The sequence below is a fragment of the Siphateles boraxobius genome, unplaced genomic scaffold (assembly GCF_051911475.1).
Source record: "Siphateles boraxobius isolate OS27281-9 unplaced genomic scaffold, OSU_SipBor_1 35, whole genome shotgun sequence".
In the NCBI taxonomy this organism is placed as follows: Eukaryota; Metazoa; Chordata; class Actinopteri; order Cypriniformes; family Leuciscidae; genus Siphateles; species Siphateles boraxobius.
In genome coordinates, this window is record NW_027508975.1 from 14,407,432 (window position 1) to 14,551,610 (window position 144,179).

General features: G+C 37.8%; 4 protein-coding genes, 1 long non-coding RNA gene and 2 other non-coding genes across 7 annotated transcripts; 5 read left to right on the plus strand and 2 right to left on the minus strand.

The window, feature by feature from the left end:
• Positions 1 to 37,273: 37,273 nt before the first annotated feature.
• On the plus strand, positions 37,274 to 38,509 carry LOC143702647 (uncharacterized). The gene is made up of 3 exons (XR_013190483.1): positions 37,274 to 37,326; positions 37,762 to 38,094; positions 38,393 to 38,509. It is a non-coding gene; the product is annotated as an uncharacterized LOC143702647 (long non-coding RNA).
• On the plus strand, positions 37,756 to 37,887 carry LOC143702684 (small nucleolar RNA SNORA9). Its single transcript, XR_013190510.1, has one exon. It is a non-coding gene; the product is annotated as a small nucleolar RNA SNORA9 (small nucleolar RNA).
• Positions 38,190 to 38,321, plus strand: LOC143702686 (small nucleolar RNA SNORA9). Its single transcript, XR_013190511.1, has one exon. It is a non-coding gene; the product is annotated as a small nucleolar RNA SNORA9 (small nucleolar RNA).
• Positions 38,510 to 43,552: 5,043 nt separating the features above from the next.
• On the plus strand, positions 43,553 to 48,639 carry rbm43 (RNA binding motif protein 43). Its single transcript, XM_077196485.1, has 5 exons — positions 43,553 to 43,797; positions 44,416 to 44,606; positions 44,774 to 44,859; positions 45,090 to 46,416; positions 46,961 to 48,639. The coding sequence occupies exons 2-4, from the start codon at positions 44,423 to 44,425 to the stop codon at positions 46,374 to 46,376; spliced, it is 1,557 nt and encodes a 518-aa protein (XP_077052600.1). The 5' UTR covers positions 43,553 to 43,797; positions 44,416 to 44,422; the 3' UTR covers positions 46,377 to 46,416; positions 46,961 to 48,639.
• Positions 48,640 to 49,099: 460 nt separating this feature from the next.
• Positions 49,100 to 100,484, plus strand: myo1g (myosin IG). The gene is made up of 22 exons (XM_077196482.1): positions 49,100 to 49,470; positions 51,221 to 51,429; positions 54,296 to 54,389; positions 54,768 to 54,933; positions 56,521 to 56,574; positions 56,819 to 56,917; positions 57,101 to 57,217; positions 58,069 to 58,275; positions 58,650 to 58,795; positions 59,763 to 59,877; positions 59,966 to 60,136; positions 60,414 to 60,484; positions 66,040 to 66,114; positions 67,657 to 67,789; positions 69,392 to 69,558; positions 70,966 to 71,173; positions 73,324 to 73,547; positions 73,628 to 73,772; positions 75,765 to 75,869; positions 78,026 to 78,139; positions 84,090 to 84,247; positions 98,961 to 100,484. Exons 1-22 carry the CDS (start codon positions 49,376 to 49,378, stop codon positions 99,121 to 99,123), a joined length of 3,036 nt encoding a protein of 1,011 aa, XP_077052597.1. The 5' UTR covers positions 49,100 to 49,375; the 3' UTR covers positions 99,124 to 100,484.
• A 10,622-nt stretch (positions 100,485 to 111,106) lies between these two features.
• LOC143702542 (cyclin-dependent kinase 5 activator 1) lies at positions 111,107 to 121,452 on the minus strand. The gene is made up of 2 exons (XM_077196493.1): positions 120,854 to 121,452; positions 111,107 to 116,094 (listed from the first exon to the last, which is right to left on the minus strand). The coding sequence occupies exon 2, from the start codon at positions 115,966 to 115,968 to the stop codon at positions 115,024 to 115,026; it is 945 nt and encodes a 314-aa protein (XP_077052608.1). The 5' UTR covers positions 115,969 to 116,094; positions 120,854 to 121,452; the 3' UTR covers positions 111,107 to 115,023.
• Positions 121,453 to 127,641: 6,189 nt separating this feature from the next.
• thbs3b (thrombospondin 3b) lies at positions 127,642 to 143,999 on the minus strand. Its single transcript, XM_077196494.1, has 23 exons — positions 143,894 to 143,999; positions 141,301 to 141,507; positions 140,910 to 141,163; positions 140,659 to 140,761; positions 139,003 to 139,029; positions 138,812 to 138,894; positions 138,680 to 138,731; positions 138,074 to 138,222; positions 135,502 to 135,639; positions 135,239 to 135,313; positions 134,961 to 135,113; positions 134,681 to 134,791; positions 134,155 to 134,262; positions 133,818 to 133,977; positions 133,613 to 133,731; positions 132,789 to 132,841; positions 132,374 to 132,567; positions 131,768 to 131,946; positions 131,597 to 131,645; positions 131,055 to 131,251; positions 129,142 to 129,314; positions 128,857 to 128,996; positions 127,642 to 128,680 (listed from the first exon to the last, which is right to left on the minus strand). The coding sequence occupies exons 1-23, from the start codon at positions 143,973 to 143,975 to the stop codon at positions 128,625 to 128,627; spliced, it is 2,862 nt and encodes a 953-aa protein (XP_077052609.1). The 5' UTR covers positions 143,976 to 143,999; the 3' UTR covers positions 127,642 to 128,624.
• Between the last annotated feature and the right edge of the window lie 180 nt (positions 144,000 to 144,179).

The window sequence follows — 144,179 nt, forward strand, 5'->3', positions numbered from 1 at the left end:
TAACAGCAGGTTAAATAACACTAATGATTTTGACACAGGTGTTGTTGATATCTCTCTTTTTCTTTCTTTCTTGTATTTGCTCTGTGATTTCTTGCATGCTCATTGTTTTTCTTTTTTTGTCTGTTTTCTATACAACCTCATTTATCTTCCCTGCCCTCACATTCTGGAATGTCCATGTTGATTTGCAGAGCTGTTTTTTTTCCCCGGACACCTACTCTTTTGCCACCGCCCAAGAATTCCTCAGATAAAGGGACAATACTGAGTTTGTACAGCATGTTCTGACCCAGGCTGTTCATGTGAGCACAGGAGGAGCGGAGGTAGTTTTTCTTATCTGTTAAATAATATATTTTAGAGAACAAGCTTAAAGGGTTTGTTCACCCAAAAATGAAAATTCTGTCATTAATTACTCACCCTCATGTCTTTCCAAACCCATAAGACTTCCGTTCATCTTTGGAACATAAATGAAGATCTTTTTGATAAAATCTGAGAGATTTCTGTACTCTCCGTTGTCAGCAACTCAACTGACACTTTGACACTTTAAAAAGTTCATAAAGAGATCATAAAACTAATCCATATGAATTGAGCAGTTTAGTCAATTTTCAATTTACATAGTCATCAAAAATATGGTAACACTTTAGTATGGGGAACACATATTTACTATTAACTACAACTTTTGCCTCAATAAACTCCTTATTTACTGCTTGCTTATTAAAAGTTAGTAAGGTAGTTTTTGTAGCATTTCAGTTTACGTATTGGATTAAGTTATGTAGAATATGGTCATGCAGAATATTCATTAATCTGTGCTTTATAAGTACTAATAAATCTCCAATAAAATAGTAATATGCAAGCTAATAAGCAAATAGAGAGAATTGGACCTTAAAATAAAGTGTTATCAAAAATATCTTCATATGTGTAAGTAATAATTGTCAGAATTCTCATTTTTGGGTGAATTAACCTATTAAGTGCAGACTGCATGTAGGCCTAATATTTTCCAATGACCAATTACCTGTTACTTGCAATTAATTAAAAGACAATTACATGTTAAGTGCAATTAAATGAAAATTGATTATAATTAAATTTATATAAAATGCAACTGACTGAATTTTAGAGTGCTGTTTTAAAATACATTTTAGTACATCTTTAATGTAATTCTCATAATTACTTCTCTTGTCTTTGAAATATAGTAATACTATTGAATGTACTGACCAACATTTATGGTAAACTAAAATATAGTTTAATGTCATTCATATTTAAACTTGCATGTCTTCCATTTAAATATACATTTGTAATGCTAACTTTAAAAGTAAAATCAAATAACAAACCACAGTTACAATTATGCGTATTATCAACTATTTACTATTAAGTACTTTGCATGTGCTTTAGATTGTGAATCAACACATGCAATAAGTGTACTTCTTTTAAGCACGGGAAAAGATTATTAAAATATAATGACTTCAAATGTATAAAGGTATAAAGTGACCAGCTAGACGATAACCAATCAAGATTTAAAAGTGGCCACTCAACAGAGACTGCCTTGTTAAAGCTCTGCGGACGGTGAAAGCTGACTCCAAATCATCAGTTCTCAAAGGTGGGAGGTATCCAAAGCACATCAACTGGTCACTGGGATTCCGCAGGGATCAGTTATTGGACATCTCCTCTTCTCCATATAAATCACTGAGACCTATTTTACAGGCACATAGTCTGTCATTACATTTCCATTCGGATGCCACACAACTCTACTTTTCATTTCAACCCTATGATCTAAATGTAACAGACTGCCCGACAGGTATCTCAGCATGGATGAAAGAACATCCCCTACAGCTCAACCTAGCATTATCAGACCTTCTCGTCTTTTCTGCCAGTCTGTCTGTACAGCACAATATCTCCATCCAGCCAGGTTCATCAAAAATAATCCCATCAGAAATCTTGGGGTAATTTTTGATGTCCAGCTGACCTTCAAAGATCACATTGCAAGGACAGCAGGATCACGTAGGTTTGTACAACATCGGGAAGGACTGGCCCTTTTTTTCATATTTTTCTACTGTACTTTTTTTTCGTAAACATGCATAAGGCATTTCCTTTCTTGCAATTTCTGTTGTCCTGCATATTTTTTATTAGTGCTGCAAAATATTGAAGAAAAAAGTAATATGCCATTTGTTAATGCAGAAGTATTAAAAATCAATTAAAATTACTTAGTCACCTTCTAGTCAATAATTTTATTACGTTATATTAAGTTTTATCTTTGATAATCAAAATGACATTTTGAAAAAAAAAAAACCTGTGAAATTTCTTCAGCCCTTAAAATACAAGTACATTTTATACCCTTTCTTCATTTAGTGTACAGATCTATGAATATTCAAAATGCCTCCATTTATTCACAGTGTATATTTGATCTAGTTCTCTCAGTTTAAAGGGATAGTTCATCTAAAAATGAAAGTTCTGTCATTAATTACTCACCCTCATGTCGTTCCAAGCCTGTAAGAAGATTTGATCAGGGGCATGACTCTTGGAGTCATCACAGTGGTGGGAGATGTGACAGATCCCATTCCATGTGATGTGGCCTTTGTAATCGAGGAAGCAGTTGTTCTGCAAGGACTTGAAATACAAATGACATTGCTTTATACTCTCAACATAAACTACCCCAAAAAACTCAGATACGCTTTTGAGGTGATTCAGAGGCTGTTAATGAACATTGGAGCTGATACCTGCAGTGCAAGAGTGCACTCCCTTAAAAATACATTGTTGAATTAAAGATGTTGTTGAGGTAAGTCGTTATGTATTTCTACCAAGAGCCTGTGTTTTCACGTGTACGTTTTTTTTCCGTTTTTACAAGTTCTCTGCATCACTGGCCTGACATCCATTTTCATTGTTTAACTTTGTTTAATTTTACTTGGCTAAAACATATATTAAGATTTCATGTGTTTTAAAGTTATTTCACAGTTAAAAGGGGTATTATTAATGTGAAAAATCTGTGTTAGTTCTAATCTGTGAAGTGTTAGTTTACCCAAAATTAAAATTCTTTTGTTTGATACTCAACCACATGTTGCTCCAAACCTAAAAGACCTTTGTTTATCTTTGAAACACAAATGATAATCTCTTTTTAATGAAATCTGTGAGCTTTCTGTCCCTCCTTTGACAGCCTACTCAACTAGCACTTTCAAGGTCCAGAAAAGACATCCTTAAAGTAATCCAAGTCACTCCAGTGGTTCATATATTTGTTTACATGCAACAGTGTCTGTTTTCGTGTCGACACATAAAGAAAACTATTTTATATAAATAAAATGGTATGAAACACTCACGATGCTTCATAAAACTTAGGTTAAACCACTGGAGTCACTTGGATTAAATTACAATTCTTGTCCAGGCCCATGACTTCTGGCTGGACTTCATGTGCAATCAAACCTCTGTAAATGATCCAGAATGCAGCAGCACGACTAGTCTTCAATGAGCCCAAGAGAGACTGATGGTACAAAAAGAAAGCTATAACATTTTCAAACCCTGAGTTGTGACATCAAAGACAGCAGACTGAAAGGTCCATCTCACTCTTCACAAGAGACCACCAAACATTGGGCTAAATATTTTTTTAATTGAAAATAAATAAAAATATATAAACTTTTTTTTTTGGAGACAACTTTGCATGATCTAGTCTATTAGAGGTCTAATGAAATTCAGCTCTACATTTTTTTTATTGTAAAATATTCAGTTTTACATATAGATTATGTCACATTCCGAAAGTAAAATGGTTGGTGAATGACGCTTCATGATAATTTAAAGCATGCTGTGTCAATGCGTCACAGTTCTCTCCTCAGGTATTGTGCATGTCTGTGCAGCAGAACATGAAATCCACGGGGAGGAGTCGGATCCAGATCCAACTCCTCCCACCTTACATATACCTAAATCTACCCATCTCCGCCCCCTGATCCCTAAACACACCCCTAATCCATAAACCCGCCCTAATCCTTCCCATCTCCACCCCTTGGATCTTGATCCGACTCCTCCCCGTGGATCTCATATACTGCATTGAGGTACTACTGGAAAAATGCCCCTGGTAGGTAATGTTGCTTTAATGCTTTTCAAAGGCGGGGAAAATGAGTTTCACACACTATAGCATTTTCATGCACTGTATAAAGATAAAAATACTGCAAGGATGTTTAAAACAACACGTATTTTTACTGCTCACATTCCAGTCAGCAAAATACAGTGACGATCATTCAAACTCTCTTTAAAAATAGCCCGTTGATGTTCAACTGACGTAACAGACAACTTTCACTCTGCCCAGCTGTCATTAATACTAGGGCTTTAGATGATAAAAGAGGACATTTGTAAAGGGAGTGTTTGTTTTCATGCTTCAGGCTACAGCATCTAAGGCTCTGTGTTACTTAAATACAATGTTGTTTGCACATATACATTCTCTTAAGTGCATATAAAGATCAAGGCATTGTTTTGGAGCAGTCTTGCTTAATGCAATGCCCCTTTTTCCCAGGCCTTCAACCAATAAGGCTGCCTATGGTGCAAAGAACAATAAAACCCTCCTCAATGTTTTTTGAAACTTAATCTACTCTCCAAGCCAAGTCGAATCAGTAACAAGCTCAGACATTGCAGCCACAGAGTGACCCCTCCTGTTTCTAACAGTCTCACATGGCAAAAGAGATTTGACCATGTTCACAAGCATGTTGAAAAAAGTATTTGTGTAGCAGCATGCTGTTCAGACACAGCTGATATGCCCACCCAGTCCTCTGTCGGAAAATCTCAGGCCTTTTGAAGAATGCGTGCTACAGTCAGCATGAATATCTCTCTCTCTCTCTCTCTCTCTCTCTCTCTCTCTCTCTCTCTCTCTCTCTCTCTCTCTCTCTCTCTCTCTCTCTCTCTGGCTTTGATGAGCCAATATATACAGGTGCTGGTTATATAATTAGAATATCATCAAAAAGTTGATTTATTTCAAGAATTCGGTGAAACTAATATATTATATAAACTCATTACATGCAAAGTGAGATATTTCAAGACTTTACTTTGATGATTATGGCTTATAGCTTATGAAACCCACAAAATCAAAATCCCAGAAAATTAGAATATTACATGAAATCACACAGTAATTTCACAGGAATACCATGGTCATTGAAGCAGGTTTTGGTTCTTTCGGCAGTGTGGCCAGGTGCAAATCCTGCTGGAAAATGAAGGAAGCATCTCCATAAAGCTTGTCTGCTGAAGGAAGCAGGAAGTGCTCTGAAAATGTCCTGGTAGACGGCTGCATTGAGTGGACAGCACAGTGGACCAACTCCAGCCGATGACATGGCTCCCCAAACCAACACAGACTGTTGAAACTTCACACTGGACTTCAAGCATCTTTGATTGTGTGCCTCTCCATTCTTCCTCCAGACTCTGGGACCTTGGTTTCCAAATGAGGTGCAAAATTTGCTCTCATCAGAAAAGAGGACTTTGGTCCACTGTGCTTTATTAAATCCAGAGTCAACGTAGCCGTCTACAACGACATTTTCAGAGCACTTTATGCTTCCTTCATTTTCCAGCAGGAGTTGCACCTTCCCACACTGCCAAAAGAACCAAAACCTGGTTCAATGACCATGGTATTCCTGTGTAATTACTGTGTGATTTCATCTAATATTCTAATTTTCTGGGATTTTGATTTTGTGGGTTTTATAAGCTGTAAGCCATAATCATCAAAATTATAACAAATAAAGTCTTGAAATATCTCACTTTGCATGAAATGAGTTTATATAATATATTAGTTTCACCTGTTAAGTTGAATTCTTGAAATGAATCAACTTTTTGATGATATTCTAATTATATGACCAGCACCTGTATTAAGACATTTATGAATCATTCACAATTAGACTAGTAACATGACAAAGGTCAATAGGGACATTCTCGATTTCAATGTTTGTTTGTTTTTTGCCGTGTGTGTAAAAACAAACACACACACACACACACACACACACACACACACACACACACACACACACACACACACACACACACACACACACACACACACACACACACACACACACACACACACACACACACACACGTAGTGTTTCCATGTTTTATGTGGACTTTCCATAGACATAATGAATTTTATACTGTACAAACTGTATATTCTATTCCCTTACACTAACCCTACCCCTAAACCTACCCATCACAGAAAACTTTCTGCATTTTTACATTTTCAAAAAACATCACTTAGTATGATTTATAAGCTGTTTTCCTCATGGGGACCAAAAAATGTCCCCACACGAACAAGGATTTCAGATATTGCCATCCTTATGGGGACATTTTGTCCCCATAAGGTAGGGTTTACCAGGCCACACACACACACACACACACACACACACACACACACACACACACACACACACACACACACACACACACACACACACACACACACACACACACACACACACACACACACACACACACACACACACACACCTACACAAAAGACATTAAGAAGAACTCTGGAACAACCAAACAGTTTCAGTTCCAGTGCACTTTCATTTAATTTTTTGTTTATACAATGGAAGTCAATGGGACCCTAACTATTACTGACCCTAAAACTATTACCAACATCTTCAAAGGATTTGTAGTTTGGGTGAACTATCCCTTTTAATATCAGTTTACCCCATTCTGATACAACACTCATTCAGCTGTTTAAAACATCAAGACTGTCACACAATATGCAGCATCACTATATATATATATATATATATATATATATATATATATATATATATATATATATATATATATATATATATATATATATATATATACTTTCTCTCAAACATATCTGTGTTTCATAACTGGAACAGTCACCAGAAAGTTGTCCAGTTGATGGATGGATGAAATCCTGCCCTATATCCACGGGCCCCCCTTCCTGAATCATGCAAACACTATCACCTTTCACATGCACAATTTTAGAATCTGCACTGAAACTCAACTCAATCAGATGACACTTCAATTTACTGTCAAACATGGAAAAGAAAATTACAAGCATCTACAAACCTCTACATTCATCTGTAATTTAAAAAAAAAGTGATTCTTTGTTTACACATTTAGGATAGGCCTATATTCAAACATTAACAACTTCATGTTGATGCAATTTTTAGAAAATCCTGTTATGCGTTTTACAAACACTACCTTTCCTGCACTCACGGTCATGTGAGATTCTTCTTAGCCCATACCTTGTGCTATTAATTTTACAGACTGTGAAGGTGTCACATGATCTCTCTTATCCTAATATTCACAGGAAGGGCTTTACATAATCATGCAGAATAGTACAAAACTCGTGAGTGTACTTCAGATTGGAGTTTTTTTTTGAGACCCTAGACACAGTCATGTGCCAGAAGCCTGTTTGAATCTGTAAACAGTAAACCCTGTTATAAGGGAACAAAGCTCATTAGTTAACTATGGTAATCTCTTCTGCAGCCCCGTAAGTTAATGCACATATAGACTCATACTTCTGGGAAACTCTTACCTTGTTTTTTACTATAGCAGTAGTGATCTTAGCCAAACACATTCGGTAATATATTTTCCATGAATATTTTTGTTTCCATTGGAGTTCAAAAGTCTAAAAATCTGAAAATACTAATTTTTTTGTATTTCTTTTTTTATTTAATGCAAATTTTTTATTAAAAATAGTGTACGTTTGAATAGTCAAAAAACTGTAAAACTTTAACATTAATACTTCTCATACGTTACAACCAGCGCCGCCGCTCCCACCACGCGCATCACTCGCTGTGCGTAGGGCACCAAGTGCTGAGGGGGCACCAAAAATAGCCTAATGAAAAATCAATCGTCACATCATAGTCATAATAATTATAATGCTGATAATATTTCAGTATAGAAATATTATTAGGCACTTTTTAGGGATGTATATAACAAAACAGGCTGAACAGGAGTATTTAATTGCTCTAGAGAGTAACGAGGGTGCCGCCAAACACATCATAAAGGAATTATCCTTAGGGCACCAAAATGGCTAGCAGCGGTAGGCTACTGATTGACAAATTAAACATGAGAACATTTATTATTTTTTAAATGTTATTTAACACATTTTTTTCATTTGTTGTTCAAAAATGTGAATATTATAGACAGTATTTTAAATATCTATTTAATTTTTTAAAGTTTAAATGTTAATATATAATATAAAATAAGGGAGCATAAAATAAGAACATAAAATAAGGGTTAATATTAAAGGTGGGGTATGTGATTTGGAAAACGACCGGTAGATTTTGAAAATACACAATTCCTTCTTTCCTCCAACGCTGGCTCTGACTCCACCCGTTCAAAGAACATGGACGCGCAATCATGCATGAGCGTAAACTCAGATGCGCGAGAGATTGTAATGACGATTTACTACTAATCATGGGATCGGCTTTTCTGATGAGATGCGCATGCGTAACGAGCTTTGAGTCACGCGCGTTGGTGGGAGGGGGGTATGGTACAACCGTTTGATTGATGAACTTACTGTCCAATGATTGCTGGTGGTCTTGGAAATGATTGGCTGGAGTTTTTCGAGTCCTGCTCGTTCCACAGATGATTAAATTGCTAAATTTTAATTGCTAAATTTCAATTGCTAAATTTCTAACTCAGTGGCTGTAAGTGGGTTAGGAATAGGATTTCAAGTTATTTTGAAAAAATGGACAAAAAATAGATTCACATACCCCACCTATAAGTTAAAGAATTTATTTATTTTTTTGCATTAAATATTAATGCTGATTATTTTGCATGATCCTTTATTCATTAATTAAATATTTATTAAAAAAAATGCATTTGATATCCCCCTTTTCACTTGAGTTGCATGCACAAAATCTGATGATCACGTTGATGCATGATAGAATGAAGCAACTTATGCTTCAATGGAAGGAAGAACATCCGTACAAAGGAGTTCACATGCTTAATGTCACAAGTTGTCTTATTTGATTAGTGACCTAAAAACAGTAAAGCATAAATGGTCAGTTTCTGCATCAAGACCAACCAGTGAACTGCATGCGATTACAGTTTTCAATCTCTAAATGGTTTGTTTTTTGGGAGTGTTCGTTGAACATGCAATAACGTTTACCAATATATAGGGTACAGGTTTATATTACAGAGTGCTGCGCTTTGGCATTTGCTGTGTCAGTCAGTGGTGTCTGAGTGATATTTAAACCAGGCTACAGTGTGTGTGTATGAGATGGAGGGCTGGCAGTTGGCCGTGACTGCATTCCTCTACAGCAGCAGGAGATTTTCCACCGGACTTCGGAGCGCTCCCACACTCACACTCACGTACACACACATTTTGGTCAGATGCTGCACAGCATAGAAATACAGCCTGGTTTAAAGAATAATTAAAGGGTTAGTTCACCCAAAAATGAAAATTATGTCATTAATGACTCACCCTCATGTCGTTCCAAGCCCGTGAGACCTCCGTTCATCTTCAGAACACAGTTTAAGATATTTTAGATTTAGTCCGAGAGTTTTCTGTCCCTCCATTGAAAATCTATGTACGGTATACTGTCCTTGTCCAGAGAGGCAATAAAGGCATCATCAAAGTAGTCCATGTGACCTCAGTGGGTTAGTTAGAATTTTTTGAAGCATCGAAAATACATTTTGTTCCAAAAATAAAAAAAACGATGACTTTATTCAGCATTGTATTCTCTTCCTGTTCTGTTGTCAATCCGCGTTCAACAATGGCTCCAAAATGTATTTTAAAATAATAGAATTAAAAAAAGTTCATATATCAGCCCGTATGCAATTGTTACGTGTGGGTTTTTGTTGTGTCTTGTATATCACGTGATCCCTTGTTTGTCATGTGATCCTGCCATGTGTCTTGTCTTTTGTTTGTTGTTGCTCAGTGTCCACAGGTGTTCCTCGTTCATGTTTATTAGTCTCCCCAGGTGTTTCTCATTAACCACCCCCCCTTTTTCTTGTTTAGCTTGTTTGTCTGTGTATTTAAACCCCTGTGTTTCAGTTGTTGGCTGTAGGTTGTTGTTTATGTTACTTCTGTACCTTGTTCTGAGTTCCCTGGATTTCCTGTTTATTAAATGTGCTTGCGATTGGATTCGTTCTCCGTCTCGTTCCTGACTGGTTGTAACAGAGGATTCGTTCTCAGTCTCGTTCCTGACTGGTTGTAACAGAACAACCGACCTCAAATGAATCCAGCAGTACGAATCTCGCCTGATCTTCCCAGCATGAGAATGGAGTTCGACAAACAGGCCTTTGTGGGAACCCGCAAAGCGATTTTCCGGGGGTTCCGTGGAGGTCACAGGGGAGGATATGTGTCCAGACAAATTTCTCAGCGTCAACATCTCTGCGTCCAGCCCAATCCTCATCACGTCAGCCACGTCCAGCCAGAGCTTCACGTCAGCCACGTCCAGCCAGAGCTTCACGTCAGCCACGTCCAGCCAGAGCTTCACGTCAGCCACGTCCAGCCAGAGCTTCACGTCAGCCACGTCCAGCCAGAGCTTCACGTCAGCCACGTCCAGCCAGAGCCTTCACCGCTGGTCCCGTCCAGCACAGAGCCTTCACCGCTGGTCCCGTCCAGCACAGAGCCTTCACCGCTGGTCCCGTCCAGCACAGAGCCTTCACCGCTGGTCCCGTCCAGCACAGAGCCTTCACCGCTGGTCCCGTCCAGCACAGCGCCCTCACCGCTGGTCCCGTCCAGCACAGCGCCCTCACCGCTGGTCCCGTCCAGCACAGCGCCCTCACCGCTGGTCCCGTCCAGCACAGCGCCCTCACCGCTGGTCCTGTCCAGCACAACGCTCTCACCGCTGGTCCCGTCCAGCACAGCGCCCTCATCGCTGGTTCCGTCCAGCCCAGCGCCCTCTCGCTCTCGGAGACGGAGGAGGAAGAGGACTTCCCGCGTCCCGCAATGCCTGGAAGTCCTTCCTGTACTTCCTGTCAGCCCAGAGTCCTCGCCGCTGGTCCCGTCCGATCCAGAGACTGTTCAAGTCACGTCTGCCGATCCAGAGACTGTTCAAGTCACGTCTGCCGATCCAGAGACTGTTCAAGTCACGTCTGCCGATCCAGAGACTGTTCAAGTCACGTCTGCCGATCCAGAGACTGTTCAAGTCACGTCTGCCGATCCAGAGACTGTTCAAGTCACGTCTTTTCGTTTCCAGTGTCTGTTCCTGAGCCGGAGCCAGTGTCTGTTCCTGAGCCGGAGCCAGTGTCTGTTCCTGAGCCGGAGCCAGTGTCTGTCATGGTTGTCAAAAACAGGACGGAAGCAATCGCAGGTCAAACTCAGTTCTTTATTGAACAGTGAAAAGCTAGACAGGAACACGGGTGTGGACTGATGACGCAGGGACCTCGATGGTCGAAGACGAACCCGTGAAGTGCAGTGGAAACCCAAACGACAATCCAACGAAGAGACGACGACAAATCCAACAGGAACACCACACGGAGAGACAAACATCCAACGAATCCGACAGGAACACCACACGGAGAGACAACATCCAACGATCTAACAAAGGAGATGAGAGAACTGTGAGAATATATGGTGAGATGAGATCGGCTGCAGCCGGTGATGTGATGACGATCAGCTGGAGCGGATCAAGGAATGACACTCATTCACGCCCACTACACACGTGCTTTCATACAACAACATAAACATGAGACGAGAAGGAAGCAATGAACTTGTATACCGTGACAGTACCCCCTCTCCTAGGAACGCCTCCTGGCGTTCCCAGACTCCCTTACCTGTCGATTGAAATCATCGATCAGAGAGTGATCCAGGATGTCTCTAGCCGGAACCCAACTTCTCTCCTCCGGACCGTAACCTTCCCAGTCCACCAAGTACTGAAATCCACGTCCCCTCCGTCTAGAATCCAGAATGCGATTTACCGAATAGGTGGTCTCCCCATCTACGAGACGCGGCGGGGGGGGGAACCGGGACTGGCGGATTAATGCGAGCATGAAACACGGGCTTGATTTTTGAAACATGGAAAACGGGGTGAACCCTCCTGTACGCTGGAGGTAAACTAAGGCGGACTGTCACCGGACTAATGATCTTGGTGACAGTGAACGGGCCAATGAATTTGGGGGCAAGCTTATTAGAGACGGATCGGAGAGGAATGTTCTTAGTTGAAAGCCACACTTTTTGACCAACGACGTATACGGGAGGCTTTGACCGGTGGCGATCGGCCTTAGCCTTGGTGCGCGCCCCCACTTGAAGTAGAGCCTCACGGGCTCTAGTCCAAGTGCGGTGACACCTCTGGATTAAGGCGTGAGCGGAGGGGACCGCGACCTCGGATTCCAGACTAGGAAAAATAGGTGGCTGGTAACCTAAACTACACTCAAACGGAGATAGGCCCGTAGCCGACACTGGTAACGTATTGTGGGCGTACTCCACCATGGAAATCTGTTGACTCCAAGAGGAAGGATTCTTAGAAACCAAACATCGCAACACCCTTTCCAGATCTTGGTTGGCTCTCTCGGTCTGACCATTGCTCTGGGGGTGGAACCCTGAGGACAGACTAACCGTCGCCCCCAGTAACTTACAAAATTCTTGCCAAAATTTGGACACAAACTGGGGTCCTCTGTCAGAGACCACGTCCATCGGGAGGCCATGTAAGCGAAAGACGTGGTCAATGACTGTCAACGCTGTCTCCTTAGCTGAGGGTAATTTGGGTAAGGGAATGAAATGAGCCGCCTTCGAGAACCGGTCCACCACAGTCAAAACGACTGTGTTGCCCTGGGAGGGCGGGAGGGCGGTGACAAAATCTAGAGCGATATGGGACCAGGGTCTCGAAGGGACAGGCAGCGGTTGAAGGAGCCCATCAGGCGGACGATTGGAAGTCTTACCAGTGGCACAGACCGAGCAAGCCAAAACAAAACTGTGGATGTCACGAGCCATAAGTGGCCACCAAAATCGTTGCTTGACTAAAAACTTAGTACGATTAACTCCTGGATGACAAGCCACGTTGGAGCAATGACCCCACTGTATAACGTCGGACCGTAATCCCTCCGGCACAAATAAGCGATTCGGTGGGCAACCGGGCGGAGGCATTACCCCTTCTAAGGCCGTCTTGACCTTCGATTCGATCTCCCATACGAGTGTGGAAACAAATAGGGTTTCCGGTCAAATGCACTCGGGAGTAGACGGGCGTTCGGAACGATCAAAAATGCGAGATAAAGAGTCGGGTTTGATGTTCTTAGAACCCGGGCGGTACGAGAGAGAAAAATCAAAGCGACCGAAAAAAAGTGCCCACCGAGCCTGCCTGGAGTTCAATCTTTTGGCGGTTCTGATGTACTCTAGATTCTTGTGATCGGTCCAGACGATAAAAGGAACCCCCGCACCTTCTAACCAATGACGCCATTCCTCCAACGCTAACTTGACTGCCAACAACTCCCTGTTACCAATGTCGTAATTGTGTTCGGCTGGGGATAATCGATGAGAAAAAAACGCGCAAGGATGCATCTTATCGTCTGCGGGCGAACGCTGGGACAGGACTGCTCCTACCCCCACCTCTGATGCGTCGACCTCCACCACGAACTGACGTGAAGAATCAGGGGCAACGAGGATGGGAGCTGAAACAAAGCGGCTCTTGAGTTTGGCAAACACAGCCTCGGCTGTATCTGACCACCTGAACGGAGTTCTGGGGGAGGTCAAGGCAGTCAGAGGTGCGGCTAGTTGGCTGAAGTTGCGAATGAAACGCCGATTGAAGTTGGCGAACCCCAGAAACCTCTGCAGGGCCTTACGGGAATCTGGACTTGGCCACTCTACCACAGCCTTAACCTTCTCAGGGTCCACACGCATTCCCTCAGACGAAATGATGTATCCTAGAAAAGGAACAGACTGTGCATGAAAATCGCATTTCTCCGCCTTGACAAAAAGCCCATTCTCTAGCAACCTCTGAAGCACTCGTCGAACGTGTTGCACATGTTCCTGGAGAGACGAGGAAAATATCAATATGTCATCCAGGTAAACATATATGAACTGATCTATCATGTCTCGCAACACGTCATTGACCAGTGCCTGGAAGACTGCTGGGGAGTTGGACAGCCCGAAAGGCATGACCAAGTATTCAAAGTGCCCCCTGGGGGTGTTAAAGGCAGTCTTCCATTCATCCCCCTCCCTAATGCGAACCAGATGATAAGCGTTACGCAAGTCCAATTTCGTGAAAACAGACGCTCCCTGCAACCTCTCGAAGGCTGAAGACATTAACGGCAAAGGATAAGTATTCTTTACCGTGATGTTATTCAGCCCCCGGTAGTCAATACAAGGTCGCAGAGACCCGTCCTTCTTTCCCACAAAAAAGAACCCCGCCCCCGCCGGAGAAGAGGAAGGACGGATGAAACTGGTTGCCAGAGAATCAGAAATATATTTCTCCATAGCCTCCCTCTCCGGATTGGAAAGCGAATATAACTTGCCCTTAGGCGGAGACTTACCTGGCAGTAAATCTATGGCACAGTCATAGGGACGATGCGGAGGAAGAGAAGCAGCCCGAGACTTACTGAACACTTCCTTCAGATCGTGGTACTCCTCGGGCACGTTAGACAAGTCCCCTGCCTCCTCCTGTAACACAAAAACAGGCACAGACGGACAAGCAGACATCAGACAAGACTTATGACATTCCTTGCTCCACTCCAGAATAGCTCTTTGCTGCCAGTCCACACGAGGGTTGTGATGAATGAGCCAGGGGTGTCCAAGAACTACAGGTGCCAGGGGGGAATCCAGTATATAAAAAAAAATAGTTTCTGAGTGATTGCCTGAGGTGATGAGTGTGATGTTTTCGGTGATGAGCGAGATGATGGGAAGTTCTTGACCATTTAATGCGTGTACTGCAATCCTCTGTGTGAGTGGTTTAAGGGGAATCTGAAGTCTATGTGCAAAAGTACTGTCCATAAAATTACCCTCAGCCCCGGAGTCCAGAAGTGCTTGACAGTCGTGCTGGTGAATTGACCATCTCAGTCTTACCGGAAGGAGGGTAGATGTGGATGAGGTCTTCTCGGCGGAGATCCCACCCGATAGTAGCCTCATACTTACTATCGGGCTTGGCCTTTTACCGGGCAGTTGTAGGCAAAGTGTCCCGAACCTCCACAGTATAGGCAGAGGCCCTGGGACCTCCGCCTTTCCCTCTCCTCCCAGGAAAGCCGAGCTCGACCCACCTGCATGGGTTCGTGATCGAAGACTGGGCTGACCACGTCCCTGCCACTGGACCGTTGACCCTCTGCTCCAGCTGGAGACCAAATGGACGGTGCTCTTCCCCCGACTCTGGTGATGCGAGCGTCCACCCTCAGAGCGAGCTCGACGAGTCCATTCAGCGTCGTGGGGAGGTCCAGGGCGTAGATCTCCCTCTGGACGCGGTCAGCCAACCCATGCAGGAACATGTCCCACTGCGCCGCCTCGTTCCACTGGCTTTCGGCCGCCAGGGTGCGGAACTCGATCGAATAGTCCGAGACCGACCTGTCACCCTGACGGAGGTCGGCCAACACCCTGGCAGCCTCTCTCCCCGCGACGGCCCGATCGAACACCCGTCTCATCTCTGAGGAGAGTGCCTTGAACGAGGCACAGCAAGGGTCTTGATTTTCCCACACCGCTGTCCCCCATAACGCCGCCTTTCCGGTCAACAAAGTAATGACAAATGCCACCTTGGCTGGCTCATTATTGAAAGTTCTTGGTTGCAGTGCAAAATGCATGGCACAACGTGTCAGAAATGCTCTGCAGTAAGCAGACTCACCAGCGTATGATTCTGGAACAGGTAGGCGTGGCTCTGATGTCGTAGCGATCGCTGGTGGTGTGGGGGGAACAGCTGGTGTGGGTGGCGCAGCGGGAGCACGAAGTAGTTGGATCTGCTGGGTGAGCTCGGACACCTGCGTCACCAAAGCTTGTACCGCACGTCCCGTGTCCCCTAAATTCCTCTCCTGAGAATCCATTCTTCTCGCGCTGTGCTGAAGGAATTCCTCCAACGAGGTCGGCGAACCTGCTGCTTCCATAGCACGGTCAGATCGTTCTGTCATGGTTGTCAAAAACAGGACGGAAGCAATCGCAGGTCAAACTCAGTTCTTTATTGAACAGTGAAAAGCTAGACAGGAACACGGGTGTGGACTGATGACGCAGGGACCTCGATGGTCGAAGACGAACCCGTGAAGTGCAGTGGAAACCCAAACGACAATCCAACGAAGAGACGACGACAAATCCAACAGGAACACCACACGGAGAGACAAACATCCAACGAATCCGACAGGAACACCACACGGAGAGACAACATCCAACGATCTAACAAAGGAGATGAGAGAACTGTGAGAATATATGGTGAGATGAGATCGGCTGCAGCTGGTGATGTGATGACGATCAGCTGGAGCGGATCAAGGAATGACACTCATTCACGCCCACTACACACGTGCTTTCATACAACAACATAAACACGAGACGAGAAGGAAGCAATGAACTTGTATACCGTGACAGTGTCTGTGTCGTCTGTTCCCGAGCCAGTGAGTGTGTCGTCTGTTCCCGAGCCAGAGTCTGTGTCGTCGGTTCCCGAGCCAGAGTCTGTGTCGTCGGTTCCCGAGCCAGAGTCTGTGTCGTCGGTTCCCGAGCCAGAGTCTGTGTCGTCGGTTCCCGAGCCAGAGTCTGTGTCGTCGGTTCCCGAGCCAGAGTCTGTGTCGTCGGTTCCCGAGCCAGTGTCTGTGTCGCCTGTTCCCGAACCAGTGTGTGTGTCGCCTGTTCCCGAGCCAGTGTGTGTGTCGCCTGTTCCCGAGCCAGTGTGTGTGTCGTCTGTTCCCGAGCCAGTGTGTGTGTCGTCTGTTCCCCAACCAGTGAGTGTGTCGTCTGTTCCCGAGCCAGAGTCTGTGTCGTCTGTTCCCGAGCCAGTGTGTGTGTCGTCTGTTCCCTGGGGCTATGTTACGTGTGGGTTTTTGTTGTGTCTTGTATATCACGTGATCCCTTGTTTGTCATGTGATCCTGCCGTGTGTCTTTTCTTTTGTTTGTTGTTGCTCAGTGTCCACAGGTGTTCCTCGTCCATGTTTATTAGTCTCCCCAGGTGTTTCTCATTAACCACGCCCCCTTGTTATCTTGTTTAGCTTGTTTGTCTGTGTATTTAAACCCCTGTGTTTCCGTTTTTTGGCTGTCGGTTGTTGTTTATGTTATTTCTGTACCTTGTTCTGAGTTCCCTGGATTTCCTGTTTATTAAATGTGCTTGCGATTGGATTCGTTCTCCGTCTCGTTCCTGACTGGTTGTAACAGAAATGATATGATGTCCTACCTGCTTGTCAACAGATGTATTCCAATAGAGAGCCTTAAGTCCCTCCCCTTGCGGTGGACCACCATGGGACCTTATTTCGGGAAAGATAATGTATGGTAGTCAATGGCGAGAGACAACAAATATTTGGATCCCGTTTGAATTGTGCCCTGAATTACACATGTTTGTCAATTTAAGAGATATATTTTAAAGTCAAGAAAGTCGCAGTTTGATGTAAAACTGTTGAGGTATAAGACTGTGAAAATACGTAATTACAAAGACTACAAACCCAAAAGGCACTCATGTGACGTCATACCTTTTCTCTCAATGAATGAAGCTAACTTTACTGAAGCTAACGTCTGTCATTTTTTCTATTGTCTAACGTTATAATCGTAACGTTTCGCCGTCATGTCTGTGTGTTTTGTACCAGACTGCACACATACGAGCTTGGTGACGTACTTATCGCGAGACGAGAGATGAAGTTAATTGAGCGATTTTCACATAAAACTAAATGTTACTCTTCTGTTTTATGACAAACTGTGACTTTCTTGACTTTCTTATTTATCTTTTAAATTGACAAACATCATATGTGTAAATTCAGGGTACAGTTCAGACGGAATAAAAAGATAAGTTGTCTCTCATTGACTACCATACATATTTTTTCCGAAATAAGGTCCCATGGCCCGGAAGCGGAGGGGAGGGACTTAGGCTCTCTGTACCTCCGCGCACCCAGCTTACGCCGACATCACACGGCATCAGCATGTTCTATGAGGCTGTGCAGAGTTGTACACAGACAGTCACCGAGCGCCACAAACAAACAGACTGTCGAAGCGGTTGTCCAATCACAACACACTGATCAAGCCGCTCAATCAATGCACATTGCAGTTTTCAGAAGTTCATAGAGACAGGAACTAAACAGAGCGTTACTGACAGACCGCACACTGAGTATGCGTCCGAAATCGCATACTCTCTTGAGTACTTATTTTGTATTAGTAACTACTCCACGACCGTTAAAAAGTATGTTCTATGTAGTATGAATGTAATCTGGGCCTACTATCGTTATCATGTGATCTACCAGCGTCAGTTGTGTCATTGACAGATCCTCTCCCATGGCCTCCATCGTATGTACACTTCAGAATCTCACCGGAAGTAGGTTATCCGGGTACTTTTTGCCTACTCTTTTATGAGTACCGCGAAATCAGATATACTTCTTTCTCACATACTGTTTTTTGCCTACTTAGTATGAGATTTCGGATGCAGCCAGAAGAGAGGTCCTGCAACAATGTGAAATTTAGTAAACCCAGTAGACCCCAAAAACAAAATCAAGACTTTGTAAAAGGGCATAATAGGGCCTCTTTAAAAAAGTAATTGCATTATATCACACATAAAGAAGCTTGTTAGGATTTAAATATCATTCTTAAATTATAACATTTAAATTACATAAAATAATGAAAAAGATCATTTTAAAAAGTGTAGCTTAAGTGTCCAAATATATTTTGGCTTGTTGTAGATTCACATTTATTCACTCAAATTTCCACTACACTCATATATAGGCTCTATATGTCTTTTTAGACCTCTATCTTGACAGTAAAACAGATGGGTGCGGAATTGCAGATTCTCCGTAAATGGGATTACACAAGCTTATTCCCTCTTCATTGAGAGACCATCAGATTAATCGTTACCTAAGACCTTCATTCAGTAAAAAACAGGTATAACGTTATCAGTATTATACATAAATCAGTTTTTATCCTTATGGTGAAAACTAATGCATGAATGAAGGATATGTTACTAATTGCACTTTACGTAATGTTAGGATGGATGGAAAATATGGTTGCCTAGAAATTTTGCAATATTCAAAACTTAAAGCCCTGCCACCCCATTTGAGCTAGCATTTACTGTACATTTCTCATGAGAGTGCCTCTCGAGAACAAATTTTAAGGCATTGAGCACTTGTTCTGTATTTGCATTTACTTGACAATTTTGGTCAAACCATGAATATGCCTTATGCTGTAGTTTGCAGGACTGAAATACATCTAAGTATTTTTCCATTCCATTTTCTCCTTTTTTATGATAGTTTCCTAAATTTACTACAAAAGGCAAAAAACAAAAATCTCAATTAGCAAAAAATAACTTCATTACTATTATGACTCTCTGTGTTTGTATTTACTCCGCTAAAATAGATGTCTCACTGGGGGAGAAATTTGCGGACGTGCATTAGGAGAACCAGCTTTTTGATCCATTTTCATTCTCTTCTAAATGTAATACTAATAATAGCTTTGTCACCCGTGGAGGGGTCTTTGGACAGCTGGTGCTGTGAATGCTCCTCGCTGCTTGTTTTTACTGGCATGTGTTGTTTCCCAAGTTCATTCTTGACACAACAGGTCAGTCTTTTCCCTTGGTGGTTCAAAGCTGTTTCTGTGTGAACCTGTCAGTTGGAGATCCCTTGTTCAATCCTGCTGAAACCTGAAATCAGTGCTGTCATGAGGTGGAAGAACGAGGTTCACAGATGTTCACAGTCTGCTATACATTCTCCATGAGCACTGCCATTATAGGCTCACCCATTGATCATCTTAGGTTTATTCGGTGAGATCAGGGTCCGTATTCATAAAGAATCTTATTGCAAAGAGTAGCTCCTAGTGACAAAATTATAAGAAAATTCTTAGAAATGTGGGCGTTTACTCTTAAAATTAAAGAAAAAATCCTAGTAAAGAAAAAAGTAATTCAGAAAGCATCTTAACCCTTAAAAGAGGTCTTAAGGTCAAAATTGTTAGGAGCACGGACGAGGACTTTTAAGAGGCTTAAGAGTTTCTTTAGCAGAGGAGAAAATGGCAGAAAGACGAAGAGGGAGAAGAAATGTGTTGAAGACAATAGATGACAGTGAGTTAATAAGACACTATAGATTAGACCGTGCAGGGAACATGTTTGTGACCGATTTTATTAGAGACACAATAACATCTCCGACACAGCGCAGGAATGGCGTAGTGCAAGAAATTAAATCACTACTGTACAATATGATATTTGGCAGCTGGGAAAATGCATCAATGCAGCAGTGATGATTTGGGTCTGTCACAACCTTCTGTAAGCAGAGTGATTACAAACAATTACAGCATTCCAGAACCTCTTATTGTGTCGCAGTTCATTTTGTTTACACTGGACATTCCCACCTTGCAGGCTCAAAAAAATGCATTTATGAATATAGCAGGCTTCCGCACAAGCAGGGGGAATGAACCGTAAATAATTTATTATTAACCGCTATAAGCTCCCACGTCTGCTTCTGTGCTGTGACACCCGGCCTGAATTTTCCTTTAAGGATGGGCTTGTGTTCATCCACAAACTGGGATCACAGTAAACACTGTTCCTCTGTCCAATTGAGCGTTCTTGTTTTTTTATTCCATGTTTGCAACCAACATTCAAACCACCACTTAAATAGACTGGAACAATTTTTATCATTCTAATCCAATCAAATACCTTATAGGAAATTAACAGTATGGTAAATAAAAAAAAGGATTTATATACACATAAATAATGTGTGTTTGTGTGTGTGTGTGTGTGTGTGTGTGTGTGTGTGTGTGTGTGTGTGTGTGTGTGTGTGTGTGTGTGTGTGTGTGTGTGTGTGTGTGTGTGTGTGTGTGTGTGTGTGTGTGTGTGTGTGAATGGTCGAATAGGAAAAATTACGCATGTAATTTCAATGTGAAGGCTTAGAATAGGCCCTTAAAATCACTCTTTTTTTCCTTCTTGGACAACCAACCAATCACAGTCTTCAAAAGATTGTGTCATACATAGCAACGGGATCAGCCCCGCCTCCTCACTAAGATAAAAGTTTTTGTCTTTTCCTTACTCAGAGTTGCTCTCAGATCGGTCCCGAATCGCTCTTAAGCTAAGACTCCTACGTAAAAGATTTTAAGCTAAATTAAGAGTTTCCTGAGAGGATTCTTAGAATCTTTATGAATACGGGCCCAGATCTTTTTACAGAGCCAGACTCTATAAAGACTTAAGTTTAATCCATTTTGTAGCTTAATCTAGCTATGAACTGCCCATAGAGGAAGAAAGTGGAAGTCCCAAAATCTGTTCACCATTCGTCTGAAGCAAATTGCGCATGAAACAGGAAATCACTTTCGCAGATTGAAAATTGATGGCTTATCACACTGCATCACAGTATGGATGGGTCGGTCATTGGTTTATTTTGAATGAATCTTTAATATGGAATATCGAGTTGTCTCAGAAAGTGATTCGTTCATTTTGCTTTGACCGCACATGCGCAACATCCTATAAGTTCTGTACAGGAAACAGAAATGATTAGTTCACCTCTCGAGTCTTCAGGTTCGGGTTCGGGTCCGAGTCATTCGTTCATACCGTGACAGCCCCATAGAGGCTATGCTGTCTGTACCGGAAAGAGAGAGTCTTTCGCTCTTTTGTCACATGATGCGACAGCTTATTGGACACAGAAATTAGTTATTAATTTCCAAACTCAAAGTCAGTCTTTTAACTCTTACAGTTACATGCTGTGTTTCTAGTCTCAAATTGTAGCTTTTTTATTTCTTACAATTTCTATTTTTGTTAATTTCTGTCATGATGGTTCTTTTCCATAACATTGAATGTGGCAGTAAAGAGTTTGTAATGCTTTAAACTTTAACTGGTGAAAATCACTTTGATAAAGCAAAGATACCTAGCCTACATATAATAACTACATACAGTTACATTACAAAAGACCGAACGACTCGAGAGATGAACTAATCGATTCTGTATCCGGTACCGACTGGATAGCTTCAGCCTATGGGGCTGTCATGTGATGAACGAACGACTCGAACCCGAAGACTGAAAAGATGAACTAATCAATTCTGTATCCGGTACAGACTGCATGGCTCAGTTCATGAGGATGTCACGGGATGAACGAATGACTCAGATTGGGAGGTGAGGTAAAATAACAGACTGCATAGCCTGAAGACTCAGATAAGTAATTCATTTATCGTTTCTGTTTCTCATAATTTGGCCTTGTCCTTGCATTGCAATTTTTTTTTTCTTATTCTAAATGTGATCAACATTTGATGTGTTTGGGGAATTTGGCTATTGACATGTAACATTTTAGGTATATTCAGCTGAAATTAACGAAATGACATTCAAAGATCTGAATCAGTAAAATGAAAACTTCCCATTACTACATGACAGTTATACAACTTTCAGTAGTTACAAAGGTTTTTATCCAACCCAGGTGCTTTGGAAAAGCATGCCTGCATGTGGTGAAATTTCTGCAAAATGATATTATGCTGCATCTTGCACATTTTTGCGACACTTTTAAAGTTAAACATCCAGTGAGTGGTGCTAAAAGTGTGTTCAATTTTATTCGAAAACATGAATGCGAAACAGATAAATGCGAATCTGGCAATGTTTATTACATTGGTTTTTGTATCGCAGCAGTTCTGAAATGGAATGTCCGATGGGAGGTGCTCAGTAGTGCTCAATCCCATTTGAAAATAACGACACATACACGAAACTTAAACGATAGTGTTGGCAGAAGCAAACGTGAGATAAAAACACATTTGCCAAAGAAACCATGTCATTTTTGCTGGCTTCTTCACTGGACTCGTACTTGAGCACTCCAAATCACAATTGCAATATTGTAGGTGAGCTACAGAGCAAGTTTACTACAAGAAAAGCAATACATATGGAGCTGGTTATGTGATTCAAATATCCAAATGTATGATTTTCCAAATATGCGCTAGCAAAAGTGTTTTGAGGTATTGTGCAGGGAACCTAACAAAAATAAGTCGTATTAATTGATAAGCTGTCCCTGAAATCCTAATTTGTGAAAATGAATAGGAGTTGTTGATGCTTTATCGTAATTTCAGCTGGAAACTGCAGTGAACTGTGTGTTTAGGTACGTTTTTGGGAGATTTGCAAAAATGTAGGTATGTGCACATTTTCCCAGTAAGCCTGTATGTTGTTTTTATCAGTCCACCTGAAAACAGAGTTGTTTTTGAAAGGTTCTAGGTTGATATTACAAAACTTGGAGGAATAATTATTCACTTGATGTGACATACTGTTTACCAATTATTTGCCTTTGTGATGAATCTCTACCTCCAAAATTCTGACAGTATCATAAATCGGGGTCGCACTCCTGCAGCGTGACAACAAGAGCACTGAAATTGTTGGTGTGTGTGTATTGTTTGTGTTAGAGAGATAGAGAGAAAAAGAGAGAGAGAGAGAGAGAGAGAGAGAGAGAGAGAGAGAGAGAGAGAGAGAGAGAGAGAGAGAGAGAGAGACTTTCAGTTGATACTATATAATAAATGCAATATAGATTCTTATAGCGTTCCTTTTTTCAAGCCATAACTCACTACAGAAACTGTGATGCTCTTTTTATCTGGCAAAGATTGCCAAAAATGCCTTTTCATCCCTGGCTGATGAAGTGATCTTCCAAACCATGAGTTCCTTTCAAGAAACATTTAAAGACAAATATCTAATTTCTTCCTTAGATTGAAAAACATATGCCACAAACAGTCAAATTGCTCCTGCTAAATGATGTGAGTAAGTGTTAAAATAAATGATTTCTGGACAGAAAAATAAAAATATCTGAATTGTTTCTTATATGCCAATTTTCAAGCAGGTCCTGATTATGTGTGTGTGTGTCCCTACTGACAAGCTTTGCTTTGTTCAGAATCTGTACAGCAGATTGGTTGGTAACTATAATCTATCAGTTCTAGACAACGACCCCTGCTGTAGATGTGTCTGTGTATGAAGGGTTTGGCCGACTGGAACTAGCAGGCAAATGGAAAGTCCCCTATTCTGGTTACCATAGTTACTTGTGGCTCACCTTCTGTATGATGTGGAAGGTTCCAGCAAATGGAATTAGCGGCTCGGACTCGATCCCCACTTAACCTGAATCTCCTTTGTGCTCTTGCACAGAAGGTTGAAAGTCAATGTGTCTCTGGACTCACTGTCATTCACACAGCATGTGTTCTTTCATTCAAAAACAGTGAGTCTTGAGATACATTTTTAAAAGTTAAGCTATTTTTAACATAATCTGGCATCTTAAAAATTGTCCCTCATAACGTGAGATGTAAAAAAATCAGCAAAATGTGTCGAAATGGTCAAATATATCCTCATGTTTCCAGAGAGCAAAGGGTTTGTTTACCCAAAATAAAATTTTGTCATCATTTACTCACCCTTATGTCGGTCCAAACCTTATGACTTTCTTTCTTCTGTGGAACATAAAATATATTTTGAAGAAAGTTAGTAACCAAACAGTTTTAATTACTATTTACTTCCACTCTATAGACAAAAAGACATTTCTCAAAATATATTGTATGCTCCATTGAAGAAAGTATGTTTCTAAACATCTAACCCAACAGGATTCTTTTTGAAAGCAAATAATCTTAAGAGGATATTGAAAGACTTTGGAAGGGCTGTGACTATTATGCAATATCAAAACAAAGAGTTGGAAGGATTGAGTTTGTGGAAACTGAACGCTTACAATACTTTGTTGGCACTGTGATCTTTGATTTATAAAGGATATAAAGATTTATATATAATGAAAAATTTATTATAATGAAATTACTCTTTTCTTGATAATTGCTATTTATATGATGCTGGTGTAAGGAATAAATGGCACTGAACTTCCACCACCAGGGTGCAAAGAAAAGAAAGCTAGAATATTCTTAAATAACGCAAACACGTGTGATATGGGCAAATTTAGAGACGAAGTATAGTATGATCCTAACGCAGATGATATATAAAGAGACAACAAATAACTTGGAAGCTATAGGAACATAAGGAACAAAACTAAACACATCAACAATACGTCCTGGACAAGACCTGACAAAGAATACAAAAATTCCCCCACACAGGGCTATAGACTAAAACAAAACAAAACAAAACAAAACAGGTGAAAACAATGAGGAGCTAACAATTGGAGTACATGATCCAGGAAACATGAACAGAGTACAAACTAAAAGTCCAAAACACGACACAAGCACAAGACACAGCAGGGGGAGGAGCGCCAAGATAATGAAATCAAATTACAATCCCATTTCCAGAAAAGTTGGGACATTTTTTAAAATGCAATAAAATCAAAATCAAAAAATTCTCTTTAACTTTTATATAATTGACAAGAGTACAAAGAAAAGATTTCCAATGGTTTCACTCACCAACTTAATTTTAGATTGTAAATATATCCACATTTAGATGGCTAGAACACACTCCAAAAAAGTTGAGACAGAGGCATGTTTATTTTCACTTTTTAATCATTTGGGAAATGATACTAATTGTTGCAGCTTTACAAGTGTAATTTTTGCTCAATCTCACCTGATACGAGACAGCTGCTCAACAGTCTGTGGTCTTCATTGCCTGATTCTCCTTTTCATGCATGGGCCATATATTTTCAGTAGGAGACAGATCTGGACTGCAGGCAGGTCAGTCAAGCATGTTCAATTTACAGTGTAGAGTGTCTAACGACTCTGTTTTAGCATGTTCAAAATGAGGCTTGGCAATGTCTTATCTCCCAAGAAAGATGTGATTTTGTGCCACTATATGCATCTGTACAATCCCTATATAAACCTCCAGATCAATGGTACTTTCACACACATGCAAGTCACCCATGCTGTTTGCACTGATGCACCCCCGTACCATGACAGGGTTTGCTTTTGCACCTGTCTCTGATGAAAGTCTGGATGGTTATTTCATATTTGAGACTGAGAACTCAATATCCATTTTTCCCCAAAATAAGCTCAAAATGTGGACTTATCCTACCACATATTTCCACTGAATTTTGGACCATCTGAGATGATATCGGGCCCAGAGAAGTTGGCAGTATCTGCATTGAACAGATGTATAGCTTGCTCCTTGCATAACAGAGATTCAATCAATCTTTTCACAACATTATGTATGGTGAAAGACCTAAATTATTTGCAGTCTTGCATTGGGAAATGTTTTTGAATTGTTTGACAATTCTCTCATGAAATTTGGTACTAGGTGGTTTTTGGTGGATGCTCCTTAAACACAATACCCTTAAACATGATACCAATACCCTTAAACTGTTTAACTTGGATACTCTTTAATCTTTTCACTTTTATTTTGCCTATGTCCAAACTTTTTTAAAGTGTGTTGTAGCCATCCATTTTTTTCTTTTTTTTAATTTTTAGTTGGTCAAGGTTAAAGAGAATTAACAAATCACAGATTTTAGATTTTATTGCATTTTACAAAATGTCCCAACTTTTCTGGAACTGGGGTTGTAGATTAGCCTGTAAGGTAACATGCCCCACAGTGAAATTCAATGTTATGTTGGAATGAATGTTATAAAGTTTCATTAGTCTTTTCTTCCCTATTAGACAAATATCCGGGTGAAACGGCTTCTTGAAAAAGAAAACCTGTAGAGCGGGATTAGATTTTGTCCAATCGAGAATTGATTAGATTGTTGGATCATGGTTTGCTATTGCTGACAGGTTGTCCCACTCTCATGCCTGTAAACACGTCACCATCTCAAGAGAAGAGATGACACTGCTAGAAGGAGGAAAATTTATTTTGATTAAAGATTACTGGGGCACATACAGTTAAAAAAATTTATGATCTGTATGGATACATTTACGTATAATAAATAAGGCAATATAACGTAAAAATAAGAATTGTCATTTAGAATTCAGGGTGACTTTAAAATACTAGTTATGCATCTGAATCAGAAAACAAGCAACAGGTCATGTGTAGCTATACTGTTAAAAAGTCAAACACTGAAATTCTCCAGTCAGCTCTTTGAAATAAGGAGGTTTGTTGGAAACCCATGGTGCCTGAAAAACTTTTAAAAAAGTAACGAAAAGCTCACTTGATGAATTCCTGGTGTTTGTCTGCGCAAAGGCTGTCTGACAGAAAGCAATTGTAGCATGTAACCTCTTCCACTCTGCATTAATTGTGATGCAGATGCGAGGAGACAGACTGGCAGGGGACTTCAGAGGCCTGATACAGGTTGTACTGAACAGATATCGCCAGAAAGCCAACAGAAGAGAAGTCTGTATGCTTAAAATGACCATTTGACTGGAAATAAAAGCTGCATTATGGCAATGCTCCAAATAGACAGAAAACACTGAAATAGAACTCTGTAGAAAACTGTAGAAAATAGAAAACTGTTTGCGGAAAATGTATGTATAGTCGTATGCATGAAAAGTACCACCAAAATGGTAAAGTGTTGTGGGTGGTTGTGGGTCTTACTACTTACTACTAACTTTCTTCTCATTTCATGCACAACCTGGCACATTGCACATACATGTAGTTAATCTTTATTGTTGTATATTTTATTTTGTCAATTTATATTTCATTTCATATTTATATATATCCCTACATTTATTTATGTCAACTGTATGTTTGTCTACATGTAGCACCTTACGACCAAAACAAATTCCTCGTATGTGTAAAACACTACTTGGCAATAAAGCACCTTCTGATTCTGATTCTTCTGATTCTGATTCTTCTGATTCTGATTCTTCTGATTCTGATACTTCTGATTCTGATTCTTCTGATTCTGATTCTTCTGATTCTGTCACAGGATCTGCCACATCACCAGCCCCTCAACACACACTGAATCACTCAGCTCCACCCTGTTGTTCACAATCACCTGATTACTGATTCTCAGCAACTGCATCTAATCACCAGCACTCCCTTATAAGCAGTCACTATCCACACTTCAGTTGTCTGGTCTCATTGTTGCCATCCAACGCTCACAGACTCCTTACCTTTGACTCACCTGAGATACCGACCCATGATCTCCCTGCGCCAGTCTCCTGCAGCCTTCATCCATGGTTCCAGCGGCAGCCTGATATGCACTTAAAAAAAAAGTTCAGCGTATAAATTGCACGATAAATACAATGCGTGCTATAGAGATGCATTTCATGAGATCGGGTTGATGGTTCTGTTCCATGTTCTCTTCTCATCCGCTGCATCTGCAAAACAAAGAACTCTATTACCTGCAAGCTAAGTTTCACAAAACTATTAGACTGCTTGATACTCACCCGACCCATTCATCTCTCCTGCGGCTTCTTCAATACCTGCAAATAAAAGATCCCTGTTTACTACTTACCCGCCTTGTCTCCATCTGTTTCGTGACACTTACAACAACATAGCAAACACCTGGTTAGAATCCTGGCAAGAGATTTCACAACCAAACACTCAGATTTTCTTTATAAAATTAAAGATGATTGAAATAGTATTAATTTGCTAAATGCACAATGAATTTATATAACTGAATGGATATGACACAAAACACATCTTATTGAAGTGTGTAGGGCTGTTTTTCTATCTAATCTCTCTTTTACAAGTTGATAAAGGGCTTTAAACTAGCGAACATATCACTTTAAAAGCACTTCCTCCTATGTTCTTAGACAGAGAATTTGGATTATACAATGAATCATAAGAAGCCTGTGGAGAATATGAAAAGCAAGATTAATTAACTGCTGAGGATTCCTGTTCTGAGCTAATGTTCATCAATGATAATATGATGACAGCAAGTCATATTTCATTAGCACTCGTAACATTCTGTCCTGAGGAGAAATACTGCATTTGCAGAATGTTCAGCAGTCAGTGGGGATTGCAACAACCCCTTCCTTTAAAGCACCAATGAACAGAACATTCTGATCTGATCTGTAGTCTACACTGAAGAAACCCAGACACTTCCATGTGAAAAAGAAGTGTGCTTAATTGTATTGAATGTAGTGTACTTCAACTCTTAGACAATATAATTAATGAAATAAAAAGCCACTTATTTATTATTAAAGAAAGTACACTCATGACTATTCTGTTTCTTAACACACATAAGTACACTTCAAAAAGTGCACTTTGTAATAATGTCAAATTAAAAGTTTTAAATTAAACTGTGTTTTTAAATAATTGTTTTTATCATCTTATCATCAAGTTATTTTGATATGTTGACTAAAGCACTTGATTATAATTGTAACTGCATACATATCTTTTAAAGTATACACTGTAAAAAATATGATCAATAAGTTATGATAGCATATGTTTTTAAATTTTTTTAGCTCATCAAAATAAGTTAAGCAATTTTCAACTTTTTATGTTGTACAAGATTTAATTAATTTTTAATGTCAGTTTTATGTAATTTAAGTTGAAATGACTCAAACATCCAAGTTAAATGTACTTAATATTTTACAGTGTTGGCTATTATTTCCATAAATACTCTTTAAATGTAAACTTCTTTTTCACAAGGTCTTTTATTATGACACAGTCATACGTAAAATTCAACTTCCTCATCGATAGGAACCATGAGTATAATCTCTACAATGTGTTATTTTGCTATTAAAACCTTTCAGAATTCAAGTTAAATGTGCAGAGCAAGAGACAAATATGTCTAATTAAGATAAGGTTGATTCCTTTCAAAAAGTGTTAATTTGACCAACCTGATACAGGGACATTGCGTCAACCAATGAGTTTGGGGTGGCCCAATCTGTTTTTACAGACCAATGAAAGATGGCGAAATGTTTAGAAAATGACATAATTTAAAATGTATTTAAATAAGCTCTGTTGATAAACATCCGCCTCATAACATGCAGAAATAATATGGTACTAAGGCTATAATGTTCAAATAATCGATACAAAGGCTATAATGTTCTTGAATGACCAATGAATGAACTAGCACTCACTTAACCTCTATGTCATGTCTGAGAACCCCAGACGATCAGTTCACATGCAGCGCACACATGCTGTGTCACGGTACACTGTGTCATGTGGTAATTCCATTATACGGGGATCGGGCCACCACAAATAACCTGGATTTATCCTGTCAGCTGACCAACAGACATGGAGGTGGCTGGAGTGAAGACAATGAGCATGAGAATTGAGTGAGGACGCTAAGGAGTGGAATAAGCTGGCTTGAAAAAGATGGAAGGAAGAAAGGATTAGACCACTGATACTGTCACACTTCAGCAGAACATCCAGCAGCTGTGGCGGTACATAAGACCTGAGTCATCAGGATACTAGCAAGAGGACTGGAGTGGACACTACTCTGTGATTAACAAGCCAGGGAGATGACACTGCAAATACAACTCCTCCATGACGCCATTTATTCCATTCAGTGATCACCTTTGTTATAAAACATTAACACATGCAAACCAAACACTGTTCATGCATTAACTGCTGGGCTAATCATCCCAGCCTAAAGGAAATATTGCTCAGAAGTTGTGCTTTCACAGTTCAGGAGACTAAATTAAGTTCTCAGTTATATTTCATTGAAGTGCAACTTTCCGAAGTACACATTCCTTAGATGAAATAAAAAGGCACAGTCATTGTAAGAAAGTACAGCTTTAAAAAGAGCTCAGATACCATGGACTTAGAGGAATTCAATAAGAAACGTAGAGTGATTTGCAGACTTTTCTATGTTGGTAAATCTAAGTATAGTCTGAGACATTGAGATCTGTAGAGGATATGTGGAGTTACTTGTCTCGTTTTTCTTTTCCAGGAGTAAAATCTGTAAAGCTTAAGAGCTTAATTGAAGTGCAAATAATTGTATACAATGTGCATTTGTAGTGTACTTCAAATCTTACGTAAAAAGTAGATAAAAACTGTACTTGCAGATAATATCATATATTAATGAAATAAAATGAGACTTTAAAAAGTTCTACATTAAAGTTAAAGCTACTCAAAGTTTTACTTGAATCATTATTTAAAGGATTTTGTTTAGTGATCTTTTGTCCTGCTTTTTTCCACTTAAAGTTCCTCGTTTAGTTGTTGTGTGTGTGTGTGTGTGTGTGTGTGTGTGTGTGTGTGTGTGTGTGTGTGTGTGTGTGTGTGTGTGTGTGTGTGTGTGTGTGTGTGTGTGTGTGTGTGTGTGTGTGTGTTTGTGTGTGTGTGTGTGTGTGTGTGTGTGTGTGTGTGTGTGTGTGTGTGTGTGTCACGCTGTTATTTTGCCTTCCTCTTCATAGATTATCTGAGTTTGTTTTCATTAGAAGAACCCTCTTGTTTATGGAAACCTTAATAAACTCTCCATCATCTTCATCTTGTGACAGAACAGTCGACCAAAGTATGGATTATGCAGTGCGATTTTCTGTTGTTGCTTGTGAGACCCTAAACTTTTTAACCTTCATGGAGAAATTCTGCCTTCTTGCCGTCACCAGCCATGTAATTATGGAATTACATATAGGCCTGGTTTCACAGACAGGGCTTAAATTATGACAGGATTAGGCCTTAGTTAAATTGGGATATTTGAGAGCTTTTATAAATGTGCCTTAGAAAAAACAAACATTACGGGTGTGCATATTGAGACAAAGAATGGCGCTGATACATTTTAATGTCAGTGCAAGTTGCTTTCAGTTAAAACGGAGACTAGGCTTAAGGCTTTTCTGTGAAACTGGGGGAATAAAGTTAAGTCCTACTAAATAGGGTCAAAAAAGCTCTCTAATTAAAGCAACACCAAGGAACTTTTCCTCTGCGGTCGCCCTACAGGTTGGAAGCGGAATTGTCCATTACCGCGGTCGTAAATAATTTAGCCTACCACAGCCTACTGTCTGCCTACTGTTTATCCAGCACCGGCTTTGGAATCAACAATGGCCACTGACAAGGTAGAGTATGATGCATGATTTTATGAAAGACATCACAAACGAAGAAAAACGATGTATGCCGCAAAGCAGTCAAATTTTGTAGTTATTTTTGTACTCCGGTTACTACCCGAAACCTGAAGTTACATAGTGCCAGTAAAAGCAGTACAGACCACGTCAGGCTATGGCAGACGTTTCATTTAACCTATTGTAAGTCGATGTACCATCACAAGGGTCTTGGAAATATATTATGAAGGTTGAAAAACTACATAGTGTTAAAGTTCAGCTAATTGCATTTAATATATATTGCGGTTAACATGCAATCAAGTGTCCGTTACATAAGATTCAGCTCATACTAAAGAATATTCTTCTTAAGTATATTATTTCTGCAATAAGTACTTTTTAAAAGCATGCTAAAGTCTAACTTTTGTTTTTCTTTCTAAAAGTGTAGTTCACCCAAAAAGTGAAATTTTGTCATTTCATGTCATTCCACACATGTATGACTTTTTTCTGTGGAATATAAAAGAATATAGCCCATCTGTTTTTACAAGGAAAGTCTGTGATGTTTTTGTCCATTGTATTGACAACATCAGTATAAACATTTTTTTATATATAGCTATATCTTCTGTTGTGTTCTAAGTCATACAGAGCTTGAGTAAAAAATACTTTGAAAGACTGTATAAAACGAACCAAACCATGCTATGAGGCTATGTTTTTGCCTCATTTAGGCCTACTGATAAGTTCAGCTGACTGGAATATTGTGAACCCTGATTATACATTATTAAGACCTTAAATCGTTTCAAAATCTTCCCAATGTTCTCCTGTTACACAGGCAGCTGTGTACACGACTATCACTTGATCATCCCTCCCTGTGCTGCAGTCTGCGGTCTCTCAGGGAATTCAGTGGAAAATGTACATTGAGGTCAATGTGTCCCAGGTGTTATATTGAAGCCCTGCAAGAACTAGCTTATTCAAACAAAGTTGTGTACTAGTTGGGGCACAAATGTTCAACTACCCTAGATGTATCAATATGTATTTAATACTATTTCCCTGAATGTTCTGTACTGTTTCTGTCTTGTTTCATTTCACTGTGTGATAGAGTGCATTGTGTACAAATATTTTGTACACAATGCACTGTAATTCAGTGAAAGTCCTTCTATGAATCACCTTCTCCTAAATCAGTGTGTATATGTTCCCTCTTGCCCTTCATGCTGCTTAACACTGTGTTCCTCCCCCATCTTCAGCTGATGAGAGCGAGGTTGCAACACTCACACAAAGGCATCATTCACTGCCCTGCTTACGTAACTCCACGCGAAAGCAACTGCGTTTATTCTCAGAGGTAAACACAACATTCTCTGAGGTTATGAATCTTAGTGTAAACGGTCTCATTCTGAACCAGAGTAGTTGTGCATCATATAACCTGCAGAAGTAAACCATTTGGTTCTAACAAACTGACGTCTGACCTCAGGGCAAGCGCTGCTACCTTTGTGCGTCATTGTGCTGCATCACGGCATTGTTCAACAGTGCACTTTACCCAGAATTCTTTAGAGATTACTCTTAATGGCTGGCAGAGGGAGACATCTGTCATCTGAACTAAGCAGACAGGACTTATCCAAGAACTATTTGAGTGCTTCATCTTTTGTTCTTTTTTTTCTTTTCTTTGGTCCACAATTGGCTCATTACAGAAATTTGCTCATCAAGGTCTAAGCAAAGGTATGCACTTTTCCTTGTGGCAGAGAGTCGGAGTACTGCGGGATTTTAGAAAACTAAGCAATTCTTGCTGCTCACCATTCTCAATTAAAGGATTTGGATGTTGACTGGTGCTCTTTCATGTTAATGACATTAATCCGGAGATCTGAAACCATTCAGCTGCACACGATTTCAAGATCATTTGTGATTTATAAATGTCACATCTGGAAGTGAGGTGTGCGCATGTTTTTTTGTGCATATACGTTCGTTCTCTGAATCACATGTGCGGATATTTGAGAAATGATCATAAGATCAAATGTAGGATGGTTTCTATATGCAATATTTTATAAATGAGGCCCCAGGTCGGTTTTAATAAGGTCAAGTGAGGTCAAGGATAGCAGGAGGACAAACAAGGCTAAATGCAACTAAAAAAGGGAAATGACCTTGTAACCTTTTTATATATAGTATTTCAATTCAACACCAGAGTGCTGGGTGACTTACTGACCTGTGGAGATTTTTAAAAATATTAGTATTAATATTCATTTTAAAAATACTCAACAATAAACATGAATGTCTTTCGAAGTGTCCTTTATTTATAGTAAGTAAACTAAATATTAGTTTACGAAACACTAACAAAATTATTTTAGTTTAACTTAAGTGAAAATGTTACTTAGCCTATTATAGCTTGTTTATGGTGAAAGTAAGTTGTAAAAAGCCAAATCAATTATTATATTGACAGATATTAAGTAACATGATGGCTTGTTGTTTAGACATGTTGTACATAATCTTTTCACTTTATATTAATGTTTTGTCTATTTTTGATTAATAAAATGTATGGTCTGAACTATAAATATAAATTTCATGGATGTACATAGCTTATCTATTTATTTATTTAAAATCAAAAGTAGTGTCCAGTCAACGCTAGCTAAACTAAGCAGATGCCAACATGATATTAAATACTGGCCAATAGGCTGGTAAATTACACATTTGATGTTATGCATTTTATGGTCTGTTTTCATTCAACTTACTGTATTATGTTTTTATGTACAGTTTGCATATCGTTGGGCCTACAAAAATAAATCAGTTCATTAAAGTGATATTAAAGACATGTTTGTTTGGGTTGCCATTGCCAATTGATGTCCAATGTAAAATCTGGATCCTGAAGCAAAACCATTTGAAACCATAGAGAAGGACAAAGACTTGATGTCAGACAAAGACTTCATATAGACCATCACAACAACTTTGGACCACAATGTTGTGACAAAAACAACTAACACAGACCAAATTTGCTCAAACATTAATTCAGAATGAGATTTTGCTTTTATTTTCTTAAATAATGCCAAGCAGACCTGGCATTTGCTGAAAGAAAAGCGATTCAAAAAGGACTGAAAAGTGGAAGTCTGTAAGCAACACAGAGGGGTTAGTTGGTCCATCTGCACAAGAGCCTCATTTCATGACACAACACTGATGTCTGTTTCTTGGCTCAGTGAGTCATCCCATTTTAGCTGTGTTGGCACAGTGCTGAGCTCTCGCTGTGTGGCTCTCTGTGTTAAGGCCACATGTGTCAAACTGAAACTCTTCCTCATGTTTCAGATTCAAAATCACTGGACCATTGTGCAGCAGTCATTAACACAAGCAAATGAAGGGTACATTTGCATGCATTTGTAGAATGACTGAACAAACAGCGACAGTCAGTGTGTGCACATACAGAAAACACAGATTTGTCAATGGCCACCTGCTCTAATATTGGCAAAGCAGGAATATTGACCCAAAAGTTTTGGTTTCATGTCTTTATTATTTACATTAACACCTAAGTTTTTATTTATTTATCTCTAGTTCTCCAGTCAAATCAGCATAATTTAGAACTAAACACACTTGCGATTACTCAAATGTACAGCATATGAAAATGAAAGCATAACTAAATCAAACTAACAGTGTGAAGTCATTTTACCAATGTGTCCTGGACAATGAAAAGTGTATGCCACATTGATAAATTATCTCAGAGTAACAGGGTTATATAGCACAATTTAAATACATTACTAATATTTTATCCTTCAGTGCTCTTCAGTGCTCCAGTTGATGGAAGTAACGCACCAAAAACCTGAGCCGCCATTGAATTGTCTCCAAAAAATAATGCCATATGCATAAAATCTTAAAATCAACATGAAACGTAAGTTATGACATATATCCGGCTTCTCGAACAAGAAAAAATGAAGAGCTATACTTGATTTTGTTCATCAGGAATTGATTTGATCATTGTGGTGGGGTATTGCTGTGATCTCATATGAGTGACAGGTTGTCCCGCCCTCACGCCATTAAACACATCATCAGAGAAGAGATTTCATTGCAAGAGGGAGAGAGGAAGTTATTTTGATTAAACATAAGATGAAACTTGAATTGAAAAAATAAGTAATAGTAATAATGATAACAATGTACATGGATAAATCATTTATGATAAATAAGGCAATATCCCGTAAAACCCTAAGCCTATTTATTTTCTTTATGCAAAAATGAAATATATATATATATATAGGTTATATTTTTTTTATTTATTTTTTTTCGAGAGAGAGAGATTTGGGGTGAAGTGTGACTTGGACATCTTAGCCAACTTCGTGACACTGTAGAGGTATTGAGATCTCTTGCATTTGGGCTCTTGAGCATAACACTAAACCCCAAGTATCTCCCACAGGGTCTACAGCATTTGTATTCCAGTTAGTGTATATTAATAAGCTTTTGTATAAAAAAAAGTGTAAGTGCTAAATTACAAAATAACTACCACGCAGTGAATGAAACACAGGTGCAGGTATTGGTTTGCTGTGCTGAGACGTCAGCATGATTAACAGTATTATGCTGATCTCTAGTGCAAGAGCTGGGAACTGCAGGATTTTCCATCATACTATTTTCCTTTTTTTAATGTTTTTTTAATGTTGTCTCCAGGTACAGTTCTTGCAAAGGATCAAAACATTTAATCGTTTTAAATCGACATCACTGGACACTGCATCAAATTAGATATATTTTTTAACATAGTCTACAGTAGTCTATTGAAGAAATCTTAGCCTAAACTACTCTGCAATTTTTCAAAAGGAATTATGTAGGCTATATAAGATATTAATGCTACTCGACTGTAACCTCGTGGAATTATCCAAAAGCTGACCAAGGAATAAACTAAAGCTGACAATATGATTAATTGAATTGTCATTGCAGACTCAGCTGAACAGAGGGCAGCTGATATTATTTAATATGATCTGATATTGTTTGGACTGCAGGGGGCCAGATCATCATTTTATATATATAAAAAAAAAAACCTATGAGTAAGCAATAAACAAACAAACAAAACAAAAAAACCCCGATAATTTACTATAATTGTTAGGTTTTTTAATTATTAGTAACTAAAAGTCAAATTAATATGAGCCAGTTTAATAAATTATTGATGAAACCTTTTCAAATCTTCTTTAAATCTCTGATAAAAATTAATTAAAATAACATTTATTTATGATAAAATATTTAAAAAGAATCGCTAGCTCTCCAGTCAAATCAGCATAACTAATAACTAAAGACTTACGAGAAGATAAACTTTTGTTCAACTGGTCAGCATATGGAAATGAAAGGATAATGAACTTCGGAAAAAAAATGTAAGTCAAACTTACAGTGCAAAAAGTTATTTTAACAATGGTCCAGGACAATGAAAAGTATATACAACATTATTAAACGAGCTGTAACATAACAGAATTTAAATACATTACTAATATTTTAATCCTTTCTTCTGTGCTCTTCGGTGCTCCAGTTGGTGGCAGTAACGTAAAAACCTGTCAGTGAACCGCCATAAAACCCAAGAAGAAGTAGAGGCGACCAACCCCAACTGACGTGATTTCCGAATCTTCTTTCTTTAGCTCGAGGACCATCGTGCGAACAGTAGCTTCTATGTTGTCTCTTTTAAGGTGAGGTTTGGGTGTCAGAACATGTATATAACAATAGATTATTTACTGATCATCTCAATATGTATTTTTTTAATCTGTACATTATAATGCAGTAGTCGTACGTTATTGTTAAGACTGTTTTTATGCATGTTTGTATTCAATGTAATAATTAAGTTAACTATTCTTGTCTGTTAGTAACTGTAACATTACTACAGATTGTAGTAGCATTTTTTTTTCTTAACACAACTGGGTGATTTTAAATGTTTAATGAACACGTGGTCACAAGGGTCCACGTGTGGATACGAATTCAGATTTGTTTATTACTTAAATCTATTTCAACATTTGTGTAAAATTCTCTGCATTAGGTATCCATTTTTAAACAGAGTTTTTAGCAATTTAGGGTGGTAATTAATGTGAAGCATAAAGCGCTAAGATGCATGATGTGTTGTCGTGCAGGCTGATCAGCGAGGTTGAGTCTGAAGTGACTCATGTCTTTCCTGTATGTCTGCTAGATGGACATGGGGTGGTTTGAGGCCGTGTTGTTTACCCCCTACAGCATGGTTATAGAAACCCCAGACAAGCTATGTTACAACACGTGCTCGAGGGTCTCAATAGCTGCATGTCACATTTTCTTGAGAAACGTACTGAAATGGTCTTTCTCTTGCAGCATAATGCCATTTCCCTGAAGTCCTCCTAGAACGTTCATTTTGCCACCTTAAAGGATGGGTATTGGCCATGAGTTTGGTGCCATCTAAGAGATGTTTCTATCACAGCTGCTGCAAGAAGGAAGTAAGTCTGGTCAACACACATTTAAGACCGTTCAATGCGACAGTTTATACTGTTTTAGTTAAACTCGGTATGTTCTCTGTAAAAGAGAAGAGTCATTGCAGGCTCTCCAGCGAGGTTGAGTCATTGTGACTCTTGCCTTTCCTGTGATGTCTGCTAGAGAAATTTGAGGTGGTTTGAGGCCTGCTGTGTTTCCCTTCCCAGCATGGTTATATAGTCTTCGAACAGTTAAACTAGCGGTCTATAATCTTATGGTGAGAAATAATCTTGCTTCATGTAAATATTCATATTTCTTTTACAGGAAGAAGCCCCTTCTTTGATGAGGTGTTGATCACATGTTCATTTTGAGTAAGGCAAGATCTAATAGATTAGTGAATATTGCACACTGGATTGCCAAACCTTTATATATATATATATAAATATAAATATTAAGGAATGGTTTTTTTCCAGAGGATTTGATGCTTTTAAACTGTTTTGGATGAAAATATTCAGTTAAATAAAGAGGATTTTCTTTTAAAGAAATCAACCATTGTTTCTGTGTTTGTGTTTGGTAGAATGAAAATATTCAGAGATGTTGTGAGGCGTGTATAACGGGTTGACTGTATATTACTCCAGCTTATTACGTGGCTATTTGCCACAAGTAAATAATTGGAAATTAAATATTAATTGGTGTTGATTAACCTGCTTTTAATCAACTCAAAGCTCCTGCAAATTGAAGCAGTTCTTAGCAAATTAATTGTGGTTAGTGTAACTTAACCGATTTTCAACCCACTTTGTAGTGTTCAAAAATATAGATTTTTTTCCTGCAGTATCTCTCCACCGATTTCTGATGTGCTTTCTCTGTCTCTGACAGCGTTGATGCACACCAACTCACACGTCTTATTCGCTCTGTTACGGGGCCTGAAGTCTGGCATAATGTTCTCATTCCCTCAGGTTTCATGCTCACCCAAAGTGCACATGCTTAAAACTGCGCCTCACACAGCTTGCGGGTACTATGTTGAGCTTTTGTTTAAACGTTCAATTACACACAAATTTGTCAAAATGCCTGTCTTGGCGAGTATTCACATAAACGCAGTTGTTTTAAGTCTGATTTATACTTCTGCATCCAACCTACTGCATAGCCTGACGTGCACCTCTCCTAAAAATTTTACGCGTTAATTCTACACATCGCAAGCACTGTCTACTAGAACCCCTCCCTCAGGTAATATCTGCTAGAGTCGCATTTTGCTTACATTTCTGCTTGTGGATTGATGTATACTACTACTTAAGAACTTTAATCCTTTAAGTGTCACCCATCCCCCCCCCCCCACACTTTTTTTTTTTGAATAAACATGAAAATGCACATTCCAAACTAAAATTGTTATATTTCAAGAATGCTATGGGATACAGATGTAAGATTGGTCTTGGTTTAAAGGTGCTCAAAGCGATGCCACGTGTTTTTTAGGCCAAAACATTTTTTGTCACATACAACAAACATCTCCTCACTATCCGCTAGTTGCCTGTCACCTGAACACACAGTAAAAAAATACGGTCTCTTCAGACACCCCAGGCTCCACAAATGGCAACAAAAACAAACTGGGCTTATCCGCACCTCGAAACATAACAAACTGTTCCAGCCAATAACAGATAAGAAGGGATTCGGGGGTTAGTGCGCTGATGAGGAGGAGAGAGGGTCTAGCTAGCCTTCGTTTTGTTTGACAATACTTTAAACGTCAACAAGAAGTGATGTCACCCGACATACATTTTTTGTTTATGAAAATGTACAATGTAAAATTAATTCATATTTTATATAAAATATATTTTTTCAAAACATGGACTATAAAACTGCGACAAATCAAAGCCAAAAATCTGAAGAAGTTGTTACAAATTTTAGGTTGATCTCTCAAAAATATAGCTTTCAGTAAGATTTTGTTTGGGCACAGTACCAAACTTTTTCACTTTGTGATAACCAGACTCCATTACTACCCATATAAGGGCGCCTCCATTTCCATATGTGGTTTGAGTGATCTAAACAATTATTTCCACAATTTTCTTACAATTTATGAAGTAGACATCCAATTCAGAAGTAGTATGGGAAGTTTGGAAGATTTTGAAATGAATTTAACCTCTAATAAACACATAAAAATAACACACATGTGCGTTATAGCTCGCTGACACATCACAAATGATGAATCTATTTTTTTCTGTATATTTAAAACATTTGCAGAACTTTTCCTGACACAAAAAGTTGAATCAATGTTATATTTTGAACTCCAGGCATGAAAACAAACTTAGGTTAGGTTTCTACCATTCTTTCAGGATTTTTCATGTTCATTGCCATTTCAAAATAAGGTCTGAACACTTCTTGAGGAGTATGAAAATATTTTTGTTACAAATTGAGAAATTACGGCTCCTCTAATTTATTTAGTAAATCTAGAGATTCTAAGCTTTCAAATGATCTATAGTTTGTCAAGATTAGTTTAGGTTTAGTATAGGATATTACTGTTTTAAATATGTAATGACTGGTGACACTTCCTCTTCAAACTTTTCCTTTTAAGTTAACTTTTCCAACATTTATTTTCCACTGGCACAATTTTAAACAGTAAAATTAATATAATAAAAATAACAGCATAATGCCGTACTTTTACAGTAGGCCTATACTTAAAACTACGGCAGCTAGCCTACTGTGGTATAAAATACAGAAGCTTACTGGCTATTTGTTACCAGTATGTTACTGTTGATTTTACATTAAATTATTTACAGTGTTGGGTAGAAATCGTTCTCTCTCTCTCCTGCCCAGAGGACCACGTATTTAGGGGTTGTATGATTCTGTCACAATGGGGGCACAGCTGTGTCCCATCTTCAACGCCCTGAGCAATTTCAGGCTAGGTCAGGAAATTACTTTTCATCACTTTCAAAGAATTCTATCTTATGGCAGCTGCGTCCATGGTGATGCCTATGGGCCTTTTGCACATGCAACTGGGGGGCGGCCACCACCAAGCAAACAATGTCACACTGGGTATTTGCTCTAGCCTACGAGGTGAGCGGTCAAGCTTCACATGTAGGAGTTAGGGCTCATTCTACCAGGAGGTTTGCTTCCTCCAAGGCTTTGTCAAGGGGAGCCCACTTGCAACATGTGGCAGGGTGGTCCTATCTGCACACATTCATTAGATTTTATGAATGAATGAGGCATTTATAGGGTGCTTTTGATATGTACTACTGTACACCCAAAGCGCTTTACAATCATGTCGGGGTCTCTCCTCCACCACCACCAGTGTGCAGGGAATGTTGCCAGGACACATTTATAGTTTGGATGTTTGTGCTACTCCGGAGTCCGGACTCACAAGTCCTTGAGTCGACATCCCAAACTCATGTCTGAGAGCTTTCTCTTGTTCACGAACACACACTACACAACTTTGAGGGGTCCAGACATTTCCCAGTGTTGCAGCGTTGGTATTCTCGTTCCCATAGCGCTATGAGCGCAGCATTGTGAGTAGTTTTTAAAAGGGAACATCTCCGGTTACTTGACTGAAACACCGTGTCCTAACTACACATTTATCGTGATAAAAGGTATCTTTTCCATGTTAACCAGAGTTTTTGTCCCAGCCGTGCCACGGCTTTCTATTTTTCTGCGACGTCGCGGCTGGAACAACTAACACAAAGTGTGGCAATGATAATCTCAAATACTGTTTATGTGCTTTATTTAATATTAAAAGCATGCAATGTGACTTTGAATATCATTTAGTGATCCCAGCTTTGTAACTGTAAAAGCAACAATTGATAATTCACCTCAGATCTTGAAATGAAACAAATGAAAACAAGAACGTTCAAATTGTGAACAAACAAGTGTATTTTTTGTCAAAGATTGTTATTAATAATGTTTAAATGGTGTAATATTTGTGAATTTGATCATGTACCCTAGCCTACTTATCCATTTTCTTGAGAGTGCCATCAAGATATACTCTCTGGTGCTGTCCACTTGTAGTGAGATTTGGACTGTTCTGATTTGGCTGTGGGTTTTGATTGATTTTGCCGCATCTGCAGTCGCGTCGCATCTAGTGTGGACAGACAAATTATTTGTTGCTGGAATCTCATGCATCGCTTCTGGTTAGAACAGGGTGTTACTCTGTCCCCTTAAAAAGCGGCAACGAGAAGTTGTGCTGCATGGGGGCGTGTGATCAGACATCTCTTCAGACAAAGTGATACCTGAGGGCGCACCTGAACACGTCTATTTACAGCTTCTCACGAGCACACATTCCAATGGCGTCATCGTCAGAGGTTATTTAAAGCCAAGTTACTTGGTGTGGAGTGCCGTAGTGCCACGTCTTTAAAATTCGAACACATTTTCTATGAGTGTAGGCTACACACACCGGCGGCGTCTGTCCGCGGCGCCCAGCTGCGGCACCTTGTTCAAAATTCTGCCACGCAACATAGTTACATAGTTTTATATCGAAATTTACATTACATTTCAAATCGTCATTAATATACTGACTTTACCCTGTGCTGCATAAATTTAGTTTTACATTCATTCACAGAAATCAGTTGCGGATGTTATCGGATTTTCAGGTGAGATTCTCAATTCATTCGGTTAACGGACGCTCTGAGGTAAAGTGTTCAGACTGCAGACTTCTAGACTACTTCTTTATTATTTTAACAGTTAGGTTAAACTAACCAAGAGCAAAATAAAAATGTGTGTATATCAAATGATAAAAATGTTGTGTTTTTTATCAGTTGTATTACATTTTTGTTCCAGAAATCCACCCTACTGCTGGAATCAATCTTACTAAAAAGTACAGAACACAAACTGACATTTTGATCCAGATGAAAACCAAGATTGGATTTTGTGATCTAATCCGATTTCAGAAAACTATTTTGTTCTTTTAAACGAACTATTTTCAAGATTTGATCCAATCTGATAATCTGAAATCCAATCATTACTTTTGAACAACTGGGCCCAGGGTTCTACTGGTGGCTTCTTTTACACAGCACCCTCTAGTGGTGGTTAGGTAAAACCAATATAACAAATTTTACAGTGACCTCTGTTATTCATTAAAACTATTAAACTACATTTCTGAGATCAATGAGTAAGCTGGGTCTTCACATCTAGTTTTTAATTTATTTAATTTATTTATTATGTTTTAGAGAGAGAACTTATAGGTCTACAACATGTTTGTTACGTAGCCTACATCTGTGAGTAGCTTTTTTTCCTGATTGTTTATGCTGGTGGGTTGTATTTTTATTAATTTATTAATAGTGGAGTTTATAGTTTTTTATAATTTTCCCTTTTTTATTTTATCTGGGCCTATATCCTTAATTGTAAAGGATGAAATGTTCCACCTTTTTCTTTGTCATTCAATTCGAGGCACGATTGATACAGCTTTATAGATTAGGACTATAAATAATTATCAGAGATCATTAAAGAGTTAGCTAATCTAAAATCTTTTTTCTTTTTTTCTTCTTTTTTTTGCGCGCGGGCGGGTACGCCCCCTTTTTTCGGTGGAGACATCTGAGCACTGAGCAGTTTCACTTTCACTTAAGAAGGACGGCCGTCTTTCTTTTCTTTCTCACCCTTGCAAACGTATGGTACGGGTTACGAAGTTTAAAATAGTCTATATCACCAATTGCTCTACATTTATTGTTAAATTACATTGCATTTAATGTCATGTTGGAACGCTAGTTGTCAAATACGTTATCTACGTTTGGTACTCCACTAAGAAAGCTACAAAGGTATCTAACAACTTTCTGTTTCACTTATCTTGGGAGTTGTATTTTGTGAATTACGCAGAATCCGAGAAGCAACCAGTGCTTGATAGATACAGTATAGTTGCCAGTAGTAACAAAATTCTGCAATGCAAACAAACTCGCTCTCTTTTAGCAAGCCGTGAGTGAAGAGAACGAATGACCTTATGGGGTGAATGTTTTACATTTTCCACGCAATTTAGTCCTGTTTTATTATTGTTATATTTATTATTATTATCATTACATTATTATTTTTTATTATTAATTCACTTCTACATTACTGTACAAATGTATTCATTATTTTTTTTCTTACATGTATTTACGTATTCATATTTTTAGTTGTTGCCATGTTATTCATGGTGTTTATATATTTTTTATTCTTTTTTTTCACCCTATATGATATTGAGTTGTGGCTTTCAAGTTCAGGCATAGCATTCAAGCCCTTATCTAGCATTTTTAAGCAGATTTAGTCTTCTAGGTGTAGACACCTACATCTACATTTTAAGCATATTGCCACTAGAAAGAAACATATTGGTTATTTTCGTGTTGTAATGACTTATAATCGGTAATGTCCTCCCCAAATTATTATTATTATTTTTTTTTTAGTTTTAAGATGGCCATGAATGAAATGGTTATTGAAGTGAATGGGCTCCCGGACAACTACCCCGCAAATATGATGATTGATAAATTAACCATGCACTTTCTGAGACGCAGTAACAAAGGAGGAGATGTTTTAACAGTGATTTATCCAACCTACAACAAAGGCCAGGCTTATGTAGTCTTTGAATCAGCTGAAGGTATTGCCTTGATATTTTGTTCTCTAAGTTTATCTTATTGTGAAGCGTCCTTGAGCTTGGTAAAGGCGCTATATAAATTAAACATATTATTATTATTATTATTATCTAAGTTTAACATCATATTCCATGGCCAACATTTCTTTTTTTTTATCCATTCAATGTCTTAGTTCCAGGAGTCTTGCAACACACTCATGTTTTGATTTTGGAGAGTCAGTTTTACCCACTGGACATTAAAAAGGTGCATCATCCTCAGGTAAGACACTTCATTGGTGAACCTCACTGAATCATACAGAATTATGCCACTTACAATTTTATTTAGTATACAGCATTTCTCCAATAATCCAGTCACAGCAAATTCATCGCCATTCTCCCAACATCTCGTTTTCTCATTGAATAGTTATGCACAAACTAAATAAATAACAACCCAATAGTGTGACATGGCAAAGGTATTTCCTTAACATGCTTTTGTTCATATTTTCTCAGCTGGATATGCCAGCCGAAGCAATCCTCGATCTGAACATGTTCTCCAGTCACAGCAAAATCCAAGAACTTCTCCATAGCCATGGCTTTCAGATGTCAAAGATCAGCCCAGGACAGCTGCAATTGGAGGGTTCCTTTCTCAAGCTAAAACTTGTTTATCCCAAACTCGTGCAGTTTCTGGCTCTAGAAACCCTCCCTCAAAGAGGAACACCTTCGCATTGCACTAATGGCTACTCCTCTGACTCTGTCTCCAGAGCTGAAAAAAGTGACTTCAGGCCCAGTCACAATTATGGCAACTCAGTGTATTCCGAGGGCAGAAGCACATCTTCAGGAATAACCTCAAGATCCCCAGAGTCCCAATACAGACTCTTGCAGAATGCCTCTCTACTGCATGGAAGCTCTAGCACAGAAAGTCCCTTAAGCAGTCCCTCCAGGATCTATCAGGATTCCCGAACAAGCGTTCAGCAGCAGAATCCCTCGTCTCTCAGGCAAACTGAGGTTTCCATCCCTGTGGAACTAGATGTGTGGGAATACATAAACCTCTTTAAGGAAGATATTATAAACAAAATTAAATCAGATCACCAAACTCATATTAATCATAAAAAAGAATCAGAGGTTGTTATGGTTAAACTCTCGGGAGGAAACTTTAGGGAAACAGCTAAAGAATTGTCTGAATTGATGGAGAAAATCACTGTATCTCTACGCACACAAGAAATAGACCTGAATGTATGTGACAAAAGTCAGAAAAGAGACATTATCCAGAATGCTTACAGATTCCAAAAGATTTATGACGTTTTAATTAGACGGGAAAATAACGTTATAAAAGTAGTGGGGTCATCAAAAGACAGTTATGATGCAAAGCAAAAGCTTCTTGGACTGGATGTTGACATTGCACTGCCTAAAGGCATGAAGAGGAACATATTGAGACGCAGCAGCTCTTTGCCAAGACAAAAAACAAGGTCCAAAATGGAGAACCTAGACGTAGATCAGATTCCTGCTGACAGTAGCTCATCTGCCTCACATTCCCAAAAGGACCATCAATTGCAGCAAAAAGTTGAACCGGAAAGAGGTCGCCAGTCCTCTAAATCCACTGCACAACGAAGGTCACAGAGCAGCTCACGATTACAACACAAAGATCAAAACCAAGAACCATCAACTTCTGTTCAGCAGGATTTGACTCCCTCTAGTGGAGTTCAGACATCTAAACAAGGGCCAATTCCTACATTTAAAGCTCCTCTAATGCCTGATAAAAGAAAAAACCCTTTCAAAATCAAAATTTTCAAAATGTAAAATGGTATGAAGCCCTCATTGAAAAACAGACTTTAAGGCCGTGTGTCCACCAAAGCGTTTTTTCACGCAGCTGGCGTAAAATTCCAATTGTTTTCAATGGGAGCGCCACGTTTTTTAAACGCCATGAGCGTAACGAGGCGCTGAGCGTGTATTTAACGTTCAAGCGCTGAGCGCCAGGCGTTTTTTACTGGTCGCCGAGAGTTGAAAAATGTTCAACTTTGGGTAAAACGCTGCGCTCATCACTGTCACTTTTTACACAGCCGTCCAATCACAGTGGAGGAGGGGCGGGACAAATACAACACGACCAACTGTCACAACATTCTTTCTGTACAATGACATCAACCAGCAGAGCTAACCGAACAAAATGGATGAAAAATACATTTTTAGTATGAAACAAAATTATCTGCGAAATCAGTTACAAGTAAACTGTGCTGCGGATATTCTGTATCATAGCAACGAATCGTCTCAACTGAAAAAACGCAGTGCTGCCAAAACGCTCTCAAGCGTCCACAGCTAGGCGTTTTCAGCAGAGCGTCCAGCGTTTTCAGCCGGCTAAAAACGCTTTGGTGGACACACGGCCTAAGACTTTTTAGAATTAAATTGGTCAGACACTTTTAAGAAAGTGATGGGACTGCACTGTACTGATGGTTCTATTTCTAATCACATGTATTCACATAATACTGGGTTCAGTACAAAATCGACAGCAACTGTGTCACAATGTTGATTACCATGAAAATGAGTTTCAGCTTTTCTTTAAAAAACAATCTTAAATTACAATGGAAGTGAATGGGGCTCACTATTTCAATATAACCACAAAACATTGCTTACCAATGTTTTATGTGTATATAATAGATCATAATAATTAATAATAGAATAAACAATTTCAGTGCATTAAAAAATATTAGCTTTACATAGGCTATCTGCTTTTAAACCCTCAACAAAAAAAAGGGGCCCATTCACCTTCATTGTAAGAGCCCCACAGTAATATAAATTAAGAAAACATTTAATGGGATGAATAAACCAGTGTTAGGTGCTTCTACATCAGTGTTTTTCACCTATCATTTCTCTCTGATTTCAGGGATAAGTTATTGGTAGGGTTAGGTTTAGGGGTTGGGGATAGGGATAGATCTGCAAAATCAGGACGTGCGTATTAAACCCCTGAAATATTCCTCTAAATTGCACTCTCTCAAAATCACATCTTTTTCTTTGTAATTATTGTTGCATATGTGATAAGGAAAATGAGCATATACATGTAACTTCTAGTATTTCCTGCCCTACATTATATTATATGTCTATACATGTCTATTATATTTGTAGTATTTCCATTCTAAGTTCAGTTTCATTACCATGGTGACTCGATGAGGAAGTGTCTTTTTCTGCATTCTACAGGAAGTGAGGCTGGCCTTGTGGTTGACTTAGGGGCTGAGCACCTCCCTGTCAGGAAGAGAGAAAAAATGAAACTCATCCTTTTGTGTCAAAAAAGTTAGAATGTAATATAGAAATACACTAATGTGCAGAGTTCCTTTGTTTTTACTTATGATTTAAAAAGCACTGTTTTTGATTTGACTGGTTTTATATAGCCTAGTATTAATGGAGAATGTGTTTTTTCGAGTATTTCTATCAGATGGAGTTTTCTGTCATATAAAAATCCCCCATGTGTTTTTTTCTTTACCTGTGGTCTGCTATTTAAGAAATTCCACAGCAGTCATTATGATTCTTTGGTTGTTAATATTCTTTTTAGGCCTTTAAATGATTATTTTAGGCATCACTGTAATGTGGACAAATATGGATTAATTATCTGTAAAGTTTGCAATAGTTGTACATTAAGTACTGTGACTACTGACTCAACTCATTCTCTGATTTCCACTGTTCTCAAACTATTGTAATCGCATACACATACCTTACAATAAATGGAATTACCAAAAATATTCATTTTTAATGGTCTATCATGGTTTCATGTATAAAAGTTGGATAAACTGACATAACATTTAAACAAAGTTTTGTCATGGGTCTGAACTTTCAGCTATTAAATGACCTACCTTTAAAATTAAATACATTTATTGTAGATTCTTCAGTGCTATGGTCACCAATTATACACTACCATATTAAATGAACAGAATTTTTAGTATTACATTGCTTTAATAGCATGCGATTTGTAATACTGTGAACGACATGTTAATTTGGTTTGTTTCACTAATGATTGGTATCAAAACTGCTCCCGGCACCCCTTTATTTCACCATAAATGGTATGCTGTGTATCCTTTCCTGTCTGTCTGTATCTTGTTGGGTCCTGGTTTTTATAGTTGTGTGTGGGTTTTGCAAGAATGGTACAGATCCAAGATTAGTGTGTGTGGGCAGCATAAGCTCAGACTATGTGAAAGATCTAGTTCTTGACAGTAGTCAATGATCCACACTCCCTCAGAGGAAGAGGGTGGGCTTTCGGAAATGCCATTCATCCTCTTATTAGATAGTGATCTAATGTCTTACAACTTATTTTAATGAATGCACAATTTTGAACTAAACAACACTGTAAAGTTTAAAAGGCCAAACAGTGTGTTTTGTCTTTATACTCCATTTGCACTCTGCAATGACTCAAAACACACGGTGAAGGTAATTAAAAAGGAGTTAAGTTAAGTTAAGGTTTTATTGTGGTTACCGTCAGGGCCATGAGCTCACCCACAAGGGTAGCTCATGAAGATGCTAAAAAGACTTGTGTTTAAAGATAATTCCTTCCCCCATGTGAATAAAAATAAACATACATATGCAGATGTTGTCTTGAACAGGATGACATGCTGAAGCCTGCAGACCGCAGTTGTCACTGACTTCACTTACCACAGTCTCAGATCATGCAAAGACCAAAACGTAGGCCACACCCATTGCATATTTGTCCCCTCTACCGGCTTCGAGAGGTCGACAGTCAGTCCTCGGTTTCTGTGCCTTTCTCATCACCTTCCACTTTTCTCTCCATCCATTTGTCCTTCAGATAGACTCCTGCAGGGATGGCGGAGCTGGAGGGTTTGGAGTTCGGAAAGTCAGACTTTGTGCTTCTAGACGAGGTCACTATGGAGCAGTTTATGGAGAATTTGAAGTTAAGGTAAGACAGAACAGTTTTTACACTAAGTGGTGGTGTGTAAAGAGACTCGATGGACATTACAGCCTATATTTGAAAGAACCTGATAAGACAACAGTAAACAAGGCCTTCAAAAATTGATTGTTAACTCATTAACTCATTTTGGGAGCTCTGAAGCTGTGATAAAGTCATTTTTGTTTGTAGAACTTGCCCTTAAGTATGTTTCACTGTCAAAAGCGAGTAATTGAAGTCTTTTTGTAAGGTTTTATTGTCTTTGATTTTGACCACTCCCTTCTTGGTAGAAAAAAATGCTGTGACAAGAAAAAGGTTCTAGAGGAAAGAATGTGTCATATTATTTTTGACTTTCCCGCTCATAGCTGAGATATTAAGTCGCTAACATCAACAGCTTGATAGACATAACAAGAAAAAACTAATCTTATCATGTCTTACAACAGCTGATCATGATCAGCCAGTTGAATCTTAGCAGTTCTGATGATGAAATCAAGTTTCTAGTTCTCCTTTCCTTTAACATGCAGCATTTGCTTCATCTGTGATCTGTGATGTCATTGGTTAAATTGGGTAGAATCAGATGTCAGACCTTTTCACAAGACTCTTTATGAGTGTGGTGTTGCACACTTGTTTTGTCTGTCACAGATTCTAATGCCTCTGAAACACTAGAGGGGAAAAAAGAACTTGTCCATTCCTTGTCCTTTTGTGTGTTTAATCAGCTTTATGACCATGCCTCATGTGACTGTACCACAAAAAGTCACACAACAAAATATTAATACCTATATATTGGTAGGAAAGGCATCCTACCAATTGAATCCTTAGATATTACACTACTTTGTCGGAACTATTTGATTGTTGTGTTGAATATGCTTGTTTTGTATATAGAATTTATAAGCTATAATGACCAATAGATTTTAACTACGGACAGATATCTATGTATTTTAGCTGTACGCCATGAAAGACTAGTGTTTTAGTTGATATGCTTACTTAACCAAGATTACACTGTATTTTTTGTTTGAAATTCAGAAAGTGAGTCATGTTGAGCCCTATTGCACTTCCTGTTCTCACTTCCCAGCCCTGTATCACTTCCTGCTGAATATGGGCGTGCATTACATTGAGAAACATACATCAAGTTATGACACTTGTTTCCCCTTGCATAAAATGTTAATCCATCACATGGAGAATTGTATTATGGTATTTGATATCGAGGTGAAAAAGGTTATAAAATGGATGTGGTTATGATGTTTTAATATGTTAATCCTGACACAGAAACTGTCACAATTATTGATTAATTGTCTAATGGAGCTTATTCGATGTAATCACGGTTAAGAAATGCCATTAAATGTCATAATCTGGGAGGAAGTAAAGAATATTATATTATATTTATTATATTATATTATATTATTAATTTTAACAGCATTATCATATAAGTTTATCATATGGGCATATTTATTATTATTTTGATTATTATAGTATATGTTATTCCAAGTAAAAAAAAATATATATTAGACTTACACTGTAAGGGACATGATCAAAACAGACATTCACCAGTTTATGTTTTTCTTAAACCTCTGTATGATTTATGATTAATTGAATCCCACTTCACCTAACAGTAATACTCAACGCATTCATCGTTTGTTCTTTCATTTCTGTGTTCGGACACCAGGAACTAAACCAAACCAGCACATATGATGCTAACAATGAGTCTTGTTAAAGTTCTGTTTGACACCTGCATATTTTTCAAAGTACTGTTTGTTGTTTTCAGGTTTGAGAAGGGCCGTATCTACACTTTCATTGGAGAAGTAGTGGTGTCAGTCAATCCGTACAAACAGTTAGATATCTATGGGAAGGAGGTCATTGAGGACTACAGGGGCAGAGAACTGTATGAGAACCCACCTCACCTGTTTGCTGTCGCAGATGCCGCTTATAAAGCCATGAAGAGACGAGCCAAAGACACATGTATCGTCATTTCAGGTACAGCAGCAACTAAACACACTCACTGCTGAATAAATAAACAGACACTGGTGTTATGAACATTCCTCCAAGACACAGGGCAGAGGTCATTCATCCTTTTCAAAATGTCACAAATTCAATGATCAAAATAAATAAACAGGAGAAAATAGACCCAAGCCCAACAAAATGCACAAAGAAAGTATCTAATACTTAACCCTGTAAAGGCTAACAAATTAAATAACCATGCTAAAATATCATAAGGTATGTTTTTTGCATGCTGGGACCCGTATGGGATGCTGGTTGCTGGTCACCAACAAGGGAAGCAAAAGTTCTGGTGGACCAGCTACACCAGTTCAGTTTTGCTTGAGAAAAACATGATGGTTAACATGCTAGACCTGTATATACCAGTTCTAACCAGCATAGCAGCCTTGTCATCATAAGATGGTATTCAAATGCTTAGTTTAATGATCAAAACTATGTAGAGTTTATTGTGGGTGGGGGTGGGGGTGGGGGGGGCAAAACATATAATGCAATGCAATACAATGATGATTGAGAAATGTACAAAAGTCTGATGTATCATATATTTGATACAAACATTTTAACATGATTTTTCTAAAACATGATTGATGCCTAATCAAGTTAAGTTGCTTTAGTCCAGTAAGTGTTCATCTTGAAATATTACTAACAATATAAAAGTTATTCTTACATTTACTTTATAAAAAAAAGTAGTAAAAGTCGCGCTCGATCGGCCCAAAGTCCGGCACCCGACCAGCACGGAAGGGTTTTACGTGTTACTGTCTTTTCTCGTGTCAAAGTATTTTTGATTAAATTCAATACATTTTCTCATATGTATTAACTCATTATTTCATCTGACTCCATAAATGAAAAAGGTTTTATAATGATATCTGTGCATCATTAAATATAAGCAAATGTTTGACTATTCCTTTTAATTCTTTAATGAAAATAATACCAGAGTCCGTTAGAATAAAATCCAATGTTTACAATTTATTATGTCCGATAATTTCATAATCAGTTCAAAGATAATCAATACAAAACATCAAATGCTCTGGAATAAAGAGAAGAGATACAAACTCGACATTAGCATTATTATGATGCTGAGAGTCCCGACGGCTCTCAGCATTCACGGGCTGATCTGAGGTACAGAAAGGCCCCGAGCCCCTTGCTATATTTCATTATCTAGACAGAAACTTCTTTCACATGGAAACATGTGCTAACAATAGATATTTGCATTCGGAGGTTACACTTTTTAGGGGTAGGAGACCATTTGTCTAGAGACCACATTCCTTTGTGTGTCAGTTATCTCTAAACTTTTTGGGAATGAGACACTTGTACCAGTCACCCTGAGACATTTCGAATGATACTAAATATGTATAATACTCCATTATAATTATTGCCATTAAACCATATAGATTCTTGTGTGAGTTTGGGTAATCTCTGCAGGATGAGGGGAAGAAATGTAGATTAGGATGAGGGAGGGGAGATCTTTGTCTCAATATTGCACAAGAGGGAGTTCAAATGTTAATTTTCAGCAGGGTCCTTTGTCCACTCGAGGAGTGGTCATTCCTCAACTAGTTTTTCCAGTCTTACAGTAATATATAGACAGACCTAAAAAGGGGACGTTCTTAAAACTATACTAAAGGGCCTTCTACTTACTAAAAAAGTTTAAACTATCAATCAGACGACAGAGGGTAGACATGTATTCTACATGTACAGTAGTAGATTGTGTACAACAGGTTTGTTCATTAAAGTATCAAATATGATACAGCATGCTTTATTGGGTAAATTATTATTTTCAGTAATTACATATATTTTAATATATACAACAGGTTTTAAAAGTATTTACCTACTAATTAAAAACAATATACTAGACTCTCAATGGTTATTAAACTTTTTATAGTGGCGTCACCCCCTAAAGCTTTTAACATCCTTTTGCGTTCCCCCTCTCTCACACCTTTTTCAGTAAGGGACAATATTTGCCCCCTTAAATCGATTTTTCCAGTGCATTTTTTTCTAAAATTTGTTCACAAACACTGCTGTGGCTTTCGTTGGAGCTATTATTTTATTTAAAAAAATACTGTGTTTAAAATAAACATCACCTAATATTAATACCTTTCATTTGTTGAATTGTTGTATAAAATCATTGTCACATTTGCAATAATGTGGATATTCGTAAAATGTGTTCAAACATTAAACGCAGGCACTCACACAGTATGTTTTTGTATCGAAGAGAGTTTGAATCTTAAATCGATCTCTATGCACAGTCTGTGTCTGTATTTGTTCTTCAAGTGCTAAATCCCCACTTTTACAAAGGTACATTGTCGAGAACGACAGTATAGCGTGATTTGCCAAGGCAGCATAATCTGCACGCAACCTATCATATGCACGCTGCAAGTGTGAATGCAGTCAGCTTTGACCGCAAAAGATGAGGTAATTTGATCGGATGTCATGTATTTATGGCATTTTGCTAGAAATACATGCTCGGTTTTAATGTTATTTTAAGATGGGGTAGAATTAAATGAACGGCAAAACTCAAAAGAACATTTTGTTCACGTACCCACTTCTGTTACCTCACGTACCCCAGTTTGAGAACCGCTGCTCTAGTATATTGTTTTTAATTAGTAGACCACTTAGTAGCTACACTATCATTAAAGACATAGAGGGGCCTTTATTGTATTGTTGCTTTCATTTCGTTCATACTACTTCCGTGCTGCTTAAACACACCTATAGCCTGAAGTTATACTGTGTGATGAACCTGTACAGTCAGAAAGTTTTTCTCGAGTGTCTCTGATGGGGAAAAATAAATCTAATAAACGAAGACTTTGCTGTATGGATTAGACCGTTTCATACAAATCTCATTGTGTTTCAGGTGAGAGTGGAGCAGGCAAGACTGAGGCAAGCAAGTACATTATGCAGTACATCGCAGCTATCACCAACCCTAACCAAAGGGCAGAGGTCGAGAGGTCAGTTTTCTGGAGACATTGACAGAGCTTGATTTTCAGGGCTAATGCTCTGGGGTTTGCAAGTTCTGTCGTTACCAACACAATTCAACAGAACTTGTGCCCATAGTTGACAAAAAATGCTTTTGGGAAACACATCCCAGAAAAGGTTTTGCATTTAATTACATATAAAATAATTGTATTGCTTTTTATTACCTATTCAGATTTGAATGACAGATTATTTGAAGAGGTAATAGGCTTTCAAATGTTCATGTTTACAGACTATTTTCTGGAAATTAAAAAAATTTATTATTATTGTACTTTTATGTGCACTGACAAACACGCAGACTTGTTTATACATAAATGATTTTTGCATTTTACTGTATTTGCATCCCACCACAGTGTGAAGAATGTACTCCTGAAATCAAACTGTGTGTTAGAGGCATTTGGAAATGCAAAGACCAACCGCAATGACAACTCTAGCCGCTTTGGGAAATACATGGACATCAACTTCAACTTTAACGGAGACCCCACAGGAGGACACATCAACAACTACCTGCTGGAAAAGGTAAGAACACACCAGTATCGTATCAGTACAAAATAAAGCTCATCATGAAAATGTCATCTAAATATGGAACTTGACACTGACACTTAAAATAAGAAAACATTAATTGTTAGTTTTGAATGTGTTGATTTAAAAAAAAAAAATCAGTTAGGCCTTGCAAATATTGGTGTTTTTACTAAATGTGCAGGGCTGTGTTATAATGTGCAGATTATTGATCACCTTTGCCTGGTTTATTCTCATCCTGTTAAAGTTCCCATGTGCCAACAATATTCATTTAAAGGTATGAAACAGAAGTTTCGATAGCCTTGTCTTCCCTATTGTGATGCATATATGAGTGAAACGTAGGGTTGTAATGATATTCAAACCGAACAGAAAAACCGCGATAGATCATGCACCCCCACGGTACGTGTCACGATACTCTCATGCCCCGCCCCGCCTCCTGTACCCAGCCTAGCCCCGGCTCATTGTTGAGGTCCGTTGACCTCACTTTACCTTATGACACAAATATACATTTTCTTCCTTGACATTTGATTAGGGGTGTAACGTACGTATTTGTCCCGCGAATTTTCGTGACTGTGTTCAAGACGAATACAGCCACCGATAATCGCATAAGCTCCGAGTTGTGTTACTTTCGATAAGAAACTAAGTGTAATTTTTCAGATTATGTCCATTTTATCACGAAATTTAAACAATAAATGCCGTTTTGACGCTCTTTAATGTGGGGTGACGGATGGTGCCTCAGTTTGAGCAGCAACGCGCGATCATTTCATCTCTTACTGTAAACACGAATCAACATCTGAAGGTATGAAAGATACAGTACAACTTACTGAAACGTATTATATCTCGTGTAATCGCTCAATCAGTGTTTCAACGGCGGAAAGACATCAGTAAAACAGCTTAGCCTAAACAACATGTCACATAGCATATAGCCTTGGGCAAGTCATTCGGTGTCCACAGCTTAATTAGCAAGATAAATGATTTAATATTGCTGTGATCTCACCCTCGTTCCACTAAACACGTCATCAGAGAAGAGGTGTCACTGCAATAGGGAGAAGCTATTTTGACAAGATTATGACAGCACGTGATTTTTTTTAAAGTAATGATGTGCACAGATACTAAATAATTTATAATAAGGCAGTGGCTATTAGCACTTAGTCTAAAATTCAACAGAAAGTATCTTCTTTGCACTAAGTAAATGGATTTTTGTTGTTGTTGCTATTTATAGATTGTATTTGAGTTACTATTTGCATCTCCGTGTTATTGTAGTATATTGTAAAACAGTATGCAACATATTCAGCGTATATAACATTCAACATTATGTGTCAAAATAAAACTGCTTAGTTTATGTGCTATTTATATTAAAAGTGTACTCTTTTTTGGTCTTTGGAGGGTTGTAACAAATACAATGCTGCATTTACAAAAAAATATTATTTAAAAATGAAAATGCTGTAATAAGTGTTTGCTATCATATTATGTGTTCAACTGAGTTCAACACTCCGGAAGGCGTTGTATTTTTAAAGATTATGTGGGTCACCAATACTATGTAATGCATAAAAGGCAATTAACACAAATACTGTGCTGTATTTACAGTCAAGAGTTGTTCAACAGCAGGAGGGAGAAAGAAACTTCCACTCATTTTATCAGGTGAGGTCTTCTGCCAGGATATGTTAAATGAGATTATAATTTTACTCAAAAGTGCCAACTGCAGCTAGAACTGTTTTTAAATCGTCAACAGACTTGTAGATCAACATAATGTCTTTGTCATAAATGTTTATGAATTATTAAGATATATGTGTGTTAATGTGATGTAGGGCACCTGTGCAAACCAAATTTCCAAAGGGATGAATAAAACTGAACTGAACTGAGCATATTTGATATGTTTATGCAGGTGTTACGGGGAGGGTCTGATGATTTGCTGAAGTCCTTGTATCTACAGAGAGATCCCGCAGGATATATCTACACCAGTCAAGGAGCCTCTGTCACACTTGTACGTACTTATCCCACGAGTATACTAATTTATAAACACATAACCACTTTACATAGCATTCTGCTCTTCTATAGAGTTTTTAGTAGTTTTTCTGTTTACTCATGAATTACTATTGTGAAATATGTCTAACACTGTTCTAAAGTCTCTCTTTGTCTGTCTCTTTGTTTTCCCAAATCATCACAGGCATCAAATAATGACTCCTTATGTCACAAAGCTGTAATGGCAGCTCTAAAAGTGATTGGCTTCACTGCCGAAGAGATAAGCTCCATCTACAAGATCCTCAGTACCATCCTACACCTGGTCAGTCCCACACTGCATGCTGGATGATTGTTTTCTACTGTTTTTCTGATTTAGTTTATAATTTGCTTTAGTAAGTCCATGTTTAAAGTAGTGGTTCTCAATCTTTTTGACTCCAAGGCCCCCTGTTGTCACCATATTTGAAGGCCAAATGTAGTAAAATAATTTAATAAAATAATTATAAATAGATAATTTTCATAATTCCAATAACTAAGTGTTGATTGTTCTTCATGATTTCTACTTTTTTTTTATTGTCAATGAATTTACATGACTTTTCTAGTTTGTGATTAGAGGGTTTTGTATTAGCATTTCAATGTAAAAAAAAATTGCTGCCTTAAATTTTTAAGTACATGTAATTCATTTCAACTTAAATTACATAAAACTGAATTTAAAAAATGAGTTGAATCTCGTATAACTTAAATAATAACGTTTAAAATGGCATAACCTATTTTGATAAGTTGAAATAACTCGGTGAGTTTGATGGGTTGAAATAACTCACATACGGAGTTCTGCTCCGGGTGTGTGTATCCACATTTGCATTGTGTGTGTGTTCACTACTCACTACTCCGCACCTAATGTGTGTGCACTTACTTGGATGGGTTAAATGCAGAGGTCAAATTCCAAGTATGGGTTACCATACTTGGCCATCACGTGTCAGTTTCTTTCTTTTCTTTCTAATGTAACAACTTATTTTGTCGACTTATTGATCATGTAATTTTTTACAGTGTTTTTACTAAATAAATAGCAATTTGCACTACTACTAGATTGATTGATTGATTTTAAGCCTTGGAAATGGCCCTGGACCCCTAGTTGAGAACCACCGGTTTAAAGGCCTTGCAATGTTATTGTTTCAGGGTAACCTTCAGTTTACTAGTGATGGTGAACATGTCGTACTTGTCGGAGAAGACACGGTGAAGCACATTTCTGAGTTGACATCCACAGAGCCTGAGAATGCCACAAAATCATTCCTGTTCCGCACAGTGGCTACTGGGGGTGGTGAGGTCATCGAAAAGGGCCACAATGAGCAGGAGGCTAACTGTGGAAGAGATGCTTTTGCCAAGGTATTCTCCCTTTCCTGCAAACAGGTTTCCTTGTTTGTGGCTCATCGATCATCTCATTATTTTTAATTGTAAAAAATCAAATTTTCCTTTGAAATATACCAGTTTAATGTGGTATGTATTGCAGCAGAAACAGCTCATTACAAAACTTCATCTGACATCAAGGGGATGAATATATTCACACATGAACTCCCACATTACATCAACAATATGTTTAATTTCAGGGTGGAAAATGTCAAACTTTCAACTGTTTCCACATGAAGTGGTCCTTGGGGGAAAATAAATGATAAATGTTGGTATGATGACCTCTTTAATATGTCTGCTGTATTATATGTACATATAATATGTTGTCATTCTGTCATGGTTTTCACTTTTAGGCTTTATATGAGAGATTATTTGCGTGGATAGTGGGTCGTATCAATGCTGTTATTGAAGTGAAGGACTACAATCCTGCCCTGCATGGCAAAAACACTGTTATAGGTGTGCTGGACATCTATGGCTTTGAGATCTTTGACAACAACAGGTCAGTATAATTTATGCATTGTGTAGTTATTAACCCTATGAAGCCTACTGTATCTATCATAGTTGATACACACATTTTTAAGGCCTCTAAATTGTCAGCATCATACATTTTCCTGAAAAATCTACTTCTGACGTCCGATTGATTTCTTATACTTTTTAAGCAAGTAAAAGGCATTTTAGTATCATCTAAAAACATGCAGATTGTGGTACATGTGTCTTTTAGCTGTGAAATCTTGACTGATTTTTATAAATCAAACATAATAATAACTTTTGTTAGTAATATATTTCGAGATGAAGCAACTTAGGCTTACTTGATTATCCATACGTAATTTTTTTAGACTAATAATGGTGAAATGTGGGAATCAAATATGAAGCATCAGGCTTTTGATTATTTGTACATCACTGAATTATCATGGTATTGCATTGCATTATATAGTTTGCCCCACAATTAAAGTTACAGAGTTTTGATCATAAAACTAAGCATTTAAATATCATCTTTCTAAAACATGTTATTGAGAGATGATATCAATTATATTTATATGCGTTTTAAGTAATCTGCCATAAAGATCTCATTGATTTACATTACAAGCCATCAGAATTTCATCTTTCATTTTGGCAATATAAATATCAGCAACTTCACCAAATTGCATATTTTTGGTCAGTTTAGGCCTTTAGATATTAATTGTTTATTTTTTCCTCCTTGAGTATGAGCTCCATATTCTCACTATTTCATACTATATAAGCCATAAAAGCCTGTTGTATCATATATGGTACTCAACAAAAATCACATATGCAAAAACAAAATTTTGTCTAATGGTTCAATTAACCATTCCATTTAAAAAAAAAATGTATTTATATATTTATATATGTCAGGATTTGCATGGTTAATATTGCTTTGCAGTAAAATTATGCAAATATAACTTTTTTGAGTGGTTAATTTTTTTTCTTATCCATTTATATGGCCGCAGCTTTGAGCAGTTTTGCATTAACTACTGCAACGAGAAGCTACAGCAGCTCTTCATTGAGCTTATTCTACGACAGGAGCAGGACGAGTATCAGAGAGAGGGTATCACATGGCAACATGTGAGCATAATGCACAACAATAAGACATATTGAACCTAAAATAGAATCCATGCACATTTTCTCTAAATTTGACTTTTCCTTCTCTCAGATTGAATACTTTAACAATCAGATCATAGTGGATTTAGTGGAGCAGCCTCATAAGGGGATCATCTCGGTCCTGGATGAAGCCTGTCTCACTGCAGGGAAAGTCACAGATACCGTTTGCCTGGAAAGCATGAACAAAAAGCTGGGCCAGCATCCTCACTACACGTCCCGGAAAGTAAGCATTCAGATCAGTCATCCGTTCCTTCTTGCCTCAGCAATCCTCAATCACATCACATAAGCGTACAGTTTTAGGCCTGTCATGAACTATGGAACAAAACTGTAACCTCATTTAACCAGACTTGTAGTTGTCTGACTTGAAGTGCACTGCTGCAGTTTCGGAGCAGGGTCAGAAGGGGGCAGTACTGTTTCCCAACACATGCACATAGAAACAAAAACACATGGAGTTTGATACCTGTTGATGCCATGAAACTCAGACAAGTCTTTTCTCTCAGCTCTGTCCTGCAGACAAGACCATGGAGTTCAATCGAGATTTCCGTATCCGACACTACGCGGGAGACGTTACGTGAGTGTTTTAAAGTCCTTCTTATGACAAGTGCAGTTGATGTGAACATTATGATGGGGAGCTTGAAATACTACTAGTACCTCACTTCAACAGCGGTAACAACAGCTTTCTCAAGCATGTCAGTACTCATTCTGAAGCTTGTGTATTGTGAAGAACACATAACAGCTACAGTAAATAAGTTGACACATAAAAAGAGATCCACCTTTTTGTACCACGATCTGCCATTCAGTCCTTAAAGACAAAATGAGCGTTCACAACACATTTTAATTTCATAATGTGACAAAAAAACTAAAAATATAAAAAAGTAAAAAAAGGACAGGGCTTGATTTTGTCCATCTGGATTTGATTGGATCATGAAAAGTGGGATATGATTTTATTGGTTTATCTCACCTGCCCACAAGGCAAACATCAATAAAAAAATGAAAATGATTACCATAATAACTCATAAATAAGTTGAAATTTCAAGCTATTAAATCCTTTCTACTAGCCCTTGCTATGTAACCAGTGAAATCTGAAACTCATAATTGAAAATTTCTTTGGCCTCATTTATAAAACGTATACAATCGGATTAGATTCTAAATTACATTTAGACTCCATTAAGTGAGGGACAAATTTGGATGAATAAAGGCAGAAACTGATGTGGAAAGTTACACCATTTGAAGATACAAACTCATATACCAGTAATTAGATTAATCCAATGTTGTTTATACAAATGTAAAGATAAATAGGCAATCACAATATGCATTAATATAATTAAATGCACAAATGAGCAACATTTTAACTGCTTTGTGATAATTACAGTTCTGAAACTAATTAATTTTCTAAAAATAAAAATTATAATATATGCCTACTGTTACGTTCCTGTAGTGTGTGTGTGTGTTCTTTTGTGTTTCTCACATGAGACGCGTTGTACAGAAACTGGACCATGCTTACAGAACATTTTTCTGAGAGCACGCTTGGATTTCCTTGCCAAATGATGAGTGTCGTACTTCCTCTGAACCATAAAAGTATTTTTGTGAGCATTCTGTTGGTGGAGTTGAGGTTCCTATATTTCGTACGTTCACATTTAGGATAATTACATGTATTTATAAATGAGGCCCCAGTTTCCTATCTGGTCCCCATACAGAGATACCCAAATAATAGCAGTTTTCATTTTAAACACCTTTTCACCCCCATAAAAAGTCTCAAATCTTAAATGCTCTGCATGGACACTATACTTAAAAATACGATTTAGGACTTAAAAGCCTCCCATTGTAAATTCACCCTAAAAAGTGAAATTTTGAGCAATATTGGTCAAACATTTGGACTTAAATGTCTACATGTTCATATTCCTTAGAAATGTGCTATATATCAGCTATAACAGCTGTAGATCAGTTTCTGGTCCAAAGAACCAAGACCATCCTGAGCTGAGATAATATGGTTTCCGTAAACATTCGTATAACCTAGATTTGTTGTTGGTCATGACAGCTTCTGTGATAAAATAAAACAAAGTTTTAAATAGAGACTTAGTGGTTTTGCGATACCAATGCATAGCATTATGCATAGCGTTGGTAATCATTCAAATAAATAAAATAAAATAAAACTTTTGGTATTATGAACATTTCTTTGTCCAGCATGTGACCAGTTCAGTACAACCTCTGAGCTGTCATCTTGTGATTTTCAATATGACATGGCCTGGGGCATAAGACCTTCAACAGAACAGAATAGAGAACTAGGACTTTTTTTTCTCCTTTTTTTTTTTTAAGTGAACAGGGTAAGTTTTGATTTATGTTACTTAAGGTGTGTGCCTTAAGGTGCAGTTTCTTTGAAGGTTGGAAGATACAATTTTATAAATATACGATTTGCTGCTTTTGCAGATGTCTGCAGTTTGCTGTACCTCAGCAAAGGCTGTGTCCTCATTTAGAAAATAGCAAGACCTTTTCTCATTGAGGAAAGGGGAGCAGATAGAAGCTACTGGAGGGCTTAGCTCTGAAAATAGATGGCACATTTTTCACTTTGGTTTCCTTTTCGTTCCTTAATGAACATGTGCTCAAGTGTAACTACGGAAGTAACTGATTAAAGCTAAATTGTCTTGAAGTGAATACTCATAGTGCATCTCTGCCATTTACTTTCATGTTAAAACTGTTCTCAGATCTGTTTCTCGTGAACCGTGAAAGCCGGTAGGAGAAGCCGAATTGTAAATTCTTTGTTCTTTGGCGACTAGTCTGAGAAATGGGATGAACTGTGTCGGCAGCCACGTGTCACATGCTTGATAATTGGGTCAAAAGTGCAGAGGACTCTTGTACTAGTACTGAATGGCACTATTATGATAACCCTGCAGTTAAACCTCAGAGCACGCTCACAATTCTGTGACAATCGCTTTGGATCTGTCTGAGAATGCATTGAAAACACACATCTCTCTCTCTCTCTCTCTCTCTCTCTCTCTCTCTCTCTCTCTCTCTCTCTCTCTCTCTCTCTCTCTCTCTCTCTCTCTCTCTCTCTCTCTCTCTCTCTCTCTCTCTCTCTCTCTCTCTCTCTCTCTCTCTCTCTCTCTCTCTCTCTCTGACTGTCAGAACTGGGATGTCAACCCCTCAGTCACAATTACAAAATAAAATCTGTGAGATCCCTTAGGCTCAGCTGTGTCAGTAATGGAGGGATGTCTCGCTAAATATACACCCTGACCAGCCCCTTATCAGACCCCCTCAAACCATGACCTATTTCCCTGAGCTTCTGTCTCTCTCTTCCCCTTGCTGTCTTTTTTTTTCTTTTTTCGCTATATCTCTTCTTGTATGTAGTCTCCTTTTTGGCTATGTCCGGAATGTTTCTGCTGTACAGTGTCCCCCCTACCAAAAAAATTTGAACTTTTGGAAACTTAAAGGAATTTTTCACCCAAAAATTAAGTTTTTGTCATTATTTACTCACCCTGTATGTAATTCCAAACCTGTAACACAAAAGAAAATATTTTGAAGAATATTTCAGTTGCTTGCAGTGAATGTCATTGGAGTCCAAAACAATACTGGACCACATTGACATGAAAATATACTGTACAGAGACTTTTTTGAAATAACAAAATATTTTCATTTTATGTTCAAAATTCTGTTTATCTATATTATCGCCTATTTAAGAATTTCTTAAGCATAATTGAATTAAAAAGGATAACATAGTAACTGGCCGCCACTCACATGCAATGTGATGATGTCATGTGATAACAATGTAGCATATAGTATTACTTTTTGAGACTTTTGTTGTTGCATAAGGCAATACTATTTGAAAGTAGCAATGAAACGAAAGTAGCGGTAGATATTCCGTATTGTGACACAGATTATTGAAAAATAAGTGTAACATTATTGAAAAATAAAAAAATGTTGGGCAGGAACAGCGGTTGTTGATTGGATTTTGAGATGTGGTTGTGGCACTCAAAAGTGTGGAATTTAAGAGGTCTAAATTTATTTTTAAATGAATAAAAGTCCTGCATATGTCATCGGATCAGAGAGAACCGTTTCACCAGAAGGTCCAGGTATGACTTAATTAAACATTACAAGGTAAAAAAAAGCAAATGCTTACATAGACGAATCGTTCATAAGAAGATCTATTACATGCGTTTAAAAAATAGTTACTTTTCATTTCATACCAAAATCACTCTTAAATTAGTGTCGTACTATTTTTCAGCATGTTGTGAGCTACTATTCCATGTGCTTACTTCCTTTTTCTCTCCTATCATTCGTTCCACGAACTCATCTCACATTTATCATATGACTATTTCACACTTTATAATAAGCAGCATCAGACCTCACCATACAAGCACTAAAAAGAAGCAGATGCATTTTAAGCCGGTATTATTAGCTGCTATCAAAATAACTTCCTCTATAATACCGTAACTTTGAGAATGCTCAGTCTTTGACTTGGTTTGTAGGTTATAAGCACAGATTGCTCCCTCAGAAACCCTCAGGCTTGCCTTTTTCTGGAATTTGCCCGGGCTACTGCAGAAGGGCCATAGGGCAGCATCTGTCCTCCCAGAACTGCTTTTACCTCAGTGATATTGCTATTCCACAGCCATGTGGCCATGCACATGTTTGACTGTGTGTGTGTGAATACTGCACATGTGCGTGTGTTTGGAAAGGTGTAAGAAAATAATAGTGCTTGCATGTAGTATGCGTAGTTGTTTCTTAAGTGAATTAACATGCGTCTGTGTACGTGTGTCTGACTATTGGTGTTGCACATCTGTGCTTGCTAATCCAGTCCACAGAGCCATGTGGACTGGACTCGGGACTGCTTTTGTACCTGGCCAGCACATGCAATACTTTCTCTCAAGCATTTCACACCTTACGTAACCAACAAATCTCACTAAATAGCTCATTCTTTTGTTTTTTGTTTCTGTTTTCTTGGCACATACATGCATATTTAGGATTTTTGGTATGAAATTCTTGGTATTCATGGACCAAGTTTCTTGGATTACTTTGTATACTTCTATTCCCAGAGGATGCATTAAGTTGATAAAAAGTTACAGAAAAGACATTTATAATTTTACACATGATTTCTGTTTCAAATAATTGGTGTTTGTTTGAACGATCTGTTCATAAAAAAATCATTTTTTTTAAAAAGACGGTTTCCACAAAAATATTAAGTTGTTTTCAATTTTTCAAGACATTTTTCTTCAGCAGCAAATCAGCATATTAGAATGATTTCTGAAGGATCACGTGACACTGAAAACTGGAGTAATGGCTGCTGTAAATAGGAATAAATTATATAGAAAACAGTTATTTTAAATTGTAAATATTATTTTAGCAAATAAAATAAATAAATATTAAATTAACACAATATTACTGTTTTAGTTTATTTTTGATCAAATAAATGCATCATTAATGATCATAAGAGACTTTTTTTCAAAAACATTAGAACATTTTCATTAGACCCCACTGATCAAACTTTTGAAGGGTAGCGTAGCAAGGAATGCAAACAAGGTTATCATTCAGCATCACACTGTATACTTAAGTACCATTGTATCAGCATCTGATGCCATCATTGTACCATGGTACTTCCACAGTACTTTTTTGAAAGGGTATTTGGTTAGCATGTGCCCAGTGGTTAGCGCATTGCCATTTGTCCTTTATAATACACAATTGCCCCATATATAAACTGAATTACTATCTGTATTAAATAATCCAGGTTTCAGTTTGTCATGCATTTTAGTTGTGATTAAGAATGCTTCAGTATTTTTGCATTTGGCATAAAAGTGTAATCGTGCCATGTCCTGCTCAACCTTCCCCTCCACATCAGTTCCTGTCCCGTGTCTACTCTCCTGTCTAAAATGGCAAAAAGCCAAACCAGAATGTATCTTTTAATTATCTTTTAAGCCTTCTGAAACATTTTGTTCATGTCATGCTGTCAAGATAATGGTCCAAGTGTAGGTTTATCTGCGTGCTGTGTGAGTCATCTGTACCTGTCTGGATTGAGTCATGTATGAAGCACTGTTCATTGAGTGCTTCTACTGTAGGCTACCACTGAGTCAGTCAATTAATGTAATTTCCCTTTCTAGGTCAAGCCTTTTACTGATTTCTCTTCCACGTTCCTCTCAGGTACTCAGTTGAGGGTTTTCTTGAGAAGAACAAAGACCCACTTTTCCAAGATTTCAAGCGACTGATGTACAACAGGTTTGTGGACTTTAAACTTTTTCAATTTAAAGTAACACCAGGTAACTTTTCAACCTTCATAATATATTTCCAAGTCTCTTGTGATGGTACATCGACTTACAATAGGTTGAATGACACGTCTGCCATAGCCTGACGGGGTCTGTAGTGTTTTTAATCGTACTTTTAAACTTCGGGTTTCGGGTGGTAACCGGCGAACAAAGAGAACTACAAAACTCGACTGCTTTACGGCATATACGTCACTTCCACCACCACCCCCACTTCCTTAAAATCGCAGGGCTGTCAAGTGTCACGCATTGAGCGTGACAGTCACTCATTTCGGTCTTTTGTCACGCTCTCCCGCCACACATTGTATTTCTCACGCTGAAAAACTATTTGTAATATATTTAATATGCCGCAGCGTCCAAAACTCTGGCCGCGCCGCTCTCACTGTGGAACAGGCATGAATTCAAGCGCGTCTCCTCTGGTGTTGTTCGTCTGGTGTTGTTAGCCAATCAGAAAATAGCACTATTGTATCTGGGTAACATTTAACGCAACAACCAATGACACCCCGTAGTCTGGGGTGTTTTTTGTCTGCCTGACTATGTTACGGAAGCTATCTTATCCTCCGTTTATCTTCATGAATCAGGTAATGATTATTTGTCTTGCCTCAAGCTATAATGCAAATCGATTTGTAAAATTTGCAGATTTATTTATAGTAGCTTGATATTATAATATTGACGATATATGGTTATTATCTACCACTCAAACATTGCATTGAAATATCATATAGATTCAGTAAAACGGTAACCAATAGACTAGGCTACTATAATGACACTGGCTCGTAAACGTGATCATCGCGATCATTTGTCGTTAGAAAAAAAATAAAACCCATGAAATTATATTCATATGACATGCTGAAATATATGCCACTGTACCTGGGATGAAGACATTTCACACGCGACACAAGCAGAACACCTGCATGTGACCTCCTCCTACAGTGTTCAGGGCTATCATGGTTGTCAACAAATGCACGATGACAAGAGTTTACGACAGTAGTAGAGGACAATACTGTTTCCCAACTGTAGGGGGACCCCGAGAGCAAAAGTTACCTGGTGTTACTTTAAATAATCAATATACCCCAAAAAAAGAACATTCTATCCTTATTTACTCACCTTTCATGTAATTTAAAATCCATTTGACTTACTTTTTTTTTATTTTGTTTGTGGAAAAAAACACCAGAACAATTGTTCATATTATATATTGTGCAGTACACAAGTCTTCTGAAGCCATAGACAAACAGACCAATTTTTAAGTTGAACTGAAAATCGCTCGAAACATTTGAAATGAGAGTATATGAGTCCTTATTTCTTAAGAATATTTCTTTAAAATAATTCATAAAGACTGTGTACTGTATGTTCAAGGACTTAAAGTAGGGAATTTGTTTTAATATTCTTCTTTATGTTCCTGTTCTGTTTTGTTCTAATTTCTTTTTTACTAGCATGTTCTTGCTTCTTTTCTCCACTTTATCACAGTATTTATCACCCTCTAAACCTTTTCTTGTAGTTCTGACCCAGTCCTCAAAGAAATGTGGCCTGATGGGAAAATGAGTATTACAGAGGTGACCAAACGGCCTCTAACTGCAGCTACACTCTTCAAAAACTCTATTATTGCTCTAGTGGACAAACTGGCCTGTAAGGTAAGAAATGACTACGGTAAATGTCATGCAGTGACCCCAAAGAAAAAAAACATTTGAACACTTAAGCCACACTTAAATATGTATAAATGTCATTGCATTATATCAAATGTCAAACCAGGTGGCATCTGTACACAAATGGAGAAAACTGGAGCTTTTCTCCAAACTAATTTCACTTTCTGAGACATTATTACACTGACTTTTAAGCAACTAATCTCAGTGTATTTTAATAGATGTGTGAAGTTCATAAAGGTGTATTTCTTATAAATAATTGCCTCTTGGTTTGATAATTATTATATAATGCAAAAGCATTCATGTTATTTTAATATAATTAAAAAAACTTTATGGGGTCACTGTATTTCGATTCCACTTAACCCTTTTCATTCATCTTCTTTATCATAATCCATGGCAATTATTTTTTTCATGCACATTCTTTAAGGATTTACGCTGAGACCATTGTGGTTGTAGTTTTAAAATCTAATCACAAATTGGTGTAGATAGGGGCCCATTGTGGTACATTATGTCTGCAAGAGCAAATGTTCGTGTAGAAATAAGCATGAATTTAATCTAGGCTTAATCTACTACCATTTAATACTCTTTGCTGTGAAAAGATAAAATAGGGGTCTCTCAGAATAGCTCAGGTAATCTCTAATGTAGAAGTGTTGAGAAATGTAATCTCTCTAATGGAGACTGTCTGTATTTGATAAGAAACAGTTAACAGCAGAGGAACACCTACTAAATCCTGCTTTAGTTTGGATGGCTCTCCTCTCCTCGGCTTTCCTCTCATCTCCTCTTCTCTGCCACGCTGCACGTGTGTGTGTATACACGTGTGCTCGTGTGGTAAAGTGGGACTGCACTCGGGCAGCTTCTGTTTTTTTAGGTCACATTAAAGGACTGGCTGCCCTCCCTCTGGTCCTGTGAGGACACCTGTACCTCATCTGACCCTTCACCCATTCCATCCTGTCTTCACATGCTCTCTACACTGTAGAAAAAAAAAAAAAAAAGATTGTGTATTTGTTACCTTAAATAGCTGTTTCTACCTGATGTGAACCTTAAGATTACTTTAGTGCTCAATGCAGTCAGTTGATGTAGTCATCATAAATGACATTTCAGGTTACCTACTCTAATGATCTAATAAACCTACTCTGATGGATGGATGGATAGATCTAGGCTGTTTTGTGAAAGCTCATTGGGTAGAGAAAAGGAACGATGTTGCTCTCAACTCGCATGGAAATCTCACAGTTCTAAGAATTGACGTAATCACTGTAACACTGTGCAGTCTTGAAGACGTGAGCTTTATGCTTCCAGGAAAGGTCAGCGAGAAAAGGTCCCTTTGATTCATTCTTCTCTCTTCACACAGCAAATTGTGGTGCTTTACATAATGATCCTTTCTATTATTGCTGCAGTTGGCTTTCTGTTATAATTAGAACAACTATCAACTTCACACTATAATCATAAGCTTTCAGATTGCCTTCATTAAATCTTTTTTGGCCACTAAGCTAACTTATTAGTCAGCGGCAGTTAAATAGCGCACATTTGAGACTTTTGGTAAATGCTGTTATTTAGCAATTTCTGTATAGATATTAAATGAAATTGGTCTTACAGGAGCCCTACTATGTGCGCTGTGTAAAGCCAAATGAGGTGAAGTCCCCCTTGTTGTTTGATGACGGACGCTGCCAGCACCAAGTGGCGTACCTGGGACTGCTGGAGAATGTCCGTGTGCGCCGAGCTGGATTTGCATATAGACAGCCTTATGCACGCTTTCTGCAGAGGTGAGAAGTCACATGTACTACTTTTCTATGAAATAAAATTCACTAGTGCTGAAAACCTCAACCTTTTTGATTCCAAGGTCCCCTATTGTCCAAGACAATATTCAAAGGCTCCCATTTAGGATACGATATTTCTGCTGTTATAACAAAGCTGTTCGTTTTTAAACTTTTATTTTACTGATTGGTAATACAATTCAATAAAATTATTTAGATACTAATTCAAAATGAAATTGTTTCAAGAAAATATTTTTTTATACCAGGGTAATTATAGTTTAAAAAAAAAACTTTTTTGTCGCTTGAAATAAAATACTTATGGTGCCCAACGCATAACATTCAGACAAAAATACATATAATACATATATCTCGTAGCCATGAATTAAGAATTCATCACTATGAATTAAGAATCAGTTTTCTCGTTTTAGTAAATCGTGGCCTCAAATTGAACTAATTTTCTCCCTCATTTTGATTTAAAAGGGAATAAATTTGTATAACCTGGCCATGATTTAGTAAATAGAGTGAACAAATTATTATATCAGGTGCACTATTTACTTTTAACGAGGGAACGAATTAGTAAAACGTGCTGATGTATTAGTTAGTCGTGTGAACGAATTGTTAATTCGTGGCCACGACATACATGTGCAGGGCTCTGTAAATACTAAACATTAAATTAAATTAAATAAAAAACATAAACTATGTTTTATTTATGTCTTTAATTTAGTTAAACTTGATGTACTAAAATAATAAAAATAAAACTGAAATAAAAATGTATTAAAAAAAATTATTTTCCCGTATGTCATGTGTGGGGCTTAGTACGTACTAAACGTTTACTGGGAGGGGAAAGTAAATTATTTTTTTTATTTCAGGTAGTTTCAAATCAACATTTCTCATTTTAATTTAGTTTAGCTTGATGTACTAAAATAATAAGGCTAAAACTGAAATAAAAATTTAGAAAAACTTTATAGAAATTTAAAAAAGTGATGAAACATTATTGTGTTGTGTAGAATATCACTAATTTCTAATTGATGAAATATTTTAAAGCTTGACGTAACTAGAAAAATGTATATTCATCTTAGGAATTCCATGAATCCTTATTATTTTATTAACTTCCATTACTTTTCGAGGTCTGAGGGCCCTAAGTGTGTCCTGGGCACCTGGTTGAGAACCACTGGTTTAGGTGCATTTTAGATGTATTTTTAAATGCTAATTTAGTGCTAGTCTAGTGGGTGAACTTAATTAAATTAGTAGTTCTATAATGATTCACTAAACAGTGGTGCCACATAGCATGTGTAATTTCAGCAGAAACAGCATCTTATTCACTAGGCACCGGCTGTCCAAAATGCTTAAAGTGCACAAATAAATGAAATCAGCAATTCTTTCTTAGTAAATTATGACTGTCATCTTTATGCTTAGGTACAAGATGACCTGTGAATACACGTGGCCCAATCACCTGATGAGCACTGATCAGGAGGCTGTGGAGGCCATTGTGAACCAACACGGCTTTGAGGATGATGTGGCATATGGCCACACCAAGCTATTCGTGAGAACGCCTCGCACGCTCTTCACGCTGGAGCAAGAGAGAGCCGCGCTCATCCCCATTCTAGTGCTCTTCTTACAGAAGGTGAGAGACACTCTCTTTTCACTTAATGTCAAGATGCTCATGAAGAATAAGAATCCCAGGATTAAAAAAAGGCCACAAAAGAAGAATGTATTCCCTGAACTTATTAGTTCTCTTGTTTTAGATAAACTATGGTCACATCGTAATTTGTTGCCAAATCTTGGCCCTGATTTAACTAAATTTACATTTAGTTAAAAATAAACTAGATTTAACTTAAGCACATCTGTCAATTTCCTAGGGCACTTTAGGTCTTTGTCTATCAGCATTGTTTATTGTTGTTCCTGAGACTTTACCTCTTCTGCTTACTATCTTTCTCTTCCTTCTCGTCTTTCATTTCTTTGTTTTCTTGCTCTCTGTAGCGAGTGCTGTCACTTAATCATTTTGGACTTGCTCACATTTTCATGTGCGTGTTCAGAGATGACAAGAAAGCACAAGGGGATCGTAACACCTAGACGGTAGATCCCTCTGCAACTCCACTTCAGTCAGTCTTTGTAACCTGTTTTGATCTCGCAGAACATAAATCTATATTTGCATTCTCATCCACATGTTTTATTATGTATCCATTCTCATTATTCAAAGCAGATGTAAAATTAGAAATATATCTGTATAAATGTAAAGCGATGTTTATCTAAAAAAAAATTTAGCCAGTATTTATATGTGTGTGATGTTTCTATTGTTTTAAATCTGCTTTGAATGACTAGACTGGGCTCATACATGAGGAAATGGATGTAAATATAGGTCTGCACATTATTTCTGTTTTTCCCACTCACTCATTCATTCAGCGTGTAGGCTGTCTGAAAACAGTAATTGTGATAATGTTTGTGATTGGTGGATTGTTCTAGTTGGATTCAATTATTTATCTACAGTGCGAGTTGCCCTGATTTAACTTCTGCCCCACTTAATGTTGCCTGAATCAAAACTCAGCAGGGAAACTGCACAGCAGATGAGCCTTATTCATGTCTGCAAATTGTTTTGTTTTTTTGAAGAAATTATTACTTTCATTCTGCAAGAATGCATTAAAGAGGACCTATTATGCCCCTTTTTACAAGATGTAATATAAGTCTCAAGTGTCCTCAGAAGTTTCAGCTCAAAATACCCCACAGATTATTTATTATACCATGTTGTAAATGCCCTTTTTTGAGTGGAAGGAAAAGCATGCTGTTTTCGTGCATGTTTCTTTAAATGCAGATGAGCTGCTGCTCAACACCACGCTTTTCAGAAGAAGGCGAAGCCTTTATAGCTCGTGCCTCGGATACTCTGCCAAAAACTAAAACATCAGTTTGGTTTTGATTGTCCTCTTTATCGCGGTCACGCGAAATTGCAGTTCTTCGTCATCATGAAATTTTTTATCTGCATGCGTTTTAAAGCCATATCAGTCTAAACTTCTGATATATGGTTTTCTGAGCACACACATTCGAAGTGTGCGCACATAAAAGCCCAAGGTTATGTCAAATACATACACATTTCTCAAAAACACAGTCTGTTATGTCTGTGAACATAAACAGCAGGTAAAGAAATTGCATGTGTATATTAGATCTGTGTATTAAAGTGAAAGCAGCGTAATATACAGTACCTACTGCTTTATATGCTGTTAATATGAATCGATCAACAAAAGAAAAACAGAAAATTACTCGCTGCTCTGGATTGAATAAACTTTATTAGCTTTAACAAGAATATCTTTCTTACTTACCTGTTAAATGCTCTGGCGAGAAGATAGTCATGGTGGGGTCTATGCTAATAGGGCAGAGTCCGTCAGCAGTCGTGGACGGGGCCTAAGCATTTGTGAAGTCACAAAAGCTGCATCTTAAACGGCTTGTTCTGAGACACTGCTTCTGATTTATGGGGATTAAAAGAAGAGGAGTGGGTGGATTGTTACCTTTATAGGGTTGTGTATACACTGCCAACACATTTATGTTAAAATTTTGCATAATAGGTGCCCTTTATATTGATAAAAAAGTACACAAAAGTATTTATTTATAATATTAAATCTGTTATATCATTATTTCAAAGATCGTGCCCTAGATGCCTTTAGGTTTTGGTTTTAGAACAGAGCGTGTTTCACCTGTGTTATAGCCACATCACAGTTTACAGTGTTTGGCGTCTTCAATGGGTTTCTCTCACATTCAACTTGTATTTGTGTTTTTTTTTTGCAGGTATGGAGAGGTGCATTAGCACGTATGCGCTGTAGAAAAATTAGGGCGATCTATACCATAATGGGATATTATAAATGCTATAAGGTGAAAGCTCACTTCTGGGAAGTGGAGAGACGTTTCGCCAATGTTCGAAACATGGCCGACTATGGGAAGAGTGTAGAGTGGCCGACACCACCTGCAGCCCTGGTGCAGTTCCACAGAATCACACAACACCTCTACCACCGGTATTACCATGGCTTCCATCTTCATGTCTTTTTCTTTATTGTTCGGCCTTCCTCTCATGCTTTCACTGCCTCTCTCTTAGATGGTGGGCAAGGCAGCTGATCAAAAACATTCCCCCATCTGACATGGCGGAGGTGAGGGCTAAAGTAGCAGCTCTGTCAGCCCTGAGCGGGGAGAGAGTGGACTGGGGATACAGCCGTGCCTGGGAGAGAGACTACTTGGCCAATGTGAGTTTTTCATTAGGTTACTCATTTAGAACCTTCATTTTTACATTGATTAAGCTCATTAAAGTGTTCAGTTTAATTAAGCCTTAAGCCCAGTGGTAAATCACTTGACTCCAGGAATCTCTGACAATCTTAAAGGAATAGTTAACCCACAAATGAAAATGTATAGCTTTCTGTGAGAAACTGACTGCTGTTGTTATTTGCAAAAATTGAATTCATGTTTATGTATATTCAAATATGAAGAAAATCTGCTTTCTCCCCTTGATTGAAACTTGTAAATTCATGTAATTTGTCAATTTATTTTTGCTGAAATAGTTACTTTTTACATTCACATAAACTTTTTTCTGTGAGAAAGCAAATCATTTTTTAGCTATTTTTAATGTTCATTATTGTTGTTTTTTACAGAGCCTTACACATGGCATGCAAAAAAAAAATTTTTAATGAAGTTAATTAGTTTACCTCGCTTTAATTTAGTTAAATCATTGCCAAGATTTGGCAACAAATTACGATGTGACCACAGTTTACCTAAAACAAGAGAACTAATTGATAAGTCGAGGGAATACATTCTTCTTTTGTGTCTTTTTTTTAAATCCTGGGATTCTAATTTAAAGCCTGCATGAGCATCTTGACATTAAGGCTGTAGAGGAAATAAAACATTAAGCCTATCATCATTAAGCACCACTTTCTGGTTCCGTCATCATTTTGTTCGAACCAGTCTCTTTTTGTTGTGTGTAAACAAACAGTTGACACCATGCATATGACTGTTGGTGACACGAAAACAGCTGGTCAACAGATCTCATCTACTGCTTGCATCTACTCGCTTTACTTTAGTCAAATCATGGTTATCACTGTCAATCTTCACAGTTTCTGATTCGATCACGCATTTAAATACAGTTGTCAATCCAGAAACTTTGTAGTGTACTTATCGGCAGATTGTGTTCAGATTGTGAATGGACAATAAACAGAAAGCAAGAGAACAGCCCTCCCTTTATAAGCTCTAAAGATCACTGAATAATGTACTTTACATTAGTTAACATGAATTAACAATGAACAATACTTCTACGGCAGTTATTAATCCTAGTTAATGTTAATCTCAGCATTTATTTAATACGTTTTTTTAAGATATTAACTTCAGGTAATTTACTGAACTAAAATGAACATCATTTTTATTAACTAACATTAAAAAAGGTTAATGAATTCTTTAAAAATATAGGTAACACTATTTTAGGGTCCAATACTCACTATTAAATAGTCACTTATTAGCATATTACTTTGTTATTGGCTGTTTATTAGTACTTTTAAAGCACATATTAATGCCTTATTCTGTAAGCCATATTCTACATCCCAATCGTACCCAATTCCTAAACTTAACAACTACCTTACTAACTATTAATAAGCAGTAATTAGGAGTTTATTGAGGGAAATGACATATAGTGAGAATTGGACCTAATCTAAAGTGTGACCAAATATATTGTTAGTTGTTACTTCTTGTTGATGAATGAATGAATTATCTAATGTTAACTAATCAGACCTTATTGTAAAGTGTTACCGTTTTTATTTTATTTTTACCAAGAATTCTGTAAAAAAAAAAAATCCTTTGCAGCAAGAGATTAATTGTGATTTCTGTATTTCATAACACATTTTTAAAGCTCAAAAGATGCATGATGAATGCTCGCTCCTGTCGTCACAGTGTATATCGGCTATGACAGATGAGCTTTCAAAGACCTTTGAAGTTTTCAGATCATCTAAATGAGTCAAAAGCTTATTCATGAAGCACAGTTGAGAATCTGTTGTTGCAGATAAGGTGTCATATCTGTTTGACGCATTAGTCGAGTGGGCTGGTGACGATGATGACTGTTTTTAAATCCATCGTGGATTGATTTGAATTGTCATCAAGGAAACCATGGAGGCATAAGTGTGCATGTTGTTTGTGTTGCTTGTGTGACTAAGCTTCTCAGAATGTTGTCATAAATCCAACGTGTCTCTCCATTGCAGGTAAAGGACTCTCCTTTGACGAGCACCAACTTTGTGCGCATCACTAAAGAGCTGAAGTACAAAGACCAATACTCCCAGGTCCTCTTTTCATGCTCTGTCAGGATGGTAGGCTTTTAAAAATTCTATTTCACTGTTATCAAATGACAGAAACTGTGCATTTGTATTGCCAAAGCATTTGCATAGAATAGTGCGTAAAAGTAATAATGCGTGTTTAAATAACTACAGTGCAAAAAAGGTAAAAAAGCTAATTAATATTAATTAATAACTAATATAAATTTTATAACTAATAAAAAAATAACAATAGTGTTAACAGAGTTTACAAACAATATTAACAAATACAATAAAATAACTTGAAGTCCCTGTAAAGGCAATTCTAAAAAAAAATTCTAAACACATTATAAATGTTAGAAATGTATTGCTAAAACACATAGACTGTGAACTGTGAAGTACTGAATTGTGGAGTTTGACCGTTAAACAGTTTTTCACCATTGCTGTGTTCCGGATTTTTTGGGCGGGGCTAAAACGGGGGCTCGATGACGCACTAGAGCCCCTGAGCTCCTGGACACGCCCCTACTTGATGACGCATTGGAGCCAGTGAGGCTGGGCCCTGCCCTAACAATATAAAAAGAGCACATTCATATCAGTTTGGCGCTCAATCGCGAAATACTGTCAGTACTATATTAGTTACTAAAGCATATAGTTTGCAAGCTTGCGATGCCTTCGTCACGGAAATGCGTACTACCTGGATGCGATCACGTACAAAGCAGATCAGTGTCCTTATTTAAATTTCCGAAAAACGATCACATCAAGAAGAGGTGGATTCATTTTGTGAAGAGCCACCTTGATGGAGAGCTGAGGATCACCGCCAAAACCAGCCTCTGTAGTGATCATTTTACACGGGATAGTTTTATAAACTTTCGTCGGAGACAACTTGGATTAATCCGCTGTTTCTGGTGAATGGGGCCGAACCGACTATCTCCCGCCTTGGCCTTCATCCTCCCGTCGCGCCGACAACTGGTGCCATCATCGGCAGTGCGTGCCCACAGTGCGAGCATCCATTCCGGCTGTAGCGGTGACCGTTGAGTGTGGTGACGGCAGCTTTCCCGTGAGTGGGCGTGGTTTCAGCGCAGCCAGCGGACACGCCCCCAGCGTTTGATAGCAAAGACTACTGCTCATTTTTTCAAGATTTTGATAGCTTATTTTATGTACTTGCCAGCTTTTTTTATCATTCAAATTTGGCTGGGTGGCTAATAACACATTTTTCTGTGATGTGACAAACTCAGAACACATACTTCATTTTGACTTTACAGGACTTTAAGTGTGAACAGAGAAAACAGCTAAATTGCTAAATAATGTAAACTAACAATAGTGCTAAAGGAGTAAACAAGCAAAATTAAATAATAAAAATAACAATAGTGTGAATGGAGTAAACAAACAATATTAAAATAATTATAATATTGTAATAATATAGTAGGCCTACATATAATAATGTCATAATAATTATAATAATAAATAAAGTAAAATTAAAACAGGACAGTATTATCAAATAAAATAAAATAACAATAGTGCAAATGGGGTATACAAGATATATTAGCAAATCAGTTAAAATAACAGCAGTGTCAATGGAATACAAGTAATATTTGCAAATAAAATAACAATGGTTGCAAAAGAGTAAAAACTGATATTAAAAAAGTAAAATATAAGTGTGAATGAAGTAAAAAAGTAATATCGACAAGAAAAACAATAATACAAATAAGTAACAAAAAAGTAACCGTTATTAAACAAGTTTGCCGTATTATGTAGGGTAAACATGGCAAAAATATTTTCTTTCTCTATCTCTGTCTTTCACCAAGTCTCATTAACTTTCTAATTTTCTCACACCTGAGCTGCTTTGACCGTAGAACAACATGGCACAGTAGAGTTCAATGTTTTAATGCCTTCAGTAAAGACTGTAAAATACACTCCATCATAGCGCTGCATCTAGGATGTTGCTGCCATTAGCCCAGTTTATCTTTCCATCCCAGTGAGACTCAACCACACCACCAAACCAATTTCGCAGGCTATTTTTAAAGGCAGGAACTACAATACAATATTAGAGTAGTAGATAAACCTATCAACAGTGCTAATGCAAAGGTTGAATTTCACGAATTTCATTAAGCCCTGAATATTGTTGTAAGTTATTATTGTAGTCAAGCTCAGACAGAGGCAGCTAGTTTACCCCATTTCTGCTTTTTCTCTCTCCTGATCTCTCTTTTCTTCAGCTCAACTGGTTCAACAACACAAAGGACAGAGCTCTACTCATCACTGACAAGCATATTTACAGACTGGAGCCCAAAAAGCACTTTAAAGTGCAAAAACGAATATCTCTTGATTCAGTAAGTATTCCACACACATGGTTCATGCAGAAATGCGTATTAAGTATAACGGCAAAGACTTAAACGAAGCCCTCAAAAGAAAGCAGACACGTCTTGGTATTTGTAATTGTCTGGGTTTTTTATGTGCAATGTGGGTCAATGCATCTGTCTGCTGCAGTCATGTTTTCTCTTTGGATTTTTGTTTACAACTACCAACTGGTCTCTTTTATTTGATGACAGCACTTATACTTCTTATGACCGGACATGATGTCAAATGGCTTAACAGGGTAATTTGCAAACTTCTGGCTGCGTCTGAGTGAATTCAGGGACCAGAACAGTCTGTGTGTGAGGTGTCTGACCTACATTCTGTCTACAATCTCAGATGCAATACAGTGAGAGAGAGAGATTTGGTCACAAACTGCAGCCTAAGCTCCCCTTAGCATAGACTCAGACACTCACACACACATTAAACCTGCAATTGTATCCATATCTGTATGATTTACACGTCTCTAGCGGAAAAAGGGTCTCAGAGAGATAGAGAGAAGCGATTGGACAGTTCAGCAAGAGCTGCAGAATAAACTGCAGTATAATATGAATCATGCCAATTATGCACACATACTCTTTAACACACAATTTTCATGTCACAGCTGTTATTGTGATATTTACAGATTTGAATATCCAAACAATACCAGAATAACACCAGAAAAAAAATATTGAGTCAAAATAGCCATTTGTGTACACAAAAACATGAATCACATTTAACCCCAAATTCTAAAAATCTAGGAAATTAAATTTTGCATAAAGAAAATAGTTTATTTTAAAGGTCCCATATTGTCAAAAATTAAATCTCCTGGCTTTTTTTCATGATAACAGAGATCTAGGGGCTATGTAACTACCATATGAGTTTCAAACCATTCAGCAGTCCCTCCAGAAAAACGTGATTATGCGATCGCTGAATTCAATGCATAATCAGCCAAAGTCCGCATATGTATGCGGGGGTCGCATTTTTTCAAATACTCCGCAATCTCGCCGCATAAATTGCTGATTTCCGGGCAAAATATGCAGGGTTTGCATGATTTCATAATTCCCGCATTTTCGTCGCAAAAAAGTCACATATATCTTAGCAGAAAGTTGGAAAATGTTGTGTTTACTTCACACAAGAGCAGCCATCCCCCCTGTTGCCATTGGAACGTTATGAAGTGACGTAATTACGCGACGTGAACATCATCGAAAAGCTCCAAACCCCGCGAATAAGCCATGATGAAGCCCGCAAATAAATCCCATTTGTCAACAAAAATAAACGCAAAAGACCGCGCAAAGCAGTTTCCCGGTGTGTTACATGACAGTGGGGGCAGATTATTTTGCACTTCGTGCAACTGCGTGTTGGACCACAGGCGGAAGTCGACACAGGATTAGCACTTTGCCAGCGCCAAACATTCAAAGTTTGCCATGTTTATTAAGGTCTGAAATAAAACAAAATGAGACCTTAAATATTCCCAGCATTTTTCTGTGATGTAGTGCTTGCTTATTATAGGAAGTAATAAGAAATTACTCTTTACATTAAGGTAGTAGCCTAGTGAGAACAGGGTGTTGGGGGATTTACTTTTTTTCTCTTTTTCATCAAACCGCAATGTTTGCAAGTTCCCGCAATTTTTGCAAGTTCCCGGAATTTCATCGCATAAAATTACATAAATAACCCGCATACTCCATCGCAAGAAAACGTGCCGCGTAATCAAGGATTTTTGGGGAAACTACATCATTACAGGCTTCCGAACAACATTAATATAAGAGACCGGTGGCTACTGTTTACTTATTCAGAAATAACAGAGCAATTTATGCCGTGTTCCAGGCAACATGTAACCCGTGTTTGTCCAACCTTATACCCGTGAAAGTGCACTGGAACGGCAGTCAAACCCGTGACTTCCCACCCGTGAACTCGTACTAGATCGATGTACTCCCATTTACGAGCTCTGACGTCACATAGCCCGCGAATCATTCGTCAATCAGGCACAGTTCAATGCCGGTTTTTCAATGAAGCTTCTCATCAAAGATGCTGCAGTCCCTACATTGATTGTTCGGTCCGATCTAAAATTCACAATCCGTAAGTAAACTTCTAACACATTTTATGTTATATTACTGAGCCAGCATAATCTGAAATTATAGTTTTTAAACGGATATGCAACACTTACGTGTTGCTGAGTTGACGTTGACGTGTTGTTTTGTAACGTTACAGTCTATGGTTGCCACAAGCTTATCTGTTAGAAACAAGACAAAATACGTTGTTTGTTTTCCTAAGTTACAGACACCGACCCTGTTTTTATTGAGTAAAAGACGGTGAGGTTGAGTTCACTTGGTATCTGTGTTTTTTGTTTCGCTGTGGGACGAACATATTATATTATAAAAAAATTAATGTAAAAGAATTGTAGCACTTCAACTTACTGTATCAGTTGGAACGCAATAGTTACTCCATTCGGTGTCTGCTAACGTTATATATTGTAAAGCAGTTAAGCGTTTCAAACTCAGTGTATAACTAGCTGCGTTACATCATTTGGACATTTACATCGATTTTGTCCCCAAAAAGTCTGAATTTGTTTACAATTAGTTTAAATTAGCGTTAATGTTAAATCTGCGTGCAGCTTTGATGTAATTATAATACGTTTACAATAACGCCAAAAGTAAAAAAAAAAAAAAAAAAATTACATAAAACATTAATTACCATTCTGAAACATCCTTCTGTAAGCACGTTTGAGGAAGTGGTGGGTTGTCTCCTGTCATCGTTTCGGGGTCTGAGTCCGGCTCAAACATATGGCCGGATAACATTTCCCTCAGCAATGTCCGTCATTAGTGTTTTATTTACCTTACTTGTGAGCATCACCAAGCCGCAGCAGGCTACAGCATACATGACCCTAGTTACCTGTGGTTGGCCTGGCCGTGGGTCACTCTGAAAACAATCAGAGAGAAGCTCATGAATATTAATTAGACAGGCCAAAATCGACCTGTTCTTAGCAGAGCTCCTGAGAAAGATAGCCTACTGTAAAAATCTATATCGGGATGGTTTTTGGTACTTAAATCGGCAAATATATATTCTTAAGGACATCAAATCCTAAAATAAAACTCCTAAAATGTGCACAACATGGGACCTTTAAGGAGATTGGTACGGGAGTAGATGGGAAGTACACTGGTGTATTTTTATTTATAAAGTCCTCTTAGGTCTATTACCCAAATATCTAAGAGTTGCTGCAACCACATGTTAGTACATATTCAACCCGATCATCTAATCATATTCGTTTGATTATCCCTAATAAAAAAAAAAAAACTGTCTATGGTCGTAATATGTTAGTATGACTTTCAAGAGATTTTAATTCTCCTGCCAGGCTGTCGTTGAAAATAAGAACTTGTTCTTAAGTGACTTGCCTGGTTAAATAAAGGTTAATAATAATAATTGTTACATTATTTCATGACTAATGAAAACGTTTATCCCTCAAATTCTCATTACTTTTAATATGTCTCTGTACTTTTCACTCTTTTGTGTCTATTATTCTCAATGATGATTCTCAATAAACAATTTGATGTGTTGATCAACCAACCACATGCGACGTAACTGTAGTAGTTTTTTTTAAGCCAGGATAAATTAAAGGCAGCACAACAAATACTACCCAGTGTTATTGTAGTATCATTGATATACTATTATAGTTTTTGTTGATATTTTGAATTAGATTTGTTTTTAGATTAGAAAGTGTTTTTCATTTAGCAATAATAACGCTGATGCTACCACGATGTATAAATGCTTTAATAATTAATTGAATTTAAATACAATTTAAATAATGAGACTATGGAAGAGAGTGTGCTTAGTTGTCATGAAAATAATGTCACGATCCAAAATAAATATTTGCGGTCTAAAGATTTGCTTCAGTTTTGTTGAACAAAATATCTTTCTTTCTTTTGATTTTGAACTGCAATATAAAGGACATGTCCTGACAGGCTTTATGAGATTTACTCTATTATAATCTCACAGCCTTGCCGGCAGTTTAATGGGTCACCATCCAAGTGCATATTATGAACTTTTCCATCTCTCTCCGGTCAGGCCAGACCACACTGGATGGGTTCATGCAGTCCCAGACAAGGATATTGTTTTGTGACAGCCCGGTAGATTGTGGTTTTAATCTCATTTCACCATAGACTGACTCAAGGACTCGACACGGCACAGGGGCTGATTGTGTCTGTTGATATTCTAGCAGCAGACACAGACAGGGCAACCTTACAGGCCTGTTCACGCTTACAGTAATAACTATAATGATAACTATATAAGCATCTACTACACCAATGAACAATAACGCTCTGTTTATTATAAGTCTGTCACTTTAAATGCTTGGGTTGACTTAAATTTGGGTGGTTTCTGATTGACTGTCCATATTTTTATCATTCATCAGCTGAAAAAAAACATTCTGAAGCTGATTCCAGTGATATCGCTTCTCTGTGTCATTATTGTTATAGTTGTGGTATGAACTCCTCTATTTTCATAGAATAAGAATTCTCATAAAATAAGAATGAAACGATATCGTCAAAGTTATCGTTAGAGTTTTCATCTTTGGTGTGAATGGGCCTTTACACATCTTATGGTGTTTGTTTTTTTGTCCAAATATTCAGTCATTTTCAAATATCTAAATATTTTTATATTTTTTATTATTTTTTCTGTACAGCTTGAATACCGTATTGCCCATCAGCATCCACTATTAATTTTATAACTTTTCATACCTATTTTATCATTTATCACGGTCATCTGTTATATTCTGTGTGTCTGCGTGCGTGCGTGTGTGTGTCTGTTTGACTTGAACACAGTGCAGTGTTTCCGGGCCCATCCTCATTTCTCCAAATCTCAGACAGCAAGGTCAGCTGCATGTACCACAGGGCACAAAGTGATTTAACCTGTGTGTGTGTGTGTGTGTGTGTGTGTGTGTGTGTGTGTGTGTGTGTGTGTGTGTGTGTGTGTGTGTGTGTGTGTGTGCGTGTGCGCGCGTGTGTGTGTGTGTGTGTGTGTGTGCTACTGTGCGTTCATCCGAGTGGCAGTAAAGAGGCTTAACGCTGGCTGATCACTCTCTTCCTTTCAGGCACAGCGGTGACGCACCTACTGTTGTTCATAACCGCTCACGTTCATGCACACTTAGAAACACACACTAGCCTTTAATGAACCCAATGCACAAAAAAAGTAAGAAAAATTAATTTATTATATAGCAACATTTCTGAAAAATAAAATGAAAATATAAAAATCAAAGCTTTTTCAAAATATTCATAAATACTATAGTATTATATAAATAATACTAAAATTACATAAACATTATTAAAAAAAACATATTCGCTGCTGGTGGTATATTGTGAAGGACATCCTCTTTTGTAGGGAGCATTTGATTGGATGAAAATGTGTGCAGTTTTTCCCAGAAGAAACTGCACATTTTAAAATGTATATCGGTTAGATTTAGGGCATGATTTCATTGATTTTTTAAAAGCATACATAAACAAATACACACATATCAAAGAACATAAATGCACATGGCCATTCATGCTCTCGAACAATCAAACAGCATCCCCAGGACTGTTTCTATTCTCAGAGTCATGCGTACAAGCCAGGCGCGCACACAGTTTTCTGACGCACAACTTCAATTGGTCACACTTTTTGAGTAATTGAAACAATCAAGTCATTCATTCAGGATTATTTCCAGCACATTACTCATTCTCAAGGTTACTGAGTCAATCATGTGCTGAAGCACAGGGAGAGATTTTGTTTTGAATGAGCTTTTTACTGTGGGTTTGCAAAGGCAAAGGTTGACTGAATGCCATTAGTTGGTGGACAAATGGATCTGTTGGACTCAGGAAAGATGGATTTATTGGACACAAATGCTTTGACTTCATTGTGCACCAAACGCATGCTATGCAACGTGTTAACATTTGTTTTACACTCTCTTCAAACCCACAGGTGGTTGGTGTAAGCGTAACAAGTGGCAGTGACCAGATGGTGGCGCTACATACTGCCTCTCAGGATGACTTTCTAGTGCATTTGCAGAGGGGTCAACTGAACCCAAATCAAGACCGCGTAGGGGAGTTTGTGGGCGCCCTTACAGACCACTTTACAAGGTAAGAGTCCATGCCAGTAATCTCCACCTTGCACACTTTGCAAATGATTTGCAAGTCTTTCTGCGAGCATCACTATTACTATTGCTTATTCCTAATGTTCAGGATTTAAACAGGGCCAAATCACATGCTGTCACATCAAAACTTTTGTTTAATTTTTTTAAAACTACGTTAGCTATGCAATTCACAGACGGTTTCTCCAATATAAAACTTCTATGATAAACATTTTTTTAATTTTGGAATTATTATTTTTTATTTTTTATTTTGGAAGACATAGTCAAAAATGGTGGTACCAGAACTCTCCATTTTCATAAAGAAAAAGCCCCATTAATATAATGACATTTTTGAAAAGAAACCTTATAAAGTAGATTATATGTATGTATATATATATATATATATATATATATATATATATATATATATAATTTATTTATTTATTAATTGATTCATTTATTCATTTTACCTTGATTTGTATATAATGTAATTGAAATTGATTAAGGTATGCATACTCGTACACATATATTCAAGGTGTAAGGAATATATTTTACTTGATGGTTAAACCATGACATTTTTAGACATTTGCTGAAAATTATGGTGGCCGATAGAGCTCAATGCTCTGCAACTGACGAAAACGCATGCAAATAGAAAAAACACCAGCAAATGAAGAAAACATCTTCATCAGTTTGACAACACATGTTCCGCAAATACTCACAACGCAACCAAATACAGAAACACGCTGCAAATTTCACGGATATGTTTTACGGGGACCCCAACAAGTGACAAACCTGGCTGGGAGTACTTATTGTTCAATGTCTACTTGTTTGATGACCTGAATTTTCTGCGCATTTCTGTATTTTGTTGAATTGTGAGTATTTGCAGCTCGTATCTGTATTTGGTTGTGTTGTGATAATGGTGGACAATAAAATATTTCACTTGGATCTATTAAATAGCGTATAAAACAAAGCTTATCGTAAACTGATATAGTTCAAAAGTTTATTGTCTGTGTGTGTTGCTTTATGGGGAATACACAAGCTGATTAGTGTAAGAATGGTGGTCTGCAGCACGCACAACGATAGAGTCTTTATTTAGAATAATAAACACTCAAGGGATATCTAAAGAAACGTCGTAGAAAATGCAATCCACATAAAACTGAAACAACACCGAGCAATGAACATAGAAAGCTAAGGTCTTAAATACACAGGGGAGTAATCAACGGAAAACAGAACAGGTGTGTAAATTAATTAATTTCCAGGGAAACTAACAAGGGAACTGAAAATGAAACCAAAACACAACATACATGTTCCAATGAGGTATAATATCATCAAAAAGATTTGGGTCAGTAAAATTGGTAATTTATTAAACAAGGACGCATCAAATGAATAAAAGAAATACAATAAAGATTTCTATTTCAAATTAATGCTATTCTATGCATCAAAAAATTCCTGAAAATATTTGAATCATGACAACTCCCAGAGTGAATTACTTAACCGGAACTTATTGGCGGACGAGATTTGCTGCACTGCTGGTGCTGAACAAACGTAAACATGGTTTATGAGGACACCTTCTGAGGTTCAACCAAATGGCTTAAAAAAACATACTAAAAATGCTGTTTATTGAAATTCAAAAAATGTTTTAGTTAAGGAGTCGGGTAGGGTTAGTGTAGGGGAATAGAATGTACAATATACAGAGCATTACGCCTATGGAGAGTCTCTGTAAATCACATATTTGCACACGTGTGTGTGTGCGCGTGTGTGTGTGTGTGGCAGGTGTGTAAGTCACTGCTCCTGCACGTCTGCTTTAAACCCATTGTGCTGCCATCTGCGAGTCAATGCATGGGGTCATGCCCCCTTTACGACATCATCAAAAGGAGACGTCACTCAGAGGGGCCTGAGGAAGTGTGGAGGAAGGCAAATAGTGTGTGAGCATGTGTGCGTGGGGGTGGGCGGGAGAACAGATGACCATGCACACGTACGTGCGTTTCACTCTATCCCCGATCGCCAAGACCACAGCAGAGATGTAGCACCCAGTACGACTTTCATTGCTTTATAAAATATGTTGGATTTTTCCATTTTCATAAGCGTCATAAGGATAAGGAGAATGTTGAGCACAAAAAAGAAGACAAGATGGACTTATTTTCGTTTATGTGAGGTTTCAGTTGAACAGATGTAAAATTAACCTTCGCCAGCCCTAAACAGAAAGTAACCATAATTTGGCCAAGTAGGAAACAACATTCCTTCTCTAAAATAATGCAATAAACATTCACTAAACAACAGAAAATGTAACACAAAACACCCTAATGTACATTACAGAAAAGTACTGTTTTTAAAATAATATATATTCATGTGATGTCACACAGGTACTTCTGGAGTATCCTTTCACAGTAATATGACAATTCATAGTTTTTACTTCCAAAACCGGAAAATTGCATTTAATACACATTACCATTTTTACATATTTTATTACCTACTATTTGATTTTTACTATACAGTTACATTATAAGGTAAGATAACTTACACTTAACCAATTAATTGGTTTCTACTGTAGTGTTTTTCCATAAAATTACAAACATATTTAAAGTGAAAGTTTATAATGGCTTTATTATTTCAATGGATTTCAGACCAACATTTCTATTATGTAAAATATGGCAGTGGATTTCGGTACTTAATTCTGTTGTACATTTAAAACATTTGTGAAACTGACAAATAAACATAAAGGTTTTGATTAGTATTAATGCATGCGCTATGAAATATAATTTTAATAACAATGAATCCGTTAGACCAGTGGTTCCCAAACCTGTCCTGAAGGACCCCATACACTGCATGTTTTCTTTGTCTCCCTAATCAAACACACCTGAATGAACTCATCAGCTCATTAACCCATGTCAGGTGTGTTTGATTAGGGAGACAAAGAAAACGTGCAGTGTTGAGGGTCCTTCAGGACAGGTTTGGGAAACGATGCGTTAGACAACTCACAGTTAACTTTCTAATGCTATTTCACGTATTCATTGAGTGAGATGAAGGTAGACATCATTTGCTTGATGAAGAGTACGCTCCACATCTTCCCTCAGACTACTTAATAACGATTATACAATATTTCATATTCAAATATGAATGGAAATGAATATAGATGGAGGTGTTGGAGAAATCACAGATGATTTGTCACAAAAGTGTATTTGTATTTGTAAGTGTATAGTGTATTTGTCATAAAAGCTTTGTGATTGACAGGATTAGATGAACATGCTCCTCATTAGCTTTCATCTACAACTCAATTTTAAGAGAACAGACAAGTTTGCTATGACCTGTAGGAGTAATATTGGCATATAGGTACACAAAATATGTATGAACTTTAGAAAGTTTCAAAAAGTATTTAACCAAAACTCAATGACTTTTATATAATTTCTTTCATGTGTCATTTAGAAAAAAAATATTTTTATGAAATGTTTTGCTCAAAAAGTGTGCTTGTTATGTTATTCAGGCACATAACCGCATTCTTCTAATTTTTTCAATCTGATGAAACCTCTCACATGAATTGGGATATAGTTCGTAAAAATTTAATGAATTAACATTCCACATTCTGCTTTGCATGCATGTTGAGAGCTCTTGTCTGCATCTCAATTCAAACAGTGATTCATTTCTGTTATGATGCCTCTTTAAACTCTGTGACCTTTTCTCTGGGTCATGCACCCTCACCTGACTTAAGCTTTAAGCAGTCAACATTATGACTGTGCCATGTGTGTTTGTTTGTGGAAAGGCAGCGCCAGTGTGGATGTGTGTGTTGGGTACTTTACCCCTTTTTGGCCATCTGCTGAGACAGCTGTGTGTGTGTGTGTGTGTGTGTGTGTGTGTGTGTGTGTGTGTGTGTGTGTGTGTGTGTGTGTGTGTGTGTGTGTGTGTGTGTGTGTGTGTGTGGTGTGTGTGTGTGTGGTGTGTGTGTGTGTGGTGTGTGTGTGTGGTGTGTGTGTGTGTGTGTGTGAGTGTGTGTGTGTGTGTGTGTGTGTGTGTGTGTGGTAGCTATGGCGTGTGAGACTGAGAGCTTCTGGAGCCAAAGGGGTTAGCAGAGATTACCAGTTGTGAATTTTCTTCACCTGAATAGATCAACTTTAACAAGCAGTATAGTAGGGTTACAGAAATGGAGACCAGAAATTGAAGTATTAGTATGATCAGATGATGATGGCTGCTTTCATCAGCGGTATAGTCTCAGGTATAGAGGAATGTTATAGAGTGCCAAAGTTATGACGTCACTTTGTAGGCCAAAACGTGGAAGTGAGTTATCATTTTAGCACTTCCGGTTCCCTCGCCCTAAAGTCCATGGGTTTTTGCTAAATCGCCTGAAATAAGGTCTGTGGTTAATAAAGCCTCTAAATATTTTCAAGTTTTGATCTATGACATAAAACACACCAGTTATAACCTGCTTGTGGTTTTTTAAACTTTATTGTGTCTGCTTGTGGTTTTTTAAACTTTATATAGGCTTCAAAATGTAAACATTTTGGATTAACTTGTAAAGATTATCTTGATAGACAAAACGTGTAAGGGTCACAACTCTTTGTTGAACACAGATCTTATTTTTTGCGATTTTCCGGGAAAATGCATAGGTTTTCGATCGAGGGAACCCATGTGCCGTTAACTTCCGAGTTGTCCTACAAAGTGACGTCATAACTTCGGCACTCTATTATAAACAGGGCTTGACATTCACTTTTTTGCTCACCAGCCAATGTGGCTAGTGGTTTTCCAAAGTTACCACATAGATTCCATGGGGAAAAAACTGTCATATAGATATTTTTATATTATCTCATAATGTGGTAGCTGGTATATTAGGCTGCTGTCACTTTAAGACCTGATACACGGACCCATTATACTGTTTTATGTAGCCAATATACTTGGCTTTATGTGCGCACACTTTGGGATGCGTACAATTATGCATTATATGCGCAATCAAATTCAAATCAAAAAAGTGTATTATTTCAGAACCCTTTTTAAAAGACTACGATTGAAAAATTTACATTATATCATATTTAACCCGCCAAAGTGGCTAGTAGGAGTGACTGCTTTATACACGCCACTGCTGAAATCCACCTGGATTTGGCGGATTGACGGCTGTTATTATCAAGCCCTTGTTATAAATATAAATATTTGTTGACTGATCATTTTTAAATATCGGGGTTCGATACTTGAAGGTGTGATAGTCTTTCGAAACGAGTGAAACGGCTTCTCGAACAAGAAAAAATGTAAGACTTGATTTTGTCCATAGGGAATTGATCGGATCATTAGATCATTGTGTTTGCTATTGCTGTAATTGACAGGTTGTTCCGTCCTAGCGCCAGTAAACACATCATAAGAGAAGGGAAAAGATGTCGTTGCAAGAGGGAGGGGAAATTATTTTCATTAAAGATTACCAGGGCACATCATTTTATTTAAAAGATAATGATGTGCATGGCTAAATCATTTATAATGAATACTGCAATATTTAATAAAAAAACAAGAATTTGTCCATTTTAATTTCATAGTGACTTCATAGAAACCAGGGTGGCCAATTAGATTTAAATTTCTTATATCATACGGTAATACAATTTGAAGAAGGTAAATGTGGCATAAATGAAATACAATGAAATTAATTTACAGTGCTGTACACATAAATATTTTGGTAAATAACAGGAGGAGTCACATCTTTACAGCCTGACAAATATGTAACTAGTAATCACTACTTCGAATACACATAAAAATCAATTGCACATTCACATTCATTTTAATTATGGTAATAATTGCCATGGTAATAACACTATAATAATAATGACCTAGTTATTTCTTTAAATATTATAGAGCAGTGGTTCCCAACCTTGGCCCTAAAGGAATCCCAGCTCTGCACAGTTTAGATGTCTTCCTAATCAAACATACCCGATTCAATTCATCAGCTTGTTACTAAAGACCTCAATATGTGTGCTAGAGACATCATAAATGTGCACCATTTAGGTACCACTGATATAGAGTGTACTGTAATAAGGTATAACTATGAATATAAGCATTATAATGTTGGTCTTTTGTTGATCTGTTCACCAATTCTTCACTCTTCCTGTTGAACCGTTAGCAGAGCTGCCTGTGGGCAACTGATCAATCAAGTTTAACTGAAAATTATGGTGAAAATTATGCTTTTCCATTGGTAGGTCATTGTGACTTTCATTAGATACATTTGAGAAGAACATTTTCTTATTTTACCAGAACAGTTTAGTTATTTTATGCATCTACTGAATTTCAAGACTATGATTGATTGATTGCAGTTAAAAATCCTCTTTTCTCATTTCATCATGTTAACTTACTGTTGATTACAGTAGTTGATTAAAGGCATTTATGTTTGTTGAAGAAATAAGTGTTTGAAAACCTTTTAAGTCATTATTTTTGCAGTTTTGGAAAGAAATTACACATTCTATAAGATTGTTTTAATGTTTTTTTAAATAAATCTCTTATGCTCACCAAGGCTGCATTTAAAAAATACAGTAAATACCGTCATATTGTTAAATATTACTGTTTTCAATTTGAATACCGTATATTTTAAAATGTCAAAGCTGAATTTTCAGCATCATTACTTCAGTCTTCAGTGTCACATGATCCTTCGGAAATCATTCAAATATGATTTGCTGCTCAAGAAACATTTCTTATTATCATTGCTGAAAACAGCTTAATATTTTTGTCTTTTGTGTCAATTATCTGTGATACACTTTTCATATTCTTTGATAAATAAGTTCAAAAGAACAGCATTTATTTGAAATACAGATCTTTTGTAACATTGTTAATGTCTTTATCGCTTTTGATCAATTTAAAATCCTTGCTGAATAGCAGTATTTATAAATTTAAAAAAGCGCTTACTGACCCTAAACTTTGAATGGTGGTGTAGATGAACTGTCCTCAAAACACCGTTTGTTCTGTTGTGTGTGCGTGAGTGTGTGTTTGTGCCCCTCCGCAGGGTTAACTGTGTTTGTGTCATCTGCAGACATTATGACCAGAATAATCAGCTCTATTGTTGCCATGCGTGACATCATCCCTGTTGTGTGTTGCCCTCCCATAGGAAGGAAAAGCCTGTTTCGTAATCCTCCAATGGTGTGATGCTGTGTATCAATAAGGGAACTATCTTCTCAGGCTGAGTTGATGAGCAGCTTATCTCGTCCTTCATTCCCAAGATGTGCTTTTAGTGTCACAGAGGTTTAATCAGGCAGAAGTAATCTGTGTGATGAACTATGATTATATAACCGTTACACAAGGTGTTGCTGCATACATTAAGTCTTGATTTATTGAATAATTGCAGAATAAATGCCATCCATAAGTTTAGCAAATGGATTTTAAAATCCATCAATGTAGTACTATAATTCCACATAATAAAGCATTGCACTTAATGCTGATGAGTGAGTCAGTAGAGCAGCAATAGTTTGAGTGCATTTAAAGGGATAATTCATCTAAAAATGAAAATGGTCATTATTAATTCACCCTCATGTCATTCTGAACCTGTATGTCTTCCATTTAAAATTGTAATGTTGCTTACAATGAATAATCCATACAATGAAGCATAAAGTGGTTAGGAATTGTCAGATGATACATTTTATATGAGGAACAGATTCAATTTAAGTAATTTATTATTCACTGAGAACTAGGGCTGCATGACTGGAAATTATAATTAGGATTTTATGATAAAAACTTCTGTTGTCATTTAAAAAATTGTTTGCTTGTTTGTAGGGTGGCACAATTTGGCTAAAATAAGTATTAATAAGAAATGAATAAAACTATAAAAATCCCTAAATAAAACCAAAATAAGATATATTACTATTGTAATAAATATCACTATAATTGTAAAAACTGCAGTTAACCCTTAAAACTTGTCTTTTGTTGATATTACGTGCTTCTCATTAAGTTTGTGAAGATTGTTGGTGCATGTTGAAGCGACCCAAACCAGCATTTGCTGTGAACCGAGCTGCTTCGAGACACTGTAAACACCTGAGGATAATGAGCTGTTCTTGTGTAAATAACGCTCTGAAACACGCAGCGCATGTATTTGTTTAGTTAATTGCAGCTTTTACATTTTGATAATTGCACTAAGCCATATTGCGATTTCCGTTTTATTTTGATTAATCGTGCAGCCCATCTGAAAACTTTTCTCTTTTTCATAACTCATTTCATTCTTATTTATGCATATTCACACTCTCACACTCAAATTTTCCACCAGGTTTGACATCATTGACTACGTTTACATGCAGCCAATAATCCGTTCAAAACCGGAATATTACCAATAACCCGGTCGCGCACGGCCATGTAAACACTGGCAAAAACCCGAATATGCTCATATCCCGGATTTTAAAAACCGGGATATGATACCTGGGGTACCCCTTTTCTAACCCGAATTTTTGGTCATGTAAACGCGTATCGGAATATCCCCATAATGATTTGTGTTCTGCGCATGTTCTATTCGCAAGGAATCTTGGTCTTTTGAGTAGAGGAACTTCTCAGCGCATACAAAAACCCGCGTGCAATATACCGGAAGTAAACATGGCGAGACGCAGCACAGCATACATTTGGAGCGAGGTCAGTACCATCACCAAAGCGCAAACAAAGGCGATCGCTATCTGCCCCGAACTATTCATTATCCGCGTGCTGCTGCTGTTGTTGTTGTCTTTGGATACAGGAAGAAGAATAGGAAATGACTCATATTGCGTCTTAAGGTCCTCCGTACGTCTAGACGCTAACCGTGCGTCGCCGTTTACATCGGGATATTGCAATTCCATGTATACAAGAGAAACTCTCTCTGCTCACGCATGTAAACGGGTTATTCCTAATGTTTCAGAAACCCGAATAGGGACCTTAACCCGACCATAACCTGAAAATTGGCCGCATGTAAACGTAGTCAGTGACACCAAATGAATGTCTGACTGAAAGTATGAATATGAAATTTGTGAGCAACTAAGGGTGCAAATTTCAGTGAATAATGATTTCAATTTAAATCAAGTAATGGAAGGTTGTTTTTTGTGTGTGTGTGTGTGTGTGTGTGAATTTTACCTTAATTTTTTTTTTTTTTTTTTGATAATGATGTTATCATTTGTCACATCACATCAGCATGCGTTTTGGCCCAGCAGTTTAGCCTGCTTTTTCCCAGCTCACAGTCAGAAAAACAGCCTGTTCCTCCACACCTCTGTGGGACGCAGATGCTCCTGTTACCCCGACGATAGTTGCCAAGCAGCTGAGGAAGTGCTAATTAGGAGAGGAGAGATGATGGCGAGTAGTGGAGATGGAGGAGTGTGTACATGTGTAATTGTGTATTTGCGTGAGTGTGTTTTAAGTAGGCTTTAATCAGTGGACTTGTAATGGTCCCTCCTGGTGTCTTATGACTGCTGTGTTTTTTTAGAGGGCCCAGAAAGCTTTTAGTTTGTGCACACAAAGAGCTGCATTACAGAGGAAAAAAAACACCAGCCTGTTTATATGAAACTTTGGTATTCTCTCCCTACAATAATTATGATTATAAAGTAGGTTGTTGCACTCAATTTTGGGATAAATAAGTAGAGTTGAATGCAGTATATTTGCAACTGTTTTCATAATTACATACTATATTGTATACACTGTACTGTATATTTCAGGTTGTAATCGACTAGGATAGTTTAGCAAAAAGTGAGTGTTCTCTCATTACCTATTAGCATAGACTACCATTCAAACAATAAGATTTCTTTTTACATAAATTAATGCTTTTATTCAATGAAGGTGAATTTAATTAATCAAAATGACAGTAAATAAATTTCACGTTATTGCAAAAAGAAAATCTTTTTCAAATAATTGTTCTTTTGAACTTTCTATTCATCAAAGAATCCTGAATCCTTTTTTATTATGGTTTCCATAAAAATATTAAGCAGCTCAACTGTTTTCAACATTGATAAAAATAAGAAATGTTTCTTGCACACCAAATCAGCATATAAGAATTATTTATGAAGGATCATGTGACACTGAAGACTGGAGTAATGGCAGCTGAAAGTTCATCTTATTCATCACAAGAATTATATTTTATATTGTATTAAAAATATTATTTTAATTTGTAACTGTATTCTACAATATAACAGGTTTTACTGTATTTCTGATCAAATAAATGAAGCCTTGGTGAGTATAGACTACTTTCAAAAACATTTAAAAAATCTTACAGACCCCAAACCTTTGAATGCTAGGTTGCCTTAAAGGGGAAATGTGTGATTTTCTCTTGTATGTTAAGTTTGCTACTACCATCACTTTATGGATTATTAATAACGCTATGTCATGGTGAGTCTTCACCAACAAGCATTTTTGTATACTTATTTTATTATATTTACACTACTGTTCAAAAGTTTGGCATTGGTAAGATTTTTAAATGTTTTTTACTTATGCTTACGAGAATGCATTTATTGGATCATAAATACAGTTAAAAAACACTAGTATAGTAAAATATTATTGTGATTTAAAAAAAAAAATTCTGTTTGAATTTTTTTAAATGTAATATATTCATGTGATGGCTGGATTTTTGTGGAAACCATGATACTTTTTTAGGGATTCTTTGAAAAATAGTTTTTTTTTTTCAATAGAAATCTTTTGTAACATACAAAATGAATTTGCTGTCACTTTTAAACAATTGAATCTGTCTTTGCTGAATAAAAGTTGGTAACACTATAGTTTAGGGTCCAATTCTCACTAATAACTAGTTGCTTATTAGCATGCTTCTTACTAGGATATTGGCTGTTTATTAGTACTCATAAAGCACATATTAATGCCTTATTCTGCAAGGTCATATTCTACATCCCATAATCCCAATTCCTAAACTTAAGAACTACCTTAATAACTAGGAGTTTCTATTTAGGAGTTTATTGAGGCAAAAGTCATAGTTAATAGTTAGTTAATAGTGAGAATTGGACCCTAATCTAAAGCAACCATAATTTTATCATCTACACTCTTAAAAAAATGTTATTTTTGGCATCTATGGTTCCACGAAGAACATTTAACATTCATGGAACCTTTCCATTGCACAAACGGTTCTTAATAATGAAAAAAGGTTATTTAGATAATTCAAATCTTTTCCACACTGAGAAGAAAATGGTTATTTTAAGAAATGTTCACTAAAAGGTTCTTTTGGAACCAACGAGGGTTTTATGGCATAGATGCAAAAACTTTGTTTTGCAACCTTTATTTTTAAGAGTACAAGTACAAAAACACATTTCTAATAAAAATAATGCAAAATTGAATGTTGTATCTGAATGGGAACATTGTTACATTGCTTTTGCTGGTGATGTACTCAACAAGCCATTAGGCGGAGACTGCAAACAAACGCACGCAATCAGAGCCCACGGGGCCCAAACTCATGGTGTGATGGTAAACAAAAATTATGCGCGGTGACAGCCGAGCCCCGGGGACGCAGACTGCCGTGGTTGCATGTGTATTCTTGTGTTGGTTTCCACTCTTAGGGACGGGCTTGCAGGAATAACGGATCTGGAAGGGACTAGAATGTGTAACTAAGTGTGTTTTTCAGGCATGGCCCAAAACAAGAGTTGTCAATGATTCACTTTAATGACATGGAGATGTACAGTCACATGTGACAGAAACGCGAAATAAAAGAAGTTCTCTTGGAGGAAGGAAGGCAGGGGCACACAAGAACCATACGGAGTTGCTGCCGCGTCCCAGTTCTGTCGTATGGTTTCCATGGCAATAAATAATGCAGCCCAACTGCATCATCTTCTCATTGGTTTGGACGCCATGTCCCTGGAAAAAACGGCAACTCGAGCACAAACCTGCACCATTTCGGGAACTTACAACAACCAAAGTTTTTAGAGGAATTGCGAAAAGTTCTGCATCACTTATCCAAATGGTCTAAGGCAATAGTAAGTAGTTCACCTAAACATTTAAATTCTGTCATCATTTACTACCACATTCCAGTCCAATATGTTGTTTTTTGTTTATAGAACATAACCATTTTAAGTTTTGGTTACCTGGACTTTCAATGGAGGGACAGAAACCTCTCAGGTTTCATTCAAAATATCTTAATTTGTGTTTCAAAGATTAACCAAAGTCTTATGTGTTTGGAAAAAAGTAAAAGCTGACAGAATTTTCATCTTTGGCTAAACTATACCTTTAAGGGCCAGATTTACATTCACTTCAGAATCTCGTCAGAAGTGGCAGGTCATCTAGGTACTTTTTGCCTACTCTTTCATAACCACTATGAACTCGGACATACTTCTTTTGACACTGTTTTTCGCCTACTATAAAGCAGGGAAGTATGCAGTTTCGGATACAGATGCTTTTTTTCTGTTAATGGCGCAAATACCAGTAAATTGACTACCGCAAACCACATTAGTAAATCAAGTTGCTTGATTTATTTAAATACGCTTCTCCCACAAATGTTGTGTTTGAAAGGGAAACTCCTACAAATGCATATGCGATAAGGTCAGTCGCAAAAATAACTGTCCATGCCTTTTCTTAGCTCATTTTTCACTGCACATGCACATCTTTAATGAATCCTGACAGTAGTTTTTTAGCAAGAGAGGGTTTGCGCTGGCACAAGCTGTAGTAAATCTGGCCCTACGACTCTTTATACAGCTTTTCTATACAAACAGCTTTTCTTCATGACAGAATGATGACACAAGTTTTATTTTTGGGGTGGGGTGTAAACGTTTTTTTAACTTAAATCTTATCATAGATTCATAGCGGTTAATGCCCTTCTTTCGGTGAGTTGGTGAATGAGCAGGTCAGTGGGTTGATGGGTGGGTGCAGAGCATGGCTTTGAGCCCGGATGGGAACAGCTGAGTGGAAAGGGAACAAGAGAAGTGATAAGTTGCGTGACCCACAACCGTTTTTTTTTTTCATGGCGCACTGCCGTCCACCTGTTGAAGTTTGAGTTGTTCTCTGCATGGTTTGCAGTGAAAAGAAAACCTGACAGAAGGAAAGAGACATTCTGATTCTGCTCCATGCTATAGTAGCCAACCAGGAATATATGTTTAAAAAAGACCAAAAATGAAATATAATCCATTTTTAAAGGAAGCTTATCATGGAAAATATGATTTTTTTTTTTATCTTTTGAAATAAATTGTATGTTCATTTAGCAAAAATGTAAGCTGCAAAATTAGTCATTCAAAAAATCAGCATGGCTATGGTACATTACTGTTCAAAGGTTGGGAAATTAAAAAAGAAATTAATACTTCTATTTAGCAAGAGCACATTCATTTGAACAAAAGTGACTTAAATTCTTTTGAAAAAATGTAAAAAATTTCTATTTCAAATAAATGCTGTCCTTTTAAACTTTTTATTCATCAAAGAATCCTGAAAAAAAAGGATCACTGTTTCTACAAAAATATTAAGCAGCGCAACTGTTTTCAACATTGGTAATAATAAGTAATGTTTCTTGAGCAGCAAATACGCATATTAAATTGATTTCTGAAGGATCATGTGACACTCAAGATTGAAGTAATGGCTGCAGAAAATTCAGCTTGTGCACAATTTTAGTGTATTTTTGATCAAATAAATGCAGCCTTGGTGAGCATTAGACTTCTTCTAAAACATTACAACATCTTACCAACCCCAAAATTCTGAATGGGAATGTATGATGTCACACATTTCAGCTGTAACCAAATTCACAATATATCATTGCCTTTTCTACCTTATTGATTAGTAAAATAACTTACACAGTAAGTTACACAGTATTCATCAAATTGTACAACATTTCAAACTACACCATTACACAAGGGATCAGAGGGAGGTCACAATATCAGAGGGAGGTCATTTACTTCTACAAGTCTTAAAGGTACAATATCAAAAACAGCCTGTTTAATTCTGAGATCAGAGAGAGAGAGTTCAACATGGGTGCTAAAAACAAATTATAAGTGGACTTGGAAAGTAAATGGAAAAAAATGAAATGCTACAAATCTGAATAAAAGAGACTTTGTGTGCCATTCTGGTCTTTTCACTCTGAGAATTGGTGATCATTTTTAAATACTCTGAGGAACTGAGACGACTGTGCATTTAGGGAACAGGGACAGGATCAGTCAGCGGAGGTGTCCCTTCTCGTCTTTTCTGCCCTACATAGAACGTTATTTTTGACTCCATCAAATGGAACTTTTTTAGCCCCACTTTACTGCCTCTGAGCCACTTATATAATAGGCTGATAAATCCCGGATGTGTTTAAAATAATGTTTTAGGTGTAATTAGCTACAATACATTTACTTTAGCTTTTCTTTTATGTATTGCGTACATAATTATTTGTCATTTTTGTCATAGAGCATAAGAAGTTAGTTCTACATTTCATAAATTGTACATTTTGTGAAAGTTTATTTTTAGTACACTACCATTCAAAAGTGTTTTGTTTGTTTTTTTGGAAACAAATATATACAAAGCTCTGTCAAGAAACTCGGGATTGGCGCAGGCTCAAAGATCCTTTCCTATAGGGCACAGCTGATTGTTTCCTGCTGTATCATTAGCCAATGAGCTGGCTGCTCAACCTTCAAATACTTGGTCAGCATTTGCTGTAGCAGTGCAGTGCACTTTCAGAAACCCTCCACCTTCCCCAGCTCCTACATTGGATTCTCATCATGAACCACTTAAAACCAAGCAGAAACACAATTGAGTGCAAAGCTTTGCCTGCTTTTTATAGGCCACAGGGAGCTGTCACAAGCTATTTTGGGGATGTATTCAGCAGCATTGTCTAGAATCAAGAGTAATTATGTCATGTCATCTGTTTCTTCCAGAGTGAAGAACACTCCTCTGCCAGTGAAAGTGTGCTCCACAGCAGTCCAGGTACATATGAGCGGCAAACCTAAGAGTATCACCGTAGAGACCAAACCCGGCCAGACCATTGCAGACTTCAAGAAGAGTCGAACAGGATTCACCTTACTACTGCCGCATCAGTAAAGCCAAGGCTTCACAGGACATGACATAAAACAGTATTCACCCATTCAGTCATAACTTTCAGAGATTCCCTATCATATCAAACACGATTGGATTATTTAGTAGGCCTATATAAGTGGACGAGAATTTCTTGATAAGCAATGCACTTTGTTGTATTAATAGAGTGCTGCAGTGACATAAATCACCCTGGTTCCGTCAACGAAAACCCAATACTTTTTTTTTTATTCGCTTTTGGATTATTGCAGAAATAAGCTCTGTGACCAACAAAGGTTTATGATTCTTGCTCGTATTGTTCATCATGATAATCTTCAAAAATTAACACAAGCTTTATGAATTTTTGAAGACTAAATGTAATTGCAGAAGTCAAAAGCTAAATGTAGGGTATAAACGAACCGCACAGTGGTTGCATGATTTCAACGTCAACACCATTAAGCTTCAGTTAACTCTTTTTTAGTTTTTGAGTCAAGAAAGTTTGTAAGAACAAGATTATGAACACAACGTGAGTAAATGAGTTCATCTCTTCGGCTGATGATGTTTAATGTTCCCGACAATCTCTAGTCCCATTTAGACACTTGTTAGACAAGTGTCTAAATGGGACTACTGAGATAGACGAATGTAAGCTTTAAAAAGAAGCACAAGGGGGATTAGTGTGATCTATTTTATGTCGTAGAATAAAACATGAAAATATCTTGAGCTTGTGTTTGTCAAAGACCTCGTTTCTGGCATTTCACCAAAAACCCATTGACTTCGGGACGATAGAACCTAAAGCGCAGGTACAGGTATAGGCCTAAAAAAATCCCATAGTCCTCTGTGTTAAACAGAAGAAATATCTAAACTAGGTAGTGTCACAATACACAGCATAAACGATTCTGCCGTCCCTCCTCTATTTTTATTTTTGCACATGAATTAGCTATAAAGTGTTGTCATGTTTTTTCAATTGTAGTTGGATTATGTAATAATGCTATTTTATTATTTATGTACATTTCAGAGGGAACGTTCTATTAATATGGCCGTTGCACTTTTCATAACATATGGTAGAGTATATTTTTTACGTTATTATGAATTTATTTTACTGAGGGACAGGGTGTACAATTTAACGGTGGAGATGTAACCAAGAGTATGTGTGAAAATTCTTGTATTTTCATTTGAGTTTCGTGGTACACAGACGTATTTAACCAAGGTTTACAACACCTCAGGTCAAACTGTACAATTGTTACTGCGCTGTAGTAGTAAATGTATACACAGAGGAGTGTTTTAATGCTTATTCAACTGTGTCATCTTTAAATTGCTTAACAACAGCAAGTATGATGTAATGAAATCATTTGAGAGCCTTATGATATTGTTATATTAAATGCTACATGCAATGATTGTGTGGTTTTTAATTCGCATTGTTTTTTAATGCAGTTTTAACTGAAGATTCTCAATAGTGACAGGTTGTCTTACAGGTTGTTTTCTATTTCCTGTTTTCCACTCTCCTGCTGCGAGCGTCTTTCATCCGTTCTGACATCCTTGTGTTTTTATTTTTGTGAATTTTTTATTCAAATTTTTTTTTGTATGCTACTTTGCATGCACCTGTCTTCTGTTTCTTTCTCAATGTGTCATGAGAATCATTTGATATTGAATGTCTAAAAAAAAATTTTTCACACTCTACTCTGTTGTCAGTTTACTTTTTGGGTATTTGACATGAAATGTCAAGCAACAGCATTCTGTTAAATCTAAAATGATTTCAAATGAGTTTTATATAATTATCATTAATGTCTTTATTTAAATTTAGAAATTGCCTGGGATGTTTGTACTTTAAAAAAATATTGAAGTAAAGTAATCTTTTTAAGTGAATTGCAAGACAGTTTAATTAAAATTGTGAGGAAGAAAAAAAGAAAGTGGTGAAGGCAATTGCAGCACATAACTATATAAACTGCATTTAAATGAAGCATGGACGTTTTATCTACAGTCAAAAAAGTTAATGTTAATGTTCCTATTGGAAACAAAAGCCTGATGTACATTTTGGACGCATGGTAAAAACATTTTAGGAAAACTAGTGCTTTAAAGAATCCAATGATCAATACACTGATTTAAAGTACTTGATGAAAGTATGTGGTTATCTCTCTACAAAGATCCACAGAAGAACCCTTAAGAGTGTAGAAAAGTACCCCAAATCAGTGTCAATCAGAACTATCAAAATCTGAAAATAAAGCGAAGGGTCTTAGAAGCTCTTTTTTTAGGTCAGTAAGCTCTGCACCAAAGCCATTCTGTGACCAAGTTTGTTTTCCTCAATCTCATTAGTCATGTTTCTAGAGCAGATCGAGTCACAGGCAAAAATAACTATTCCCCCGGCAACAACACCCGCCTTCAACCCCACCACATGGCAGCAAACTGAGTTTCTCTGATAGCTAATATGAATCAGGTTAATTTGTGACTGGGTCACCGGATTCATATGGCACGTGGGGCTTGTTTTTGAAGTTTGTCATCGTGACCTAGCACATGCTTTTCATTCACAAATGTGAATGTAAACAACAGAATGCATGGAAAAATACCCATCCTTTGTAGATAGAGCTTATTTCCTCCATATAGGCCTGTCCCTCTATAAATTAAAATTGTATAAGTTAATGTGTAATTTTTAGTTAAAAAGGCCATATTATGCCCTACAATGACTTGATTTTGTTTTGGGGGTCTACTAGAATCATGCTTGAATTCTTATATATATATATATATATATATATATATATATTACATTATTGAATCACCTCTCTTCTCAGTCTGTCAGTAACACTCTTTTGATTCCCTGTCTCAATGAAGCCCCTCCTTCTGAAAAGCGCAATGTGCTGTGATTGGTCGGCTGGATCAGTGTGTTGTGATTGGTCAATTGGTCGGAATTGGAAAAAGTTTCAACACTACTATAATGCAACTCAACCAGGCCTTGTCCTTTTTCATGCTCAAATATCAACATTGCACACTAAAGAAAGTTGAAAGGTAAAAAAACAAAAAAAACAATAGATCTTCTTTAATATACCTTTTCTTTCAATGTACATTCTTAATATTTATGGACATTCTTCAAAAATTATGACAGAATTTTCACAGCAAGTCTCTCAGGTAGGACTTCTACTCATCTTTCCATTTCATTTATTTTGCCACTCTGCCGATTGGATCAAGGCTCATCCAATCATTGTGCAGCTGTGGAGATGAACTCTGATCATTCACTCTTGATCAAAACTTCCAACAATCCTCCATTTTCCTCAGTGACCCCTCCTCCAATCTTCCATTTGTATCTGTGACAGCTCGTCCAATCACATGGCTCGCTAAGTGACAGGGCTCTGTTCCATAAAAGAGTCCTTGTTGTTCTGGTGGACTGACATGGAGATTTACACCCAGCCATGACAAGAAGTCTTGTTATACATGATCCTTGTCCTATTTTTAAACATTTTCTTTGAAGAATGTAAAAAATTAACATTATTTAAAACAGGAATAAATATAATAAAACATAAACAAGCTGGCACAAGCCACTCCTAATCTTTGGGTTAAATTTGACTGTGTTGTGCTGTTTGCTCTCATGGTCACATGTAGCAGTCTAGCAGATTACTGTGGTTGCATGCATGTTCACTTTCACTGAACAAGACATTAGGACAAATGTCGGAGTTGCACAGCGACAACACTTCATTGTACTTTCAAACCATGAAGAGAGCACTTGAGAACTTTTATTTTAACCTGACCTCAGCTAATGTGTAGGTTCCAACAGAGACACAGAACGAAAAGTATTCAAAAGTTTGCAGTCAGTAAAGTTTTTTTAAGAAGTTTATAAAATATGTTACATTTTTCTTTTTCAAATAAATGCTGTTCTTTTGAACTTTCAAAGACAACTGGGGAAAAAATGTATCACAGTCTCCACAAAAATATTAAGCATGACAACTGTGCAGCAAATCACATTTTAGACTGATTTCTGAAGGATCGTGTGACTGAAGACTTGAGTAATGATTCTGAATAGTCAGCTTTGTAATTACATTTTATAATATATTACAACAGAAAACGTCTCGGTTACGTACCTACTCAGGGAACGAGGGTTACATACGTAACCGAGACATTCCCTTTCGTTGTCACTCCGAGTTACGTCGGATGACGACGAATGGGGTTACCAGTCTAATCACGCCACCTTCACAGCTGTCTTCCAGTGCCCTGCGTAAATCTGAGATCCCTGTCGTAAGACTAGCAAGGACTCCTATTTAACACTGGAATACCAAGGTACACTGGGGAGCATATCCCATAGTTTAGAGGAAATATGCAAATATAGCCAGCCCAAACGGGGGGGGGGGGGGGGGGGGTGGGGGACTTAGAGAATACACATATGACCCGAAGGATGCATATAGAGAACACTGGGGTGTCCAGCCGCAGGTGGAATATTTCAACCCCAGGGGTGGCAAGGTGGCTTGCCAAGGGAAAGACACATGCTCAGAGAGGCTTACAGTGGAAATACACATGTGGGGGTCGCTCAGGGGAGGGACCATGCACAGGGGAGGCACCTAGACGACGCGCAGGCAATAGACACTGGCGCGGACGTCAGGAGTGCTGGAGGAACTCAGGGCTTTCGGAGAAGCTCACCTGAGGAGAATATCGCACGTATCCAGTCCGTGGAGTGGAATGGCGAGCAAGCGAAGACACCTGAGCGGGTCCAATACTAGCTGGTTGAAGCGAGTACATGAGAGGACACTGGCTCCACTCGGAGATGTCTGTTAGCGAGGCGCCATGCGCTAGAGCCCAAGAGGACGCCACACTCCGGGTGGAGTGGGCAGTCACACCAAGGGGGCACGGTCGACCTTGCTGCTGGTATGCCAAAGCAATGGTGTCCACTATCCAGTGAGACAACCTCTGCTTGGAGAGAGCCTTTCCCTTCAGCTTCCCACCATAACAGACAAGAGCTGGTCTGAGGTCCTGAAACACTGCGTTCTGTGTACGTAGGTGCGGAGAGCACATACTGGACAGAGCAGTGCCAAGGCTGGGTCTGCCTCCTCCGAAGGCAGCGCTTGCAGGTTCACCAACTGGTCCCGGAAGGGAGTGGTAGGAACCTTGGGCACATATCCAGACCGGGGTCTCAGGATCACGTGAGAGTAAGCCGGCCCGAACTCCAGGCACGCTTCGCCAACGGAGAATGCGTGCAGGTCCCCTACCCTCTTGATAGAGGCCAGTGCAACCAGGAGCGCTGTCTTCATCGACAGGAGCTTAAGCTCCACTGATTGCAAAGGCTCAAAGGGAGCACTCTGCAGGACAGTTAGAACCACCGCGAGGTCCCAAGAGGGAACGAGAGGAGGGCGAGGAGGATTCAGTCTCCTCGCTCCTCTCAGGAACCTGATGATCAGGTTGTGCTTCCCAAGGACTTACCTTCTACCAAGTCATGGAGTGCGGCAATAGCGGCAACATAGACTTTGAGGGTGGAGGGAGACAGCCTTCGCTCCAACCCTTCTTGAAGGAAGGAAAGCACGACACCGACCGAGCATCTCCGGGGGTCTTCTCGGCGAGAAGAGCACCAGCTGACGAAGAGGTTCCACTTCAACGCGTAGACGTGTCTCGAGGACGACGCTCTAGCGGAAGTGATGGTAGCCACCACCGCAGGTGGTAGGGTACTCCAACCTGCCTGGTCCCGCCCAGGAGCCACACGTGGAGGCTCCAAAGATTGGGAAGAGGGTGCCACAGGGTGCCCCGTCCCTGAGAAAGAAGGTCCTTCCTCAGAGGAATGGGCCAAGGAGGTGCTATCACGAGGAGTAAGCCCAAGTGATCTGCTACAGACACAGCATCATCCTCTGTAGCTTCAAAAGAAAACACACAGGACACCCGAGGGTAGACTCGTGGAATCATCAGTTCGCTAGCGGGCACCGTCATTAAAGAGGGGGGGCTGGGGCGTGGACACAGAGTCGGCGCCTTGTTCCAGATCAACACCCTCAGGTCACCCTGGCCACCAGCCGAAGATCGGGTGGTAGATGAGGGGACTCTCACTCTTGCGAGTTCACCGAGTCTCGACCTATATATGACGCGATGATCACGTTCCTAGAGAGAACATGAGTCATCCACGAGCGCTGTTCAAGCATGATCAAAGCCCAAACACATTAGACAGCGCTCGTGCCCATCAGAGTCGGATACCAGTCCGCTGCAACCAGAAATGCACGGGCGAGCCGTCTTTAAAAAGACGTGCCGCGTGCGAGCTTTTTTATGAGAGGAGAAAAAAGGCCGTGATGTTGAAGCGCTCAGGGAGACACACACACTCTGGCAGATCACTGCACAGATCAGGCACTGTGAGCTCGCTGCAGATCGCCTTCACACCAACACCGGAGAGAGAAGCTCATCTCGTAGAGTGAATTCCGAGATGGCTGTGGAGTGAAGAAATACTCTTGGCTCCGAAGCAAAAACATATCTGCATGTTGCTGGCGTCCTCCTTTTATACCCACGAGGTAAGGCGGAGATACGCTATGCAAATTCCGCAGACCGATGGTATTTCTTTGCCATTGGCTCGTTTTGTAATATACTCGAAGTCGATAGGTGTTCTATGCGAAACCCCATTCGTCGTCATCCGACGTAACTCGGAGTGACAACGAAAGGGAACAATTATTTTAAAACTGTAATCATATATTTAAAAAATATTATTGTTTTACTGTATTTTAGATCAAATAAATGTGGCTTTGGTAAGCATAGGTGACTATGTTCGAAAACAATAAAACCCCAAACTTTTGAACAGTAGTGTACATTTCACTTTTTTCACTTTTGTCACACAGCTTTGTGGGATAATACTGTCAAAGGTTTGGGCACACTTTATGTATCTCAAAAACTATATCACCTGTTGCATTAAATCTTGAATGTTTTAACCAAACTCAACTTGTTTTATTATTATTTATTTATTTTATTGATTAATTGGAGCCGATGTAGTGAAGCAGAGCAGTCAACAAGTGTCCATAATCAGATCCTTCTCTATGGAACCGGTCCTACTCAAACCAGCGTCTCCGGCATGGGAGATGGGCACGCTAACAAGGACGCTAAAAACCACATTCTCTAACACGCCTCTTAAGGCCAGGGGAGTGAGGTTTACACGCACAGCTCTTGACTTGCTTCCATTACACTCACCCCCCCTAAACCTCACTCCCATCCGGGTCACGGCACCAAATATAAACCACACTCTGAGTGGGAATCGAACCGGCATGGAAGCCAGGCGTGATCACAAAGACGCTAAAGGGACGTAGTCTCTAGAGTCAGTCGCTAGTGTGCCTCTTGAGGCCAGGGGAGTGAGCTCTTACTAGCTTGCTTTCGTTATATCTACATTTTTTAGATATGGTTGTGACTAAACAATGACAATCTCATGGCAATACGTAACTACGTTTTGGTGAATTGGTGGCTAATTTGTATGAATTTGTAGGATCTCATCCGTACGTTTTTGTACTCCCTCGTAAAATAGTTACATTTTCCAGTGAGATTGGGTTGGATAGACAGAGGAACTAAGTGTCCAGTTAAATGTTGTTTGTTCACTTATAAAACATTACTGCTCATTTCACCTGAAATTTCACATTTCATTTCACCAGTGCTTAATAATATACAGCTTGACAGCACAGCAATTCACATTCCATGTGCTACGAGTGTGAGAACTAGAGAAAAGGCATCCTGCGTTGTCTGTGTGTGGATGGACTTACATCTGCTGAGCAAAGTGAAAACTTTCAGAAAAACATATGTATTTTATTACAACAGTTTAGTTTTGATTATGAGCTGTACACACACATCCATAATATGATGCATTTCTGAGTAAAACAGGATGTTTGGCAAGAAAACAACTGCTTACCTGAAAAGGGAAGTTATTTCAAAGGGAGAACAAGTTATTCCATTTTGATGGCAAAGTTTTGTTTTGCTTCTTTGAATTAATGGAAAAATCTGATTCACAATAAGATCAGGGATGTCTTTTCAGAAAGCTAATAGGGTTTATTTTAGCTTCACATTGGCTTCAAAGTGATTTTTTTAAGTCTTTTGGTTTTGAATTGAATTAAAAATATTTCTCTCGTCTCTCACCTTCAAATGTTTGTGAAAATACAAAGATTCATCATTTTTCTTTCACAATGTCAAGCGCTAGAGCAAAACCGAAACGAAGCAAGAAAACAAAAACACATTAACAGATGTCTAGCAGGAGAGTATCTGCGTCTGTTTAGAAGCCTTAAGGACTGTAAAAATCTGAGAGATTTATCTGTGGGTGGATAAAAAGAAAGACCTTAGTGTCAGAGCATCTATACACCATCACACAAAAGATGAGACTGACACATGACGACAGGGAGATTTGTGTCGGTAGAAGCAAAAGAACAACCATCTGCACAAAATCCTCATTTTCTGTTTCAATTCCACTTCAATCCTATTCACACCACTGCCCTCCTCCTCTCTGTGGAGTTCTTTAAGAGCCCAGTCAGAATTTCTGACCTAGGTCAAAGCCATAAGCTCGTCTCTTAATCTCTCACACTGCATGTGATGACCAGAGGAATTAAGGCAATTTAGAGACATACGATAAATGGGACTAAGCCTAAAAAAATCCTAAGCAAAGTTCACACAAAGCATGTTCGAAATGCATTTTTGGTTGGATTCTGTTTTGTTCAAGTTACTTACATAAACTTGAACATTAACTTACATTAATCAGAAGTGATTAAATACTTTTTAAAATACAGATCTACAGGGGTTGGACAATGAAACTGAAACACTGGCCAATATAGTTTTGAAGGTTTCACGCCTACATATGTGTGCGTGGCCAATGGTCAATATAGTTGAAACTGTGTTTCAATGAAGTTCTGTTTTTAGCACTGTATAATCTCAACCTTGAGGTGTGAATGTAGGTGTAATGGTTTTATTCTCTTCATCTCTCAAAAAAGTCTAAAAACAAGCACAGATAAGAGGACAGTAACACATTTTTAATGCTCAGAGAAAGTCAAGGTAAAGGCCAAGTAGGAAGCAGAGAGAATTTACACAATAATAAACAACCCTTGGCTCAAAATGTTCTAAGATTATAATTTTTTTTTTTTTCTAACATTAATTGCTTGGGTGTTCTGAGTTGGTACTAGGGCATTGCTAATGGGTTGCCTGGATGTTCTGGTTGGTTGCTAGGATGTTGGTTTGGCAACATGTTCTTTGTGGTTACTAGGGTGTTCTGGATGGTTGCTAGGGCATTGTTAATTGTTTGCAAGGGTGTTTGTTTGCTAAGTGTTCTTGGTGGTTGCCAGGGTGATTGTTAGGGCATTGTTTATTGATTGCTTGAGTGTTGATTTGCTAGAATGTTCTTGGTGGTTGCTAAGGTTTTCTGGATTGTTGTTAGGATGTTGCAAGATGGTTGCTTGGGCATTGCTAATTGGTTGCTAGGGTGTTGGGTTAACAGAGTGTTTATGGTGGTTCCTAGGATGTTCTGAATATTTGATATGGTGTTCTGGATGATTGCTAGGACGTTGCAAAACTCGTAATTTGAGATATCCTTCATATATCACAAAGAGTTTAATACTCAGGTTCAGAGGTTTGTTCAAATCCATAACTCTGTATGAACAATATTCACTGTGATACTTGCCTTAGCAACCAACTTGCCCGACCAGTCCAATCTAAGTGCATTTTCAACCACGTCAGAAGGCAGTGGGCTTCTGCAGCCGTCACAGAAGTGAATATGTGAACAAGTAGGTGATTGCTGATGGACTTGCTTTGATTCAGAGCAGCTCCCTGGACATATAACCATCTGCGACCCAGTGAATCGAGGGGGTTTGATTCTCAGGCTAGATTTACGGCAGCACACACTCACTTCACAGACTGCTGGGTTGGGCTGCGTATATCATATGGAGCAGGGACACAATAGTGCTGTGTATCTTGCACATGCCGTGAAGAGTCAAAGTTAAAGCTTTCAAAAATGAACAATAAACAAACCCAACAGGTGCACAGAATTGTTACTGTGTAGAATATATGAGCCTGTCTGTGAATACCAGTAATAAATTTCCTTTTATGTTCCAAACAAAAAAAGAGAGAGAAATGTTCATGCTCGACCAAACAATGTTATCATTAACAATGTCATCAGCAAGTATAGTTTTTAACCCATTTCACAACAACCCCAAAGTTAAAAGTAAATAAATAATAGGAAATTACATTTTGAGTAAAGAAATCAGGGTTTATTGTCTATTCTAACATTTTCATGACCTCACATAGATTCACATTAGAGGACATTGCAGCCATTTTACTTGATTTTGATTTCTTTTATTGTATTTCCATTACTTTAAAGTATTCTTATATTTGCATAAATTAATTAGTGTTGTCAAATCACTATCTTAAAAGTGTGTGTGTGTGTGTGTGTGTGTGTGTGTGTGTGTGTGTGTGTGTGTGTGTGTGTGTGTGTGTGTGTGTGTGTGTGTGTGTGTGTGTGTGTGTGTGTGTGTGTGTGTGTGTGTGTGTGTGTGTGTGTGTGTGTGTGTTATTATATGTATGTATATATATATATTTAGATATACAAATACAGAAATACACACACATATATATTTACAAACTTTTATGTTAGATGCGATTAATCGATTTCACAGCGCTAAATTAAATATGTATTAAATAAATATTAATAAATATTATTTTTTCACATAAGAAGAAATTAGCTTTACTGTCTTGTAAATGTCTTGATGCCATAAAAGTTGTAATAGTCATAAAAACGGACTTAATTTTCTTTATGCAAACTACATTTTCTTTTTTCTGTTGATTATGGGGTGAAATATAATCTTGACTAGTTTCATGAGATTTACATTTATTCATTTAGCTGACGCTTTTATCCAAAGCGACTTACAATTGCTATATATTTCAGAGGTTGCACGCCTCTGGAGCAACTAGGGGTTAAGTGTCTTGCTCAGGGACACATTGGTGTCTCACAGTGGATTCGAACCCGGGTCTCTCACACCAAAGGCATGCGTCTTATCCACTGCGCCATCACCACCCAGATTTATGCAGTATTAAGGCAGGGACAAAATATCATTTGAATACTTTATTAAATAGTTATAATCAAACTGAAAAAAGAAATTCCACCATCAGAAGTCACATTTTTCACAACATTTTTTCTTTTCAAGTTTTAGAAACAACAACAGCATCACTCTGTGAACTACAATATATGCATGTGTACTACTTCCAGAGACAAGAAGCACAACCCTCTGGACTGCGCTGTGCCAACAAGAGCACAGGAGGTTTCAGAAGCTACACCAAGGCTGATGGTGGTTTAAGGAGAGTTCAGGAGCTACATAACCACAGTCCAGAGAGGTTTTGTGCGCAAATAATGAGCTCAGTCCAAAATAATCCAGATTGGCTTGCTCTCTGAAAGGCCTTTGTGGCACAGCATACTGTTTGTCTGTTTGAAGATGTCAAAGAAAGCTGATAGATAGTAGAAATAATGTCTACCAAGATCAGAATACCATTTGTGCTGAAATAGAGGTGAAGACAGGGGTGAAGAGATGATTATTGAGACTGTGTCACAGTCTTTCTGATGAACTGGTTAAAGCTGATGTGTGTATATAGTTTAACGTGAAAGTTGATTCCCCCAAAGAGCGCAAACATCGTCGCTCGTTGAATTAGTTTATTGGAACAGTAACATTGACTTAACCAATGGTTAGAGGTGGGACTAAATGCTTGTCTTACAATTCCATTGGTGGAGATTGATGCAGAAATTACACACAGCAGCTTTGAAACATCTGTTAGTGACTGTGTGATAGTCGCTATTTCATGACCTCCCACAGAGGAAATGACAACAGCGAAATGTTTGTCGCTTCCTGTTTGGCGAAAGCATGCTTGTCTGACTTTCTTCACCCTGACACTCACATTTCAACAGCCCAGGCTATAGAGTGTATGAGCCCTTAGCACTATCGAAGCTGGATTTATTTTATATTAATATCAGTATTCAGAGCAAAGGTACCCAGTATAATTGCCAAAGTGCACAGAACAAGCTGTCACTGAAACAACCACATCAAAAAAACGACAATGCAAACAGAAGTGTGAAATTAACATTCTAATACTGTTGACATATAATGTCCCAAACCTGGGATGAGCTGATAGGATATTTTTCAGTAAAAATAATAATTATCATTATAATAAAAACACAAACAAAACATTCTGGAATTTCCTTTTAACCTTAAACTGAAATACAAAAAAAAAAGAAAAAAGGATAATTAATTTAAAAAAGAGTCAAGTTTACATGTACACCACCACAGCAGCAATTCCTGAATGATATACATGCAGTTTTTTCAGTAATTTCACATTGATACAAGCAACATATTTACCACACACTGGTTATGCTTCTGTCTCTGCGGTGAGAGACTCTACATGGCGTTCCTTTTGTATTCTACATACATTTAGCAGCATAGAAAACATTGATAAAGTAGCCATAACTCATAGAGTAATAGCGAAGCCTACTCAACATCCAGATCCTGAGTGTCCAAATAAAGAGTCACATGTTGTATAGTGTCTTAATTCAGTACTCTAAAACTTGAGAATCACATGACAGTCATCCCATCCATAAGTTTCTCTCTGTCTAATGACAGAAGTTTTCTTCATTGGAAAATCCATATCGATTTGAGGTCTCTGTGTGCTTGTCACATTAAAAATCTCCACGTACAGTAGTCGATGAAGCGTTTGAGGTGTAATGAGGACGTTTGTGCAAGCACATCCTTCAAAGGTTGTTTGCACGCAGTTTCAGGTCCATTTGATTGACTGGCAACAGAAGAAATGATTCTGCCAAACAGTAGCATTGATGGAGTGGAAAATGGCTCATGAGATATGATTATTCTAGCCTGAATAAATGAAAGTTTCTGTCTCAATAATCCTTTTTTGAGTCATGGCTTTCCTTGGGGCTCGTGTTTATGTGTGTGTTGTTAACAAATCGATATTCAATATCTCTAATCTTTGGGTAGACAGTTTCTATCCAGATCAAGGCACAAACTTTTCACGTCAAAAATATTCATCACCATGCATTACAAGTTCAGAGCAAGTATGGAAACTAGAATACTTGCTGCCTTCAAACCAGAACCATGACTATATTTATCATAATAAGCTGTCATTTTGAATATACAATGCATTTTGTGAAATGATAATGAGGATTAGCAATAAAGCCAATGAGTTACACATTTTGTGCTTCCTTTATATTGGCAGGAAGTGGAAAAAAAGGAAATAAATATGCGTAAAACATCCATTTTATTCTAACCAAAATCACTTGGAAGTACTGTACATCATGTCATAAAACTTCATAAATTAGGAACTTCCCAGGAGAACTTGAAGGCAACAAATATTCCAGAGAAATCCCAGAGCTTCTGTACACATGGGAGATAATCAATGGAGAAATAGTTCCAGTAGAGGAGCATGGAGACGAGCCAGACACGAGAGTGTGAGAGCAAACAGTCCTAGTTGGAAACACAGCAGACAACACATCGCACAAGCCCATTGCTGAGGCTGCGCACGCTAGCAATACAACAACGGCGCTCTGTCAACGCTCTCTGTACACAATAGGGGCAAACTAAATCACTTTAACCAGGACAAGGAAAACAAGTGATATGTTTGTGAAAGGCGAGAAGGATGGGGGAATCACAGTGGATCAGGAGGGATATTTACACCCTATAGTATGCCAATCTTTTGTCTATGGCCACAAGTTCCTGTAAATAACATCATCCCCTGAGGCTGAAATGGATAAGGAGATCTAGATACATCAACTCTCCGTAGGTTTGTATCTCTTGCTCTAAGCAACTGTTTTTAGCAGGGAATAATGACTGTGACCACAAAGCAGCCTGTTTGCACTTTTAAACCACTTTTAAAAACATTCATTTGCATATCTATTTATAACTTGTTAAAAGTCCACTATTCTGTTTTGCCATGTTTGTTGCATAACATCTGTGCAACAACGCACAGTCAAAATACAAAATGTGTCTTTTTTTTGTTAGTTTCAGGAAGAGAAAGCTCTTCTGATCAGAATGGCATTTTGTTATTGTGGCCATTTCAGCTCAGTCTGTCTAATTGCTGGCAAGGATGAAGAGCGGATTAGCGCTTCAGCGTGTGGGAGAAGTTGCATTCATATACACATATGTATCAGTGCGTTTGCGATTTGTAGCCTGAAAATGAATGCTTAGTGGTAACAGGTCGTTTGAGTGAGCATGTGTGGGCTGAAGTATGCGTTTAGAATTGACTTTTGCATGGCAGTTGGAGTATGACACCCATGACCCTGCCTTAAAACTCTACAATAAGATTAGCGAGTTCTTGCCATGCCACATGCTGCTGTCCCTGCTCTTCTGTCTGAGCGCTGACACCTGAAACCCTGACCCAGAGACGATGGCATCTGTTGTTTTATCTATTATGTTTTATTATTTTTGCATGTAGCTTCAGAGGCAGAACTGGCTTTGATGGAAAATTTCGGAACTTTTTTTGGACTTAGGAATAATGTGCACTGATGAATCGTGCAAAAATAATACCAGGAGTGTATGTTAGGAAAGTAAATAGGGTCAATTTTGATTTCATGTTGACCTTAGAGCATAGAAATGTGATATTTCAAAGAAACTGAAAAACTCTAAAGAGAGAAGCAGACACAAGTAAACAGCAGTGACCTGACACTGAGACTAAATCTATCTTTAGAGAATCCAGGCTTTTTTCTTTCTATATTCCTTGCTCTAGAGGGATAGGACTTTCCCTTATAGACTCATTAAAACCGGATACAAATTTTCAATGACACTGTACTGCTACGTATGCCAAGACATGCAAGACAGAACATATACGAGTGTGTATGGCCTACATGGATTAGCCATTCAACCTATAGAGCTGACGAGCAAAGAGACGCATTGTGTGTGTGTGTGTGTGTGTGTGTGTGTGTGTGTGTGTGTGTGTGTGTGTGTGTGTGTGTGTGTGTGTGTGTGTGTGTGTGTGTGTGTGTGACACTAATCTGTTAATCTTGTTAATGCCTTTGCAGTTGGTGCCCTAACGTCCAGCACATGAAGTAAAGGAAGGACAACACGACCAACAGCTGTTGATGCTCACTGTTTGCAGCCCATCTCACACACACACACACACACACACACACACACATATACACGTGCACTCCCGCTAAAAGTTTCGCTGTTGTATGGTTTCTGTTGAAGTTTATCTCAGACTAGATGTTGAAAAGGTAGAGGAAGCGAAAGGTTTACCAAAGGAATTGTAACTACTTGTGAAAAAGGTTGGTTTTGACAAAAGCATAACGTGATCTGTAGATGGACAATTACTCCCTTCAATTTGATGTTCATCCCTAAATTTTTAGTATGTGTCTTTTTTAAAGATAGGGGAGTTGAATGATAAAAATAAGTTGGGAACAGCCTTTGTGTAAGTAAAGGTGCCAAAAGGGGGTAGTGATGCCATAGAATAAGTATTTTTGGTTCCTCAAAGAACCTTTCAGGGAACAGTTCTTAAAAGCACCATTGTGTGAAGTGTGTCTTATTAATAATCTAAAGAACCTTTTGTGGAATGGAAAAGTCCCATGGATGTTAAAGGTTCTCCATCAATGCCAACAATGAACCTTCATTATATGAGTGCATGTTATTTTCATGCTGTCTCCATTTACATTCTTCTCCTGCTGAAAAGACCATCACAGATAGTCATCAGCATGCGCCTTAACTAGCGTAACCACCAAAAGACTGTTGGACAGTTTACCAACTAACTGGACAGTTTACCAACTAGACCAGCAACCCAACCAACATAAACCAGCCTGGACATTTATACAGGTCTAAGCTAGTCTTTTCAGCAAGAATATGTTGCATCTTTCTGTTTCTTGCAGAATTTTCAGTAAAGGGAGACTCATAAAATTCCCACTGTTTTGTGACAAGGCGTATGGGGGGCCAGAATGAAGGTGAGGGATGCTGATGGTGTCACTTTCGCGAGAAAATCTGTTATGTCCTCTTTTCACCGATCCAGAACTCTAGCGTAGTCCTGCAAAGCGCAACCTCCTTCGCTCTTTAGATCGGCAAAGATCTGCGTGAAGAAATGTGGGTCTGCGTTGATGCGCAGCATCTTGGCACTGGTGACGTCGATAATTGCCAGACAACGGTCCCAGAATGCCTCTTTACCCGCCTCCACCAGGAAGGGCTTGAGCGGGTACGAGATCTCGTTCCCCATGTAGGAGTAGGACAGGTACAGACAGGTTAGTAGAATTGCTTGGAGCTCATGCTCTGAAGACACAACGTCGCCATCCACCACGTCACGGCACAGCATGTACACAAACACCACGTTGGCTGGGGTCACAAAGGCCTGGTCCTGCCAGCCCTGGAGCAAGAGTGACCGGTCCACAGCCCGCAGCCACAGAACCGGATCTGCAGGGGAAAGGTGCTTGAGCCGATAGCAGCGGCCACACAGAAACTCGCCCAGGCAGCGAAGCAGCTCACTAGTCGAGGCCTGGACGATCACACGCTTGGGTGTGGAAGTGCATGTAGGCGCAATCTTCTTAACAGAGGAAATCTGCTGCGGTTTTCCGTAACCCAAGCCCAGGCCTAGACCCCCTGGACCCTCATAACTAGTGAGATTGGCGCAGGAGAGAGACTTTTTCACATTTTCGTGGTTTAGGTGCAAGACCGGATCCTTTTGGTAGATGTTATTGTTGTTGAGTGGAGCCCCAAAAGCGCCATGACTTCCAGGATAGGCTTTTTTGGACTCACCCCGCTTCTTGGTGGAGGCCACCAGTCGTTTCCAGGTGAGAGCGGGGAGGAAAATGGAATGGCGTTTGAGGTTGCGGTCCTTTTGAGTGTTCAGCGAGCGGCTGCTCAGGCTTGGGTAATGGCTTAGAGAACCGGGCCGGTCGTCATAATAACCAGGTTTTCGATTACCCGGCGAGAGGGATAGTACGGTACCCATGAGTTCACTGAGGTGGTGAAGCGACCAGCAGTGTGGGTTAATGTAGCTCAAAAATAAAGTGCTTGTGCCTCACTGTTTGAATGCTGGAAGGTCAAGACTGGGCTGGTGAGGGGAATGGATGAGTTCCTGAGAAGATTATATGCAGAGCATTAGAATAAATAAAGGACACTTTTAAATGACAGATAAAAATTCATATAAATAAAGGGAGAACACTATGACATGGGGTTTTGGGAAACACAAATGAACTAACAATGAAAAGTATTTTTGCAACATTTATATTGGTAATGTTCATATATAATTATTAGGGGTGTAACAATATATCGTGTCACATAATGCAATGGGGGAATATCTGTGGGTCTTGAAAATGCCAAATGTCTTGTTTTGAGTAAAAAAGCATCCTACATTATTCTAAATATATCTAGTCAGTGACAAGTGAGTGCAAGCATATTTGTCTAAAATAATTCTGTATTTTCAGCTTCAGAATTATTCTGGTATCACCATTTCATTTACAACCCCAATGTAATTTTAATCAACAGTAAATTTTTTGTCAACCTTTTATCAAATATCTTGGAATATTGCAATAATATCGTATTGTGAATTCAGTATGGTGTTATGTATCGAATCGTGACATGAGGGTATCGTTACACCCCTAATAATTATGCATCATTCTCAAACTTGATCGGCTTCTTTTGGAACTGTTTACATTGACAGAGAAGAATACACAAACTTAAAGGCCATTTTTTTTGTCAGAAATGCAAATTGCTTTATATTAATTCAAATGTAGTCAAATAAAATGTATTTGTATTAGGGATGGGCATGATTAATCGACGATCGATTATTGATCATTAAGAATTTCGTCGATCACGTTAATTTGTTATCGATTATCATTAAACTAATGCTGCTGCGTTGCGTAGTGTGAGTGGAAAGTGAACGTGTTCCCCGGGCTGGTCAAGTTAGCGCGGAGGTACCTGTGCATCCCGGCAACGTCAGTCTCCTCAGAGCGGGTGTTTTCAGCGGCTGGACTGAAGCCTTGTTTACACTCGATGCGTCCGCACGAGCGCGAAGGTGAGCGCGGCAAAAATGACGTCATTGCGGTATTCGGTGTTTCACAGGCGAGCGCGTCGAGTATAAACGCCTCGTCTGTTTGGGGAGGTGCGCGCGCAGTCTGTGGAGACTCGCGCTGCAGAGCCAGGCGAAAGTGTAAAGGCTTGACGGTCAGGTTGCGGTCGCGTCTGACCTCAGATCATGTCATCAACATGCTTATCTTTCTCAACAAAAATCAGTAGACTGGTGTAGAAGTTGTATGTGAGTTACTAGTTATTTTTTATGAGGCTTTGTTAAGTAGCCTAGCCGAATTGATTGTTACAGTAGGTAGGCTAATCTTTCTCTCTCTCTTTCTCGACTCCGTTCTTGGATAGTTCTGAGTTACATTTTGACAAAACCTGTCAGATCTAAGTATTATTATGTTTTTGGTTAAGTTATTGTTTAACATGATTTTTTTTATTATTTATTATTTTGGAACAAACGAGGGTCTCTGTTTAAGAACGCCAACTCGCAGCTGCAGGTTCCGTTGCTTTCGAGCACCGCAGCGCATATATCTTCAAGTTTAGCCTAACCGAACGTCCAGTTTTACTGCCACAAGTTGATCATCTTGTAATAAAGATCCAATCGAGGAAAAACGCGCTGTATTTTTGTATTTTCATTGCATTTTTAATTTATAAAAAGTATATAATATAAAAATAAATAATGAATTTGAATATAAAAATATTAATGATTAATCGATAGTCGATCGTTAATTCTCCCGACGATCGACTAAGAAAATTTAATCGAATGCCCATCCCTAATTTGTATAGCACATTTCACAATGCTTGTTTTAAAGCAGCTTTACAGGAAATCATGATGCAATGCTATTAATATCTTAACATCTTTATGCTTTATAGTTGCCTTTAGCAGATTAGAGATGGGCAATAATATAGTTTACAGTTTTGTAGGGATACAAGCAAGTAAGCAGTATAGATATGCTATGGATAATGCATGCCAATAAAGTTAGACACACACCTACTTTACATAAAGAGCTGTATATAAAAAGCTGTATATAACAAGTGAAAAATATTTAAGATTCTCTGTTCTTTTCATCAGTTGACCCGTTCACAAAACTGATCTTAATCAGTGGCGGTTCTAGACCATTTCAACTGGGGGGGCCAAGCTGGGGCCAGTTGTACTGTTAGAGGGGCCAGTTACATTTAGACCTTATTGTTGTCATATCATTTTCTGCACTGCACTGCAGGCATTAACAGGCAAAATACCATGTTTATAATCATTCAACAATGTATTTGCATTTCCATTATAACTTTTACATTTGCATTACATATTCAGTATTAGTCACAGTAACTGTAATTGACATGATGTCCTTCTTTCTCTTTATTTTGGTGAGAACTATAGAGCAAAAGCAATGGGGACCAAGAAGCTTAATTCATTTACTGAAAATAACTGACTTGCTAGGTAACTGTCTAACCGTTTACAGGTTACTGCACACTTTTTAAAGTCAAATTGAAGGCTTTTGAAGACCTGAAGAAATCATAATTCATACCGTACATTAGGGGTGTGGAATATTGACAAAAATTTATCTCAATATTTACAATGTTTTGTTGATAATTAGATGATATTTTACTGATTGTGTTTTTGTGCTGGTGACATGGCCGGTTTAGGCCTGTTGTTGACAGCAGACTCACAAAGATATTCATATTTTTTAATATTCTATGCAGTGGTCAGTTAACAGCAGGGACCGAAATTAATTTTTTAATTAATTTTTAATTAATTTAATTTGCCAGCTTAAATCGATTTCCAGGGGCATTTTCACCTATATATGGACATTCTTTCTAAACTTATTTAGAGTTATGAATCACCTTTTATGTCAAATACTAACATTCAAATTATACAGTAATTATACTTATTTATACAATAATACTTGATTATACAATAATTATACAGTACCACTGTTACCAGTCTAATTAATTTAATCAAAATCCATGTTTGCAGTGCAGTCTAGAGGTGACACAGAAGCGGCATTAAAATATTTACACTCCATTTACAATTGCATAAATAAAGCTATGAGATTTTTTTTTAAATCAATATTTAAACATGAAATGATTTCTAATTTTAACGTTTTAATTAAAGGGTACTTTAAATATGAAACTAAAACCGCCAGTAGGCGGCGGAAAGTCACAGAAGTGAGTTGAGGGATTCATTCATTCAACCGATTTGTTCAAACGGCTGATTCATTCGGGAAAGCAGCAAGTGATCAAAACGCGGATTTCAGTCAATAAATCATCGCTGTCTGTTGCATTGAGACTCTGCTACGGTTTCATTTTGAAATTCTAGTCGGCGAAATAAAGGGAAAACAAAAAATATTGACAATATTGTGTCTAAAAAGTAACTCATGTTAACTTATTGTTGATTTAACTGTTGTATAACATCAATATCACAGTTGCAATTGTGCACGGGAAAACGGCACTCTTGCTGATTTGATATTCTAATGTAAGAACATAATATGATATAAATATAAGACATAGGCCTACCTATGAACCGCACACAGCAGTGAAAGAACCATAGACAAATGCGTCAGCTCACAGTGCCTCGTACATAGTTAAAACAATGATTACAATATTTTAATAGACAATACACATCGCACACCCGATACGCACATACAGAATGAACTTGCAACTGACCAGCTTTCTCCTTCTCTCCTCTCTCGCGTGCAGGGAGACAGACATTATTCTGCCGCGATTCCCGCGAATGTGATGCGAATTGTCACGTGAACAAGCAAATCCACAAAGATAGAATAATAAAAATAAAAAAATATGCATACAACGATAACAAAGATAGCAAAAAACAGTTTTGTAAACATTATTTCACACTCCACATTTAGGGGGGCCACAAGGGGGGCCAAGCTTGTTGTCACAGGGGCACGGGCCCCCCTGGCCCCCCCTCTAGAACCGCCACTGATCTTAATGATTCGATCACAAATCAGACTCACTGACTCAATCATCCAGTCAGTTAGCCTACAGCTCACTGGAGGCAGGGGAATATTATCAGTAATATAATTACATCAATTTCGGTCTGTTCCTCACACAAAGTAGCTGTTTACAATTACATTAGAAGAGAAGTTGTATATGAACCAGGTTTGTTAATTTATTATTAGGATAGATCATTTTATGGTGTTTTTGTGTCCGCTTTGAAGCTTGAAATTTCGGCAGTCCCCATTCAATTGCATGAAAATAAGAAAGAAAAAGTCATTCATACGGTTTGGATCGACATGAGAGAGAAATTTGTATTAAATTATAAAAATCGATCAAATAGCACTGTTCTCAGACTTTTTTTGTATATAGGCTATTTGGTTACTTTACTCGGAACATCAACAGTTGAGAGAACAGGCACAATTTGACCCACTTAACTAGGACTTTATAGATGGTCATCTGAACCACGACTAAACGTAAAAATAAACCCCTAAACAGAACAATTTTCTGTTAGGCTATTTGTTATATACACACCTTTATTTTTTATTTGATTTTCTTGTTCATATGTTCACACCAGAGTAATTGATTTGTAGAGCTGTATTTGCATATGCTAGTTTATTAATGTTTTGAAAATGATAAAATTAAAGTAGAGTACCTGAATACTTGAATTGTTGTAGTTAGTAGGCCTAAAGTTATTGTCAATTAAATTTGTAATTTTAGGCGCCTCTGTCATCAAGGAAGTTTAAATGACAGAAGGATTCTCACTCTGAGATTCAATTTTAATCTATTATGGTTTTACATTTACATTAGTAGCAGCAATGGTCACTTCTGTTTAGATTATCACTATTAGGTTACAGTGTTTTGCTCACCTGTTCGGAGGACATCAGTGGGTCGCATCAGTTCAACCCTGCGTCGTCCGTCCTGCACATCACACGCACGCGCTGAAACGCGCCGCACGCGCTTACTGCATTAATGTTTGCATTAAATCCTTCCGTCGCGCAACTAAACCTGAATCTGACAACATAGTAAACTAAAGGCATCCAACAGGAGCTGTTCTCTGTGTCCGCTCCAGTTAGAAACAAAGTCGTCCAGGTTCACTTATGTCATTCCTGTTCAATTTCCATTATCCAGAAACGCTGCTTGTTAAGTGTCCTCATTTGAAGTTGGGCGAATTAATTTGAAGAAGAGGATTCACACCACATAAAACTTGCACGGCATTCCAGTTCCATCTCTTATGCACTCTGAACAAACAGTTGATGAATCCGAAAAGTCTATGTTTGGATCAGTTACAGAAAATATATCCTATATATGCAAATGCGCACGCATAAGTCTTTATAATAGAGCCTCCAGTACTGGTATTGACAGAAGGAGTTTGTGCTCTGGTCCTCTTTGCTGCACATCAGGCTTTCTGTTTTCAGCGGAGACTCCTCCTCGCGACATGTGACCTTCTCCTCGCTAATATCGTCCGATTGACTGACTGTCTGACTGGCACACAACAGCTCTATAGATACTCATGAACACATGTAGAGCCCAATAGGTATACAGAAATGCATCGGCCCCAAAAATAGTCTATATATATTTTTTAACGTGTATCAACGTTAGACTTAATTATTTTTTCTTTTATTTGGAATGTTGCCGTTTTTATTATAAATAGCCTATTTCTAAAGTATTTAATATAAAAGATGTATCCGTCCACAATCACATAATTGTTTTTGTTTTTTTTATTCATGTGCCCTCGTAATTTTTAATAAAAATAACTTCCCATCCGTCTAGCGTCATCTTCTCCTCTCAGATGACGTGTTTACTGGCGTGAGGGCGGGGCAACCTGTCACTCACTTGACATCACAGAAATAGCAAACCACAACCATCCAATCAATTCCATATGGACAAAATCAAATCCGAATCTACATGTTTTACGTGTTGGAGAAGCCTTTTCACTCACTAGACAATCGCAAGACTATCGCAACTTCCATTTCATGTAAACTTTATTGATTTTTTTTTTTTTTTTTTTTTTTTTACTTTCTATGAATCAAAGAATCCTAATATATATATATATATATATATATATATATATATATATATATAAACAAGCAATTCAATTTAATCTAAAAAATTAAGCAGCACAACTATTTTCAAAATTGATAATAATAAAAAATGTTTCTTGAGCAGCAAATCAGCATATTCGATTAATTTCTGCAGGATCATGTGCCTGAATACTGGAGTAATGATGCTGAAAATGCAACTTTGCCATCACATATATACAAATATATTAAAATAGATTTTAGTTTTTTAAATGTAATAATATTTCTCAATATTATTAATATTTCACATGTTTTGATGAGGAAAAACTCGATGAGGCTACACACACACACGAACGCACGCACGCACGCACGCGCACGCGCACACACACACACACACACACACACACACACACACACACAATGCCTCTCTTTGCTCCTCAGCTAAAGCTGAAATGCAAGACCCATTTAGCCTATAACCTACTTACTAACATATATGCTATATTGTATCCTAATTAATTGAAAGGCATGTTACAATTGTGAGCTTTTAATAGGCCTATATAAAAGGGAACAAATATCTCAATGTAAGATCTTTCTAAGGTTTTGAATCTATCAGCATTGAGAGAACAATTGCCCCTTGTTGAGTAATAACAGCATAACATGGAGATGATAAGATCACAGTAGTACAATAACTTTGTTATATCACTTGATTACAACACGGCTAAGCAAACACAACAAAGTGTTCCTCAGAGTGAGTTGGAACAACTCAAGCTAATAGGTGCCCAGTATGAGTGTTTTTTTTTGTCAGAGTAGACATTTTCACCATTCAGCAAACAAGTAATTCTGTGTGGTTGCTGTTGCACAAGCTTCCCCTTCTGCCTAAGAAGGATTTATGACCACGGTTCAGCACATGGCCGTTCATGGATTTGCTTCAGATCAATGTGTTATACTGTGCACTGAATGGGCATGGAATGTGCAGTTTGCAATGATAAAGGAGCAGTGAAAAAAAATCTTTCTTCTTGTCTTTTATTAGTCTTCATACTGTACCTGTTGTCATGCCATTTCACCTTCTGTTTGTTCATTGCCTTTGAATGGAACATTAAATAATGTTTTATGTTAAAATTGCAATCAAGTACTTTACATAAAACATTATGCAATGTTCCATTCAATGATAATATATATTAAAAGTACTAAAATTCAACATATATGTGTAAGTACAAATATATTTAAATATATGACAGACACCTTTCAGTAGAAATGACATTATATTTTAGTTTACCAAAAATGCTGGCAAGCATTTACTTCAACCATTTAAAAACAATCACATTATGAAATATCATATAAAGATGTAATTTATTAACTCCAACTTAAATATGTCAAATAGCACTTTAAAGATTAGATAATTGCATTTAAAACAAATTTAATACATTTTAATTTAACTGCACTTAACATGCAATAAAGTTCTTAAACATTACATTCACTTTGCACTTAAGTATAATCTTTTTAATATAATATTTCCATGATAAGTACTCTTTATAAAGGTATGCTAAAAATATGTTACTTCTTTTTCAAAAAGGTAGACTTGGTAAAGGGCTGATAAATAAGAGTAACTTTGGAAATGGAGCTACTGCGATTACAGTCCTACAACACAAGGCTACAGCACATTTGAGTGAGACTGACTGATAGTGGACATGAATATTGACTTGTGACCAATGAATTTGCAATCTCAAAGACACAGTGAAATCAAATGAGTAACAAACAGACTGCCAGAGATTTGTTTGTTCGCTACACTGTTGTATTTTACATGTAGGTATATGCTGCCCTCTAGTGGTCAAAAGGCCTAAACGTCTATAGACTGTGACTTGGATTTGAACTCCACTGGTACCAGACACTGCTTTCCCTGCTCTACAGAATGAGATATAAAGAAATTACATCTGACATCATAAAGCATGGCCAGACATTTGAATGATTGCCGTGGCAATTATGTAAAGGAAAAGGATTTCACCACTTACAAATAGTAGCTAAAACAAAATCATTTTAAGGAATTATTGAAATAAATCATTCCAAATGTCAAGTACTGAAACATAAACACACCTAGGAGTGTTGTTACATTTCTTTTGCAACAACAGTATATTTGTTTCAACGCACATAATACTAGGGTGAATTTAATGGGAATATATGTACATATATACACTCACCTAAAGGATTATTAGGAACACCATACTAATACTGTGTTTGACCCCCTTTCGCCTTCAGAACTGCCTTAATTCTATGTGGCATTGATTCAACAAGGTGCTGAAAGCATTCTTCAGAAATGTTGGCCCATATTGATAGGATAGCATCTTGCAGTTGTTGGAGATTTGTGGGATGCACGTCCAGGGCACGAAGCTCCCGTTCCACCACATCCCAAAGATGCTCTATTGGGTGAGATCTGGTGACTGTGGTGGCCATTTTAGTACAGTGAACTCATTGTCATGTTCAAGAAACCAATTTGAAATGATTCGAGCTTTGTGACATGGATCATTATCCACCTGGAAGTAGCCATCAGAGGATGGGTACATGATGGCCATAAAGGGATGGACATGGTCAGAAACAATTCTCAGGTAGGCCATGACATTTAAACAATTCCCAATTGGCACTAAGGGGCCTAAAGTGTGCCAAGAAAACATCCCCCACACCATTACACCACCACCACCAGCCTGCACAGTGGTAACAAGGCATGATGGATCCATGTTCTCATTCTGTTTACGCCAAATTCTGACTCTACCATCTGAATTTTCTCAACAGAAATCGAGACTCATCAGACCAGGCAACATTTTTCCAGTCTTCAACTGTCCAATTTTGGTGAGCTCTTGCAAATTGTAGCCTCTTTTTCCTATTTGTAGTGGAGATGAGTGGTACCTGGTGGGGTCTTCTGCTTTGCTGCATACCTCGGTTGTAACAAGTGGTTATTTCAGTCAAAGTTGCTCTTCTATCAGCTTGAATCAGTCGGCCCATTCTCCTCTGACCTCTAGCATCAACAAGGCATTTTCGCCCACAGGACTGCCGCATACTGGATGTTTTTCCCTTTACACACCATTCTTTGTAAACCCTAGAAATGGTTGTTTGTGAAAATCCCAGTAACTGAGCAGATTGTGAAATACTCAGACCGGCCCGTCTGGCACCAACAACCATGCCACGCTCAAAATTGCTTAAATCACCTTTCTTCCCCATTCTGACATTCAGTTTGGAGTTCAGGAGATTGTCTTGACCAGGAGGACCACACCCCTAACTGCATTGAAGCAACTGCCATGTGATTGGTTGAGAGAGCATGACTCAACCAATGACTATGTGAATAAGTGAAAGAGGAGAAAGTACATTAAAATGACACTGCAGTATGTTCTATGCTATTGTGATGGCTGAATATTGCAATAATATGAAATACAGAAGTTATATAAAAATTCCTTTTTATGAATGCTAAGTATTGAATAAATGTATGTAGGAGAAAACCTAGATGCTTATTTATTTGAAACATTTAAATGACTCAAAATGGCTGAAACATGCTCTCCCACTTTTGTTTAAATTTGTATTTTATTATAGCCTACATCATAAACATACAGTAATATCTAATCAGAAATAAGAAATATTTACTCTCCTAACATTAACCATAATGTTTTTTTCTCCTGTTTCAGTGAAATCAGACCAATAAATCAAGTGATCTCGAAGTCAAACGGCAACCCAGTTATAATATAGAAATGTTTACATAGACTAAATATAGCAAAAATGTTCCTCATGACCCAATTTCAAGATTAACCTCATTCAGACTATGTGATCAAGTTTCTCTTTCATTGGTTGAAAATCTAAAAGAGAAAGAAACCTTGGATAAGTTTTGCATTAAAAAAACTCTTGCTAGTATTGCAAGAAACATTTGTACAGGTACAAATGTAATATTTTAATAATGAAACACTAAAGAACACATACTGGTTGATCTGAACATTGATTTTCTTTTAAAAAAAGGTTCTAAAATGGCCTTTTATTTTCGTTTTTGCTGCATCCACTGCGTGACAGAACGAGGTAAAAGCTAGGCAGCATAATTTATCAAAGGCTTCTAAATATTCTATCAAAACAACTGGTTTGCATCTCTGTATGATATAACATTCATATTTTTTAATTGATTTTTCTAAATTATTCTCATAACATTTTTAACAGAGGAGTTTATTTCTATTTTTACATGATATTTGAAATATCGCTCATGTCCACACCTTGACCCTTGACAGGTTTTAATCAATATAATATCAACGAGTGTGGGTCGAGAGGTCAGATGTTACATTTTGTGACAGCATCCATTTAGGAACCAGAACCCTGTCCCCTGGTTTCACAGACAAGACTTTAGTCTAGTACCAGACTAAAATGCACATTTGAGCTGTTTTACCTAAAAAACATACACTGACAATCTTAAAGGGTTAGTTCACCTATTTAAGACATCAAGTTGTATGGAATCCTTACCAGCACTATAGTGCATACACACTGACCCACTCTGTAGTCACCTCCCTGGTCAGAGTTCTGGCCGCTGGAAGTTTTTCAAGAAAGTACTCCCAGTTAATTTCCGGGGCCTCAAAACTGTGCGTTTTTACGTGAAAAAAATATTTGCGTTTCAAAGCTTGATTAATTTAACACACAAAAAACACGCCGGTCAAAATTCATACCTCACTTTTAATCGGCACTATTTTCTTTCCATTTCTATCAATCCGGGCTGCTGTCAACGTCAACAGTGCGCACGTTCCGATCAGCTGTTCCATAGTGTTTACACAATAGATTACGAAACGTAAATAGTAGAAAATGAACGATGGTGGGAACTTGTAAATTTCCAGGCTGTGACCACAAGAATGTGCCGGGATCACCGTTCAGATTCCATCGTTTTCCTGTTTCGGATATAGCTACGAGACAGCTTTGGCTGGTTGCCATCGGCTACTCTGCGGGAGCTAAAATATCCAGAATCAAGGATTATCGTGTGTGCAGTGCTCACCATTTGTCGTTCATCCTGGCTCTTGCTACAGCTGTGGGCCCAGCATCAACTTGGACAACTTCATCTCTGTCCTCTCGCTCTCTCTCTTCCCGTTCTATCTCCATCTGTTGAAGTTCGGCATCGGTATACTCCGGTTCATAAAGGTATCCCTTTGGCGTTGTGCTAAAATTACTTTCTGTTTCATCCCCATCTGTTCCGTCTGACATTGTGCTAAAATTGGTTACATCATCAGAAGTTTTGCAGTCAGACATGTTGTCAGCGAGTCGCGCTATCAACAGCTGATCGGAACGTGCGCACTGTTGACGTTGACAGCAGCGTGGATTGATAGAAATGGAAAGGAAATAGTGCCGATTAAAACTGAGGTATGAATTTTGACCGGCGTGTTTTGTGTGTGTTAAATTAATCAAGCTTTGAAACGGTTTTGAGGTTTCTGAAACGGTTCACAGTTTTGAGGCCCCGGAAATTAACCGGGAGTACTTTCTTGAAAAACTTCCAGCGGCCAGAACTCTGACCAGGGAGGTGACAACAGAGTGGGTCAGTGTGTATGCACTATAGTGCTGGTAAGGATTCCATACAACTTCATGTCTTAAATGGGCGAACTAACCCTTTCAAATATACCAGCACCATTGTTTTGTCTCAAGAAGCACACCAGTAATGTTTTTTTCCTAAAGCACATTTATAAAAGATACTTAAATGTCCTAATTGAACTAAAGCCTAATCCTGTTCTTATTCTGTCTGTGAAACCAGGCCTATTCCAACCGACACACATCAATATTAAATTAATACACTGGATAGCATGATTTAAAGTGCATAAATCATAACAATACAGATGTCTGGCTTAGATTTATTTTATTCAGTTAATATGTTTGAAACTTAAAACGCTAGATAAGTGAATTTGTTTAGCTTATTGCTGGGTGCCCTTGTTTTATACTCCCATGGCTTCCAATCTCACACCAAGCCAATGGTGTTGGCTTATGTCTGGGATAAATCATACAAATACACCTGTTATGCATTTTTGTAAAATGTCCTTATTCATTTTCTTCACTAAATTCTTGCAGCACACTGAATAACAAGTACATAGTAGATCACTGTCCATGGTGCTGAACTGAACAAAATAACCTCACAATCAGAGCCTCTTTGGATGAAAGAAAAGCACAATCACTGAATTTAATAACACATTATGGGGTTTTATAATGAATGACCACTGTGTGTATTTTTAAATGTATGTAAATGTAGTTTAACTACATAAGGATATTTTTACTAGATTTTTTTGCAAGACGCCAAATTCACAGTCATCCTATTTAGTCATATTTATTGCCTTTCTTTTTTATTTACAACCTTATTAATTGCTTTTAAAACTTTAGGACATTTATTCCATTAGCTTTGCATTTTAAGGTTTGCTGATTCTCATCCAAATAGCACACAGATACCACTCATATTTCAAGCGTAAATGATGGTGCACGATGCAAACCTGTGCAGTGTTGTGTATAATTCTGACTGACAACATTTCTACCCTTTAAAATTTAGATTTTAATCATGATCTCTTCCTACCTCTCTGAACACACACATATACACAAACACACAGGTAGAAGTGCTGAGGGGATTGCAGCGCGAGGCTTATGCCCTCAGATTCATCTGCTTTTGGTACAGCATGAAGTCATCAGGTATGGAATCTGTGCAAAATATACCAGGAGAATAAAACTGAGTCACTCTGAGACTAAAACACTGTTTTGACCTGCGCACGCTCTGAGTGACATGCCTTCAATTTGAAGCACACAGCACACTGAACCATTAAAATTCCTCAGATACTGAGATTCCATTTAGATGCATCTCACATCATGTTTCTTACCATTGCATCTATAGCCGAGATTAGACCATATGACGTTCTCCTGGGAGAAGCAGAAGACACCCAACCGCCCTCCTCTCATAGTGGTGTCTATCAAGATTCCTGAATCGGCCACCAGTGCTGTACCTTCATACAGTCTTAATCTGTCCCATAGATATAGAGAACCCAGTCAGACTCTAGAAAATTAAATATTTCAAGTTCTAATAGTAAGATATATGCTTGTGTGAGTCGTCTTTCATGGACAAATGTTTTGTGTATCTCTTAAAATTAAATCAGATCAGCCCTCACCTTATGTAGCCCACCTGTGGGCGGTGAGTGAGGTGCCAGCGATAGGACGTTCTGTCCTTCCAACCCACATTTCTTGGGTCCTTCCAAAGCAAAGTAACTTCCCCTGATGTGTCTCCTGTGTGCCACAGGGCATTACGCAGATACTCACCAGGGCCTGTACGAGACTTCACTGCCTGGAGGAGTGAGGTAAAAAGAGATTTCTGAGTAATGTTAATAAAAGGCATTTACACATGAATATATGCACTACTGTTTAAAAGTTTCCCGTCAGTGAGATTTTTAAAAATAAATGAACACTTTTAATTAGCAAGGCATTTATTTGAAATAGAATTTTTCCTTAACAATGTCAAATTATTTGCTGTCACTTGTGATCAATTTTCCATTGTTAAAGAAAAATTATATTTCAAATAAATGCTGTTCTTTTGAACTTTCTATTCATCAAAGAATCCTGAAATAAAAAAATCTCACTGACAGGAAACTTTTAAACAGTAGTGCATATATTCATGTTTAAATGCCTTTTATTAACATTTTAAAATATATTCAAATAGAAAACATTTCACCATAATAATATTTTTTACTGTATTTTTGATTAAATAAATGCTGCCTTGGTGAACATAAGAGATTTTTAAAAAAATGTTTACTGTTGCCAAACTTTTTAATAATTTTTCAATCAGGCCTACATTATGTCCCAAATCCATTTTCTCCTTTCTCCCTTCACATTCCTGTCTCACATTCGTAAAAATGCAACACTGGTGAATTTTTGTGTATTCAATGCTTTATTTATCTGCCACAATAACGTACTACATTTGCTTTGCTTTTCTCAGCAAATATTCACATTTAATTAAAATTAATCTCCATATCAGGTTCCTTACAAAAAATAAGTATACTTTTTTAAGTATATTTAAGTAAAGTTCAAGTATATTTTAAAGTATAGGCTACTTTATGTATTAAACTAATGTCAATGCAATAGTAGTTGGGGCTCCTTTTGCCTGAATTGACCTATGGCTAAGCCACGCCCCCTCCACTTACTCGGACAAACAGTCAACATTTGGTGACAGGCGCTATATTTAGTTATGTTGAAGAGGAGTGTTCTATTTCAATACTACTTGGGACTAAATTGGCCCACATTTTTTAGAGTATAAAAGTATACTTGTAAGCATACTTTAAGTGTAACAGTAGTAAAGTAGTAAACTAGTTTACAACTGTGTTTTTTATTTGTACTGAAACTATACTACAAGTGAACTTATAGGTGTACTGATAGTTTACTAGTCAAATACTAGTAGCACATTTCTTAGTAGTTTTATACTGCAAGTATACTTGTATCTTTAAGTGAACTTAACATCATATATATAGTTTACTATTTATATATAATTTTTACACTTTAGGTATGATACTATATTTCTATTTAGGTATTCATTTTTATACTTTAAATATACTTTTCACTGTACTTTAAGTAAATTTGAAGTCAATTCCTACGTACACTACCAGTAGACAAAAAATTTAACATACTCAGAATAAGGAACATATCTGTTTTCTTTTTAAATCAATATTTTTGAAACAATGTTAAACTATGAGAAAATACTAATTAATAGGTTACACAATCAAAAGAGTAAACACAACTACAATCCAAGTATACTTAGAATACATAATTATACTTTTAAGTATATCTCAATCAAAATATTGAGTATAAGTATAGGCCAAATATACTTAGACATTTATAATTCAAGTATACTTAAGTGTAATTTTAAGTATATTTCTGAGAAGTACAAAAAAAGTAGACTGAAAGTTTTTTTTTGTTTGTTTAAAAGAAGTATACTAGTAGTACACTTAAACTTCTTTTATGTAAGGGGTGCTTAAATTTAGTTACATATCAATTGAGAGCACTAATTTTAATGCATATTTTAAATTGTCTTTACCTTAAGCTGTAGTCCAGGCTGAGCTGAGGCTTTAAAGGGTAAATTCTGCCAGTATGTCTGTTCTGTCTGTTTCCACATCACCACATAGAAGCTGGAAGAGTCCTGATAGCCAAAGATGAAGCCCACGTAATCATCATCAGTGGCCGTGTTCACATGGATCGTGCCCTCAAAATCAACACCATTAAATGATGTGTAACCTAAATAAAAAATAAAGAGGTTAATAGTTGTTGAGACACAGAAATGTCAATTAATCTGTAAAAGTGAAGTAAATTAACTGTAAAAGTCACAAAACACCAACTGTGATTTTATGGCTGTACAAAAATGTAAAAGAGTTTTATGTACACTGTAAAAAAAAATATTTTATTGAAGTTAAAAGTATGTTTTACAAGAAAATACTATTTCACTCTTTCTACTTCAAAATTTCAAGTTTAATTCAATGTATTATTTGCCATTTCTTTTTAATTATTTGAAAGTTTTACAAGTAACTTCGGAGTATAAATTGTTATAAAAACCTTACACAAATTTTTGTTCAGTGTACATACCCACAGCCAAACCAGGGTCGCTATTCATGGTCTGCACAATCTCCATTCCCTAAAAAAACACCAAAGTTGTTTTTATAATACTTCAAAGACTTTGTCTACATTAAGCACAACAAAATAGGAAAAGCTTAGAGACTAGCTGATCAAATAAAAGCCATTTTAATTAATGATCACCTTATTTAGTACCAGCCAATTGGGGTCAATCTGAGCATCTCCTTCAGGGTCAAGAATGACTGTCTGGAACGCCCTGAAATCTGTCATAGTGACCTCAGCACTTTCAGGGCACGCATCCAACAAGTCATTCACCTTATCGTTGTCAAAGTCTGTCTCACACATGTCACCAACTCCATTGGCTGAAAAGAGAGAAGGTACCAAACAAAAATATTAATTTCTAGACTGTGTTAATAAGACAATAAGTATATATGTGGCAGGTATCTTTGGAAAAGAATACTAGCATACTGGTTACTGCATTACATTTTTACAATCTGAAAAAAAGTTATTTTGTAGTTTTAATCAAATTTTGTGTAAAATGTTCCACTCCAATAAAACATCCTAAATTTGTGGTTGATATTACTTAAAAAATAATATTTCTGGAAATAGAAAGCCAAGTCGAATAGATAGAATTGTGGAATATAGTATTTTGTGCAATGCGCTCTGTTACTGCACATTCTGGCAAAAAAAAACTAGGTCATCCAAAATTCGCATACTGTGCACTGTATATATCCTGCAGAAACAGTAAGTGTAGTATACTTTTCCAAAATACAGAGTTAAGAATCAGACCATCAGTGTCTTTTTGACTGGGGTTGGGAACAAGTCTGCAGTTATCTGGACCAGGAGGGAGGATATCTGGAATTCCATCGTTATCATCATCATCATCGCACTCGTCCCCAATCCCATCATTATCTGAGTCCAGCTGAGAACTGTTGGGCACTTCAGGGCAGTTATCCCTCGTGTCCTGATATCCATCACCATCCCTACACACAGAGAATCATTTTCAGTAGGTCTTTAAACACTAAATAAGCAGATTGTTCTGAGTAATGAAAAGACACTGAAGAAATAAAAGAAAACCACAAGAAATTGAAACTGACTTATACTAAAAGAAAACAAACTTAAAACAACTATTACACTTTAAAAGAAAACTGTAAAAATCCCCTGTTCTTGGGTAAAATAAACATTTATCAACACAGGTACTTACATGTCCTTGTTTGTATCACACACATCTCCCACCAAATCGTTATCCATATCTGACTGCAAAAAAGCAAAATATGAGAATGAATCATTACATTCATATTTAAAAAGCAGGGTGGCCATAGTCCCTGCTCGATTGCCCTCAGTGGATTAAGTGCCACTATTTGTTCCCAAAATCTAACCAATTTCATTTTATTTATTATGTATATGCCTCTTTAATAATTATGGAAGAAATGTTGATAGTTGATACATTCAACTTATGTCATTGAAGCACTCACCTCTTGTAAATTAAAAGAAGTTAACCCTAACATGAGCTACTGTTTCTGTAGTTATCAACAGTTCTGAACAAGTGATGGGTTGATCATGTTCATTTTGTATATATTTTTAGGAATATGATACAAGTTTGCTTAAGTAGTCATGTTGTGGAATTTGGCTATTGAAAAGGCAACATTTTAATTTGACTGCTCAAATGAGCAGAGTTAAATTAAAGCAATGGGTGAGCAATGAGCAGTAAACAATTTATGCAAAATTTTTAGTCAGGTAACCTAAAAAACCCTGGGGTGCCTCAAGGTTCAGTGCTTTGACCTCTACTCTTCTCGATATACACAACCTCACTGGGCACTAACATAAAAGCACACTACTTCTCCTATGATTCTACACAAATGATAGACAGTTTTACGTCATTCCGGACTAATGTTCCCACTATCTCAGCTGTATCTCTGCCTCCATTTTTTAGATATCTCAACCTGAGATGAAGAACCTTCAGCTTCATCTCTGGATGGTGCCCCCTCTTCCCTTCCCTTTACCATTATATTGATCCCTTTGTCAAACCTGCAAAGGATCGTTGACCTCAGGACAGCTGTCACACGCGTCACCCACACCATCTCCGTCTCGGTCTGTCTGCATGGGATTGGGTATCTTAGGACAGTTATCCAAAACGTTAGGGATGCCTGCGAAAAGAATACAGTGGCAGGAATAGATGATGTTGTACAATGCTGTAAAACCACAGAACAGTTAAAAGTGAGTAGGCCAGTACCATCTCCATCAATATCATTGTCACAGATATCTCCTTTGCCATTGCCATCCGTATCAAGCTGATCTCCATTGGGAACGTTAGGGCAGTTGTCACAAGCATCACCATACGAATCTGTGTCAGAGTTCTGCTGGTCCTTATTGGGCACAAGACGACAGTTGTCCTAGAAATATGCAATTAGAATAGCTACTGCTTAGGATCTGTCCTACAGACAATTGGTTTCAAAATAATGAGAAAAAAACTAAAGAAAAAACCATCAGGACATCAGCCAATATGAAAACGGTGTGGTATCCAATTATTGCTCAATATTTCAACAACTCTTAGCCACTTGATCAGAAACCTCAACATTTTTGATTCCATCTCCATCTGCATCCTCGTCACATTGATCACCAATTCCGTCTCCATCTGTATCTTCTTGCCCAGAGTTTGGGGTATTCTCACAGTTATCCTACACAGGGATATTAAAATTATGAATACACATATTATACCAAAAAGCATGATTAAAAAAATCACAACAGAGATGAAAATATATGTTTTGCTAAAGAAAAACTGTCATCAATTAAGCAGAAATCGGTTCAAAGGGTAGTAAACAATGAATTGGACAGAATGTGCCAAATTCAATACAGTTCTGGCTAATTTAACCAGGCGATATTTGGACTGGTTTTGCGATGCAACAAGCATGTTAAATTAAGTAATACTCTGATGGCCAATGTAATTTTTTTTTAAACAATATATTTTATATTCAGCACAAGTGTTTGACTTCTGATGATTCATTTCTTTAGTGAATTGGGTGATTAAACAAGGCAGATGAGCAATTTAAAGAACAATCAGTGGATGCAATTTATTCTTAGTGAATGAGTATGTACCGCTCTGCAGTGTTTGTCATTGTCAATGCATGGAAGTGGTTCATCAGGGTAACCATCAATGTCTGAGTCTGGACCACAAATGTTCCCATTACCTGCCCAGCCAATGTTACACTGCAAAATGGAGAGAAAGATCAGCCATTTGGAAAATTCTGGCTTTTTGAGTTGAAAGAAGCAAAAAAAAAAAGTGTCATCTCACTTAAGAGCAGCATGTGCTTTAATTACAAATGAAGATTTTAGATTCAGAATTTCCAGGCAGGAAAATTAATTTCTAGATTCTCACCAAGCAGGAAATGTCATTATTGCGGCCCATCGCACAGTGTGCATTTACATCACAGGGATTATAGCCCAGAGTTTCACACGTCCTCCTTGCAAAACAGCCTGCAGTCTGATTACCCAAAAATCCTGCTTTACACTGGCCACACTTGAACGACCCCTATGAAAAGAGAGAAGTCAGTTTGATAGTGGTACGTTTATGTTTCACCAATTATGGCTGCTCTGTTTGACTTGCCAATTCTGGTGTTAACTTATTTAAAGTGCACATTTTGAGAGTGTACTTACCACTGTATTTATACAGACTGAGTTGGGCACACAGGCACTTGAGTGCTCAGCACACTCATCAATATCAAAACATTCCTGAAAAAATAAACAATATTCTCACGTTAAAAGCCTGTTCACACCAAGAACATTAAACAGTAAAGCTAATCGCAGACATAATGTCTGTTCAATGAAATAAAAAATACTGGGGTCTGAATAGGCCATATCTTTACATTTGGTTATCCTCACTATTTTTGGTTGTAATTGGATTTTTGACACATTTTTACCTGCTTGTGGCTCTTGGCAAACTCCAAACCAACCCCCCTGAGTGTTGTACCGGTGAATCCTATCGGACAGGACTCACAGGTGAAGCCTTTAGCTGTGTTCACACACAATTCTGCAGAGAAACAGGGCTGAGCAGTACACTATAACAAAGGGAGATATATATATATATATATATATATATATTAATATAAACTGTACTTATAGATAATACAACATCAATTAAATAAAAGTACACTTAAGAGTACTTGTTTCTTAAAATACTTATGTACACTTTTAAAAAATGCACTTCTTAATGTCAAATTATGTTTTACTTTAAAGTACATTTTAAAACATATTTTAATAATCTTTTGTTGTGCTTTAAAGAAATTCACATATTTTTATGTGTTGATTAACATTCTAATTTGACTGATTCTAATTTTAACTGTAGTCTGTTATTCAAATATTACAATATTATTTTAAGTCATGTTTAGGCTATGTTTACACGGAAACGATCTGAAGAGAAAACGCAAAAGTGGCGTTGCGTTATCACTTTTTATTCTGCGTTTAGACGAGCGTTATCGGGGGAAATCCGCGTGCATATGATGACGCAAAAGTGTGTGAAATTCGATGTAGTATCCACTCCAGGTGGCTAGGTGTCAATGTGAAGCACTGCGACACAACAACACCAATATCTGAGAATATTTTGTACAACTGCTGAAAAGACTCTTGTACGTTTATCAGAGCTGCTATGGCAACTTGAAGGTCCAACGTATGGAAATAATCCGGAATATTGGGGTTATTTTCCTGTACTGGCGCATGCCTGTGACCTAAACACGTACGCGACGAGAGCCACAGTGAGCAGATTTGCGTTTTTACTGTTTAGATGGGAACGCGTCGGTGGATCGTTTTCAAGATTTCCACTCTGGAGGGTGGTTTCACTTTTTTAGGTTTTTAAGCCCCCAAAACGCCGTCGCCGTGTAAACGAAAGGCACATCCGATAAAATATTTTTACGTTTTCACCCAGAATCGTTCTCGTGTAAACAGGGCCTTAGTTTCATGGTGTTTTGGTTTAGTTTTCTCTGCTCCAGGTCATTGTTAATTTCTATGGTTGTTGATTAAGTTACACACTTGTTCCCTCTTCTGTTGATTATCCTCCCATGTATATTTAAGCCCTCAGTTCTCCCAGTTCTTTGCTCGGTGTTGTCGTTGTGCTACATTTTTATTCCTGTTATCTCCTGCATGTTCCTGTTGGATTTATTGCAGACTGTTTTTGTTTATATCCCTGGTCATCGAGTGATTATTGCAACCACGCCTGACAGAACACTGAACCAAAAAAAGAAGACATGGATTTACCAGCTGTCCACCTGCTCTGTTTGGAGCAGAAATCTCATACCCTCGAGGACCACGAGTGACTTTTTAAATCTAGCCGTACCTTACACACTTTCTTGATCACTCCCTTTGCGCTTTCTTTTTAGACCAGCCAAAATAAGCGAACTAAGGCACAACTGCACGAAGATGGTCCTCGAGGGACATTTTTGCCAAATTTGTGGAGTGGGAGCTAGCTAATAACAATTTCCTGTTGAATGTCTGCCTCACTGGTGAGCCAGAGTTGGCGCCTGAGCCCAACTTCATCCCGGAATCTGACCAGGTGCGTGAGGAAGCAACACCCTGTGTCCTTGTGGAGTACGAGGGCATGGATTGGAGCCCTGACCATACTCCAGATTCTGATTGTGAGATGTGCCTGGCCTCTGTAAATGATTGTGAGGAAAGAGGTTATCCCCCAAAGCCTCCAACTGTGGATCCCCTGGTTCTGCCTTGAGCCACCAAGCCCGTCTACCACCTCGACCCGTTGACCAGTCGGCTCCACCTTGGTTCCTCACCCCCTCGGCTCCACCTGGGACCATCATTCTGACGGCTCCACCAGGCTTCTTGGTCACTCTGGCTCTGCCTTGGTCAGTCATCACTGCATACGCCACAGGACTTCCCGGTTTTGGCTGCGCCTTGTCCCTCCACCCCTTCAGCTCCGTCCGGCTCCACCTTGGGCCTCAGTCCCACGGGCTCTGTCTCAGTCCTCCGGTACCCTGGCTCCTTCTGCCCGCTCTTCACCACAGTTCCAACTTGGCCTCCACAACCTATGGTGTCACTCAGTCTCTGTGTCTCCATCTTTGCCTGGGTCTCCAGCTCTCCTGGATCCGCCGGTGGGTCCACCTCCTAGTTTGTCTGTCTCCAGCTTTTCAACCACCTCCAGAGCCCCCACCCTCCCCCATACGTTGAACTGTTATAGTTAGTATGGCACAATGACGCACCTTCCGGGAGGTGCGTGTTTAGTAAAGTTAGTTTCATGATGTTTTTTTTTTTTTTGACTCTTCCCGTTTTTTGACTGTGTTCCTGGTCATTGTTAGTTTCCATGGTTGTTAATTTAAGTTACACAAATGTTTCCTGTTCTGTTGATTATTCTCCCTTGTGTATATTATTTTTGTAAGTAATGTGTCCTAAGTGTATGACTCTGGTATTTTTGGAGCAATATGAAAAATTTTAATTGATGCCTTAGCAAACATTAATTATAATAATAAACTATGCGATCTTTGCAGGAACCTCATCAATGTCCTGGCAGTGTGTTCCGTTGCCTGTCATGCCCTCTGGGCAGGGGCCACATTGATATCCTGGGTACTTCAAACTCTCCATGCAGCTTACGCCGTTATAGCAGGGGTTAGGATGACACCGTGATTGAGGCTCATGGAATCCTGATAAACAGAGAGAGAGCAACATACAGGTTACCCCTCTCCACCTTATTTTTCGTGAAAGAACGGGCACGGTCATTTGTAAGTTTCATAAATTGTAATGTGACTGCCTTCTGGTGTCCAGTTATTATTAGCTGTACAAACAGCTTTTTATGCTGCTTGATATTGAAAACTGGTTATTTCTTACCATTTCTTTTAATGTATTGTCAAAATTATAGACCCACTGGTTTGTAGCGCAAATAGTTTTACCATTTACTGCACTTTGCACAACACATATGTTGATATTTTTTTCGTTATTCCCCTATAACAGCTAAGAAATTGGAAGTCTCACATATTCACAGAAAACCGCTTTCTTCTTTTTTGAAAAATAAGGTGAATACCATGACAATCCTCAGACATGTTTTAACAAACCCTGATCTGACATTATCCTTCCTGTTCCTGCTTATTCACCACCACTTACCACACACTTGACATTCAAGGATGGTGTTTCTTATGAGAGACATCTCTTTAGTCTAAAAACAGAAAAGCGGAGAGAATTTGATTGAATGAAATCCCATATCCCAATTAAAAGCAGAAATGTGCAAAACAATACCTGTTCTCTGATATCCTCTCTCAGCTCTCCCATGATCTGGTTAAAGATTATCAGCTGTCCAATCAGAGCTTTGGTGTGATCACCTGGCCATATGAGAGGGTCTTTTTATTATCACAGAAAAGCATTACAGGCATGGAGATAATTCAATTGTGATAGTACATTCACATGATTTGATAATATTTGATATTTACCAAGGATGGCGTTTATGTCACTGGCTACTGTAAAGAAACAGCATCAACATTTTATATATAAAAAAAATCTTGTTCTAAAACAAAATATACATACAAATATTTTGAAGTCTGTAATTTTTGTTGATGTTTTTTTTTATTTAAAAAAATCTTTAATCAAAAAATGTGTTTTGTAATCATTTAATAAATAACATTTAAAAAAAAAAATTAATCCATATATCTAATGCTCACAAAATTACAGTAAAAAGAGTACTACTGTGAAATTGTCTGTGAAATTTAAACTTTTCTATTTGAATATTTTTTTTAAATGTAATTTATTCCTGTGATGTCAAAGCTGAATTTTCAGTTTAATATTATCAATGTTAAAAACAGTTGTGCTGCTTAATATTTTTGTGGAAACTGTATAATTTTTTTTCAGGATTCTTTGATGAATTGAATGTTTAAAAGAAAACAGTTTATTTTAATTTGAAATTCATTCAATTAAAATCGTAAAATTATAAATGCCTTTACTGACACTGATTAAGTTAAAGCATCCTTGCTGAATAAAAGTATTAATTTCTTTCAAAAAATAAAATCTTACTGACCACAAACTTTTGAACAGTAGTGTATATCACATTCTCCATATATACACATATCCATATATATAGACCATTTTAGGTGTTTGCAAACAGCGATTAATTTTTTTTGTGGGTGGAGTCTGCCTGGTGTCAGTTCTGCAGTGATAAGTCTATGGAAGCGACAGAATAAAAAATAAAAAAGGTAATTTTGTGTTTATATCTCACAATTATGAGAGGAAAAATTATATTATGCCTTTTTTCCTCAAAATTACGTGTTTATATCCCACAATTCAAACTTTTTTCCCTTGGAATTTGTGAGTTAAAAAAAAACAACTTGTTTTAATGTTATCTACGTAAAATGTTATAGGTTTATAATATAATTTCATGCTTTACCTGTTGGCCCAATTCATTATGTCCCTTTTGAACTGCATATATGAACTGCATTCATGCTTTAATAGACTAATCATTTCATCAGTCCAGTCTGTGGCTTGTAACATAAATGTCTTTGCATAAAGGGCGTCTTTGACAACGGAATTCTATACATCTATACATGACATCCTATATATTCTATGCATATGACATCCAAAGGCACAATAAATAAATAAAAATCTTATTCTGTGGATTTTGCCAGTTTTCCTCCAATTGTTACCACTGTTTTACTGCCACCATAATGGCATGCAAGTGCAAGTGACGTAATTGTGACGTCTGCTCCCAAATGGTCTATTTATAATGGGCATAATTTCTGCATTGCCACAAGAGGGCAGTAGAATGACATGATAATGGAATACTATACCGCCTAATGTAAACTGTGCAGTATGTACTGTCCTACCTACTATTTAAAAAAAATTGTCTGATAAACATTATAGTATGTATTGATAAAGGTCTGACAAAAAGTAGCATACTTTAGTGCTGTCACATGATATAGGTGGTTATATTATTGATAGTTTATTTGTCACAATGTAAATGAAAGGATGAATTAAGTGCACTGTTGGACATTGAGTGCCCAGTGTGCTCTGCTATAAATTGTGTATTTTTCAAGATGTCTTGTAGTAGTAAGTTACCACATAGTTAAAAGTCCTCTGACGCTGTAAGAAGTCCTTACCTGCATTGTTTATTGCTGAATCTCCTTGAAATGGACAGTCAATAAGAAGACCAGCTGTAGCCAAAGAGCCTCCGAGAGCCAGTTTGACAGACTCTACTGAGCCCTAAAATGTATACAGTACATATATATATATTTGAGTAAATGACAAAATTGTCATTTTTTACCTTCAAGTTTGCTGTACAGTTACTTTGATTCACACAGACTGCAAAACGTGACAAAAAATTAATTAATTGTTGACCTAAATGAATCACCTGTATCCTGGCATAAGACTTCTGTCCGGTGCGAACATCCACAGATTCTGCTTCTGATGGAAGCCCGACAAAAGAAGGGAGTCCCTGAGCAGAGTCGACCAATCGGCAGTTTACATAAAGCTCTAGGTTTATGTGACTCCGTCTAAGTCCACCCATTCTGAGAATAAGTGATTGGGTGCGTCCCTCAGCGAGGACAGGATTTTGTAAATTGACAGCATGAGCTTTTCCATCAGAGCGCAAGTATCGCACCAGTACTGAGGAGAGAAAGGAGAATTGATCTTTCCAATGACATGAATCATAAACAAAGACTTACTTAAACTATTGAGAACCTATTGAAACACAAATGACATTTGGGCGAATGTTTGCAAAGGTATTTGGAAAAGGCACTTACATTTGTTGATCTTGCCTACAGCAGCAATCTCCAGGTACTTCTTGTTGTCCTCCTTATCATAGAGGCCGAACAAAACGCCCCCGAGTTTGGGTGGCAGCATGAAGGTGGAGGTGATGTACAGATCTCCCACTGTCTGCAGCGCTCCAGACAGATTCTCTATAGCAGCAGCTGTCTGACGTGCATCACGGAGCTCCAAAATATTTATCACTGAGAGAAAGACAGAACAGATTTTAAGAGATTTGTTTGCTTCAGGCAGGTATTATGCACAGATCATTTTGTTGAAAATATTTTTATTTAAACTGTTATATTCATTATTTAAATAGGACATTTTTGGCCCCTTTTCAAAGTCTTGGTTTTGTTTTTGGGGTCTACTAGAATAGGTTTTCATGCTTGAATATTCAAAAAACACATTATTTGTCACATATTTTGACATTGTTGCAGCACTTTCTCTGCCCAGTCTATCAGTAACGCCAAAGCCCGTATATGGAAAGCCTGTTCACTCCCTATTAAGCCCTATTGTACCGAATTTTGGTTGTAGTTCCACCAGAGTTCGCCCTGAGTGCAAAATGAATGGGAGTCTATGGAGCTAGGCGGTTAAATTTGTCTCTTTCACCCGATTGTAATTGAGAAATCTCAGATTTGATTGTAGATTTTGCAAGTTCTACGTGGGTTATAGGTCGAAAGTTGAATGAACGAGTACTTATGTCCTTTCGATTTCTTACAGGTTGAGTTGTTGTTGCCCATTACACGTTAGCATTCTGCTAATGAATGCTGATTGGTCAGTGAAGGACTGATTACGACCAGAGATACCGCTTGATGGCATCATGGCATCCGAAGCAGGACCAGAATGTGTGTGTGTGTATTTTTCGCGTGGTCTTAAAACAACAAAACAAAAACTCTTCTAGCGGGTGTATTTACCAGTGTCAGCAGTGTTGTCGATGAAAAGAAACTGCAGAGCGCGAAAGCACCAAAGTGACAGAAGGATTGCCTTAAAGCAGTATCTCTGGTGGAACGATGTGTTTGATGTCATTGACATTTTAAATGACTCTAAAAAATCTAACACCCAGCAATAAGTAATTTCTTTGCATCTCCTTTTGAATACACCATTCAAATTACTAGACAAAAAATGATATCCTGAGAAAAGTGTATTTTTAGGGGTATAGCTCCATAGACCTCATTCATTCTGCACTCGTCCTGTGAGCGTCCTCATATGGAGCCAGAGTAGAACTGCAACCATTTCCATGTTGCAGTTTCACTAATTCATAAGTAATAGGAGTGAACCGTCTTCCTATATCGATAGTCTTTGGTCTTGTGAACTTAACGGAAACGTGCACAAGGCAGAAATTGTAAGTTCAAAAGACCCCAAGTGCACATGAAGTGAGCCATTTGTGACAGGGCTTTTTTTTGCGTAGGAATGATTTAAATGAGGAATATTGTGACGTGGATATTCCCGGAAGAAAACTCAATACTATAATCGAGGTATTGCAGGGTTTTCAGAAACAGTGCTTATATCTCTATATTATAATAACTCCCTTTGAAGTGGACTTTGTAACTTTGCAGTCCTTTTTCATGGTCAGCAGCAACAATACAAAATAAAGTAAGTTGAAAATGTAAAAAAAAAAAAAAAGCTTATTGGCTTTAATGTTATGTTTAATGTAATGGCTGAGCCCAAAATAATAGACTGACATACAACTAATTAGTGATCCATTCAAATAATGATGCTATACAAATGATGCTTTCATATATATATATATATGAAAATATATAGTTGCAATCGAAATTATTCAACCACCATTGCAAATTTAGGTTAGAAAATTCAGGTTTAAGATCAAAATTTACAGACTTTCATCTGTTCACACTGCAATGGTCACAATATGACCACATTCTGCACTCATGTTTTAAAAAACATTATTCAACCTTGAACACATTTTTAATAGCCTACTTAAAGTGTGTATTACAAATAAACCGTTAAATGCTAAAAATGAATAAATGTAAATAAATGCACAATCCTGTGAAAACCAATTTTTGGCTGTTCAACTGAGTTGATTTTGTTAATAATTACATTTTCCATTTAAAATAAATGCATTTTGCACACAATTTTATTCAACGCAGAATGTGCTATGCAGAACATTGCAGAAATAAACGTGAGCTTTTGAATAATATGCCACAAAGAGAAAGGCCCATGAAAATCAATTATATAGGGGCAAAAGGTTGCCCCTCAATAAAAAATTTATTTATTTCTACAGTCAGAGTTTGTACTGGGTAACGGCTTCCACTTATTTGCATGATGTTATCTCATTGTTTGGGGACGTTGTCTGACCACTATAGGACTGGGTCACTAGGGGGAAGCATTAAGTGAGCCAATAAAGAACAGTTACAAATGAGGAATTAACGGTTTAACAGTGCAACTATAACCAGCTGAACCCTTCATGTCACCAGGAATGTAAAAGTTTAATAGCACTGAACGTGCATCATCACTTGTTATTTTTACATAGAACACAGTGGGGGTTAAATAACCAGGATCCAAGTCCAATGGAAGAAGACCCCCACACAAATTAGTGTTTATTACATTTTAAGATGTATAAAAACCCACCTTTAATTTCCGATGATTCGGAGAAGTGGCCAAACGCAACATACAGGACAAGCAGGTTTGGCACAATTTTCCTCAACTCCATCCTCTTAAACAAAGTCCAGCAAATTTTGTTTAATAAAACGATTCGAATATATTCCAGTGTAAAGTCCAGTTTTTCAAAGACACGAACAGCTCAAAGCGCCCAAGATCTTCATAACATCACATAAACCCGCTGACCGTAGAGTCGCTGTGACCTGAACGGCCCGGGGTTCAAAGTGTCTGAGAGGGTGAGTCTGACACTGCAGGT

Coding starts and splice junctions, on each gene's coding strand:
- rbm43 (XM_077196485.1), top strand. CDS start 44,423: ATGGCCATGAATGAAATGGTTATTGAAGTGAATGGGCTCCCGGACAAC. Junction 44,607..44,773: donor AGTCTTTGAATCAGCTGAAG/GTATTGCCTTGA, acceptor TCAATGTCTTAG/TTCCAGGAGTCTTGCAACAC. Junction 44,860..45,089: donor AAAAGGTGCATCATCCTCAG/GTAAGACACTTC, acceptor ATATTTTCTCAG/CTGGATATGCCAGCCGAAGC.
- myo1g (XM_077196482.1), top strand. CDS start 49,376: ATGGCGGAGCTGGAGGGTTTGGAGTTCGGAAAGTCAGACTTTGTGCTT. Junction 60,137..60,413: donor CTCACTACACGTCCCGGAAA/GTAAGCATTCAG, acceptor CTTTTCTCTCAG/CTCTGTCCTGCAGACAAGAC. Junction 67,790..69,391: donor TGGACAAACTGGCCTGTAAG/GTAAGAAATGAC, acceptor TTGGTCTTACAG/GAGCCCTACTATGTGCGCTG.
- LOC143702542 (XM_077196493.1), bottom strand. CDS start 115,968: ATGGGTACCGTACTATCCCTCTCGCCGGGTAATCGAAAACCTGGTTAT.
- thbs3b (XM_077196494.1), bottom strand. CDS start 143,975: ATGGAGTTGAGGAAAATTGTGCCAAACCTGCTTGTCCTGTATGTTGCG. Junction 141,508..143,893: donor CGAATCATCGGAAATTAAAG/GTGGGTTTTTAT, acceptor TCTTTCTCTCAG/TGATAAATATTTTGGAGCTC. Junction 132,568..132,788: donor TGTGATACAAACAAGGACAT/GTAAGTACCTGT, acceptor CTCTGTGTGTAG/GGATGGTGATGGATATCAGG.